A 101,838-nucleotide genomic window follows, 5' to 3' on the forward strand; every position below is an offset into this window, starting at 1 on the left:
ATATAAAGCTTTTATTTATACATTTCCTTTGAGATTGCATCTGAGTGTTTCCATCTTTAGTCATCAATTAGATATTATTGTGCATCATGAATCCTGTAGGAATGTTGAGTTTAAGTACATCTGTCATCAGTGAATTAGGAAACCAAAAGTTAAGAGGTTTAGATACTTGTCCAAAACACATGCCTGTGGAAGTGCTGTGCAAAGATTTTTGGCAGTCGTCGTGTTATGATTGGTATTAATAACAGCCATTCTTTTGAGGTTGATTTATTTATTCGATTCATCCAACCGTACAAGTATTTTTTCATTTTGTTTTTATGAATGATGCCCAGAAAGGGAAATTACTCAAAGTATGGCTGAACTAGCGAGTTTTGACAGGCAGCAACACTTGTTTTTGACCTGCAAGAGTTCAAATAATCTTAAGCAGGAGAAACAAAAAGGTCCGTTGAGCAAAAAATCCATCAAAGGAGAGAATGTCTTTAAAGGAACTAATGTCACCCTGTGGTTATTATATCAATGTAAGAGTGCTCTCTTGATGAGAGAGCAATTGAGTGGAAAAAAGACAGCTTGCCATTGCCAGCGAGAGGGCGGTGAAATGGAAAGTGATGGAATGTCAAAAGAAGTGAAAAGGAAGGAAAAATGATGCCAAAATGAAGAACAAAGACCTTAGCTGGGTTATATCGATTACGTTTTTCTGTTGATCACACATACATTCCCTCACATTATTTGAATTATTGGCAAATATATATATATATCTTTGTTCACAGCAGGAGGGAGAGAGGGGCACGGGTGGGCCGTTATGATCGTTTTGCTAGTAATATGCAACGGAGTACTGAAGTACCTCTGGAGTAAAATGAGAAAAACAGCTTCAGCATCTCAGCTCCAGCAACGCAGAGAAAAACAGCTTGCGAATCAAATAGGAAAGGGCCAAAAGTAATTTTGCTGTCTGTAACTGTGCTTTCAAAAACAAGACATATTCCAACTGAAGAGGGCTCTCCAAAACAGCCCGTCTCTCAGGTTTGGAGTGCTGAGGATGGCAGTTTCATCTCTTTTCCCAGAGGAAACAGAGGATTGTTCTGTTTTCCTCCTTTCTTCTATCTGTACCCTGGACATACAATTCAAACAGTCCCGGGGGGAGAGGGGGGTGGGGGGCTATCTGGAATGTTTTGCGAAAATGACCAACTAGGTTACTCACCGTATTTAATTATTTATTTATTTTTTTTCTAAATTTAGCTAAAGAACCATGGAAAATACACTTTTAAAACATTATTTATGGTAGACAAAAAACTCATTGTGAAAATTAGATGTGAAGTAAAACCGTAGTACAGTATGATCTATTAAACTGTTGATTATCCCTTAAAACACCACTTTCATCCATATTTAACCTAGCTAATTAAAAATACATAAGTAGCCTACTTATAGGCTAAGTAAACATAAATAGTATTTGGGTAGGCTACCTTAAATTTGAGCAATAACCACGTTCCCCTGAGCCCAATAAAGACCATCTAAATAATAAATGTTTAAAAAAAGTTAGAATAATAATCTAAATCTAAAAAGCATATTATTCTCATTTACATACAGACTGCATTTCATTCCCCACCTTCTCCAATCAAGTCTCCTTATAAAATTAAAATGCAGATTTTAAATTTTTTTTGCCTTTCAGCAATTTCAGTTTTAATAAAAACACTACTATTTACTTCAAAATCTTTGTTCCTCTCCTGTCTTTTTAACTATGAGTTGTTGTAGACATAAGGATATATGATTATAATGAAGGCTGGTCTTGTTCCCACTTACGGTCCAAAAGCGAACCAGCATTTGTGATTTCATACCTTTCCTTACCCCCTCACATTTACATCGACGCAGCTACTTAATGTTTTCAAAAACTGAAGACGTCTTGACCTAAATGTTGCCAAAATGCAGGGCAGTTGAAAGCCCAGTGGACCCAGCGATCACGCTGTCTAGCTGCTCACGTAACCGCTCTGATTATTGCTTTTTCTTAACTTTTTCTTTCAAGTATACATACACTCCATCTCTTCCTCCTTTTTCCCTCCCTCCACATGTACATCTCTGTCTGTCCATCTCGCTGCTGAGTGCAGGTTCTCGTAGGCTGTAGTAATTAGTGTAGACACGCGCTGCCCTCCTTGAGACCTGCAGTCATCCCGGATCAGCATCAGCAGCCGTGCGCAAGAGATCCAGCCCTGATGGAAACAACAGCAGGAGGTGCTCAATTCCCCAGCAGGAACTTACAAGGGCCACTGCGTGTTTCCATGGTAACATTAGGGGCGTGTGTGAGCGTTCCAGTCTCAGCGTCAGGCCTGTTTCACACCACACACGTAAGCAGCAGCATGCTTTCACATTACCTGCGGCTCTATAGAATAAAGTCATTTCTGGATTACTGCTTAACTCGAATCAGCCCCAGTGTGTGTATTCTTGTATTTGTTTTTTTGTTTTGTTTTTTAGACAATGGATGAGTAGTGCAGTCCATTTATTTTTATGTTGCTTCATAAAACCCTAGCATGTATTGTCTGTTTTTAATTTTTTTTCAGTGCTATATATGGCAAAAAAAAAATAGGTTTGGCATTGAAACACTATTTGTTACACAGTCCCTTCAAACCAAGTCATTAAAGCAGCTATTTAATTTCAACTGTTTCTTTTAATGGAAATACAGCTCCAGTATACCTGAAAGTGAAAATACTAAAACATTTAAATCAGGAATAAAAAGTATTGACTACTTTAGCTAACTAGGATTCACTAGGATTCACTAGGATTCCTAATAAGTGTGAATAAGTGTGAATATTAGCATGAACTTGTTCATTTTGCATGCGGTGTGAAACAGGCCTTACGGTGAGATCTGCTATGTAAGAACACTGTATCGGCTGTGTGCTTTCATTCTAGCATCTTATGTTGTCCTGTTCCTCAGTGCCAAACAGCTGCTGTTTTTCCAACCAACCCCCCACCCCCAACCCCTCCTTCCACGGCTTCCTCTCTTTCCCACTCTCTCTAAGAATGTCTGCCACCATCTGTCCGTTTTTCCACACCGTTCCTCTGTCCCCTTCATCAGCCTCACCAGGTGCACTGCTCTTATAATCCAACGGCTGGAAACAGATTCGGACTTCACTGAACCTGTGGAGGACTGACCTGTGACTCGATCACTCGTGCTCTCATTCACAGATGACCACATCCTCCTTCTGTTTCACATTCATTCATGGAAACGGTTCATGTTTTAATGCAGAGTTTAATCGTTTTCCAAGATCCAGCCTATTATTTCAAAGCAAGGAACTGTGAATGTGCGTGTGAGTGTTTCGTGTAATGAAAGATGTTTCAGATCATTAGTTGGGTCAGATATCAGGGGCTGTAGTTTCACACTGGCAGCTGTGCGCTGACACCTGTCGAACCACATCTCTACAGGGAGAGTGAGAAACAATGAAAGGCAGACAGAATATATAAGAAGTGGCCATTAAAACATAGGGAGAAAGTAGAGAGCTGAGCGAAAAATAGGTGCATGACACCCCTGGAATGTGTGATCATCTCTAAACATATATTTGGCAGACATATCACGGTTACGTCACTGTGAATGCTGTGCTCACCGTGTGCATGTACTGTATGTGGGCAATGCATGTGTTTAGAGTTACCAGGGTGTCTTAGGTAAACAGAGTTTTTGACCTCAGCAGGTCAATCGAACTTTTTTTTTTTTTTTTTTATAAGTGCACCATTATACAATAGTTTGTTCTGGTCCTCAGATTTAACAGGCTGAGCTGCATTCCGAGAGCACTGATATAACTGTCTAACAACAGCACTGGGATTGTTCACTGTTTGTGTAACTATGCTTGTCTGTGTTGGTGTGCTCCAGACAGACTGTCTGTCCGTGGTGGGGATTTTTTAGTGACTCTTTCTGCAGGTTACATTGTCGCACCAATAGGTTGCAGCACATGACTGTCTTAATAAGTTATTCAATAATTTACTCAGTAGATTTGTTCAAAAACACTGATTCATTCAGGAACCAAATAAGTGGCTGCCTAACAGAGCCATTCATTCAATCATTTAATAAGCTGATTCATACAAAAGCATTTGTTCAAGAATGAAATAAATGACTGCCTCTGTAATGCTCTGTCTTACAGAGCATTAATGCATTCAGGAATAAAACAAATTTATATAATAATTTACTCAACTGATTCGTTCAAAACACTGATCCAGTCAGGAGCTAAACAAGTGACTGCCTTTCTGAGCCATTCACTCAATCATTTCCTCAAACGATTTGCTCAGAAACACTGATAAGTGTGTATTTGTGATGATCGGAGACCCAGGGAAAAACAGGAGACGAAAGAATCGCAGTGTGGTTTATTAAGGACAATCCAAATCGTAAATCAAACAAGCCGGGGTCAAAACCAGAAATCAATCCTAACAAACAAACAAAGGAACAGGAACTCGGAAAACTGGGTCACGGAAGGAAAGGACTCCATCCAGACAACAGGAAAAGACTGGTTAATATAGGGAGGCTAATGATTAATAAGTGAAGGCACCTGGTGCAATTAACAGGAGTGCAATTACTGTGAAGAAGGGACAAGGCTAGTGGGAATTGTAGTGCCTATGGTGAGGTGCCTAAAGGGAAGTGAGCCCACTAGTGGACACCCAGGGAAACACAGACCAGACAGCGTGACAGTATTGCTCAGAGACGCAACAGTTAATTCTGCTGTGATTTCATTAGGAACTATTTTTGTTGAGGGAAATAGACAAAGTAACTGGCAATGTCTCTAAAATGTAAGTTCCTAAATATTAACTTCTCGTCTATTGTTGTATTAAAGAACACACACACACTTGCACTCAAGTCTTACATTGTTTGCTTCCTCGTTCATTTCCCCACTGATAAACAGGAAAGTACTAATTTGCACCCTCGGAGTATTACAATATCCGCTCCGTTCATCTCCCCCCTCACCGTATGACATTTCCTCACATTGATTCCTGCTCTATCCATATTTGTCTACTCTCATCTGTAGTCTGTTCTCTCTTTTATTCTTCCATTCTGCGCATTCCCTGGGTGTCACGCAAAGGCATCATCTTCCTCTTTCAGACCAGCTCTCGACCTCAAAGGACCTGCTTTACCTCGTGCAGCCTCTCCATTCATGTGCATGCAGACAGGATATCGACAGCTCCAGTCGCCTGTCTGATTCTGTATTTGGCACCGCAGCTTAAACAAAACCAGACGGAGAGTAATAAACAAGGTTTTCATTATTTGCTGAAAACTAATAGCTGATTTAATGTCTCCATGGTAAAAGAAGCAGCAATGATCAATATAGTTCACTCGGTTTTTTGAAGCTTCAGGGAATGGTTTGGTTCAAAGGAATTAAATGTTATTGAATTACACATGGAACAAACAAATCCATCCGTTCACACCTCTCATCTCCACCTCCTGCTCTTTTTTTCTGTCTTTCATCCCTTTTTGTTTTACCACATCAAGCTATGTGGAATGGAGATTGCATATAAATATAATTGGATGTGGCTTCTTTGGCTTGTATTGTGCTTAAGCATTCTTTGTTGGAAAATATTGAAATAACTGTGAGACATTAAAGTTCTGGCAAAAGTAATATCCATTTCTAAATTGTATTCATACAGCAAGGATGTTCCATGCTTGAATTTGATTGGTTGACGAACATTCTAAGCTGTGCAATTGCTCCTCTGGAAACACGCTGCTAAAATAGTTCCTGGCAGGGCTTGACTGCATTACAGTTCAATATCACTTTGCCAAACGAACTTACAGCAAAAGAACGTACACTACCAAAAACTTGGGATGGTAAGATTCACCAATTTGCATCGGTGAATCGGCATAAATGATGGAATGCATCAATTGAAAAAGTGTGCATCGGGATAAACGTTGGCATTTGTATCATGGTGCATCGTTTCTTACATACACTGAACAAAATTATAAATACAGCACTTTTGTTTTTGCCCCATTTTTTTATAAGCTTAACTCAAAGATCTAAAACTTCTTCTATATTCACAAATGGCCTATTTGGACCCCCGAACCCCCCAATACAGTTAAACTGCACATTTTAGAGTTGTCTTTTGTTATTCCTCTCTTACACACTGCCAAGTTCCTCTGTCACCTTAAACAGCGTCACCAGGTGCACTGCTTTTATAATCCTACGGCTGGTAAAAGATTTGGACCTAAGTAAAACAGATAGCCATGATATATGTCTCTTAATAAAAATATTTTTTAATTTCCTCTGAGTCTCTTTTGCATAGACACTTCACCCCAGGTGCTCTCTACTGACCTCCCTCCACATATATCCTTCGATGTCCCACTTCACAACAGCAGTTGCCCTGACAACATAATTACAGACTATCAAGATGAATGCAGAGTGGAGTCCTTCATAAAGCTTTTACTATCTGCTAGAGAAATACATCATGGCCTTGCTCCTCTACTCACAAAATGATGTCAGCCCCGGATAGAGGCTATCAAGAGCAAATACAAAAAGCTGCAGTTCAGACGGACAGCAAATATGATGCAACAGACCGAGACAAAGCAAAGGAAATTGGAGACAGAAACACCGAACTGCCTTAATGAGGCACTTTTAATGCTCGTGATGACCCAGTAGCAAATAACTCGATAAAAACAAAACTCCTCATGGAGAGAGTCATTTGGTTAAGTCCAGCGAGATATGCAAGGAACTGAATGATTAGCATGGGCCCTCACCCACACGTATGCTAATGATGCTAACTGAATGCCAATTAATTAGCCCTATCAGCTGAAATTAAGTCCACACTGCCAATCCAGAAAGCGAAAGGGTCTTTATCACACCCTCTCCAAAAACGTCTTATCTAAACCTGAAGGTGTGCACTATGCTTATAAATGTTGGTTCTGCTCCTCCTCAGCGTTTTTTAATTCAGTGGCGTTCGTGAGAAAAGCGGTGTGGAAACCTGAGATGCATCAGAATGGATTCTCCTGGGTTCTCCTCCTTTACTGCCTTCTCCATTCATCATGATCACCTCTGTCTCTCTCCTCTCCTTCTCTTTTTGCCATGCTACCCTTTATGTTTTCCACAGTTCATGCACCTGCAGTGTGAGCCATCTGCTACTTTTAGCCTTCCACTCATTTTCATTAAGTCCTTGTGGACTACTGTATTCCCCTCATCATTACATCTTCACTACACTGAATTGAACAGCTTAAACCGGTTACAGTATTTTCTAGGCTTTTAACCACACATTTAGCTGTAATGTGCAAATTGAAAATTGTGTCATTAATCACTCACCCTCATGTTGTTCTAAACCAGTAAGACCTTTGTTCATCTTCAGAACACAAATTAAGATATTTTTATAATATTTTTATAATATATTTTTATGAGAGCTTTCTTACCCTGCAACTGAACTGACGTTTTCAAGGCCGAGAAAGGTAATGAGGACATTGTTACAATTTTCTGTAATTTTATGATGCAACTAGAATACTTTTTTTTGTGCACAAAGAAACAAGCAGGTAGAAACTGTTGTTAAGTAGTTATTTTTGTTTTCTTTGGAGACAAAATGTATTCTCATGGCTTCACAAAATTACAGTTGAACCGCTGATCTCACATGGACTATTTTAATGTCCTTACTACCTTTCTGGGCCTTGAACGATGTAGTCGTGTTGCTGTCTATGGGAGAGTCAGAAAGCTCTCAGATTTCATCCCAAAAAAAATCTTAATTTGTGTTCTGAAGATGATTCGAAGGCCTTTGGTTTGGAACGACACGAGAATGAGTAATTAATGACAGAATTAAAAAATTTTTGGTGAACTGTCCCTTGCTAATGCAACATGACAACATATGCCAGAACCCATACTGTACTCTTCTGCTGTAATGAAACACCTGTCATATACATCCACTGTCATGCACACACTCTGTTTGATTAATTTCCTTGTTGGTTCAGGTTGGTTAGTGCTGGTCTAGCTGTTGTCAAGTTCAGAACTTAAAACCTGCATGCATTTTTTTCTGCATGAGACACTAAGATGACATATTTTTATTTTCCATATAATGAATGATGTAAAGTGTTGTTCAGAGCCCAGTGTTCTTCAAAATATCTCTTTTTGTGTTCCACAGAAGAAGAAAGTCATACAGGTTTGGAACGACATGAGGGTGAAAATGATGACAGAAAACTCTCTCCTTAAAAAGCCTGATGGGAACAGCATCACAGCAGCATCCAAAAGACAACATGTGCTAATGACCATCAGTGGGTCAAGGTTTGGCTATTTATCAGAGGTCAAGGTTTGGCTATTTATCATAGCCCTGTTAGCCCTTTCAGGAAGACAGCCATCTAATCATGGCTATTTAAAAAGAAATATTTAGAAATAGCCATGTACTCTGACAAAATAGTATTTTTATATTTCTATTTTTATACATTACTGTTCAAAGGTTCGAGGTGGGTTAGATTTTTTGTATTTGAAAGAAGTCTCTTATGCTCACCAAGGCTGTATTTTTAAAATAAAATACAATAAAAACAATAATATTGCGAAATATTATTACAATTTGTAATAATTGTTTTGCATTTTAATATATTTGAAAAATGTAATTTATACCAGTAATGCAAATCTGAATTCAGTGTTTTCAGTGTTCCAAGATCCTACAGAAATATTTCTAATATGCTGATTGATAATCAGGAGGAAACTTATCATTATTAATGCTGATAATTATTTTATGAACAAAGTTCAAAACAACGGCATTTATGTGAAATAAAAACATTTTGTAACATTCTGAAAGAAAAACGTTTGAATGATAGTGTAAATACAGTATATACACATAGCAAATATTTCAGTAAATATATTTTACTGATGTAGTTTAGTTTTTCTCCATTTTATGTTTATATTACTTCTTGTTTGGACAAAATACAATGCTATAAAGCAGGCCAGTTGCCAAGAATTAGGAGCCCCTTTCTCATTGCATGTGTGGCTGGGTGAATGTCCTGGTCCTTCTTCATCTTTGACCCTACAGTGTGCTGTCAGATACTCACAGACTGGCCTGAGTAAAATCTGCTTCTGCAATTCCCACAGCACTGACTGAAGAAAACTGAATAAGTTGTCTGGGGAGAGAAGAAAAATGGCCAAATGTGGAAGCATTGTAATGAGCCTATTGTAAGGTGGTGAGAGAATAGTACAGATGACAGTCTGAGGAGGAACGGTCTGATGTAATTGCTCACTTACACTCTGCTCCTTTTAATTAAGCCGTATAATAGCGATTAATCAAAGCATGACTAATGCACCTCACTGAGAACTGCTTTGGGATACCTACATCCATCTTTCATCAAAGAACAGGAGAGCGAGCGGTGTGTATGAAATATATGTGTAGAGTGGTATAGAGCAGCTTTGAGAGGATAGGAGGAAAGCTGCAGAGCACATAAGGGACATCAGTTCATGTGCTCAAGACTGGGCCGTTTCCTGGGGATTTTGTTACCACAGGACAAATCACAGATCTAACTGAGCAAAAGACCAAAGGGTTAATGACAAATAAGAGAGTACACCATGAAGGAAAGAAACATCTTTTAAAAATCTAGATTAAAGCACATTTTTACATTCTAAATTTCTCAGAAATGTACCATTTATATTCATTTTGGTTTAAAAGCTAGGGTAACACTGTTAAAACAACAATAAATTATGCATAATTACATGCAAGTTATCCTAATCCAAACCCTAACCATACAGTAATTACATGTAGTTAATTAATATTCTCATTACTTAAATGTATAACAAGTACACCTTAAAATAAAATGAAACCAAAGCTATTTTTTATTACAGTATTTTCAAGAAATTTATTAATTTATAAAGATTAGTTTATGAAGATTTTTGGGGAAAACATATTGAGAAATATTATAAACATGTTTATGTACAATAAGACACATGAATAAATTAACAAATAAATTAATAATATTATTATTTATAATAAGTGCAGCCTTCATTCAAATATATATATATATATATATATTAGGGGTGTAACGATACGCGTATTCGTATTGAACCGTTCGGTACGACGCTTTCGGTTCGGTACGCGGTATGCATTATGTATACCGAACGGTTCGTTGGAGTAATTAATTATATTTGAAAAAAAAAAAAAAGAGAGAGAAAGAAATATAATGATATGCGTTCAACAAGGTAGCCCAATAACCCAAACAACGTAACAGGCAACGCCCCTGACACTCCCGAAGAAGAAAAAAACACCATCTTATATGTTTATGTTAGGCTACTCAGCAGGCGCTCGCTCTCACTCAGTACGCGCTGAAGGCTCGTTGCAAAATAGCCAATGCGTTTAACAGACTAGAAATGAGAAGATCCTCCAATAACCAACAGGTCTGGTGTTTGGGTGCACTTTGGATTCCCTTTAAGCTATAATGGTGATGGCAAGAGAGTGGTGGATAAAAAAACAACGGTATGTCGCATCTGCAACATGACAGGGTACACCAGCGGGATTACAAAAAAAAAAAAAAAAAAAAAAACCAGCGGGAATATCTGGGATATATGCGTCAGTACTATCTGGGAAAAGACGAAAAAAAGGAGAAACATGCACGCAGCAAACTATCCCTGCAGCATTTAGACACTATAGCTTACAGGGAATCCAACCCAAACACCAGACCTGTTGGTTATTTTAGGATCTTATATTTCTGGTCTGTTAAATGCATTAGACATTTTGCAACGAGCCTTCAGCGCGTGCTGAGTGAGCGAGCGCCTTAGGGGCCGTTCACATATCGTGCCTAAAAACGCATGGAAAACGCTAAGCGCGTCTTTCTCCTCCTTTCCAAAGCGCTCGGGCAGAAGCGCTCATGAGGCGTCTGTCTTTGCTAAGCAACAATGACGTGCTCTCTCCATGAGACGCGGAAATTTCAGCGAAGGATAAATGGATTTGCAGCTCTAAAAATCGCTTGCAGTAGCTCTGCTACTGAATTTATTTCAAAATTGCAATCCATATACAACTATGATCAGCTGTTCCTTCATCTTGGCTGAGCTCTCAACGTTGTTACGGGAAAGGATGAAGCTGATTGGTTAGTTCTTGTCACATGACCCGCGGTGCGCTTGCGGCATTCTGAAAAGTTGAGATGTTTTTACATTTTGCTGTATCTAAAACGTATCGAACCGAACCGAACCGAACCGTGACATCAGTGTATCGTATCGAACCGAACCGTGAATTTTGTGAACCGTTACACCCCTAATATATATATATATATATATTCTTTTTTTTTTTTTTTTTTTTTTTACTCCAACTCAAGTTTTTAATGTGATATTAGCATATGAAGAGTTCGGTTCCAATACGCGATAAATGCCATTTAAAAAAATAAAATGAGTTTCCGCCAAAATCAGTATTGTTTTTGGTGGGTATTGAATTTCCATTTTTCATTTGTGGCGAGTGGGGCGGGGCCGAGAGGCGTGGGAACGAGGAGTGAGGCCAGGTGTAGTGATTGAAGATGAGCTGCACCTGCGCCCCACCGCCAGTATCGAGTCCCACGTAGGAGATGGAAGGATATAAAACTGGAGCGACGACCGTGAAGGACGAGAGAGGACCAGGCCTGGGACATTATTTTATGTTTTGGCTTTTATTTGTGCGCGTCAGTCGCCGTGAGGGGCTGACGCGCTGTTTTGTTTATTTTTGAATATTAAAGTGATTTTTGATTGTGCACCGGTTCCCGCTTCCTTCTTCCCGATGAGTATGGAGTTTTTATCGTTACATCATTATACACAAAATGTAAAGTTTTCTCTTTTTTTTTCCAAACTGCGACAAACGCCAGTGTCCATTTTCTGGAAAATTTTCCATGCACTGTAAATGGTAACAACCAATCACAGCATACCATTCCACGCACTGTAAACAGTAACAACCAATCACAGCATACCATTCCATGCACTGTTAACAGTAACAACCAATCACAGCGTACCATTCCACGCACTGTAAACAATAACAACCAATCACAGTGTACCATTCCACGCACTCTAGACAGTAATGGCAGCTCTTTGAATAGGCTACACTCTGCATCTTAGTTTTACTCCTCTACTTTGTACTTTGTGTTCAAAATCACATGTGATTGTCATCTGCATCTCGTCAGTAAAGCCGATTCTGTGATTAATAGTACCGGTAGATCTCCATCTTGTGCTTTTAGATGGAGCATTTTAGATTGAGCAATATTTAAAACACAGTCATAGATCACTGACTAGCTGCGCTATATTGCGTTTATTAGATGAATCCCATTTGATTATGAACGTGATACTTTGTCAGGGGAAGTGTTTATATAAATGCCATCTGTTTTTGTTAATTCAGCACATGGCACTAGTCAACTAAATAAATGTAACATGGCAAAGATGAATGTTGTTAATGTTCATGTTCATGATGAAATTTTCTTTTATTGCTGTAATGATGAATGTATTTTTAGTCCAGTGCCTGTTAATAAGTAGGGGTGCACGATATATATCGGCCGATGATTAATGCGCATCTCGTCAGTAAAGCCGGTTCTCTAATCAGCGGTAAATTCCATCAGGTACGTGATTTCACATAGAGCAGCTGTTACTACACGGAGCCGTTGTTAACTGACAAGCTGTGCAAATCTAAGTTCATTATCAGCTTGGATTTGCGCAGCTTGTCAGTTAACAACGGCTGATATAATATAATTAGTACTGACCAAGTTCAGAGGCTGTCATATGTGGATCAACTTTACTATGTTATGTATTTTCATCAGTTTCAATGTGAAGAATAACTTTCATATTGATTTAATGGATTTATTTCATTTTGACAGAAAAAAAGGATCATGGAGTTGCATTTTGGGAAAACATTTAAAAATGTTATAATAAATCTTTGAAAATCAAACCTGGATTTAAATTTTTAATGTTATTATAACCTAAAGATGCTACATGAAAGTTTGAAACAGAAAAATAGTGTTTTTTATCTAGCCACTCAACTTGGAACCAAACTTATTCTAATATGCTGATTTGCTTCTCAACAAACATTTATTATTATTATCAATGTTGAAAACAGTTGTACAGCTTGATATTTTTGTGCAAATCATGATACATGTTTTTCAGAACTCAAATAGAAGGTGAATAGCATTTATTTGAAAAATAAATCTTTTGTAACATTATAAATGTCTTTACTGTCACTTTTGATTATTTAAATGCATCCTAGCTGAATAAAATTATTCATATTTTCATGTTTATGCTGTTCTCTACACAAAACTGAATTAATGCAATGCCCTGATCTTTCTTCACAGATAGGAGTCAATAATTTATATTGTATAATTTGATACCTTCTAACCTGAACTTCGAGTTCTATTTTAGAAAAGCAGTTGAGAGCTTTTGCGGATGTGCATGAATGTGTGTAATACACAAAGTTTGTTTTAAACTGAAGGTCCAGTAAAAGGCTGGATAACTGTAGCCCGCAGCTGGATTTGTGAGTTGTCTAACTTGGCACCCAACTCTAGGAGCCCGATCCAAGTGTTTTTCTCCCCCTCATGCCTTCCTCAAAGGATTCAGAGCTTAATCAGATGCACTTGCTGTAATCCAGATCCAGATGCAGTCATCCCTGCTCTCTGTCAATCAGACCTTGTTTATGTAGTTACATGTGTGACCTTGACTTATACAATAACCTTAAACCCTGAATTTGCATTAAACGATGTATGCAACCCCATGAACTGAACCTTTCACCCTAACCTATGTACTCTGTATATATTACAGGACCACTGCTGACAACCGCCATTGTTCTCATGATTAGACAGATGTTCATGTGTGTTTAAGGGCCCCTCATGATTAAGATCTGATTCTTGATGATGGGATCCATGGTCATAAACTATTAGACATAATGATAGCATATTGTGGCCAGGATTTCTTTGGTCAGTTTCAGTAATTGATAATTATGAAATGGCACTCTGTCATCATATGTATTATATGATGAAACACACACACACACTTAAACACACACAATCAGTACAGCGCAGTAATTGGTTATACATATAAGTGAGGCTTTAGGATCTGTACTTACCCCAGAGGAATCTGTTATTGCTCAAGTTTCTCTTCTATAGCTCAGAGGACTTGATGGACTTCTATTCCGGGCTTTGTATGAGCATGTCAAATATGTTTCTAATAAGAGAAAAAATAGACACAAATGAAGCGACTTTTGAGTTTTTATGTAGATAGTGCAGATAAATGAGCTTTGCTGCACCAATATTAAATCATCTCAGATAAACAGATTGTTTTCATGTCATGGCTAATAGACAATAAGTGACAGATACCATCTAAAATACTGCAAAATATTGTCAAAATGCAAAATTAAATACTATAAATAACATTTGTACATGCTTTAAGTGAATTCAGCAATCACAACAATGTACAGTATGAAAATGGAAATGGTTTAGGGTTTAGTTAATGATAATAACCCTGATTGCTGACTGCAAATTTAATGTAACAATTAAATACCTATAATATACTGATACATTTTAATACATACATAATGATATTGTTAGGATGTGCTTCTATTTTTTTCAGGAGAATCTGCGGAGACCCTATGTGCTTTCAATTTGATCTTGTTGCGGTCTGGAAGGAATAAGTGAGATTACTATAAATGTGATTTGTCATTTTCTTGGGACAATTTCAATTAGTAGAAAAGGCTAAAAGAACTGTTAATCCTGCTTTTATTGGCGAGCCTAACATTCCTTATATTTTGGTGTTTCTCTTTTTTTTTTTGCCAGTGGTGAAAAATGTAAGACCGGGGTGATGAAAAATGGATGTCAAAATATAACCGCTGAAAGGCATTGTTTTATGGAAAATATAAGGGGGCAAGGAGAGAATGTCAGGGAAATAGAAAGCAGAAGTATGAGATAAGAAATCCAAAAAGAGATTTCTGGTTTTCCACATCTTTCTCTCACCTCAGCTCATGTGTGTTCGGTTGGCTGCCTGAGTCTTTCTCCTAGCTCCATGGTTCTCAAGATCATAAAAACACAAATCTAGTCCTCGATGAACCCCTTAGGTTTTCACACAACAACTAAGTCCCTTAACCACAATGCTCAGAAGATTAATTTATTGTAAAACACATTTTATAGCAGTCCCCCAAGACAACTGTCTCTTCTATAAATTATTAGCACATCTTGGACACCAGAATGGGAATCTGAAACTTCAGGAGAGAGCCAAAATTGGTCTCCAGTATAACGTTTACAAGGACATAAGGGAGTTTGGGCTAAATCCTAGAACGAGAGGAAGTTTTGATTCAAGTCCATTATAAAGACAGACAAGGTCCCCTCCTAAAGGATATGTCGCCTTCAGAGAATCGACTCTAATACTTTGTCCATATGTGCACCAAATGCTCCCTAATAGTGAACACACCACTCAAAGTGTCATAATATGTGCTGTCTTATTCTTTGCAGAGAACAGCATTTTATGAGCCAAGTCGTGAAGGGAGCCGTTATACCTCAGTCTCACCTCTGACCACTCGTTTATGATTCTGCTCACATGGTGAGACTGCAGCGAGAAGCTGGACATCAGTCCGCAAGACAATATGAAACCAAATTGACAGAGAGCGTAAATAAATACTTTCTCAGCAGCAAATATTGGACTACGGGATAATCTGTATAAAGGTCTGTTCAGTGATAAATATAAAAATAACAATATATCTGACAGTTTTGTGCATATGAACCCTCGACTCACATGTGCGCATTCTGAACAAAATGTAATAAAAAAAAGTTTTGTGCAATATGAACCCTTGACCTTCTCTGAATCTCATATTTGTTTACTAGTGCATAGGTGTATTCTGAGCAAAATTGCCACGTTTGTAAATGCAGAAAGCCACTGTAAAAAATGTCACCAGAGCTACTGCAAAAGCTGTTTTTTCTGTATACTGTATTTGTAGCAAATATTCAATCTCCTAAAAACATATGCAACAAATCACTGCATGAGCGGAAGTTATTGTTGTACCAAATTAAGAAAGTATTCAAATTTAAGCATTTGCATGGCTAAACATTTTTCTGTCAAACACAACTCCTCTGATTCATTAAGGCTTTTTTCTAGTATAATTTAGCCATCAGTTCAAATTACAAACTGATTATTTAGTTGCATGTCAATGTAGTTAAGAAGAAGTTTCCAAAGACAAAGTTACTTATCATAGTAAACAGAATTTATTTCTTTTTCCAGCAACTTATAAATAATAAGTGTTCATTACATAAGAGATATTGGTAAAACAAAATTTTTTTATGTTCTGCTGTCTTCTATGTCACAGCAATCCAAATTTAAGTCAACCAGCATTTATATGAAGCAATTTATACACAGCTCCAAAATCACATGCTATTTAAGTGCTCAAGTGATTGGCCAGAGCTGAACCCACATGAGCAAACAGGGTGGAAATCAAATCACATGCTGTTGGGGGTTCCTGTGCCAGCCAAGCCACTACCATTGCTATGAATTGGGAACATTAAGACAACATTGCTTTCTCCAGGTATTATAGACCTGCTTGGTTGAGACAAGCTGCACTAGGTTTGATAACTGTTTTGGTCTGTGGACAGAAAGTGTCACAGAAATCGAATTCTCTCGCTCAGATACACTCTTTAAGTAATGGGCATGTGGCATTCTCCCTCTTTCAGTGCCATTAGTGTGTGCTCAGACACTCGTGCTGCCTCTGCAGTAAGAATGAACAGACTCTTTCACAACGCCTCTGTTTCTCTGTTGGAGCAAATCAATCGCACATAGGGTCATTTCTAACCATGAATCAGTCCTGTAGATCTATTTCATTAACCCAATTAATTACTTTTAAACATTCAAATCAGTCCCGCTCTTTCTTCTTCTCTATCCATCCATCTATTTAATCTATCTATCCATTGTTCTGTCATCAGGAAAAAATGATTAGGCAGGACTGAGGGAGAGCTTGAAAAAAAAGGGGGGAAGGGATTGATGTCATTTTTTATGTTTTGGCTGACTCAAGCACTGGGGCTGACTGCTGAGGATGGAGTTCTGCGCTCATTTGAATTGCAGAGAAAAGAGAGACCGTCATTTTCTCAAATTTCCATTTAATCCCTTTCAGAGGAGCAGGTGTTTGAAACGCTCGGAGGCTGAACACTGTCATGTTTATGTATTCAGTGTAAGTGTGTAATCACTTCCATGTTTTAATCTGTCCTTTAATGTGATTAATTTCAGAGTATAATGAGCCTGTCAGGTCTAATTTCGTCCTCCTTCAGGGAAAATAAAAACATGGGATTTCTTATTATGTGCTGATAGCACACACACACACATATTATGAAGATGGATGAAGAGTGTTGAGTTTCAAAGCCATCAGTCACTCCTGTGAATCTGGAATAGACTTCACAATTCCAAGAAACCGAATACACAAGACTACAATAAGGTCAATGTGCATACGTATGCATAAGTGTGATTACTTCAGTGACATAACTCCAAACTGGTTAAAGACAGAATCTACCAGAATCTACACAAACAAGCCTTTCAATTATGTGCCACAGATCTGTCCTGAGGAATAAATGTCTGCTCTTAGACTTAAGCCAGCTGTAATTTTACAAGTTTTGCATTTCATAAATATATATTTGTATATAATACTGTATAAACACTAAGGAAACACCTTCTTTAATTCTTCTATGATACAGATCAGCGTGTGACAATTCATAGCATTCTGGACTCCATAAGAAGGTGAAACACTGTTAAATAATTGTGTTTCTGTAGACTTCATGAAAGTGAACACTATATTTAACATAATGATGTTTAGATGCATTTGCAGTTTGGGTTAATGACATTTAAAAATGTCTGGGGGAAAAAAATCTATTAATTTTTTTTTAGTTTTTGTTAAGGACATTATTATTCTGTGTGACCAATATGGTTGCATGTTTGACCAATTGTATGTTTTTGTACACTTTTGTTGTTGAATTTTGTCACACCTAGTAAATTATTGTCTTGAGATGTCAGGGTGAGGTAAAATTATCAGTTTATTCATGATGCTGATAAACAAATATTAATGTACTTAGCCTAATTAATGTAGGAATGTTCTACAATTACATGCTGGTTAAATATGTTAATACAATTTGAAAGGGTATATTTTTGTTTCTCTCTCTGTATATATATATGTATCCGTTATTCATTTTTGAAAGAGTCTGTTTAGAGAAACTGGATGCTGGAAGGTTTTGGAGTGTGGATGTAAGATCATGAGGGCTAGGGAGGAGTTCTTTGAGAGGGAGGGAGACAGTAGGAGGAACAGGAGTAGCCCAACCAAATTATGTTTAGTGCGCACCAGATCAGAGAATATACTGAGACATAACAGACAGAGAGAGAAAGACATAGAGACGCACTTTGCTGTGCTATCTGAAAGCTGAAAGGATAGGAGCGCATTTAACTCTGTAGGTAAAATGAGCTTTGAATGACAGAACAGAATATTTTGGCAACAGAGCTTTATATTTTACATAATTCCCAAACAAAGTTACAATGGTAGACGGCGGATATCTAAAACTGATTGATTGTCAACATAGAGGGCTTGGACGTGGCATGGACATAGCATTATATGGCTTAGTTCGTGTAGAAAACTGTGGATTATATCGCAAAGTGCAATACTTACAGTGAAGAAGCGGAGCTGCCTGACGGTAAGTGCTGCTAATCAATCAGCGCGCTCTGTTCGCGCGCGCCACTCACGTGCTCCCTTCAGGGCTACAATGTCAAACGACTTTATTGTTGTTGAATACATTCATATATTGAGTTACTATTATGTACAGATAAATGTATATTTTGCGGTATTTTTTTTTACTTCAGAGACATGAGGTAAGACAAGGATAAAAGAACATTAACTAACGTGTCTGTCCAGCAAAAAAAAAAAAAAAAAAAAAAAAAAAACATGCTTGGAGATCGAGCACTTCTGATTTTAGGACTTTTAAAATGTTCGTAATTTGAAGAGAAAGATAATAATAATAATAATTGCTCAGCTGTTACCTTAAACTGCTGAAAAAAAATTGGATAAAATATTAGTACCAGTTGTTTCAGAGCAATGCTAATTGCCCTTGATGCTTTTCACTTTCCTCTTAATTATTAGACTTTAAAATGCTTTACAGTCTTTCATGAAAAGCTTTCCCCATGGCTGCTGAGTCACTGGACACTTGGTCAATGTGATTATGTGGGGTGGTCACATTTATGATTGATTGCCTTTTGTCAACAGGAATTTAGGCTTAAATTAATGCATGTAGGCTTACAAATAGATGATATGCATTAATCCAGAGAAGGAAAACTTAATGCAGTGACTCATTTAAATCTTCAGAGCATCGCATGCTAAATTGTTCAGGATTTAGACAACAAAAGTAGCTATGCAATTAAACCTGTTAACGCTGCAAATCTAGAATCGCAGTCATCTTGAATAAACATGGGTGACCTGCTTTTGTTGAAAATGTACAAAGCTTAATTAATCTGTTGACTAAAAAGAATGACTAGGTAAAGTTAGTTGCCAAATTTCAGTGTGTTTACCAGGGTTAGGTTCATGCTAGTCTCAGCCTCAGATGCCCACGGACCGTTGGCTAAACGTCTGATGCATATAGGACACAAAAGTGGAATCACTTCAGCAGTGTCGAAGTCATCATCAGATTGATTGAATTCTACAGGATTTCCAGGAGACGTTCTTTAACGCTCTGTCCAGAAACAAAGATACCGTGGCACCAAACCCCCTCATGAAAAAAGAAAGCTGTCGTGTTTATAAGTGTGACAACAAGGGATTATCAGGATCAACTAAACGCTGGATTCTCAAAAGTATGTGAAATATTTAAAGGGGGGGTACAATGAAGAGATGGATTCTCATGCTTAACATGGCTAAAGTTTGAAAAAAAATATTTGGACCAATGACAGATAATTTCTATGCTGAAAATCTTACTTCCAGGTTAGTACAAGTTTCGGCTGGTTTTTTTTTTTTTTTTTTTTTTTGATTGTGGATTTAATGACGTAGACGAGAGTGGAACTCCTTATATGAGCATTTCTCTCGGGAAATTTTTTTTGGGAGATATGAAGGATGCAGTACTACTCTTAACATGAGATTAGGTGAAACTATGTACCCTATAAAGTTTGCGGCATAGAATCTTTCAAATACGTCCGAGAGTTTTCAGACATCGGTTTGTTATTGTGGTGACATTTACACACCCTAAAACGTGATACTGAATGAAACAAACTGATTTGTTTTTTTTGTCATGTCGGTCAAACGACCTCATGGACGGGTCTTAGCCAATGAAAGCTGCCATGAATTTCAGACCTTCAGTCGTCAGTCTGGAGGTCTGGCTACGCGAGTCTGGGTTTATGCCTCAGAAGTTAATGTGCCTCCCAAAGAACTTTGAAATCATGTACAGAATCCTGTTATAGTAAACAAACACAGCATCTCTCTGTAAACCTGAGAGGTTTTAAAGTCAACTGATGCCTGATGATGAATTTGCTTATGCTTCCTTTGTTGCGTATGGCCCACACTATGAAGACTAAAGCAAGGTTTAACCTTTTCAAGGTTTCAGTGTGCATTTAAAGACTGTGATCTGTTTAAACAGGCTGTGATGAGTTAATGAGTAAATGTAGAGTCATTTACTTAAGTCATCAGTGCATGAACCAATTTCCAAGATCTCCATGTCTTCATTCTCACACACACCTATTCATGCATCTTGTATACAATTTGTGCCTACCTGATTAAGTATTTTCAAAAAAAAAAAGTTTGTCGCTCTATACCTCATTAAGCTATACTGTACTAAAATGTCTGTCAGGGTTTGAGGAATGCAGGTGTGTTTTCGGGAGGGACTCTGGGGTTCTGACCCGAATGCAGAACAGAGCTGGAACATGAAAGGACAAACAGACAGTAAGAATGGGTTAGATAAACAACAGTGTTAACAGATGAAAATAGGTGGATCACTCCGTCATCCTTCCTGCGGTGTGGCTGTTTTCCTGTGATTGACAAAGATGTAAAATAAAGGAGCAAGATGTGCTTGCAAGGGATTTTTTTTTTTTTTAGATAAAGCAGAAATGTTTAATTAAAGCCAAAAGAATGATTTTTTTTAGATATGTGTATAGTTCAAACCAAACAACTAGTGGAAATGCTCCTATTTTGTCTATCTAATTATTGGCCCAAAAAATTATTTCTTAGCTACATCATAACTTTTATTTTTTATTTTTTTAAACCTCACACTTTCAAATTACCTTCAGGTTTCAATGGGAAAAATACAGATTTTAAAATGGACCCCACAGTATGTGACTGGCAGACAGCTACTTATATTAGATCACAAAAGTGATCTGCTGCCGTCAACTGACACTTTCTTTTCAATCCCTCCATTCTCCTCTATCATCCCTTTAAAGATAGGGATGCTTCACTACCCGGTAGCTTCTCCTGCTGTGAGGCATTCCTGGGAGATGTTCATAAATTAGGGATTACTTTCCATACATATCTTTTTCACCTAGTCCACCAGACACGCACGCACACAGATTCCAGTGTAGCCACATAATGCTCTCGTCTGATGTGCTGACGTACATTGATAAATTCCTCATCAGCACTTCATCACCGCTCAGTGTGAGATCTGACCACTCAGTCTCAGCGGCAGAAGGATTACAGAAACCATCCTGCTCAAACATCTAAGCCTATTTCCTATTTTCAATATGAATATTATGCAATGTAATCTTTGCTGCACAATTAACTTGTATATTTATATAACACATTTAAATTGTAAATTGAATTAATTAGTAAGACTTTGGTTTCCAGTATCCAGAAGGTCATAAATAAATCATTGCTTTTTCACCGTTTAACTATTATTGTGAAACTAGTGTTCTGTCTAAAAGCTCACAGACCGATTGACCCTTCGCTAAGCCCAACATTAAATACATAAGTGTAAGTGTATTTCTACCGTAGCGACTGTTGTCATCTGCTACGTTCTCAGTCAAGCTTTTGCTCTGTTCTCATGTAAGTCTTGGAGTATTTGTGTTTTATCAGTTTTAAATGCAATTTACAGAAATTCTACTAAAATACAGAAAGCATACAAATGTTTTCATTGAAATAATGCACTTTATGTTAACATTAGAAACAGAGACACTACCCGCTATAATGCTGACCACAAAACCTGAGCAAAAAACAAGCTTTGACAAACTTCAGATGGCCATTACAATATCATAGTTTCCTGATTTGAAATATAATACATTTGTGAAACATGTACAACACACACACACAAACACACAGTCAAACACAGATTGTTTGTGTTTGTGTACAGATTTGTGTAAGTGTATTTCACATGTATGCTGTAAATTGTCATTATTCCCCTAATTTAACCAGTGATTATAAAGTAAACGCCTGACGCTTTATATCATCTTCCTCTCTGATTTTTAAATTCACTCGATTTCCATTGTGCATTTCTGTATGCCATCTCTTTTTCTTTTTCACCTCTCCTAGTATTTCCTTTGTCATTTTTCACCATATTTATTTATTTGATGGCAAAAGGCACCTTTAGAAAGTGCTGCTTAAGGGTCAAAGGCTCAAGTCCCAGTGCACCCCATTGCTGTGCCTTGACCGTCTTTCCTCCCATCATATGACCCCGGTCCGGCACCGAGCAAGGCACAGGTCTGGGAAGCATCATTTTTAGGACCCATGAGAGTCATTCAGCAGATGAGATCTGAAAGATCTGACCCTCAACATTAAGAGCTCAGCTGTGAAGTGGAGAACCAGGTTGAGTTTTGCTGAAACTGATATTGTTCTGTTGCTGGAATAGATGAGGAGATATCAAGGACAGGCTGATCTGGTAAAAGGATGATATTTGAGATTTGATGAACAGAGAGAGGATACAAACTGAGAAAGGAGCAAAGGAGCGAGAGAGACAGATGAGTGCACTGCTGCTCTCTGCAGTTGGCTTTCACATCCACCAATCTCATCTGCTCTTTTCCACTGCCCCCTTGACCTCGAAGCAGAGCACCACGGGAAACGTGAAATATTTTTAGTGTCCATCTGATAACCAGCAGACGGAGGTTCGAGAGAAAGAGAACACATCTCTGTTAGCTTTGGTGTGGTTTTGATCGGATACTTTGAATGTGCAGTGGTTGCTCTTTCATAGGAGACACTCTTAAAAAAATAAATAAAGGTTCCAAAACATAGGTTTACACACCAATGACTTTTTGGTCATTATTTTCTTAGTGTGAAGAACATTTAAAAAAAATCTGAAGAACCTTTTTATAATAGTATTGAGAATCTTTTGTACGATGTAAAGGTTCCATGGATGTTTATATAGAACCATATATAACAAAAAAACTATACCTTCATTTTCAATAGTTTTAAGATGTTTCTTCTCAAATCTATAGGATAAATAAAAACAATGCGATTTTTGACATACAGTAAGAGTTTAGAGCAATAAAATTGAATTTAAAGGCCACATGAATTTAGACAAAGATTTTTTTTAATGTTCAGTGCTAAGATGGAAAAATGACAACGCACAGTTGTGAAAACAAAGTAAAAAATGAGAATATAGTACAAATACATTCAATATTAATATTGCACTAAGGAAAAAGGTACAAAAATATTTCAGGTAAAAAATATGGGATCGAAAAATGTGTAATTCACATATGACCTTTTTATTTTATTTCTAAATCATGTTTGATTTAAGGTTATTTGCTGTTTTTTTTGTAAGTGTTTGTAAAATGCTAGAACTGTCTTTCTAGAAAAGTCTACACTATTTTTTAGTGTCAGTGTTTTATGAGTAAAAAAAAATCTCTGATCATTTGATTGCAGACTCTTCCTTGACAGATCTGACCACATTGTGTGAAATTATTGCAATTTCTTTTAAAACCACAGAGAAGACCAACACGACACGTGATATTTCTGGAGAGGAGATTCCATTTGCTTTCCATGTAATTTCAACATGAGAAATGAAAGAGATCTTGTTTGTACGCTTTATCTTGCGATATAGACCCGGCTGAATGCTTCATGCACACATGCCCAGCAGGGACACATCACAGAGCCACTTTGGGCCTGATGGATAGCCAGTGCCAGCACATGTGCATCAAACAAGACCCAGAGCGTGTGAGGGGGCTCTTCTGTATTTTCCCAGGAGGTATCAAAGTAGGTAATGGAAAGTAGTCGGGACATGCAAAGAGTGCGAACAGACGACAAACTGGACAGCAAGAGCAACTGACGGGCTTTCCACGAGCAACGTCAAAGGAAGACTTTGCCAGGCTTTGTGTTACAATTGGAAGGATTTCATTAGGACTCTGTAACCAGCACAGCTCTGAAGTGGCTATTTCTGTTGTGAATTGATTATGCAAATGCAAGATGAAAACCGCCACTCCAGATGGACGGAGAGAGTGAGAGCAAGAGTGAGTGAGGATGAATGAAGTGAATGAAATATTGCAGGTCTCAGAGACTTGGACTTAAATCAAGAGCTAATTTTAAAACAAACTGCATTCGAAAGCTTTCTGCTTCCATTCTTGCTAATCCTCTCATAAATCATAACCACGTTGACAGGAATACACTCAAGGAAGGCTAAGCAGCATGTATGAGCTAACAAACACCAGAAGAATCAAAGAAACTATCAGAGAAAACCACACAAGATCAGTGCCTTGTTTTCCAGTGACATATTTCTAGATATTCAAATGATTTACACTAGCATTCAGAAGTTTCAGTTTGGTGAGATCTTTATTATTTTAATGCTCACCAACGCATGCTGATTTGAAACATTTCTTATTATCATCAATGTTGAAAACAGCTGTGCTGCTTATTTTTGGAAGAAACCTTTATTTATTTATTTTTCAGGATTTGATAGAACGTTAATAATAAGAACAGCATTTATTTGAAATAGAAAACATTTATAACATTATAAATGTCTGTACTCTGTTTTATTTAATTGAATGTATTAAAATAATTAATACATTGAATTAAAAACATTTAAATATTTGAATGCTGAATGTAACAAGGTTCAACACAGTCTCAATAGGAAGGAAGAAGGCAGGGGTCGGCTTGTTGCTGGGACACTCGTTTATTCAGTAATACAAAATAAGAAAAACACGATGCCCTCTGGGCGTAGACAGCAAACGATTGCTTAAACACGGTCAATAACTTCAATAACTTTAAAGCACTGTTGTAGCTTCCCTAGTGCAGAACGAGGTCCCAGCGTGTCTCTCTCTCCTTCTCTCTGCGGTGACTCGGCTTATATCCGGTCTCTCCACGCCAATTACTGCAATCAAACACACGTGTTCGTTAATTGCATTTGACCTACTTACGCCTCGCTCTGCTCCCTCCGTCTCTCTCCCGTTGCGGATTCCGCTAAACCACGCCCCCCTCGCCACATACCCCCACCGCCCGACTCAGGCCGGGGAGCCGTCCGGCCTGCAGCCTCCCCCCCCCCCCTCCTGGAGAGGAAGTCAGCCACAGCCATCTGTACACCCGGCCTGTGGATCACCTGAAATTTAAATGGTTGTAAAGCCAGATACCACCGGGTGATCCGCGCGTTGGTATCTTTCATGCGGTGGAGCCACTGCAGAGGAGCGTGGTCCGAACAGAGGGTGAACTCCCGCCCCAGGAGGTAATAACGGAGGGTAAGAACAGCCCACCTGATCGCTAGACATTCTTTTTCTATGGTGCTGTACATCGTCTCTCTCTTAGAGAGCTTCCGACTGATGTACAGCACCGGCCGTTCTTCCCCCTCCACCTCCTGGGACAGGACTGCGCCCAACCCTCTGTTCGACGCGTCTGTCTGCAAGATAAAGGGGAGAGAAAAGTTAGGTGCATTCAGGAGCGGTCCGCCACACAGGGCAGCTTTTAACTGGGTGAAAGCCTGCTGGCACTGCTCCGTCCACTGGACCGTATCTGGTGCCTCCTTTTTAGTTAAATCAGTCAGCGGGCTAGCAGTATCCGAAAAATTAGGTACAAACCTTCTATAATACCCTGCCAGCCCCAGGAACTGTCTAACCTCCTTTTTGGTCTTAGGCCTTGGACAAGTTGCAACTGCTGCCGTCTTATCAATTTGGGGACGCACCTGTCCATGACCCAAGTGGAAACCCAGATATCTTGCTTCCACCCGCCCAATTGCACACTTCCTCGGATTAGCCGTGAGCCCAGCCCTCCTCAGCGTCTTCAGGACCGCTCGCAAATGCTGCATATGTCGCTGCCAATCCCCACTGTAGATGATGATGTCATCCAGGTAGGCGGCGGCATATGCAGCATGCGGACGGAGAATTTTGTCCATGAGACGCTGAAACGTGGCTGGAGCCCCGAATAGCCCGAACGGAAGAGTGACAAATTGGTGTAACCCGAACGGCGTGGTGAAAGCTGTTTTTTCTTTGGTCATGGGAGACAAGGGGATCTGCCAATAACCTTTAGTTAAATCCAGCGTCGAGTAAAAGCGAGCCGAGCCTAGCCGATCAAGCAATTCGTCCACCCGGGGCATTGGATATGCGTCAAATTTTGACACAGCATTCACCTTTCTATAATCCACACAGAACCGCACGGAGCCGTCTGTTTTAGGTACTAAGACGATCGGGCTCGCCCAGTCACTGTTGGATTCTTCTATTACTCCCATCTCTAGCATTGCCTCTAACTCCCCCTGAACCACCTTTTTTTTATGTTCAGGTAATCTATACGGCCGGCTGCGAACTACCACGCCCGGCTCGGTCTCAACATGGTGCTGAATGAGATTCGTTCGACCAGGCAGGGGCGAGAACACATCAGCAAAGGCTGCTTGAATGGACTTGATATCAGTGAGCTGCGATGGTGAGAGGTGGTCTCCTCCAGGGGCCAGAGCGAGAGATTGGGATTTTGAACTCGCTTCTGGACCGAGATCCTCCTCCCCACTCACTACCGTCGCCAGCAACACTGATTCCGCCTCAGACCATTTTTTTAATAGGTTGAGGTGGTATATTTGATGTGCCCCGCCCCTATCCGTTCGAGCTACCTCATAGTTAAGATCCCCAACCCGCCGTGTGACCTCAAAGGGTCCTTGCCACTTCGCGAGTAACTTTGAACTAGAGGTAGGGAGTAATACAAGCACTTTATCCCCCGGTGCAAATTGACGTAGCCTAGCCCCCCTGTTGTACAACCGACTCTGTTTGTCTTGAGCCTGCAACAAATTCTCCATGGATAGCCGCCCCAACGTGTGGAGTTTTGTTCTCAGGTCCATGACATATTGAATTTCGTTTTTACTAGCAGAAGGTCCGTCCTCCCAAGTTTCTTTAAGGACGTCAAGGACCCCGCGGGGCTGGCGCCCATAAAGAAGCTCGAAGGGGGAAAACCCCGTGGAGGCTTGCGGGACCTCCCGTACAGCGAACAAGAGGGGTTCTAGCCACCTATCCCAATTTTTGGCGTCTTCCTGAACGAACTTACGAATCATGGATTTTAATGTGCGATTAAATCGCTCGACCAGCCCGTCTGTTTGTGGGTGATAGACGCTTGTTCGAATCGATCTAATGCCCAATAATTCATAAAGCTCGCGAATAGTACGTGACATAAACGCCGTGCCCTGATCGGTGAGGATCTCCTTTGGGATCCCCACCCGGGAGATTAATTGAAACAGTGCACTCGCCACACTCTTCGCGGAAATAGAGCGGAGAGGCACTGCCTCAGGATATCGCGTTGCATAGTCCACCAGAACTAATGCAAAGCGGTGTCCTCGTGCTGACCGCTCTAATGGCCCGATGAGGTCCATGCCAATTCGTTCGAAGGGGACCTGCATTAATGGAAGGGGGCACAATGGTGCTTTTGGGGTGGCCGGTGGATTCACCAGCTGACATTCACGACAAGCCGCGCACCATCTGCGCACATTCTCGTGAATGCCCGGCCAGAAGAAGCGGGCCATGAGACGGTTTAGTGTAGCCGCTTGCCCTAAATGCCCGGCCATTGGATTACAATGAGCCGCCTGGAAAAGCATTTCCCGGCGGCTTTTAGGTATCAACAACTGGGTTGTATCTTGCTTTGTCTGGGCGTCTTGGGTCACCCGATACAACCTATCTTTTAAAATTGAAAAGTAAGGATAAGAGAGCGGTTGGTCAGGGAGGAGAAGCTGTCCGTCGATCGAGCGAACCTGGTCAAAAGCATTTTTTAGCGTCTCATCGCGGGACTGTTCCAGGGGGAAATCATCGCGCTCCGGGAGGATGTTCCGCTCGGGAGCACTCGGTTCCCCTGCAACAGGTTCCGGTGGTTCCGGTTCAGCCTCTCCCACCTGCGCAACCGCTACTCCATCCCTCCCTTGTTTCCCCCAAGAGCCATCCGAACATAAATACCCCAATAATTCATTAAACGCGGGCCAATTCGTACCCAAAATTATCGGATGCCTGAGGTGCGGGTTAACGGCCACCTCTACTCTATGTTTTTCTCCCCTAAATTTAATATCCACAGGCAAAATAGGGTAATTCACCACTTCCCCGTGTACACACCGAACCCTAACCATGCGGCTATTATCCAATGCCTTCGGATGAATCAGGCTTTGATGGATGGAGGATTGGTTACATCCCGAATCCACCAAAGCCTGATATGTACCCCCCCTGATACTCACTGGTATTTGGTATAAGCCAGCCTGATCGAGGGCAGCCTTTGGCGCGTCGGGGACCCGGATCAACGTCCCCACTTCCATCACCGGACACCTATCGATAAAATGCCCTGGGTCCCCGCAACGCCAACAGGCCGGCCCAGACTTTACCGCCACCCTGGCGGCAGGAAGTAGGTCAAGCGATTGGCGAGGAGAGAGCGGAGAGGCCGGGGCCTGGGGAACGGATCCCATGGGCGAGGTCCCACCCCTGGGAGGAGCCCTGGGACCTGCTGGTGACTCAGCCCCGTACTTCGTCCTCCACCTCGGGGCTAGCTTCGACGGAAGCCCCCCACGGGACCTGGGGAGAGGGACAGATTTAGGGAGAGAGAGGGGAGGGGAGGAGAGAGAAGAAGAGAGAGAAGCAGATGGTAAGGGGTCGCCGACCCCTGGACACGCCACCATTTGGTCTTCCGCCAGCTGGATGGCCTGGTTCAGCGACGTCGGGCGGTGGCACTGGACCCACTGCGCTGTCTTCCTTGGCAGCTTGGCCACGAACTGCTCCAGTACCACACGATCGATCACGTCCTCGACGTCGCTACTGTCGGCCATCAACCACTTGCGGCAGGAATCCCGGAGCTGCTGTGCCATCACGAAGGGCCGGCCAGACTCTTCCAGGGTTAGAGTCCTGAACCTCTGGCGATGTTGCTCCGGAGTCCGACCGACCCGCTGGAGGATGGCACGCTTGAGGTCCTGGTAGGCCAGGAGGTTTTGGACTGGCAGTTGGTGAGCGGCCACCTGCGCTTCCCCGGACAGCAGGGGAATGAGCCGCAGGGGCCAGTCCGCAGGGGGCCACCCTCGAGCCTCTGCCGATTTTTCAAACAGGTCCAGGAAGGCCTCCGGGTCATCCTGAGGCCCCATCTTGTTGAGCGGCAGAGGAGATGTCTGGTCTTTAAACGAAGGGGTGGCCCGGGCCTCCCGGTCTACCCAGCTCCGGAATAGCTCGCGGTCTTCATGCTGGGCCCGGAGGAGCGCCTCGAAGCGTTTGTCCTGCTCCTCCTTGATCGCCAGCATGTGTTGATGTTGTTCCTGATGAAGACCGGCGAGCGACTGGATGATGTCCGCAAATGGCGTACCTGACGGAGATTGCATGGCGGCGATGCTCTTCTTCCTTCCCGGATTTCGGCACCACTGTAACAAGGTTCAACACAGTCTCAATAGGAAGGAAGAAGGCAGGGGTCGGCTTGTTGCTGGGACACTCGTTTATTCAGTAATACAAAATAAGAAAAACACGATGCCCTCTGGGCGTAGACAGCAAACGATTGCTTAAACACGGTCAATAACTTCAATAACTTTAAAGCACTGTTGTAGCTTCCCTAGTGCAGAACGAGGTCCCAGCGTGTCTCTCTCTCCTTCTCTCTGCGGTGACTCGGCTTATATCCGGTCTCTCCACGCCAATTACTGCAATCAAACACACGTGTTCGTTAATTGCATTTGACCTACTTACGCCTCGCTCTGCTCCCTCCGTCTCTCTCCCGTTGCGGATTCCGCTAAACCACGCCCCCCTCGCCACACTGAATAAAAGCATTTATTCCTTAAAAAAAAGACTTTAATCAAATTAAAATAAGACTAGTCTTTCGAATCTGTCTGTGTGAGATTTATTAATACAGCCACACATTTTTCTCCTCTTAGTGGCAGCGCTCTTTGCAATAAACCGCACTGTTCTACCTTTATTATCCGATGTTGTTTTCTTAAATGCTTTCGCACTTTCACTCATATTTGATTTCATATTTCCTTAATACCATGTATGCATGTGTGGTAAATTGCATGCACTTTAAAAGTGTGGAATTTATAAGCATATTCAATAAATTTGGCAAAATAATTAAGTTTAATGCAAGTAGAAGGAAGCATTTGCACAAAACTTACTCTTGGGCTTCCTGTTTCAATATGTCTGCACATAATAATTACAGACACCTTTAAAATCTGCTTCCTTCCTCCTGCCCACCTCCACATCCATGCCTCCGTCATACACTGTGTATCCACACCTTGTTCCCATACCGCTCTCATATTTTGTATTTCTTTTCTTAGTCTCACCGCAAATATGTTTCCTGTGTCTGGAGTCAAAGGATGAGCAAATCCCAAGAGAATCTCAGATTTGCTTTTCAGATATTCGCTAAATAAATGTAGCTTTAGCAGCTGGTCATAATAAACCACACAGCATCTCAATGAGGTTGAAATTGGAGGTGTTTCTAAATGGTTTATGTGGAGGTTCCAGAAAGACTGTGATTCAAAGCTATCTTTAATGAATTCATAAACGATTTTATTATTTATGTTTTTCACTTGCTTTCCTTTTGTTCCAAACCTCAAAACACATGAATACACGTGTAGTTAATTTCTTACTGTTTTGGCTAAAAACACAATGTTTTAACGTGATGTTTCAAGCACTTTCTCTAAAAAAAGAAGCTGAGATGGAGAATTTAATTTGAGATAATATGGCAGACACCGTAATGACTTAATTTGATTTAGACACCACCATTCCTTTACTCCATACAGAAATAGACAACAAAATGAAAATCATTGGCCTAATTTTATTAAAATGATTTACAACTGTTTGTTTAACAATTTAGGCCAGCGAGGGAGCAGTGTTATGATGTTTTGGATTCGCCTCACATGTCTGTCCTTCTCATTGTAGGTCATGAGGATGGCCTCTTGGGAAGAGAATTTGGGTCAGCCCAATCGCTCTGTTCTGGAGATGGGGGGGCCACCGGACCTGTCCAGCTCCCTCTTCAATCTCAGCAGCAGTTATGGGGGCACAGGGGCTTTCCTCTGGCTGTTTCCGTCAGAGAACATCACATGGACCACCACGAAACCCACAATCCAGCCAGTTGCCCCTCCGCGGGTACGGGACCAAGCCTTGGCCCAGGCAGAGATCGGGGTGCTGGGGTTGGTGCTTGCCCTCACTGCTCTGGGTAATGGATTTGTGCTGTGGGTGTTGCTGCGGAGGAAGAAACATCATGCTCCCATGCACCTCTTCATGGTCAATCTGTGTGTGGCTGACCTAGTAGTGGCCTTCTTTCAGGTAACAGCCTCTTGAGACTATTAAAAATGATGAGTGCAGTGAAATGAGCTTAACGGTTAAGTAATCATTGACCTGAATGGAAACACATAGTGAGACTACATTTATTAAAATGCAGTTGAAGTATCAGGCGTTGGAATAATGTTGTGTCAGCAGAGAAGTTCTAGATATTCTAAGGGCTGCATGAATAATTTACTTTTCTTTTTTTCTTTTTTTTGCCTCATTTAAAACATAACCTACCATAAATATTAGTATTGTAATTTTATGGTGAAATAAAAGTATAAGTAGTAGTAGTAGTTGTAGAAGTAATATCTTTTATATTGTTTAATATTTTTATTTAATGATAATAATAACATCTTTTTATATATATGATCACAAACATTTTGGCCAAATTGTGCAGCACTACAAATAAGCACAGCAAACCTGGAACTTAAAAAAAAGATTTAATCACAATTGCAGTTTTGCTAGACAAGTGGTACTGAGGGAGGTGGAGGGTTGCGATCTCATTGGCTGAATAATGAGAAAAGGCCATGATGTCACTGCATGTAAAACGACCTGTCAGGCTGCACCATCTAGAGTTTCATGACTGAAACAGATATATGTAGATCTGTCACCGATGGATGTTTGGTTCCTTACCACTGTCACCTTTGGCTTGCTTAGTTAGGGACACTTAATTTCGCTAATATTGTCAACTTGATTGCACAGATACTATTTGAACTGAACTGAGCTGGACGATGACTTAAACTGGAAAATTGTGTTTACTCTTATAATCTTGCATTATCTACAATCTATTATCCTGTTTGATACTGTAAAGCTTCTTTGACACAATCAGTATTGTATAAAGTGATGTTTAAATAAAGGTGACTTGACTTGATACGTCTTTATTTTGTCCCCAGGTGCTGCCACAGCTGGTGTGGGACATCACAGAGCACTTCCAGGGCCCTGACGCTCTGTGTCGCTTTGTCAAGTACTTGCAGATCGTCGGGATGTTTGCATCCTCTTATATGATTGTTGCCATGACTGTGGATCGGCACTATGCTATCTGCTGCCCCCTGCAAGCATATCGTGGAGGTGCACCCTCCCGCTGGAACACCCCCATTATTGTTGCATGGGGCCTGGCACTTGTGCTCAGTTTGCCACAGGTGAGGGGTAAACTTACCTTTCCTGACTGTTTTTTGATTGGCTCACAACTATTTTGTTGTACTCATGACTGTCTCGTCGTTTGCACGCAGGTGTTCATCTTCTCACGGTCAGAGGTGTCCCCCGGGGTGTTCGAATGCTGGGGCCACTTTGCTGAGCCGTGGGGTCTTAAAGCATATGTCACCTGGATGACTGTGGCTGTATTTGTATTGCCAGCCTTTATCATCACTGTCTGTCAGGTATCTCCAGCTTCTTTTCTTCTCAATCTCTCACCGTCTACATATTTTTTTAATTGAATGTATTGCTTTGACATCTCTCGTCTAACAATGCATCAGAGCACAAGAACATGATGTATACTATGCAAATGTCAAAGACTTGGCTTGTTTAATGGGAATTAGATGCACTGCAGAGTACAACTTGATGGTTGTGCTAGTGCTGGGTGAAAAGTAGAATTTAATAATTGGCTCCTTTTCAATTCATGAGTTGGATGTTGAATTTGAATGACAGGAAGAGGAATTTACTTTATTGCCATTCAAAAACATTCACTGTAACACCACAGAGGAATTTCCATAGTCCAAAACAAGTTTGCAAATAATTTTGATGTGGCTTGGCTTCCATTTATTTTCCAATGCCAAGGTCATCGGTTTGAATCCCAGAACTCATGGACTGATAAAGTATACCTTGAATGCAACGCAAGACAATTTGCATACATTGCCCACCAAATGCATAAATGTAAATGACGCACACAAAAAGCTTCACCTTAAAAATATTATAACCAGCAACTGTTGCCATGTATCCTTTTTCTCAGAATAGCTTTTGATCTTTTCTAGTGTAAGGGTATTGAGGATCTATGCATTTGGAAAGTTCTAAAAATGGTTTTGTCCAAAAGTATAGTAAATGCATTGTAATGTAAAAAAAAAAATTTAAAAAAATTGTAAAACGCTACAGAAAAAAAGTTTATTGGTTAACTATAAGTTAACGTATATGGTTAAAAAATGTAAATAGATTAACATCACACTCTATGTGTATTTACACTCTATGTGTAGAATATTGTATTAAATAAACTATGAATTAAAATATCCATTCCCAGAAGTCCTGTAACACATCCACATATGATTGTAATTCATGTACATTTGTTTTCTTATTATTTATTTATTTATTTATTTATTTTTGTTTTTTTGTTATAATTCACATTAGGGTGTTTCAAGCTTGCTAGGGTTATAGGGTGTTATTTTTATGCATGCATCTTCTGTTATTTAATGTTTACTACATAATTTTAATGCCATATGTGACCCTGTACACAATCTAACAACATGATTTCCTCAACAGATAAAGCATATATATAAGAATTAAGTTAAATACTGCCAAAACAGACAAAAAATGTATTTATAAAATATAAATAAAATGTCCACCACACATTACTACACTTTGAAAAACATATAACTGCTAAGTGTAATATGATTCCATTTAATTCTGTTTCCTAACATTTAAATTTACAGTTCTGTGAGTTTTTTAAAATGTATTCTAAATTCAGTTCTAAATAACACACAACTCTAGACCCATAGTAGGAGTATGTTAACATTGATGTATCTCTTTTTCACCTCAGGTTCGCATCTTCAGAGAAATCCATGACAATATCTACCTGAAGTCTGAGCGGGTGGTAACGGCAGAGTTTAAGAGGAACTCTGTCTTCTTCCACTTTGGTCAGCGGGAGGGGGGCAGGGGAAGGAGCAGAGAGAGGAACAGACAGAGCAGACACAGCAGTGTCAGTCAAGCTCATTACAGTCCCTCACATCATGCAGGAGAGGAAGCGTGCTCCTCAAGCCTTTATCATAGCTACTCTCATACTCTACCCTGTAGGAGCTCTATCTGCGAGCCTTGCTTTGGGCACCACCCCTCTTCAGACAGCCCCTCCCCTTCCGTCCAAACTCACCTGCAAAACACCCCCAACCATCTCTCAGACCCCTCCCATTCCCAGTCTTTATCAGCCAATAGTGTGGGTGCATTGGCTGGACACCCAAATAGCTCTGGAGCTTCTGAACTGTGGCCAGGTGTGCTTCCAGATGCTTTTCCCCTTCCGACCAACTATTCGCACCCGCCGCCGCCTCTCCCAGGTGTGACTAAGGCCATGTCTAAGACAGTGAGGATGACTCTTGTCATTGTGCTGGTCTACACCATCTGCTGGTCTCCTTTCTTTATTGTTCAGTTATGGGCAGCCTGGGACCCCAACCCACCAAACCAAGGTCAGACCCAAGCGAACACATGAATATGCATGTCCTGTACAGTCACACAATAAGGCTGTACTCCACAATAAGGAATGGTAAAACAATACAATGTAGTTTTAAAGAGGTTCACATCATAATAGAAAATAGACTATCCATTTTTTGATACAGACAACAGACTTTTTTGTGCATGTGCATTAGCTTAACCAGATATTTATTTATTTATTTTAGGGTGATTTTAGATAAAGAATTCAAATTTAGTGCTGATTTAAAAAACAAACTATCATTTATAGGATGCATGTATTTAATCAAAAGTGACAGTGAAGACATTTATAAAGATTTGTATTTCAAATAAATGTTATAATCACCACAAATCCTTCAAAAATTAAGAAAAATATTAAGCAGCAACTGTTTTCAACACTGATAATAATAATAATAATAATAATAATAATAATAAATGTTTTTTGAGCAGAAAGTCAGCATGTTAGAATGATTTCTAAAGAATCACGTGTCACTGATGACTGAAATCCTGAAAAAGGATGCTGAAAATTCAGTTTTGCCATCAGCAGGGTGGAGTTCGTAACCAAACAAACAGCACATTCTCCAGGAATATCTCAAAAACAGAGATGCCCGTTTTTGGAAATCTACCTTCCAGCAGAGTTTTGTTCCAAGTACAATAAAAAACATCATTCATCAGAGTTTTCAAGGTTGCTTGGAAATTGCAGGCAGGTGTGTTCGAGCTTGGCTGGAACTGAAGTCTGTGGGAAGGGAGTTCTCCAGGAGCAGAAATAATCAATCATGTTTTCAGCGTGTCCCCTTTTTTATTGTCCTCTTCTTTATTTAACTGTCCCCTGCTTTCTTTCCCTTGAAACATAGACAAACATACACCTGCTCACTCACCTGAGTGTTGGGTAATCTCATTGGTATTTACACCTCTGTATTAGACTGGACTTTCTGCACAGTTTGACCACTGACAGGTTGCCACCTGGCAAACAAATCACTATGAAAACAACACAAGCTTACTCCTATACAGTAGATCTGTCTTTTAGTTAAAAACTAGGCTTTTTTATTTTTACGTTAGCCTTAAATTGGGTTCCATATGGCTTATATTTTTAGATTTTGCATTTAACTGTCTTGTTTATTATTATACATTAAAATAAATAAATAAAAACGTATCAAATCCAAACATTTAAACAGTAGTATATTATGTATAGGTTTTATATACAAATTCAGTGTTAATTTGATCTACTTAGTTAACTATATTATCTGTAGTTACAGCAGTTCTTGTAATTTAAATCCTAATATATGAATATAGAAACTTCTTTAAACTGTGCAAGAATTTTCTTTTTGCTCTGATTTTTTCTGTCACTCTTAATACTTTTCTAAGCAATCTTAAGGCCTTAAACTGATAAAGCTCATCTCATAAAGCTGTCAATGCAGTAATAAATGCAAAGTGTTATTTCCTTGCCTTTCTCTCTCACGCAGGGGCTGCTTTCACTATCATGATGCTTCTAGCCAGTCTAAACTCCTGCACTAACCCATGGATCTACACAGCCTTCTCCAACAGTGTGTCCCGTGAGCTGTTTGCACTGCTGCGCTGCCACACCGGATCCCCACGCAGAGGTTCGCTGCCTGACGACTCAACCACAACTCACACATCAACCAACACCAAGGACTCCACATACTGACCTCTGGCCTGACTCTACTGCACACACACACACACACACACCAGCACATGGCAAACACACCACAGACGTGACAGGCTAGACCCTGTCCCAAATGCCACTCTTTGCCCATGTGTTGATGACATAACCAGACAGGTAGTGCTCCGAAGGGCACAGTAAACACCTTTTTAGTATTTAAAATGACTAATGAGATGCCCTACGGTCTTCACGGACAAGTGCCAATAGCAAAAGTGTGCAAAAAGTGTGCCGTTTGGTGCCGGACTGGGGTAATGTCCTGGCTACTTTAGATTCAGGTACATGGCGGTTACACAATCTGAAAAGCAGATACTAATCTGTCATCGACAGTGTTACATCAGTTACAAAGACAAAACTGCATTGCAATGCCTAGTGCAGTTTACAGACAGCTGTCCCTTCAGTTACACAAGAGTGTGACGAATCAGGAGGAAGGTTAGGAAGCAAAGGATCCGAGGTCCTCCATTCTTCTCCGTCTTTCTTTCATGGATGGTTTTCGTAGATTAGGGTTGCAGGATTATATCTGACTTTACAGTACAAAGTAAGTGTGGAAAAGAGAAGAAAGGATGATAACAATGCATACACAAAGGACAAAAGGTTATCTGGCTGTACTCCGGACAGCTTCGGAAGACCAGCGGCAAGATGCTGCAAACGAGAGCCTCAGAAGTTTAGGGGAACATATCCACCACCAGCAAGAACGTGACGAAAATATCAGCCTGATTGTGGGAATCAAACAGTTGCAGCATAGTGACACAGGAACTTTCCGAATCATATTTACTCTATAAATCACATGTAAAGCGTTCAGAAGACACTGTGAATTGAATTGGTCTGCAGTATTAGCCCTTAAATGATTAGAAGTGCTGGCAGTGGATGTTGTTACAGTGGACAGAAATCTACATTTGACTACCGCAGAAGGAAATCTCATTTTCTGTGTTGGTCATTTTTGTGGGTTAATGTACCAAAGCAAAGACATAGCACATTGTTTGGAAGCTGGTGATTGCATAATGCAATTCACTACAACCAGTACTATGTACATATCCTCACAGTCCTGGGAAATCCTTGTAAAAATCAGTGGGAAAAAATATGGTATTTTCTTTTTTCTTTTTATATGCTTTGGGTGAGAAATTTTTTTTTTTACGGAAGCAACAGGGTTATGGTAAATGAACAGCAATACACAGGTCAATTTTCAATCTAAACACTGTAGCAGGTAGCAAAATTTCGCAGTTGAAATCTCTATTATGTATATATGTACACACTAATCACTCATTAATTTGTCAGCCTTTTAGCTCTACCTCTGGAATCAGGGGACCATTCACATGCTTCAGAGTAACTTATTTGTACAGAAAATATTATAAATGAAATAAAGAAGTGTTACAGGTTTAAGAAAAATATTATATATTGCAACTTAAGCGCCTTATTATAAAAAAAGTATTTATATATATATATATATATATATATATATATATATATATATATATATATATATATATATATATATATATATACACACACACACACACACACACGCACACACACATATATATATATATATACACACACACACACACACACAGTATGTACATGTATGTTTCTCAAACAGAGATTCTTGAGGAACTAGTCAGTGCAATTCATAATAAATAATAATAATAATAGTCAGTGTCTGTGGTAGTTTTAGTAGGCTACAATTCTGCTTGCTTTAATCCCACCACTGCAAGCTATTATTAGAAACATGTATTTCAATCATAAATTTAATCTGGAAGTCCAAACACCGCTTTTTAGGAACCTTTTTTGTAGTCTTAAAATATACATTGACTTATCACATTTCCTGCTTTATGACAAAATTATTGAAGTTCTTGCTGATTGGAAATGCATTATAATTTCCCCCATTTAACAGAAAAGCAACAAATCCCATAATTGCCATGAACATCAGTCTTTCTTGATTGAGACAAATATACTGTTTTTTAATATATTATTGTCCAAAAGTATATCAATGACTGTGATTAACTGTAAACTTCTAACCATTAGATTAAAAAACATTAACAAACATTAAGAAAACATTGATAGTGAACTTTTTGTTATACTAAATGCATAATGATGGATAATCATACTATTATTTAGCACATTTAATTGACAAGATGTGCAGTACCTAAAATACGATCAATGTTGTAATAAATTATTTTTTATATCAATTTACTCTTTGTAGCTCTTTATTTTGGTCCTTCTTATTTTCTTGATAAAGTAAACATAGGAAATACATAAAAATGTTTTTCACCTCAAGATCACCATTTTTCAATGAACAGCTACATTTGTAAGGAAGAATGTGCACAACTCACTTGAATAAGTCGAGTCTCAGCAAATGGGTTCATATCGCTCACATAAACTGAGTTCATATTATTGATCTCCCCAGATAACGAAGAGGAAATAAAGTTTTGAGTCTTCACCGATCCTTAAGGTACTTTTATGCTTAAAACCTTATATCTAGCCAGAAAATGTGGATGATTACATACAGTATATGCATTTTTTTTTTTTTTTTTTATGAGAATCGACTATAGAGAATAAGACTTCCCCTGTCTCTTATATCAGCTTCTACTGTTCCTCATCCCGGATATTTTGTGGCATGCCGATGGCTCTATGTTGTTGGAAGAGCTCAAAAACTGAATGCATTAGATATGGATTTCCAGTGCAGGTAGGACAGAAGAAACTGACTGCTTGTGGATTTGCTTTTGGTTTACTCTGCTTCTGCTGGCTGGTGTGCTCTACCTCACGGGAGATGACAGGAAGACGGGTGCCATGTCTAGGGTCAAGAGAGGTGGTCACATGTACCTGTCTCTTTCCTTTATGCAAAGAAACCTCCCATCATCTTTAATTCGATCCAAAAACATGTCAGGCATCTCTGCATCTCAAAAGAGAACCACACTGCAGCTTGACTGTAGAAGGAGATGCTTCTGTGTTTTAAGGAAAAATTTACCAATTTAAATCCATCTGACTACTGATCATCACCATCAGAGGACATTTAGAAAGAAAAGGCAACATTTTTACGTGTGTATTAAACCCTGTTCACCAGTTATTCAAACCTGTGGTGTCTGGAATGGAATACTAGCTTACTGTTTTCTGAATACAGTGTAGTGCTACATACAGTGTGATAGATATACATATTATATAAAAAAAAAATATATATATATATATATATATATATAAAAGAGTTTGGGGTCAGTTAGATTTATTTTATTTTTTTTAAGAAGTCCCTTATGCGCATCATAAAAGCTGCATTTATTTTATCAAAAATACAGTAAAACATGAATATTGCGGAATATCATTACAATTTAAAATAACTGTTTCTATAATACATTTCAAAATTACTAATGTAATGTAATACATTCCTGTGATGCAAAGATGAATTTTCAGCATCATTACTCTACTCTTCAGTATCACATGATCCTTCAGAAATAATTCTAATATGCTGATTTGCTGCTCAAGAAGTATTTCTTATTATTATCAAGTAGTTAGTAGTTATCAAGTTAGGCTGCTTAAAATTTTTGTGGATATTTTTTTTTTTTTTTTTGATTCATGGTAAGTTAAAAGGAACAGCATTAATGTGAAATATAATAATCTTCTGTAACATAAATGTCTTTAACTGTCATTTTTCAACAATTTAATGCATCCTTGCTGAATAGTTAATATTTTCAGTTTATATATATCAGCCTGCCATCTCGCTTTTCCTTCACGACAAGACAAAAAAAGGTTAATCTTTTAGACTGTTCCACCACCCTTCGTGTCTAGAATCGGAGATCTGAGAACAGCTGCAAAAGGTATTTTTGGAGATTAGTTGCAAAAGCACACTTACACCAGAGGCCGTCTTTGGGGCTTGTGCTCTCCATACCGAACTAACAAACCACTGTTATCCCACTTTACTCAAGCTCATATGACATACTGTTACTGCTTGTGCAACAGATTGCCAGCTCACACACTTAAATCAAATTTTCACTGCAAACAAGAACACTGATCTCTATATCCATGACTGGGTACACATTTTGATTCGAGTTAATTAATTTGCATAGTAGATGTAAAGTACAATTTGCTGACATAAGACCCAATCTTTCTGCTAATGATTTATATATACATATATTCAAAATATTAAAACATTTAAATTTATGCAGCTCAGCACTGAACTGGTAACCTGAAAATATGAACTATTCATAAGACCAGCTCATTAGAATGCTATAATAAATAGGAGATAAAGTCAGAAATAAGAGATTAAAAAGTCAAAATTAAGAGATATAAATTTAAAGTCATAATAAATTTATGTCCTGAAGATGGCTTTGAAGCCAGAACGCGTAAATCTACCTTTGTAACTAGTTAATGATTTAGCCCGTCAGCTAAAGGCTTTTATTGTTACTACGAGTGTCTTGGAGTAATTCATCATTCTAGTTGACAGTGACCTCGAACTATCCAAAGAGCACCGCTGATTATGTGAGAAAACCAGTGCAGCATTCTTAGCCCCTGCTGTATTCTCAACAATTGTTGCATTGTTTGTTTTTCACGTCCAACTGTAAGATGTTTCTTGCCATTATTTTGTAGTAGGCTACACACTACGTTTTTATAAAACTGCTAATTCAACTCTGGCAAAATTATAATGGTTTTGATGTGTGGCTTTTAAGATTTAGCAGCAATGGCATGGATTCAACTAAATCAATATACCAGCCCTAATCAACCATAAAAACATAATCAGTGACGACGTTTATGTGGTATTTAACACAAACACACACTGATCTGTACGATGAGCATTAATGCACAGTGCACAACCTGTCCACCAAGGGTTCTGCTGAACAGGTTTAGACTGGGCATGGTGTCAGGCAATGTCAGGCAAAGTTGTTAAACTATTTCCTCGCTGAGATCAGACTCCGCACCTGCCCAGAAAGAACACTATGAAAGAGAAAGAGGGGGTTGCGGAGAGTGAGAAGGAAAAAATAATATGCACAATTATCAATCTCTTCCTCTACTAATCAAAAACAAACCAGATGATGGAGGGAGAAGAGCTGGTAAACAAAATGTTTTAGGTCAATAAAAAGTCAGATGATGATCTATATTGGTCTAAATGCAGATTCAGGCAAGGAGAGTGGAAAAGGAGAACAAGAAGAAAGGACAAAACCTAAAGGTAAAAAAACAAGGACAGTGTTGAGATGGAAGAATTCCGCCTGCACAAATTCCTATATATTCTCATATTGCGCTGATACACATACTTGAGCAAACGGTCTCTTATTATTCTGAGGGAGAGATGCCAAAATGAAAATAATGTCCCCTCATCAAGCTACTACTAAATATATTGTAGAAACTACCAAAAGAATTTAATAGAAACTTGAATTGCTAGATACAGTATTGTTCAAAATAATAGCAGTACAATGTGACTAACCAGAATAATCAAGGTTTTTAGTATATTTTTTATTGCTACGTGGCAAACAAGTTACCAGTAGGTTCAGTAGATTCTCAGAAAACAAATGAGACCCAGCATTCATGATATGCACGCTCTTAAGGCTGTGCAATTGGGCAATTAGTTGAAAGGAGTGGGTTCAAAAAAAATAGCAGTGTCTACCTTTGACTGTACAAACTCAAAACTATTTTGTACAAACATTTTTTTTTTCTGGGATTTAGCAATCCTGTGAATCACTAAACTAATATTTAGTTGTATGACCACAGTTTTTTAAAACTGCTTGACATCTGTGTGGCATGGAGTCAACCAACTTGTGGCACCTCTCAGCTGTTATTCCACTCCATGATTCTTTAACAACATCCCACAATTCATTCACATTTCTTGGTTTTGCTTCAGAAACAGCATTTTTGATATCACCCCACAAGTTCTCAATTGGATTAAGGTCTGGAGATTGGGCTGGCCACTCCATAACATTAATTTTGTTGGTTTGGAACCAAGACTTTGCCCGTTTACTAGTGTGTTTTGGGTCATTGTCTTGTTGAAACAACCATTTCAAGGGCATGTCCTCTTCAGCATAGGGCAACATGACCTCTTCAAGTATTTTAACATATGCAAACTGATCCATGATCCCTGGTATGCGATAAATAGGCCCAACACCATAGTAGGAGAAACATGCCCATATCATGATGCTTGCACCTCCATGCTTCACTGTCTTCACTGTGTACTGTGGCTTGAATTCAGAGTTTGGGGGTCGTCTCACAAACTGCCTGTGGCCCTTGGACCCAAAAAGAACAATTTTACTCTCATCAGTCCACAAAATGTTCCTCCATTTCTCTTTAGGCCAGTTGATGTGTTCTTTGGCAAATTGTAACCTCTTCTGCACATGCCTTTTTTTTAACAGAGGGACTTTGCGGGGGATTCTTGAAAATAGATTAGCTTCACACAGACGTCTTCTAACTGTCACAGTACTTACAGGTAACTCCAGACTGTCTTTGATCATCCTGGAGGTGATCATTGGCTGAGCCTTTGCCATTCTGGTTATTCTTCTATCCATTTTGATGGTTGTCTTCCGTTTTCTTCCACGTCTCTCTGGTTTTGCTCTCCATTTTAAGGCATTGGAGATCATTTTAGCTGAACAGCCTATCATTTTTTGCACCTCTTTATAGGTTTTCCCCTCTCTAATCAACTTTTTAATCAAAGTATGCTGTTCTTCTGAACAATGTCTTGAACGACCCATTTTCCTCAGCTTTCAAATGCATGTTCAACAAGTGTTGGCTTCATCCTTAAATAGGGGCCACCTGATTCACACCTGTTTCTTCACAAAATTGATGACCTCAGTGATTGAATGCCACACTGCTATTTTTTTGAACACACCCCTTTCAACTAATTCAACTAATTGCCCAATTGCACAGCCTTAAGAGCGTGCATATCATGAATGCTGAGTCTCATTTGTTTTCTGAGAATCTACTGAACCTACTGGTAACTTGTTTGCCACGTAGCAATAAAAAAATATACGAAAAACCTTGATTATTCTGGTTAGTCACATTGTACTGCTATTATTTTGAACAATACTGTATTTGGAGATATGTAGATTTCGAATGTTTTCTGAGTGCATGAAGTGGCTAAAACAAATGTATTCTCCAGTACTAAATATTTAACTTGTAAGTTCAATAACTTTGTGATATGACAAATCTTCCTTATTTTGATAAAAATGAATTAATGCTTCAGCCTACATCTGTCCTTTGGCAAAAGATGAAGTAAAAAAAAAAATCAGTTTCATATCGTTCACATTTATGACCACTGTGTTCAGTTTTCCCTTTGCTCAGACACCAATTGCCATATCCTCGAAAAATGCATTGTTTATCATACACTCAAATTAAATGTAAATTACGGTTCAAAAGAGGTAAACTAAAGCAGCATGATGTTAATGCAGCCAGAACAACCATCTTCCATCTCACAATGTTGCACTCTTCTGACACACTGTGGTCGACCATCTGCAACACATGTAGACTCTCAACGACAGAGACTGCAATGAATGACAGAGCCAGTTTAGAGAAGTGACAGGTTTATTACAGATGAAAACTGCAATGACAAAACCAGTGGCAAGTGAATGAACATGGCAGATCAGCTTATCCCTTCCTATTTAACATCAACCTCACCCGTCCCATGAGCTGGGTTTAGAGAGAGAGGCGTCATAAAGAGGACTGTGGACACTGCTGTTCTGTCCCAGCCATTCAATTGGCACAACAGGCATTCTGGGCTCACCCGCTGGACCAGAGAAAGCTGCTCAACCCTTTCTCAAATACAAAAGAGAGAACCAGACTACCTTATCTTCTGCTCAACAGATTGAATGAGAGAGAAGAAAGAGAGTTTCCGATGCACATCATCCATATGTCTCAACACAATCATTCAGAATTAACTGCTGCCCCTAAAACCATGACACACGTTACCCATATTCTAATGAATGAAGAACCAGTCTAACCAGCGTAAGGTCACTCTATTTAGGAAAACGAACCACAAGAGAGAACATTAACCTAATTTTACCAGGCATATGTCAGTGTTACAAGGATGTCCTATTAAAACAGGTGGAACATTCAGACCTATGTGGACTGTACAAGATTAGCATCACATAAAATAAAAACACTTGAAATTTGGATAACTGGATTTAAATCTTTGACACAAATTCAATATTGATTGTACCAATAAATATCACAATTAAACAGATGATTATGATTATTCAGGCCCCATGATACATTGGTGTGATAGTGTGTCCAGCTTTGACACCTCTGTCAGATGACTTTTGATTGTCACTATAGGATCATTGCTATTCAAAGCGTTTGATTGATCAGGAACTCACTGGAATGTTTTCTTGGTAAGCCTGGCTTCATTTTAGTGAGGTCCCAAAGCCACCACCTCGTAAAGCAGAAAGAATTACAAAAAAAAAAAAAAAACATTTTCTAGAGAAAGGAATAGTTCACCCCAAAATTTACATTTTTTCTATTATTTACTCAAATTCATGTTATTCTAAACCCATGTGTTGTTATTTTTTCAGAGGGACATGAAACAATCATTTCGAGCACTTTTCCTCATAACCATAATTACTCACTCATTCAGTGATCTGCTACTAAAGTTGATGGATCACAAATTTGAACAAATTCTGTCTGCTGATAGTAAAATGTGACTTTCTTACACAGTACTTTTTTTTTCATTCCAGTACAAATATCATTTAACTTTTAATTGAAGCATAAAAGATAAGATGTTCTGCTTCCTTAAACTTTTTCTTGTTTTATGCAGAAACTGTATTATTTTGATCCATTTTTTAAGAAGCGAGATGTCGGCTTGCCCCTCAGGTTGATGTAAAAATGTTTAGCTATGTGTGCTAGAAAATAAAACAAATACGGAATAGAAAATCTATTCCGCAACATGAGGCTAAATAACTTGCTGTTTGGGTGAACCATTCCTTTAAAGAACAGCTGAAAAACAGCTCAATTTGCAAAAAAGGGAAACAAAGTGGAGGTGTGTGTGTGTGTTTAAAAGAATGAGAGATGAAAATAAGTTTTCTTGTTGTCCATTCCATCTCCCACCAGGTAAATCTAAGTATTTTTGGTCTGTCGCTCTCAACGCTTTGGTTGAACAGGGGGAGGAAATGGACAGCAGGAGTAACCACACATACTCTGTGTCTGTTATGTGGAGTTAGGTCAGCTGCACCTCAGGAGGACTGGCATTATTGTTGCTCCCCTCCTGTGTGCTGACCACAGAGCCACGGTACGGGACCTCAATGATCCGAGGTTTGTCAATGATGCGGGCGCAGCGATTGCCCTTCTCCACGATGCCAATGATCCAAGCCTGCTGCCCATCGCCCGCCCCTCCGTCCTGCCCCACAGCTCCCGACAAACCCACACGACTAGATTTCATCTCGGCACAAAAGCGGGCTGCCTGCTCCCGTGGCAAGCAGATCAACAGACCACCTGAGAGAAGCAGGAAAAAGATTTTTATCTACCTAAGAGTTTGGAGAAATCTCTACAGACCAGGACAGTCTGAAATACTTAGGAATTAAGAGGGACCTCGAGTATAATATGTATCAAATATGAGAATGAATATTGTTTGTCCAATGACTGGAGTTGTATATATTTATGCTGTTCAGTGTACATTATATAACCTTTCATTTATTACTATTAATAATAAAACTAAAAACAAAAAGATACAAATCTTTCTCTATTAACGTTTTCTGAATGTCATTGACGTTGTCTGGCAATGCTTTTTGTTAAAATATTTGAAATGACAAACTTTACTTCTACAGAAAGGATCCAAAACGGATTATGTTAAGGTACTTCAGGTTTCAGTTTAAATTCAAAGTTATGACAATCATTGGTTCACAATTGTGTTTGTGCACTGAGCCGGGACTCTCACCTGATGTTTCAGAGGAAGTGCCCTGCAGAAGCCCAAACAGGTTGCCACCAGCCTTACTGATTGCGGCCATTTTGGAGATAATGGGAAGGTTGTGAATGACAAAGGCAACGTCATTTTTCTGCTGCTGGGCGAGATTCCGTGCGTGACCTATGATCCCGAAGCCTGTGATGTCTGTGGCAGCGTGTGCATTAAATTTGTGCATTAAGGCAGCAGCTGAAGATAGAAAGAAAACAAAAGTAACATTTAAAAACCATATAAAACTGGTTCTTAAAGTACCTTGTACTTAACCTTTCAAAACTTTGAACTCTGCATTTCTTTATGTTTTTGAAAACACTAATGCTCACCAAAGCTGCATTTATAGATCAAAAATACAGTAAAAACAGCAATATTATGAAATGAAATCAACTATTACTACAATTACTACAACGATTACTTCAACAATTACTACAACGAACCCAGACCTGGTAACAATTTAGAATAGGGAACACATTCACTATTAAGAGTTTTTCCTGAACAAACTTCTAATTTGCTGCTTATTAATAATTAAAAAGGTAGGCCAGTTGCTAAATTTATGGGGTGTATTAAGGGAATCTAAAATATGGTCATGCAGGAAAAGGCATTAATATGTGGTTAATAAGTATTGATAAACAGCCAATAATATATACATTTTTATTTTTTTCCTTTTTTCCCCTCACCATTTAAAAAAAGTAAACGTATAGGTCATTTGACCCACTACAAAGTTGCCAAACTAGGTTGTGTGTTTACTGAATATTGGCCCTACTGGTAAAATTAATCCACATTTAAGAATGCCTATGCAGTGACATACCAGTGCGATTGAGGGTGGCCATATTGAGCATAGCCTCCTGATAAGCTTGCTCCACCTCCTCCCTGGATATCACCAACTTTATCTTGTTCCACTTCTCAGGCTTCATGAATTAAGCATAAAGGTAAACAGATACAGAAAGAAATGAGATGAGATGAGATTACAATGATACATCTGGAGTTGTTATGTCTTCATAACGTCTACAAAAAAGGGGAGAAAAAACAGACAAGAAAATTCATCATATTTGATGCTAATACACAGCGGTACTCACTATATCCAGCCACTGATGGGCATTCACTGCTACTTGAGTTCCCAGAGGTTTAGTCAGAACTAACACATCTCCAGGTACAGCACTGTCAGGCCTGCAGACATTCATATACATGTGAGCATTTACACATCTAAAACCGAGAAGTGTCACACAATGGATATTCACTTGGATAATTGTGGAAATATCCATTAAGAAAAAATCAGAATCCTTTAGAACCGAGTGTACAACCAGTGTTGGGCAAGTTAATCCGAAAATGTAATCAAATGACTGATTACTCGTTTAAAAGTAATCACGTTATTGTTCTGATTACTTTATTTCAAAGTAATTAGTTATCATACATTACTTTTTTTCCTCTATGAAATATATTAAATCCCAGCATACACGCTCCCGATAAATATTTGTTATTAAAGCATCAACATTCACAGAACACTGTTATTTTTAACTAAAGCAAGCGGCTCCTGCGTGCATAGTTTGGGAGAATGCAAGTAAAGAGCACTGCATTTATAATCTCTAAAAGAATCTCACAAATCTCTGTTATAACACAATAAATAAATGCATATTTAATATTTCATAATGTCTACAATTCTTGTTATAATGAGAGGAAACGTGAGCATGCACATTTCAGCACAGCATTCCTCAACGCTGCAAACACGCGTTATAGCCTCAATAGAAACTCTGCATACTCTTGCACCTGCTAATCGTTCATATTTTATATTAGTTCATGTTGCTTTTGTGCAATAGATTAATAACAATTTATTTGTTTCAGATATTTTATTTTAAGATATTTCTATTATACTGGAGTCCCGTGAATCATTTTATTTTCCTGAATCCTGCACACACACGAGTCTCTGCACTTGCCTATCAAGTCTTGTCCCACGCGCTGCACTAAGTAATGCGTTACTGCCCAACACTGGTACAGGCACAGTCCTTTGATTCACGAGAAAGCAGACAGACACTCACATGATGAAATCATTGGGCTGGCACACCACAGAAGCCACGCCCCCGATGATGATCCAGGGATTGATGACTGTTTGTCCCCCGGTTACTGAAGTCCCAGCCTCCTCTGCTGCATCACGGAAGCCCTTCATCATCAGAGGCAACACCTGATCTCTCTCCTGAGAGAACAAAAGCACAGTACAAAGAGAATTAACCATTTCACACTCAGCTAAAACCTATACATAGAAAACCTATTAACAAATTGTAAAAAATAAAAAAATTTGAGCTCACCTTCTCATTCATCTTCTGACTGACGCTGAGAAGCATGAGCATGTTGTCACACTCAGTGATGCCCATGGCGTACAGATCACTCAGAACATTTGCACAAGCAATTCGTCCCTATAAAAGAATGGATGAGAGTCCCACTTATTCGCATGCTCCATGCTAACATTTCCGAAATATTAATAGAGATTACTCACCATCATGTAAGGATCCTCCACTAAAGGATAAAAGAAGTCTGTGGTTTGGACCAGGGAAAGACCTCCATGCCTCAGAGGGATCACACACGAGTCCATTCCAATCCCTGCAGATAAGAACCAACAGAGATATTATTTTTCACCCTCTGTAATTTCATGCACAGTGTGCATGCATATTTAAAGAAGCTTTGACTAATAATATAATATAGGTACTTAAATCCTTATGAAACCATTCAGTTGGCAACAGTATGAAGCATTGTTGTAGGATTACTTATGATCCATTTTGCAGTGGAAAGCATTAATTTATAGCCTGGGTCCATAGTTCACATCTCTTTCAAATGATTGCGTTATACTTCCTAGTAGTTTTTAATTAACAGGATAAGCCAAAGGTTAAACAAAAAGCTTTGCAAACACAGATGGTCTGTTTTTTTTCGAGATATATAAGAATAACATGAAAAATTTTTAGTACTTTGTAGTTCTGTTTTATACATAATAAATTATAACATATTGCATGCTGAATAACGTCTGTAATAAAAATAGAATCATATATTATTATAGTCAGGTTAATCAGCGTATATTAAAAGGACTGATGCAGGAAACAAAAACGGTTAGTTTGGGCTCTTTAGTTAATTCACTTTGACATTTGGCAATGATGGGGAATCTGCCTCATTTCCGCGAGTCGGTTCTTTTGAACAGATCGCTTCCATGAATAGGTTCACAAAACCGAGTCAGTGATTTTTTTTAAGATCACATAAAAAACACAAGTAATCAACATATTACTGCTTAATAATGTTTTTTCTTTTCTTTTTTTTTTCTTATTAACCAAAGAGTTTGATGTCACTATTTTATTAAATTCACCACTTATTGGGAAATTCTATCATTTAAGCCGGTTGTATTTATACAAATGTTGCTTTTGGCTATTCAATTAATCTAGCTTTCGTCCTATCAGTCAAATTCATGGTTCACTCCAAATGCACTTTCGATCAGCAAAAGCAAACTCAAAGTTTACTGCTTTTTTAAACTGTTCAATAGATTCATGAAAAAGATCCGACTCAGCAGAACCAGAGGTTGACGGATCAGCGCGCGGTGTTTGACAGCGCTAGTGTGACTGTGACAGGTCAGTCATACTTTACCTAGTCGAGGACCCTGAGCAACTGAAACAAGTCCGAATTCAGCGGTCTCGTCTCCAACACCCGCCCCCGAGCCGCCGTCCTCTCCGGGCAGGCGGTCCGGCTCTAGTCCCTGCAGGAGTTTGAGCAGAGTCTCCTGCGGGACTTTACACCCTCATCCCTTCAGATCGGAGAAGGCCGTGAGTCGGAAGCCGCGGTCTAGGCCGTGCTCCTCCGGGTTCAGCGCCTGGTATCCAGCCGGGTAAAAGGCTCCATACCCTCCCGCTCCGCCAGAGTCCACTGACGCTGGCTCAGAAACTGACATGGCTAGAGTAAATTTATTTACTCCTCATTTAGATAGTGCAACACGGGCGAGTCGTTTGACGGGATAAATGGCTGACAGAATCAAGAGAGCCCGTTTTATCTGCACGCTTGGTCATAAAAACGAGTGTGGACGCGGCGCGCTTGCGGACTGAACCATCTCACCCTGCGGAGGGGAGCGGAGACTCACCTTAAGCCACTAGTAAGAGAATTAATCGCTGACATAAAGACAATATTACTTCCAGAATACACTCAGACCGCATCATCTGTCAGAACACCGGCAGAGAAAGTGTAGGAAAATTAATCTCGCTCCAAATTTAACTACGTCTAGGATGATTTTCATTTGACTGGTCACACTAAACCCCCTCTAAAATAAGCATCGCATAGTCTGCTATCGTGAGCGCCGCCTATTGTGGGACTGCCATAGGTGCATCAGACGGTTGTATATTCATGCAAATTGTATATACAGTATGAGTATGTGTGTGTGTGTGTGTGTGTAAATACGTGATATCACAATGTTAATAGGGTAAGGCGCTTAATTATACAACCACTTTGTAAAAAAAAAAAAAATTATGAGTCAAGAAAACTGTGAAAATTGTTTATTCCCATAGTCAATGAATTTCATCGATATTTGGGATACTTCACAAAAGAGAACTTGACTATGATGGTTTAATATTAACAGCACAAATGAAAATTTTTATTTCTTTAATTTGAGTTTGTAAAAAAAAAAAAAAACATAAAAAAAAAAAAAAAAGTGTACATAACACCAACTTTGGGTGTTATAATTAATGTCCATATTGATATTTTGCCCCAAGCTCTACAACAAACCGGTCTTGTATTTTAGCCAGTAGTCCATGGCACTAAAATCTGCATATTAAATGTCAGAATAAGGAATGCCTCAAGACCAGTTTGAACAGTGTGGTGAAGAATTGACTTTTCTCCTCTCAAGCCTGGATTGCACTTTTGGTGCTGTAAGCCAAGTAATAGACCAAAATGCCAATCAGAGCAGCCAAGACCTCCGTGGACACCCAGGGACCACTCCATGCACCCTGCAATTCATAAATACACAGATTAATAAACATACAGAAACAAGTCATACAAAAGCACAGAATATACACAACTAGTAGCAACACAATCCAATGTGGAGGTATATTTTTGTAAATGTATGTTAACAGGTTTTTCTTAGCCCTAATCATTACACCGATAAGGCGCTTGTTGACAATGAAGATTGATATGCATATTTACCCTGTGATCCACATTGACAGAGAACAAAGGCTTGATGGCATCGACATCTTCATTGTTTCTCTGAGCCTGAAAGCATTAACATTTTTATCAGCACTGTTGAATATATAGTCCCATCAATTAGAAAAAAAAATTCATTATTTACTCACCCAAACATGTACTCATTTAGCCAAACTGTATTGGCGCTTAAGTTAAAGCATTTTTCATAAAATCATATTTTTATGCTTCACAGAAGCAAGTCAGTCATGTAGGTTTGGAATGACGTGTGGGTGAGCAAATGATGATAAAACTTTATATATATGGGAAATTACCCCAGAAAAAAAATCCTCAAATTTACCAACCTTCCTAAGAGTACTGTAAGACTCCTCGTCAAAGAATTTGACCTGATATGTGCCTGAGCTGGCCTGCTTATGAGGAACGCTCCATGAGACCTGGACAAAAACAAATCAGTACAACGGTGTCGTCACATATGCTGAAAAATCTTAGATGTATGGCTTTGTTAGAACATCACTAGAAAGTGAAATAAATACTGTCATCATTTAACTCACAGCCGTTCCAAACCTGAATGAATTTAAAAAGTAATTTTGCACAATGTTGGTACCCATACAGTTATTGGTTACTGTTATGGAAAAATATACTACGCAAGTCAACAGCTACCATCAACTGTTATCAACATTTGAACAAGTGGATGTGGAACAAATTATGACGAAATGTTTTTTTGGGTAACTTTCCCTTGAAATCCTCTGTAACCTTACCTGGTATTTGCCAACATCTTGGCCTCTGGTCACAGGAAACTGCTTACCATTAACGTCTGCATAAAGAGCAACACTCTAAAAACAAAACACAGGTGTGGTGAGTTCACACTTCTGTAATAATAAAGCGTGTATACATGTAACCGTTAGTCCACTGACCTGAGCTCCGTTAGCACACGCCAGACTCAGCTCGACGATGAACACGGTCTCGGAGGAGATGAGCGCGTCTGTCGTCGTGTATGAAGACGGAGAGATGATTGGGTCTGTGCAAGTCTCAGCTGAGGAGAGAAAACACCTCTCACATTACAGTGTATAACAGTTAACTATAAAGCTTTGTAATAGATGACTATGATAAAGCGGAACCAATTGAATGCAGCTTGAGACATCTCGATGTTAGCCTGCCTGACGATAATAAGCGAAAAGATTGAAAGCCGTATGAATGTTGTATATTGGACGGTAATTTAAAATTACCTGCACAAAGGCTCAGACAAAGAGCCAAAATCGCTGTTATAAATCGCATCATGTTGATCCCAGGACAGCTGAATCCACCTCTACTCACTCAAACCTGAAGAAAAAGAGCAGCGCTAGTCTTCACCCAATGAAACGCAGACAGACACGTCACCTCAACGGAAGAGTGACGCGTGTGATAGCGAGTGCGCCTCTGGTGAAAGCCGCCGGTACTGCACAGATCTGAAGTGATTAGTTAATATAATTGATGTTCTTATTATTATTATGAATACATCTAAATAATCGCAGAAAAATAAAATGCAAAAAAATTACATACAAATAGTTCTTACTATTAAGTTTTTTCCATATTAAACCAAATAAAAAGTGATGGGGATGCCTTGATATAAAAAACATGAGAACCACTGATGTAGATCTGGTGCACATCTGCATGATTTTCCACATCCCATTATTAATACTTTTAACCAACTGGTCAAGGGGACTATTAAATGTACTATGTGTTGTTGAATTATTGACATGTATCTATCTATATATTTTCAATATATTAAATTAAATTAATGCATTTAGCAGACGCTTTTATCCAAAGGGACTTACAGTGCATTCAGGCTATTTTTACATATCATGTGTTCCCGGGGAATCGAACCCCTCAACACTATATATATATATATATATATATATATACATACAGTGCTTGACGTTAACTTTTTTGCTAGTGGTTTTCCAAAGTTACTAGCCAAACAGCATTTTTATGTGTGATTAAATAGGATTTAATTTATAATTCAACTGAAAATTTTAATTGACAGTGCTAATATTAATATTATAATATAAAAATTATTACTCTTTGGTCAAAAAAAAAAAAAAATATGGATAAAATGACTATTTTGAGATTTGCTAAAGATTACAGTTTAGTTTTTAAGTTATTTTTTAAGATTACCTTGTGGACAGATGACTTGCTTCTTGCGTCAGATCAAGGCTGCATCTCACTACTAGTTTTACTTGGTCTTAGTGCTGCGTTCGACACCATAGATCATGACATAATCATAGATCGATTACAAAACTAAACAGGTATTCAAGGACAGGCTCTAAGATGGTTTAGATCATACCTGTCCGATCACAACCATTTTGTTTATTTAAATGGGGAGTCATTTCTTTTATCAGTGCCACAAGGATCCGTCCTAGGTCCCCTTCTATTTTCATTATACATGTTGCCCCTTGGTAATATTATTAGAAAATACGGGATTAGTTTCTACTGTTATGCTGATGATACTCAACTATATATCTCAACGAGACAAGATTAAACTTCTAAATTATCTAAGATAACAGTGTGTTAAAAATTTAAAAGACTGGATGACAAATAATCTCCTATTAAATTCCATTCTGGATCCAGAACACCCGAGAAGAGATGCCAACCCCTTAGAGGACCTCAGATGATGCTAACCCTGAAACAACATACAGAACTTACAAATATTGCTATAAGTTTGATTGCATTATGATAATTGCTGTTAATAGTGTTTGTTGTCCGACTACGTCTTTGATTGATTTTTCCACACATTTATGCCATACGTACATAAACTGAGTCATCACTGATAAGCTACTTCTTAATATTATAGAAACATACATTTTCTGTAAAGTTGCTTTGAAATAATTTGTACAGTAAAAAGCGTTAGACAAATAAAATTGACCGTTAAATATCCAAAATTTAAGAAAAAAAAAACTCTATTGGCTATAATAAAATAATTACTTTTGTAAAATCTTGACTAATGTCTTATTCAGCAACTCCTGCTTTAAAGTTTTTCCTAAATGTTAGTGATTTGTAAGTACACAAAGTCTTCTGTTGCTCACACACAGTATGTGCTTGACGAAGGAAAAAGTATATAGATTCATACTTTTATTTCTTTAAATCTCTCCATAACAATAGTCTGTACAAAGTTCTTGTTTTTTTTCATTTTCACTTTGGCTGATCATACACAATATTAACATAGGCGGCCATAAATCCTCCTAAAGAGTGGCGTACATCCAGAGAAACAAATACCACAGGTATACAGGAATCGTTGTCATTGTCAGATGTGTGCAGACATAAAGCAGACGCAAACATTCACTCGTGCAGTACATTACACTACGCCGTCACAGAACGGCTGTACAGATAAGCTTTTTTTGTAAATAGATACACACACACTAAGTGTACAGAAACATGGCTGATATAGCCACATGATCAAAACATTTGCTATCTGTCTACTTCAAGTGAATCTGCAGCAGGATTAAATGTTCAAAGTCCTTAGATGGGTCTTGTGTTCTTGTTTCTAGCATGGTTTTGATTTTCACTTCTTGATTTTATTTATTTTGCTGTTATTATAGTTCACTCAGGTGTCAATAGATCACCCGAACATCTCTTCCTCTCACTGGATACAGTCCATGACGTGAATCTGCAGGGTGTCCATGTCTGGAGCCTTGTACATACATTTGGGACAGCAATAATCAGGCAGTCCATCGTGATCTTCGTCTCTTCTGCGTGCAGATGGAGGTTGGGCAGGGTTAAACATGGCCGCTCCTGGGAAAGGTGCTTCAAAAGCAGACATTTCGGTAAAGATTAATATAATATGCGATAAGACATAACAGTTGCATTTGCCATGTAGTCAATGAAACTAACAACAATTATCTTAAAAACCAAGGAAAGTAAGTGCAAGCTTTTGCTGATGCAGACTCTGAAGGGTTTTACCGGCTGGAGGAACTGGGTGTGGACGAGGCCTGTAGTCCTCCAAATGTCTCTGTTGCATCTCTTCAATGCGAGCTCTGCGAAGAAACAACTTTCACTTGTTACTCTTAGACATTTGGAGGCTTTTATAAGCAAATATTCATATATCTTCATTCAGTGCAATTCATTTCAATTTAATTTCAATTAAATAAATTCTCTGGCATACCTTCTGATTCATTTAAAATGTTCAAATGACATTACTAATATGAATATTATAATAATTAAAAGCTACTTTTTGGTTTAAAAAAAATTAATAAATTAAAAAACATTACTTTAAAATTTTAAAATTTAGGCATCAAATATAGTGTAAAAAATATTACAGTTTTTAATTGATGTATCGAATAAGTTTTTTCAAGATGTGAAAGAGAATTTGGTGTTTTAATACTCTCTTTTGCATCTTTTTGCACTTGAATGGTTTGACTTTGGAAAGACTTAAAAATACTTGCAAATTCTAAGCTTTCATTATATGGTGGTTCAAGTCTGCGGTTAATCTGCAATCACATGCCAAACAATGGGACCTGGTCCATACAGATTACGGATCAACTCTAATTGAATAAATAACATTATATGATAGAATATGACATCTAAATTTAAAAATAAAGGAAATTAGCAATTGGACATCCAATTTGACCGATATCACTCAAATGAAAAAAAAAAAAACTCTCTAATAAAGTTCAGTAACACATCATATAGTGGTCACTTTGTCCATCTCTTTTCCTACCTCGAGGTTCCTTCTTGCTTAAGTCTGTCTATCTCAGCTATTGCCTTGCTCAGCTCCTCCTGCAACTCTTCCTTCTTTTGATTGAGTTTCTCTCTGGCTTCCCTCTCAGCCAGGAAGTCCATTTTATAGATCTCTGCCTGCAAAAATAAAATGTGCAATTGTGTTTGTGTTATTACATGCAGCATGTATGCTGAACATGTATTATTAGCAGGCAAAGTAAATGAGCAGAGCACTGTAACATAAGTGTGCAGGTGTTATATTCACCTGAGCGTTCAGCACTGGTATAGTCTCTAATGCAGCTCTCAGCTGCTCCGTTTCCTCCTTGAGTTTATCGATGAGATCCTGTTTCAGGGCCAGAGCTTTCTCAGCCTCAGCTAACCTGTTAGCAAGAGTATCTGCCTCTCCACTCTGAAATGAAAATTACCACATGTATGCTTTCCGTTAACACATTTATAGTGAGCCATGCACTGACCTATTTTCAAAAGTGCCAACCACAGACATCAAACAGTCACAGTTTTCTAGTTTTGTAGCATTTAAATTAAGACTTGGGTCAATGACTAATAGCATGTCCACTATAAAGAAGAGAAAAAATATTTTAAAATGTAGTTTATAAATCCAGTTAAAAATATTGAAAAAAATTATTTATTAAGTATTTATTACAAATATCATGAAATATTTATAAATGTTTATATAGGCTTATTGACTTTAATACACAATCAGGAGGCGGTTCACATGGGTTTTATTGATATAAATTTACTATTATGTTTTTTTGTATGTTGGTTGCACAATATCAGTGGTTAGTGTTACATAAAACTAGGACTATTACAAATCACTTTTGATATCAGAACAATCTTTAATAACTAAATCATAGATGAAAAATTATAAATGTTGCCCTGTCATCTAACTGAAATGAAATAAGCTAAAGTACTGTAATCAATAAAACTAAAACTGAAATAGAAACAAAGCAAAATCAAATAAAAATCAAATAAAACTATGATGAAAATGTTTAAAATTTTGTTTTAATAAACAAAACAAAAAAATGGATAAAACAAATAATAATCACAAACAGCAGCTACCTACCCTGTGATTGGCTTGCTTTTCACTTTTCAGTTTTTTGTCATAATCCTGAAACAAACATGTGTAGGCATGTTGGAGCTGGGCCAGCTTCCTCCTAGATGAGGAAGAGCAACAGGAATCGTGGATTACTGTTACAACCATAACAATGAAAAAGGAAGCTGGGTTTGTCACAGGGTTCTCCATCCAGCTAAACCCACCTCTCCTCCACTATGACGAGCCTCTCGTTCTTCAGTGCAGTCTCTAGGTTCTGCGTCTGCAGTAAAAGATTGTCCACTGTCACACTGTGCTGCTTCTTCTGCTGCTCCATGTCTTTCTCTAAAGTCTGCAGGCGTTCGGTCTTCTTGCCCAACCTGAGGGATCAAACAGGTTTGTACACACAGCTGCCAAATCTCATACACAAACACAAGGACCAAGAGATGCACTCACTTATCCTCCAAAATTCTTTTCTCTGCTTCACTTTTCTCCAGCCAATTTTGTCGTTCATTCAATTCACCGAGAAGGGATGTGACCTGAGCCCTCAGAGCTTCACTATCCTTTGTCAGCTACAAACACAAAGATGATCACTCATCCCTAACTCCTGCAAATGCTGCCACAGCTCGGCATAGAAAGAAATGGCTTTTTCATACAAAATCAGATGTTGTGTCTGGGTTTATCTACCTGAACAAAGTCTTTCTCCTTCTGTTTGAGTAGAGCCTCATTTCTGTCTCTCTGAACAGAGCTCTTCTGAAGACAGTCCAGCTTCTCCTGGAGCTCCCTGTACCTACATCACAGACAGGATTAACCGTCCATCTTACTGCAGTTCACCACCGAACACACCAATTCATTCCTTATTATCAGTGCATCTTCTACATCTGATCAAATCATCAAATAAAAAGAAATAAAGAGCCACAAAAATATTAAATCTTGTATTTTAGCTTCTTCAATATACTTGCCTATAATTTGCCTAGATGCAAATTCTGGCCAACAATGAGATTTGTGTGTATGCTAGGAACTTGTTCGCTGCATTCATTATTATTCAGTCTAACTCCAATAAAAATAAATCTTGTACATTACATTTTTATTTCTAAAATCTATTAATAAAATAATAAAAATACAAACTATTGTTCAAAAGTTTTGGTTCAGTAAAAAGTTTTAATGTGTTTAAAGGTGTCTCTTATGCTCAACACGGCTGCATTTATTTGATCAAAAACATAAACCACAATATTGTGACATATTACCAAATTTTCTATTTGAAGATATATTTCTGTGATGGAAAACCTGAATTTTCAGAAGCCATCATTTCCAATCTTAAGTCTTACATGATTCTTAATCTGATGCACAAGAAACAGCTTTGTGCATTTTGTGGGGAAAGAAGTTGAAACCTTTCTCTTACATTTTTATTCATTCATTTACAGTTAATTCATTTATAGAAAGTCCATACAATTTTCTGTAATATTATAAATGTCTTTACCGCCACTTTTAAACAATTGAATGGGTCCTTGCTGAATAAAAGCATTGACTTCTTTATTTAAACTTCTGAACAGTAGTCTAAATGAGACATGCTAGTGCATCGGTCTCATTGCAGCCACAGACACAATGTTCTTTCAACAACAATGAGGGGAGGGACACGCACACAGTGAGATGTAGTTCCCCTCACCTGCCTTGTGTAGCCTGGAACTGCTCAGTTAGTTTAGCAAAGTGAGAGCTAAGCAAACACATGGATCAAAGCAGAAGACAGAAAAGAGAGATTCCAAACCATTCACATTAAAAGAAAGGAAGTGAAGCACTTTGAGATTTATTACAATACAATCCAAGCATGCAGAGTTGAGGGAGGATCAGCCTGCAGGGAGAGAGAGCAGTGTAAACTGAACATCTGAGAGTACCTTTCTGCAGGAACGGTGAGAGCACAAGCCTGCTGGACTGACTCTTCAGTAACACCACCATTCTGAGAAACAGAGGACTGATCAGTTATCAGAAGTTAGATCGATATATTAATTCCATTTTGACATTTCTATTTAAAGAATCTCAAAACAAATCTCAAAATATAAAACAGCACAACTATGGATAACATCAAGTTATATTTCTTGAACACCAAATCAGCATGATAAAAACATTTCTGAATAGTCATGTGACACCAAATACTCAAGCAATGATTATTTTAAATTGCAATCGTATTATTGTTTTTACTGTATATTTGATTAAATAAACACAGCCTTGGTGAACATAAAACATTAAATAAATCTTACTGATCCCAAACAGTAGTGTACATAATTTAGAAAATTGATATTAATAATAATTAGTATAATTTTAGAAATGCAGTTATTATTGTCTTGTATTAATTAAGCAACTACGTGGAAGTCTATTACACTGTAGAGTCATTTAAATAAAACCTAAAAAAAAAACTTGAAAAAATGATCAAAGTGAAAAGGTGTTGGACATTTTATTTGTGAACTACCCATATGATATGTCTAATTATATCAATAAACGAATGGATCATAAACGCTCTACCTGATTGAGTTTGGAGCGTAACTGCTCTACAGTGGCGAGGAGATTTTCTCTCTCTTTCTCATTCTCCGTCTTCTCCTTCTCCAGCTCCTCATTCCTCCTCCTCAGAGCCCTCATCCCTTCCTCCAGCTTCTCTTTGTGGCTTTTCAGCAGTTTCAGAAAATCATTAGAGCCCTCAGCAGGCTGAAGTGAAAAAGATTTGTAAAGATGACGACACAAATACTTAAACTTGATCTTTAGCCATGCTTGGATTGTACTTGAACACAGTGTACCAGGAGGATAAAACACAAGACCCAAAAGAAGTCAAAAGAGGTTAACACTCAATGCTGATAAAGCTCTATTGTACAGACATTTCACATATTAATATTTAAGGTTAATTACCAAACTCTGAGGCATTGTGTGTCTGCCAGCTTTTCCTTCAGCTCGGTCTGTCAGTACAGCTTCATTTAATACCTGCGTAATGAAACAATAAAGGGAAGTTTTTATTCAATGAACTGACAACTTTATGCAAGTTCCAGAAGCTTTACAAAAGAACCTACTTCTGGTGAGTCCACAAGGACATTCTTCTCTACATTAGTGCACTTCAGCTCTTGGTCCTGGCCTTGATTTCCAGTCTCTTTAGAGATGCCATCACTTGGACTCCCTGGTTGACTGATGCTGTGGTTGAGCTGTCCTAGCAGGCTCTGGTTTTCCTGTGCCAGTCGCTGCACTAAAGCTCTGGCCTCACGAAATCTACTGCTCAAGAACTCGCGCTCCTCTCTTGACCTCCTCTGCCACCCCTCCATCTCTTCACATCTTTCTTTGAGGGCATCATTGCTTCGCTTCAGCGCCTCTGTGAAATGTTTAGAGTTGTTTATGCAGTTCAGTGTTTTCAATGGACAATGAATCTGGCATAGGCAATCTCTCAAGTCTCACCTCGTAGCTGATGATTATCTGTTATGAGTCTATGGACCACTTCATTTCCAGCTAAATCAGGAGGGACCCCCATAGACCCCATCAGTGACCCTTGACCCCTGGCACCCACAGTCTCCTCTCCTGTCAGCTCCCACTGGAGAGTACAACCACCTGAAGGCTGCGGCTGGACCATGATCTTGAGAGAGAAGATCAGCCAATAATCAGCATCTGGAGCTCGAAAACTCAAGGAATTTTACAGTTGTTATAAACATTGAATATGTTTATAACGCTTGCTGCAGCATACTATGAGCCTTTATTAAGTGCGCTTAATTATGTAATCAATAAAGTCTATTTTAAATAATATTAACATACAGAGCTTTCGAGCTTTTTTTACTAAATGCTGAATTTAACATTAAGTAAGATTAATCAATTCTAAAGTAATACATTTTCTTTAGTGAGTTAACTGATGTAGCCTAATTAACTAATGTTAACAAACAGTACAGCCTTACCAATAACGATTATGAACTGATTTCTTGTTTTAACAACATTATTATTATTATTATTTTCAGTGCTGGATTATATTTTATTGTAAATTGTGTCATTTTAAAATCTCACATGACTAATGGATGAGTTGAGGGCTTTACTACAGTTTCACTTTACAACAAGCGCTAAATGGGGCGATTCATCGACATTTCTGCCCTTAAAATCGCTAACGTTACAGCTGAAATGAAATAATCTCTCCGATCACAAAACAGTTTTTCATTCCGTTTTACGATTCTTTTCCCTTCAGAAAATAGTTAACTGTTTCTCGGTGCGGTGTTGAATCCAAAGACAAACACACACTCCAGTCACGGTGTAAAATATAATATTGTGCTGATATGTATTTCTTATAGACACGTTTATTTTAAACAGCTTCTCACGTCTGAAAAACAAGATTCAGTGTTGTGTTTACCGGTTTCCGACAGAGCTAACGACACGACTAGCATGATAGCATCAGCGCATTTATAACCCTAAAACATTCAAAACCACACTCTAACACGAGTCAAAGTCCTTAGACATACATCGATAACGTGATAAATAGATAGGAGGATGTAATAAGAAGGTAATTAATACCTTTTTAAGCCGTTCACGGTGTTTAACTATCTGCGCTAACACAGATCACTGTCTGTCGGTCTTCAGCCCAGGAAACACGGCCCGGTTTACAGTCAACCACAGACGCTAAGGTCGGCAAACATCTTCAGCCTCGCCCAGCTGGAAAGTCAGAATCGAGTTTTATAAAGTGAATTAAGTAAAAATGTCCAGAAGAGCTCGAACAGGTACTGACTGTGGAGGAATTCCCCCTCGACACTTCCGCGCTTCATCACACTCTGCGCTGTTTCCGGGTGGGGGAATTATGGGAAGACACATATTGGTTAAATGTCACGAGGAACCTCGATGTTTTGTCATTACTTTAATGCCTTCAAGTCATTTGTGAATTTTTTTTTAAGAATACATGACAGACCCCCAACCGATATTGTTTTTTGGTTTTTCCTTTTTACAACCAATTCTACTGCAGATTGTTTCTGTTTTGACTCAATTTAAACTAACGTTATCCTAGGGACACTGGTGGTCTAAAAGAATTACGAATATTATCAATATTATAATTTTTAATACTATTATTATTATTATTATTAGACTTTTAGATATTAGGTTTACTTTGCTAAGCCTATAAACACTGCTTTAGATATCCATTAAATGGGACTATTGATTTGTAGTCCTGATATTTTAACAAGGACATCTGATTAAGTAGAAAGGTGTGTGTATATATATATTAACAATACACACACACGCACACACACACACACAAACACACACACACATATGTAAGCTATATCATTTTATTCAGCAAGGATGAATTTAGTTAACAAAAAAAAATGACAGTAAACTCTTTCAACAACTTTCTGTTAAAGAATCCTGAAAAGAAAATGTCAGAATCCACAAAAATTGAAAGCAGCATAATTAATAATATTTAAGAAATGTTTCTTGAGCACCAGTGATTTCTGAAGTAGGCTATCATGTGACACTGAAGACTGGAGTAAATGAGAAAGCTTGAGGCTTGTATGTTCAAGATACAGGCTAAGTGGTTGTTTTAATAAAATGTATAGATGTATGATGTGGCAACCATCAAAATATATATACATGACAGTTGTTCTTTATACCAAACTTCAGAGAGAGAGAGAGAGAGAGAGAGAGATAATAAGTAATAAGTATTAACAGGTTGTGTGCTATTGTAGTTTTGTACACATGAATAACCCGTGCAGAATTTGTTACAAATGAATAAATATCTATTTAATAACAGGTAAAAATCAATTTAATAACATGTAGGCTAATCCTCTTCTTTGAATGTCTCATTGTTATTTCAACACAGCTTTAAATAGCAAAAGAATCCATTCAGGTATTCCACTGATTCATGTTTTGTTCTTGAGAGAAAACTATTGGGACTATTGGGACTAAGCAGTTTGACGAGCTTCTTCAGATTCCTCCTTGAGTCTCGTCACTCTTTGGAGAACACCACATATACGCCACTGCAACAGCGAGCCACAGATGTGCAGAATGGAGTGATGAAGATATTCACCACACTCATCCACAGTGACCTCACACAGGGCAGGCAGCTATGAAACACCTGGATACAGGGCATCACACACCTATGGCAAGAGACAGTACTTTTGATTAAAAAGTTTTATTCCATTTATGTAACAGATTTCATAAATTATCGCCAAAATGAGCATACCAGATGTGCATACAGGCCAGTAGGGCAAAGAGACAGCCGCAGAGACAGGAGAGGGGAACCGCACAGAGCGCTGTGACACAGCGGTAACCCCAGAGCCGCGCAGACTCGAACCCAATGCCGCTGTACACCCACACGCGGTCAGAGCTGTGCGTGGACGCGGGCTCCGCCAAAACATCACTGAACTCTATCTGGTTTCACAGTGAAGAGAAAGTTAGTGGCACTTTATGGATGGTGATGGGTTTTTTTTTTTTTCACTTATAAGAAGAGAGAGCTGTGCTCACCTTCAGGTGTTTGTTGAGGCCCCAGGGATCCCTGCTCTCACATGGAGTGAGGGACGAGGTGGAGGAGAACTGTGGAGGAGGAGGTGGAGACGGCTGGATCTTCTTCACATCATCTTCATCATCATCAATATTACACTCCACCAAATACTTGTCTGACATCATACTGACTGCAAAGCAGATCGCAATCATTGTGTCTTTGTGCAGTCTTTGTCTTATATGCATCAGTGTAGAACCAAACATTACAGTAGGCTACTGAGTATTTTTTATTTTGATTATTGAATAGGTTAGGTTTTTACTAGCATAACTGTGGGTGCTGGCTATTTGCAAGTTACCCAAAAGATATTTCTGATACTTCCGTTATAATGACAGATGCTCATTTTCAAATGTTTTATTTACAGAAAGTAAGAGAGTGGCAATATAAATGAAATTAAATTTAAAAATTATTAATAATTCAATCTTATTTTCCCAATAACTGAACATTGTTCATGGTTCTCATTTTATTAACAATTTACATGACTTTTCTATTTTGTAAAGACATTGTTATTAAATTAAATTAAATTAAAAATTTAATTAAATTTATGCATTTAGCAGACGCTTTTATCCAAAGCGACTTACAGGCTATCAGTTTTTACCTATCATGTTATTAAATAGCGATATCTAACCATGCAATAAAATTTTATATGATTGGGTTTGATATAGATTCATTATAAAAAATGAATTACTTAAGAATGTATTAATTCTTTTACTTTCCAAGTCTATAAATCATAACTCAACTCTCTGAGAACTTGGTTTTTAAGTAAAAATGGCAGTTAAGGGAACAAATTAAAATAAGATAAACGATTTCACTACATGTCTTGCTATTTTAGCTGTTCTGGCTGATTTTTTTATCTTTTGTCTTGTTTTTTATTATAGTGAGGCACATTGCATCCCCTTTGGAAGTGTGAGCCCCCCCCCCCCCCATTTGTCCCCAGCCCCACTGAACTACAAGAAGGTGACAAATATTAACTCAAATCAGACAAGACAGACACTGGCAGCTCCTGCTTACTAGTATTCACTCATTATAGTACATCATATTGTAATAGTGAACTCATCAGTACAGTATGGTTGTAAATGTAAACATCATTTCATATCAGTTTGTTAAAATAAATTACCTAAAAGCATTTTGTGATAATAAAAAAGACCACATTTAATTTTTAATAGTAATTAAATATGATTATTATTATAATATAAGTTTATATAATTTAATCAAGAATTTCCCATGAATGCTATGCAAAATCACTTAAGCAATTATGAATATTTATCACTTACCCTATTCAATATTCCTGGCCAAAAATAAACTGTAATCCTGCAGGTCAATAAAACAAATTCAGCAAAAGCAACAGTTTTGATCAGCCGGACAGACACTGATACTCTCCATAAATGTTCTTGTTGTCCACATCTAACAGATGATTATGTGGCCTGTATCAAACAATTACAGGAGGGGACCGTCTCTCAGTGTGGAGGAGTGACCTCACTCTTTCTGCCTTGTGTTCTTTGCCATAGTCTAGTGTGTAGAAGTGTCTGTACCCAGTAAAGAATTAGCAGATTGAGTGTTGAGTTATTTTGGGGAGAGGAATGGAGAGGACACCACTGATCAGGTTACGGGACAGGCTAACCCTCCTCACACGCGGCCAGTTTCCTCACATATCATCTCATATTTAAAACAATTAATAACAACCCAACTGTATTTATTATGCATCAAGAAACACACCGCAAGCCGACAGTATTTTAGAATCTATATAATTTATTTTGATATTATTGTAATCCACACATCAATGATGACATCATCTACCAGAGACACACACTGCTAAAGGGAATGCATGGGTGACGGGCTGGACGTCGACGGAGACCAGTGACCAGGAGCACTAATGTGCAGCAAAAAGAAAGTGAGTGTCATTGTTTTTCCTGCGACTATATGTGCTGTTTCACAGTTTGAGCTTTTCTCCAGTCAGTTCTCTGTTGGACAGTTCCTGAGCTGCTCTGAGTGGCACTTGTCTTCACAGTTGTCTTTCCAGTCTTTGTATGTGACTGAGAGAAAATGGAGCCGTAGGGGTAAAAGCGGCTACAGGGCTGTGCTTAGTTTGGCCACTCCACCTGTTGCCACACGAGACTATCCGCGTCAGTGTGTTTGCACGCATGTGTGCTGGTTCCTTTATGATAGAATGCTTTTTAAAGAATAATACAATGCAAATGCAAATACAGTAATGCAAGCAATTGTAAAAATAGCAATGCAATTAAATGTAAATAATAACAATAATAATAATTAAATAGCAAATGATACAAAAAAAAAGGCAAATGAGTCTTCTAAAACAGAAAAACTGGAGCATCATGTCGTACCTTGAACTATTTGAGCTATGCATATCAAAAAGCAACAAAAAAAAAAACTAAACACAATGAAGTAGAATCTTGGTTGGTAAACATCTGAGGGTAACGTCGGCCTTCAAAAATCTCTTGCTACATTCAGGGTGACACATCTACATCTAAAATAACAATGTGGACTCTGTCTGTCATGGACTTCATTCCCACAATTCACTTGTCCTTCTGAATCTATGTGCTTTGAGGGACTCAACACTTGGTTTCTGGTACTCCATAAATACATCATCAATGAACACAGTCTACACTACAGTCAAAAACGTCAGACACATTGGACATCACTGCGATGAATGACTAGTTAGGAAGAGGGAGATTCTTCAATGAGGACCAGATTAACTGTTGTCAAAGCTAAAACACAAATACAACGAATAATAGGATCAATGACGTGGTCTCACGTAAAACAAAACCATATTAAGTCACTTTCAACTTAAACCTTTTGAATACACTTTAGTTAATAAGGCGTAAAGAGTACCGTACAATGAATGTCTGGAAAAATATATTCATATCTGTGATGAGTTTGCTGTTCCTGCTACAACACTCATACTCAGATTCACGCATCTATCATCTCTTCCTCTCCCTCAGTCCTGTGGGTCTTGGGTTTTGAAGAGACCTCTGCTGCGCAGGCCGAAGCCTCCCTTCTTCACCGGAGGTCGAGCAGCAGCGGAGGGTACCGAAGGGACAGAAGCGGGAGGAGAGGAGGGAGGAGGGTTCGAACCCGAGGCTTCCAGAGGCGGCTGACGGGACAACAGCTCCCTAAACACTGAGTTCATCTGCCGACTGACCTCCTATGAGAAAGAGAGAAACGTTCATACATGAGGATATCCGTTTGGGTTTACAAGTGCTAGCACTTCAAATTCATGAATTGAAACTTACATTTATTGCCTAAGATAATATTCCTCCCATGTAAGGTAAGGTATATTTGGTATTTCTACTGATATGACAAAGCTGTTTGATTTTGGTTAAGAAAGTGGAAATGTACTAAATATATTACTAATAACTATTCAATTCAGTAATTTCCGGTGTTTTAAAAACAGAGTTTTACAGTCATAAAATACAAAATAAAATATTCTAGAGACAAAACTAGAACTATGTATATTCATCATAGAAATTCCCATGACTTCTTAATATTTTATTCATTCCACTACTTTCCAAGATCTAGAAAACACATTTATACCCATTTTTATTTTCAAATAAAATAAAAGAATATGACATTAGTTTGCATTTTCAGCTTTTAATGCATATTTAGTCTTAATTTAAATCTTTTAAAGCCATTTAGCGAATTGTGTTGAGGTCCCCAGTGGGTCCCAGTCTCTCATTTAATGAGTCGTTGACTCATTTAAATGATTGTACTTATGAGTGTTGAAATATGGCCAATGAGAAAAAAAAGAGATAGAATATGGTTCAGTAGATAATTCTGATTTTTAAGCCTACATGCAGAACAATTCAGATTCATTAGATAAATTGCCATAACTGTTAAGATTTTAATTACACTTCCATGACTCTCCAAAGAGTGGAAAAAAATCATTTAGCAATTTCCTAATGTATCCAGATAGTCTGAAAACCCTCGTATGAATTCAGATATGGCATGGCCAGTTCAGGTTTGATGACTGATGTGCTAAATTTTACATATACAAATGAAATTTGAAACCTACAATTAAGAGAGCGGGATTGTCTATGAATAATGATTTAAATTCTGTTTACCTCCTAAAGCTATCATATGGCAACTTGACACATCAATATAGACCATGAGTCATAGGGCCTATTTTTGTGGGGCTTTAGTATTCCTTCAGTGGAAATATCAGTAGAAGAATCAGACCTTGTCAATATGCACTGTCTGTCTGTCTGCTGGTCCTCCAACTGGCCTCAGACTGTCTAAAGTGTGTCTGCGCTCCTGATGACTGAAGACAAAGAAAGAGATACAAATTTTCAATTGTTTATAACAATATACACTACAGTTTAAAGGTTAGTGGTCGGTAAGATGTTCTTTAAAGTTTATGCCCACCAAGTTTATAATTACCAAGGCTGCACTTATTTGTTTCATCTATCTGCCTTCTTCAGTTTCACAAGTTTCTCAGAAACAGAAATGAAGAGACGGTGAACTACTCTGAAGAAAGCAGATAGCTGCAAAATTTGTTATACAGTATTTATCCCATGCTTTAAAGGGATAGTTCCCCCAAAAATGTAAATTCTGTCATTAATTACTCACCTTCATGTTGTTTCAAACCCGTAAGACCGTCGTTCATCATCAGAACACAAATTAAGATATTTTTGATGAAATCCAACAGCTCTCTGAAGCTAGACAGACAGCCAGGGTACTTCCATGATCAAGGTCCAGAAGCATAGCAAGGACATTGTTAAAATAATCCACGTGACATCAGTGGTTCAACTGTAATTTTTACAAAGCTACAAGAATACTTTTTGTGTGCAAAAACAGTAATAACTTTATTCAACAATTTGTCTCCTCTGCTTCACCCTGGTCACATTTTGGAGAGTACTGCTTTGATCTGAATGAAAACAACGTATCGGCACAGTGCTGCAGAAGTTGTTTATGTTCAGAGGATACTCACCAAAATGTTTCTATAGGGGGTAACGCGGAGGAGACCAACTGTTGAATAAAGTCGTTATTATTGTTTTCTTTACTCACAAAAAGTATTCTCATAGCTTCATAAAATTACAGTTGAACCAATGATGTCACATTGACTATTTTAACAATGTCCTTGCTATGTTTCTGGACCTTGATCGTGTTGTATCCTTGCTGTATATGAAAGGGTCAGAGCGCTTTTAGAAATGATCAAAAATATCTTAAACTGTGTTCTGAAGATGAACGAATGTCATTAATGACAGAATTAAAAATTCCGGGGGAACTATCCCTTTAAGGGAATTTTATAGAATGCAGACCTTTTTTGACCTTTCTGATTAAAAAAAACAGTAAAAACAGAAATAGTGTCAAATTCTGTCATTTAAAATAACCGTGTCTATTTTAAGATACTTAATAATGTATTTATTTGATGGCAAATCTGAATTTTCAGAATAATTACTCCAGTCTTCAGTGTCACATGATCCTTTAGAAATTCTAGTATTTAGATGTGATGCTCAGTAACCATTTCTGATTATCATCAATGTTGAACAGGTACTTTTATTTTTACAGGTACCTTTTTTCTGGATTAAAAAACAAGGATTATTCAGAATTTGAACGAATTCAAACTTATTTTAAAACGGACATCTTTTATTTTCACTGACACTTTGATTAATATAATTCATCCTCCTTGCTAAATAAAAGTATTTATTTACTTAAAAGAAAAAATCTTGTTGAAATTTTGATTTAGCATAAACACTTTTTTTTTGTCATCTCCAGAATAATTCTGTAAACTTACTGAAGTTTAATGGTGGTCATGCACTCAGGTAACTTCTCATACACAAGACTTTCAGCAGCTGGTACCATCAAAACAACACCTTCTGTTCTCCTACCCTGAGAATTGGCGTGCAACCGCAGTTGTCTGAGGAGGAAAGATGAGTCGTCCCTCAGGCACCTGCATGATCTTCCGGATGGGGCTTCCGCTCCCACTGTTGCCTCCACCCATACTGCTGCCTCCGCTGCCTGTCCTCTGCCGGCCGGGCAAAGACGCGCTGTCACTGTTCACTCTCATACTGGGGAATGACAGCGAACACAGTACAGTTAAGATCTCACTGGGCCTGTGACGAACATTCAAGGTCCATCATTATCAGCGGTCTGAGTGATTATACCGAGTGCTGAGTTCAGGCAGCTGCTGTTCATCTGATAGGTTTCCTGTGCTGCCCCCCCTGCTGTCCTCCTTCTTCCCTCGCTCTTTACGCTCTGCCCTGAGGATGAGAAGACAACAAGATGAGGTCGCCAAACCTAGTGGCCAGGTTACTGCTAACAAGATATTGTTTAAAAAGTAAAGCGATATGTATATCTATTGTAATTTTCCTTAGTCACATGTCTCTGCAATGGTTTGCTAGACTTAAGTTAGTGTAGACACCATATATAAACTGATGCAAACCAAAAAGAATTACATTCCGTTCAATGGGTCTCATAAATAAAGCACAAGCAGGACTGACAATTTACGCAACAATGGATTTAAAAGCTGTGGTTCCTCTTGTGTTTTATAAAGGAGGCCCATGGACTGTACTGGTTGTGTCTGTGTCGGATTAAATATGACATCTATTCTGAATAAAACTATATTCATGACAGAGCTAAATGATTCATTGTGCTTCTTATCAGTTTTGTTTTCACATGGTAATATAAAAGCAGAATCAGTGCACAAATAATTAATCAGCACAGCTGTTTTGGTTAGCAAATTATACTCATTAGCTCTGTTGCAAAACCTAATGAGCTGCCAATAGAGGCAAGATTCATTACTGAGATGAAAATAATTCAGAGTAGTAGATTATTTCACCCAGCGTTTATGTGTGCAATGCATTTCTATACATACACTACTGTTGGTAATTAAATAATATATATATTTTGGCACTCTTGTGGACCAGCAGAGAAGACTGACACAGAAGAGAAAGAATTGTTGAATAAAGTTGTTGTTTTGGTTTTCTTTGCACACAAAAAGTATTCTTGTAGCTTCATAACATTAATGATAAACCACTGATGCCACATGGACTATTTTAACAATGTCCTTACTACCTTTCTGGCCCTTGGATGTTATGGTTGCATTTGTGTTTATGCAGGTTCAGAAAGCTCTCGGATTTTATCACAAATATCTTTATTTGTGTTCTGAAGATGAACAAAGGTCTCAAGGGTTTGGATTGAGTAATTAATGACGGAATTTTCATTTTGGGGTGAAATATAAGACGAGATGTTTTTTGAAACCTTGACTAGGTTTTGAAACAGAGCCACTGAAGTAACATTAATGAAACATTTGAAGGAACCTCATCCGGTTTATAATGAAGTGTATGTCTCACCCCTCTACCACACTGATGTACTTATGGGGGATCAGGCCTTTTACCCCTCCTACTTCCCCTCTCCACCAATCAGCAGAGGCCTTGCTGTGCAGTAGGAGGTGGTCACCCTGCTTGAATGACAGCTCGGCTGCAGAGCGAGCAACATAATCAAACATGGCCACAGCCTCCCACTCTGCCCATACAATGCACACACACACAAACACACAACACAAAGCCACACATGCCAAAATCCAACATGGAATGGCCACAATGCAACAACAGGACACGAAAACCCAGCATGGAACAAACACACACACATTTAGATAAGCAATTAATTACAACTTGAAAGGTTGAAAATATATATTGGCATAATGTATGTGTTGTGTTTTTTACCATCTTCACTGGGAAGATGTTCAGCGTCCCCCTCGCCCTCCTCTGTGATGGGTTCACTGGAAAAAGAGGTTGGAGTTACATGAAAGGAAAAAACTCAGATAAGAACTGCTCAAGGGAATATTTTGCTGAAAATAAGAAATGCTTTTGGAGTTTGTTTCTTAATTGGAACAGATCTGGATAAATTTAGCATTACATCACTCGTTCGCTACTGGATCCTCTGCAGTGAATGGGTGCCGTCAGAATGAGAGTAAAAACTTCACAATAATCCACATTCCTGCAGTTCATCAAATAACATCTTGTGAAGTGAAAAGAAATGTTGCTTCCGGCTAAAATACCAGTCCTCTATCCATAACATTGCATAACAGCTCTAATCTAAACAAATATATAATGTGAGAGGACAAAAGGAGATGGACTTCTTCACTGGAGGAAGCGTTATTATTATGGATTATGAACTTGTGGGTTTGGCCGGAAACTGTGGTTTAAAGTTAAATGCACTAATGATGGATTTATCACACAGCTTTTCACTTCAAAAGACATTAATTCAGTTGTGTGGATTATTTGTAATGTTTTTCTCAGCTATCTGGACTCCCATTCACTCCAGAGGATTGATCAGTGAGCAAGTAATGTAAATGCTACATTTCTGATGAAGTTCTGTTTTTTTGAGTTAAGTTTTTCATTTTTGGGTGAACTACTTCTTTATCCATTCTTTTCGAAAATTACGATTTCTTTTTAGGACAAAATTAACAGCAAAGGAGTTTGAAACAACACGAGGCAGAGAAAACGATGACAGATTTGATATTTTTGGCTGAACTCTCCCTTTAAGACTCACCAGTACTCCTGCTCTAGAGTCATGCATTTCTCATAGACGGGTCCCGGGAGTTCAGAAGGCCCCGGGAAAATGCTTTCATGATGGATGATCATGGTCTTAACAAGGTCATTGATCTGAGGTGCCAGTGTCACTTCATCACCACCCATCTCCACCCCTCTGAGCAGACTGGGCCCGAAGCACACGGCCAGGTTATACGGCAGCATCATGTTCTCATCACTGTACTGAGAGACACTGAACAGACACAAACAAACAGGTTACCAACTGTATCACTGACCACCTTAATCAGGTTTAGAACGATTACAAAGAGAGCAGGACTCACTGATGAAGGAAGGCGAAGAGATACCGCATCACTATGAGGACAGGTCTGGGGAAGGACGAGACTATGGTCTTTAGCTGCACTACTTTTTCTGTCATGTTTTCCATCTCTGAGAAGGATATAAAGTTGACAGAATTTAGTCGACATACTGGAATCAAAACGTAAAAAAAAACAAAAAAAAAAAAACATTAACCCTATTCAACTGTTATATCATGTCAGTAAAGATTTTTTCACGTTTTTGAAAGAGGTATCACATGCTCACTATAGCTGTATTTATTTAACCGAAAATAAATGAAAAACAAAAATATTTCTTATTAGTTAAATTAAATGTTCTTATTAGTATCAATGTTGAAAACAGCAGTGCTGCTTAATAAATATTTTTTAGAAACCATACAATTATTTTCATGATATTAAAAAAATTCTTAATGTCTTTATTGTCAATATATGCAATAAAAAAATGTCTATTAAATTTATTATAAAAATTCTTGACAAACTTTTAAAAAGTTTCACCTTGTCACTATTTGGTTAAACTTCACAGCAAATGCCACAGAAGAGGAACATTCTGGAAATGCTCTAGTTGCTCGCAGATGCCTATATGGTTTGATATGTTGTTACCTAATGTAAACTAAATGTCCAAAGACTCTTTTGGGTGACTGAAAGCGCACATAATTACACAAAAGCAGAGAGAACAGATGAATGGCATCTTACGGACACACTCCATGAGCTGGCTAAAGCTCTGCTCCGGGAACAGAGGTTTTTCTAGACCTCTGAAATAGAGCTTCAGAACCCCTGCCACTGAATCAATGTCACTCTCGCTGTCAGTGAGAGGGTCCTCTCCTGCAAAAAAAACAACAAAGAGCAGTCAGAGAGACAGAAAAATTCTATTAATATTTCTATAGTTTTAAATACTGTATGATAATATATTCTAATATTCAAAATGTTGAGGTTGGTGAGATATTTTAAGCTTTTTTTAAAAGAAGTCTCTTACGCTCACAAAGGCTGCATTTATAAAACCAGTGATATTTATTTGCAGAAAACTAGTTATCTTCTGAAATAGTATTACTATTTAAAACATGTTTATTTGCAAATGTATATTTCTTGCTACAAATTTATATGAATACACCTGTATTTATTCATTTGAACATAGGTGTACCTCTTTCAAAGGCATCCCTGATATGATTGACTTCAGTCTGTGATCCAGGAACTCTAAAAACTCCTTCATGATGCAAACCTGTTTAAAAAAGCATCACACATAAATACTCAGTCCTTTATACTAATTCTACTTATGTTAAAGGTGTCACTCAGTAAATGTTGTTTTTGTTGCTTTACTGCTTTTATTAGTACTGTAGTCTTCTTCACATATATGAATGTATTTCATTTCATGTACATGTTTTTTTTTTTTTTAAGTATCGTTTCATTATGTGTAAAACCTTTTCAATGAGGTAAAATGACAATGAAGAGTTTTACCGTGCAGGTTGATGAAGCGAATGCAGCTCTCCACCACCAGGGGGATCTGTTGCCCAGAGCTCTGATAGAAAGAATGAAGGGAAAATGGGAAACAATTATGCACATCTGATCTGAATAGGACTAGAGTTGTATAGAGATCATGAAAGAAATAATACAAGTGTACATAAAAAAAATACAGTGAACAAAGATAGAGACAAAGAGTGCAGAAGGCCCACACAAACAGATGCATGCATGACAGGGGAAACAGCTGTACCTGAGTCCTCGACATCCGTCTCCTCCTTCTACAGTCACAGGCAGCCAAGCAAGGAAAGAGAGAGACAGGAGGGACGTATAAAGGAGGAGCAGATTGTGTGGCATGACCAGAAGGAGAGCAACATGAAAAATGGGGAGAGAAGAGCAAACAAGAGCAAAAGCAAGTTAGAAAAGGGGGAGAAAATCAGGGTGAGGGAGAAAGACAAAAGCAGAGAACAAGGAGTTTAGATGAAAAGCAATATGTCAGGGATGCTCTGTTTTAATTTAGATCTGTCTAGATGGGAAGAATGTACTTAAAGATTGCATTACATTAGATTAGTCGAAGGATTCTGATTTATATGCTAGTGTACTCTTGGACACTGACAAAATACACCTTTAGCAGATAAATAAACTACTGTTCAAAGTTTGGGATCAGAAAGTTTTATTAAAGCAAATACAACAAAGTTTTATTAAGCATAGATGCATTAAATTCATCAAAAGTGAATGCTTTGTAAATTATTGTATTATTTCAAATGCTGTTCATCTCATTTACAAAACAAACAGCAGTTTTCAACAATGATGATGGTAAATATTGTGTGAACAGGGTCATGTAACACTGAAGACTCGAGTAATAGTATAGTAATAATATTTTACACTATTAATGTTTTTACTGTATTATGGTCAAATAAAGGCATCCTTCCTTGGTGAGCATAAGAGACTTCCTTCAAAAAAAATAAAAAATAAAATAACCTTAAAAAAAAATTCTTACCAGCCCCAAACTTTTGAAGGTTGTAATGTGTACACTTAAACTTTTTATCTTTTTTCTTACAGGAAACAGACTGCACTACACAGATTTTTTTTGTCCAATCAAATTCTCTTTAGAACAAGAAAGTCCACTTTTTATTTGTTTGTTTTTTAAAGGAACAATTTCTTGAACATATCTTGCCCAAAACTGTGCTCGTTACAAAATGTAGGATCTTTCAGTGTCAGAAACAACACGTTAGTGTTATCTCTCTGTTATCTCAATGCCAACCATGTTTCTAAATCAGATTTCAATTCACTTAGCCAGAAAATTGCACCCATTGATCAACCAATCGAGACAAAAAAAAAAGAAAAAAAGTGTTGTTGGCAAAGCAGTTCTGTGGCCCTGACTGCATTATCCAATTATTAGGGGTGTAACGAGAGTGCACATCTCATAGATTTACTGTCCACTTAAGATGAAGAGATAGACCAGCCACTGCTAATGCAGGATGTAGAAGACACTGTCAGACAATACACCACAACAGAAGAAAAGTGTGTGAGAATGGAAGTGAGCGGATGAGAGAGGGAAGTCGTTTCTTAAGGCTCAGAGAGCCAGATGGCAGAGCAGTGCTCAACAGGCCTGAGCTCCCAGGAACAGAGAGAGACACGGTGGGAATCTCAGAGAATAGAGAGGACCCTGATGAAACCACTAGCATGCATATGCTGTCTGGTGGATGCTGGCGTCCTCAGTAGGATTCTTAAATAACCTGATCAGTGAGATTACCAACGCTGACCAGCTTCACCAGGAAGACCAAGCTGCTTGACCTATTTGACCTTCAGTGTTTGCTAAACTTAAACATTAATCACCGCTGACTAGCATTGAAATGGAAAGTTGACATGAAAGTTCAAATATGAGTGTGACATGCTATATTGATTGGGAATGTTTTTAAATGCTTTTTTAATTCACTTGTCACACTGCAGGACTACCTAAGTGAACTACAAAAATATAAAAAAAAGAAATAAAATGGAATGTTGATTTAAAATGGTTAAAAACGTACATAAAAATGTTTAAAATGTTTATTGGTAAAAAGGTATCTTATGCTCACCAGGGCTGCATTTATTTGATCAAAAACAGTAGAATTGAGAAATAATACAAATTACAATAACCATTTCTCTTTGAATATATTTTAGAACGCAATTTATTCCTGTGATTGAGTTAATATTATTATAAAATTGATAAACAGTGACAGTAGCAGACATTTATGTTACAGTCTATTTCAAATGAATGATGTTCTTTGGAACTTTTTATTAGCAGCAAAAACTGTTTTCAACATTCAAAATAATAATAATTAATAATAACTGAGCAGCAAATTACATTTTACAACAAATGAGAACAGCAAAACAGTTATTTGAACAGTTTTTTTTTAACAGTATTTTTGACCAAATAAATGCAGCCTTGGTGAGCATACAGTAAGACACACACACACACACACAAAAACACACAATTCCTAATTACAGTATTACAAACTTAACTGGTAATGTAATTTTTTCCTTACATATTTATATTTAACTTATTTTTATTTAAAAGTTTCTTGTTAAAAATGGTTTGTGCACATTACTGGTCTTTAAAAGACAGTGCTAATGAGCCAAAGACATCAAGTGCAGATAAGCAAGACAGCAAGAGTGACGCCTCTTAGATGGTGCAGAATTTAGTAGGTATTATGCACAAGCTGTCATGACCTCTATGCTTTAACGGCTAGGATATACACTCAAAAAAAGAAAAGTGTGAAGTCTGGAGTTCACCAGTACTATCAGAGAGCCACATCTTATTTTTAGTTTGTAAAACACTTAATCAGCAGAAGGCGTCACACGTTGCTAATAAAACCCCATATTCTTCTCTAGAAGCCACAGGTGTATGGAGCCAAAAGAGTATCAATAAAGATAAATGCACACACTACATTCACATATGCACACACAGGATTCATACATGCACACACATGATTCATAAATACACACACAGGATACACAAATGTGCACAAAATTTACAAATGCACACACAAAATTTAAAAAGCACAGAAGATTCACAAATGCATACAAAATTCAGAAATGCACACAAAATTCAGAAATGCACACACAATTCAGAAATACACACACAATTCAGAAATGCAAACAACATTTACAAATGCACTCAAGATTCACAAATGCACAGAACAAGATTCAGAAATGTATTTCTGATGCACACACACATATATCTTGATTTACAAACTGCTTGCGGTCTGTGAACTTCACTGCATTTGTGTGTGAATTTTGAGACTGCTCTGACTTGGCTCGACACACAAATGCATGGAATGATCAGCGACCAATCAGATGTCTCCCTTCTTTTAGCCAATCACAAGAACGCACTCCACGTGGATGTTTACTTATAAGCCAATCACATGAACGCCTTCACACAGCCTATTTATGAAATTGTATGGAAATACAGATGTTTAGATTACAATTCAGGTTTATTTTTTATTATTTTTTACAAAATATAAATAAAAAAATGTCTCAATACATATAGCCCAGACTGTGCCTGCAGAAAAAAAGTTAACCATGGATTCATAAATTTGCAATAGGCAATTATTTCATTTTATTGAAATATTTTAATAAAAGTAAAAAAAATGTTTTACACCTTTTTGAATATTTTAAATATATCTAAATATTCTTTTGGATGCAATATAGAAGTCACTTTTATTATAATATTCGGTCCCTACATGAAGAGAGAGTCAGTGGTCCGCTGAGAGAGGAAAGTGACTCTCCAGCTGCGCAAAGTGAGTCGCCGCTTCGTGAGGAAAGGGAATTGTTCGTTCAACTTTGCTGGGTGAGGAAAGTGAATCGTTCGCTGAGGAAAGGGAGTCGTTCGCTGCGTGACTCGTGAGGAAAGTGAGTCGTTCTCTGCGAGAGGAAAGTGAGTCTCCTGCTGCGCAAAGTGAGTTGCCGCTGCGTGAGGAAAGGGAATCGTTCGCTCAACTTCGCTGGGTGAGGAAAGTGAATTGTTCGCTGAGGAAAGTGAGTCGCTCGCTGCGTGACTCGTGAGGAAAGTGAGTCGTTCGCTGCGTGACTAGTGAGGAAAGTGAGTCGTTCGCTGCGTGACTCGTGAGGAAAGTGAGTCGTTCGCTGCGAGAGGAAAGTGACTCTCCGGCTGCAGAAAGTGAGTCTCCTGCTGCGCAAAGTGGGTCGCCGGCTGCACAAAGTGAGTCGCCGGCTGCACAAAGTGAGTCGCCGGCTGCGTGAGGTAAGTGAGTCATTCGCTAAGGAAAGTGAGTCTTTGCTGCATGAGGAAAGTGAATCGTTCGCTGAGGAAATTGAGTCGTTCTCTGATTGAGGAAAGTGAGTCGTTCGCTGATTGGCTTATAAGTAAACAATCCCCCACGTGGGGTGCATTCTTGTGAATGGCTCAAACAAGGGAGATATCTGATTGGTTGCAGATCATTCCCTGTTTAAAAAAAGGCATTTGTGTGTCGAGCCAAGTTAGAGGAGTCTCAAAATTCACACACAAATGCAGTGAAGTTCACAGACCGCAAGCAGTTTGTAAATCAAGATATATGTGTGTGTGTGCATCAGAAATACATTTCTGAATCTTGTTCTGTGCATTTGTGAATCTTGAGTGCATTTGTAAATGTTGTTTGCATTTCTGAATTGTGTGTGTATTTCTGAATTGTGTGTGCATTTCTGAATTTTGTGTGCATTTCTGAATTTTGTAAGCATTTGTGAATCTTCTGTGCTTTTTACATTTTGTGTGTGCATTTGTGAATTTTGTGCGCATTTGTGTATCCTGTGTGTGTATTTATGAATCTTGTGTGTGCATGTATGAATCCTATGTGTGCATATGTGAATGTAGTGTGTGCATTTATCTTTATTGATACTCTTTTGGCTCCATACAGGTGTCCTTTTAAAACCAAACACAGGGAGCTCCACCAATCACACACAAATAGAAAAAGTGACAAAAGAGCACAAGAGCAACAACCCACTCTCATCCTGATTATGTAAGATGTAATTAAGAAGGAAACTGATTAAGATGCAGTTTCACTCTTAAACTACTCATGGTATAATATTCATATTAAAATATTTAATAGTCTAACTTAATTATGTAAAATTATTATTATTATTCTATACAACTGACATATACATGTATATAAGCATATACACATATATAATATATATAATTATATTTAGTCGCCAATTTATATTAACATTTACACATGCATATGTGAGTGTATGTATTTATGTGTATATATATATATATATATATATATATATATATATATATATATATATATATATATATATATATATATATATATATATATATATATATAGTTTCATATTTTATTGTAATACCTTTGATTATTCTTATTTGATTAGGCCATTCAGCCATTCACTATAATTAATGGAATTGTGGTTCCTTTTTTTTTCATTCCAGTGGAGAAAACAAGGTTCAGTGAAAATTCCAGATCTACTGAAAACTGGAGGGTCACTGTCAGGCTCTTTTGACTGTAGTTTTAATGAGAAGCAAGATAAATGCGAGCATCACAAAGCATTTCAATTAGGAAGAGTCTTGGATAAGCATTCAAACAATGACTGCAATGGATCTCATGAGCACAACCATGCACACAAATATGCATGCCTCCACTCACACACACAGGTGAACACACATTTTTGTTGGCTAGCACACGGATTATTAGGCTGCACAGATGCCTGGAGAGGAAACTGTGAGCGCGTCTGTCTCAACCGATTTAATAAGCAGCCACGTCACTTTATGGAAATAACGTAGCATGTCATTTCAAATAAGATTCGCTAACACAATCATGCAAACCATGCCAAATGCTTTTAATCTTACTAGGGGGGCATGAAGTGATCACATTATCTCCAAATATGTTATTAATATCCAACATTCACCTTGAAGATTTGCAATCGACCGGTCAAACCAAAAGGTTCTGATTCACAAATAATCATTAAGAGACCGCATTAACAAACCAGATATATTATTGTGTCACAAGCCATAATCAAGACGAAGGGGCAGCCATGCTTAAATCCATACCGGAAGTGTATAAATGCAACACGAACGACCAGAAGCACAATGTGTTAAGAAAGCCATGGAGGGAATGACAGAGGAACACAGCAAGAAAATTAGAGAAATCTGTCTGTAACAGATCGGAGGGCTGTCAGCCACAGGGCTATACCTGAATGAAGGAGAGCATATCTCCAGTGAAGAGTTTGTGGTGGTACTGGGAGCAGGGCCTGGCTTTCCGCACACGCACTGCCCTACCAGGTTGCATTCTGGGAAATATATACACCGGCACTCCACTGTGACACTATGGCATCAGTGCACTCATGCAAACATGCTAACATAACAGTAATTCACACAGAACAGACAGCACAACAGAAACGTACTCTAGTGCATGCAGATTTGCAGTTTTGAGTCAATACACACTCTATTCATCCCACAACGAGATGTTTTAGCCTCATTATGAATTTGATTCATACATTTCTCAATGGAGCCTTCTTAATTTCTGCTGAACACACAAAGACCGTCGGCCAGCAAACAAGAGCAGATGTTTGCCGGATTCGGGCCAATGGCTGTGTGAACAGCACATAGTCGCAGAGAGACAGATGGGATGGCAGACGTACCTGGAGGGATCGCTATCAATGGCCTCAGCTGCAAATGAGACGGAGGGAAAACAAGGAGAACAGTTAACTTGACAGTTACTCCATCACATAGTTTCCACCAAAGTACTATAGCTACTAAATTCACTGTTGCACCACTAAAACTGTTGCAACTGTTATTGTGATAGGGCATCTTACGCCATCATACCCTGTATTTTATTAGGGCACGGTGACAAACTCCTTTCACACAAGCTTTTTTTCATTCTTAGTTGAAGCGTTGGTTAGTTGCGGTTAGTTACCTTTCTGTATGGCCTCTTTAACTAGGTCATGCTTGGCTTGGAGCTTCGAGATCAGAGAGCTGCCACTTACATGCTCCTTCACTTTCTGAAAAAAATAAATAAAGCGTAACATGAATGACTATGTTATTGTTAGCCATCAAGGTAATTCCTTTTCTGCTGTAAGATTTGCATGTACATTATATGGCAAAAAGTATAAGTATTGTTCAAAAGTTTGTGGTTGATAAGATCTTTTAAATGTTTTTGAAAGAAGTCTTCAATGCTTGCCAAGGCTGTATGTATTTGCTTAAATACAGTAAAAATAGTGAAATACTATTACAATTTAAAATACCTGCTACTTATTTGAATATAATTTAAATGATCATTAATTAAAGGCAATTTTTCAGCATCATTACTCCAGTCTTCAGTGTTACATGGTCCTTCAGAAATCTTTATGATAAGCTGATTTGATGCTTAAGAAACATTTCTTTTTTATTAATGTTGAAAACAGTTATGCTGCTTAATCATGATAAATCTGATGAATAGAAAGCTCAAAAGAACATAATGTATGTGTAATAGAAATCTTTAATGTTCTTACTGTCACATCTTTAATGGATAGTAGGGGGTGTCCACATATTTTTGGTCATAAAGCACATCAATCCAGAAGAAGAGGAGGAGATCTTACTGTGAAGTAGAAAGTCTCGGTGTCCTGTTGATTGGCTCTGCGTTTGGCGAGGCTGGGTTTGGTTCCTGTGCCTTCAGCTGTGTTCTCCACTGATGGGGTGACGGAGGCATCAGGGGTGGGGTTGCAGTCATCATCACAGACGCTCTCCAGAAGGTTTGAGAGAGTTGTCTTAAGTGTCTTACTGATCTGAAGGAATTTCACAGGTGGGATATATACGAGCATCAAAAAGGGGTTGTTCACAAATCCACTTGAGAAAGCGAGTGTCAGAGAGATGCACAGTACTGCTATGAGCATCTCTGATTTTACCTCCTCAGTTTCCAAGGTAACTGATGCCAGTCTGGACTGAAGCTGCTGGAATCTGGTCTCGAGCTCATACCTCACCTGACCTTCAGCGCTCACCTCACACACCTGTCACATGCACCAGATGTTTTTATTATACACCATGATGGCCACCGTGTTAAGATCACATGATCGGCTGAATACTACTCTTGTTAACTTGGCAACACCTTAATATCAAATCTTTTGAATTGGCAAACCATTATCATAGCTGACAACATTGGTGGTCAGGATGTAGTCCTAGACCAGTTAAAAAAATAATAAAAATAAAAATAATTTAAAAAAAGCTTAGTTGTGCCATAAAGTTGTGCTTATATACATTAATAGCATTGATATTGTATATAAACAATAGACAGAATAGTCAGAATATATTTATTTAGAATACACCACCATTCAAAAGTTTAGAATTTTCAGAGTTTTTAAATGTTTTTGAAACAGACATCTTATTCTCACCAAGGCTGCATTTGTTTGACCACAAATATGGTAAAAACTGGAACATTGTGAAATATCATTACAATTAAATAAAACAATTGTTCACTGTTTTAATATATTTCAAAGTGTAGTTTATTCCCGCGATGGCAAATCTGATCTACCGCAGTCTTCAGTGTAACCTGATCCTTCAGAAATCATTCTATGATTTGCTACTCAAGAAATAGTTCTTATTATTATCAACAGTGAAAACAGCTGCTTAATATTTTTGAGGAAACTGTGCTGCATTTTTCCAGGATTTTTGATGAATAGAAATTTAGAAAGAACAGCATTTATTCTGAATACAATTTGTTTGTACTGTATAAAAAGTATTTTCAACTGTCATTAATTATTTCCCTGCCATATTAAAAAGTATTAATTTATAAAAAAGATAATAATAATAATACTGACCCAAAACTTTTGAATGGTAGTTCATATAAAATATAACTTGCATTGTATTAAAACGTTACAAAAGTTTTAGATTTAATATATTATATTATATTATGTTTATTACAGCAAAATATTCCAAGGATTTCATTCATTCAAGAGCCACTGAAAGCCCACCTAAATGCAGATGGTCATTCTCATGTGTTACCTGGTCTCCTTCGTGGGGCTGGTACTGAAAGCGGAAGGGCAGACAGAACGCTGTGTTGTGGGCTTGGAGCAGAGCATCTCTGTCCTGGCCCTGGTTGAGTCCAGTCACCGCTGTGTCTAGCTGCTGAAGGCCATTTTTCGTATTCTGGACAGTTCGGTTTCTGTTGGAGAGGTAACCGCGTATAACCCGAGACACAGACAGGTGGTACCCCAGATCTGTGCACTGCATTCAACATCAGCCAGATGGCAAGACAAAGACGAGAAGAGAAAAATACAGTCACTGTTTGAGCAAACATGACTGTTCTGATTCACGCTCACTGACTAAACCTGCTGTGATGTTCTAGACTTGACATGTTCTACAATGTGCCTCAGGCAGAGGGAGTAACAAACCATCAGACACTTCTGAGAGCTGAAGATATCAATGCCACAAAAGATGTACACTACCAGTCAAGAACTAGAACAATAGTGAAGTCATTGAAACCATGAGTTGACACAAGTATGGAAATGATCTAGTGACTTCATGTGGTGCATCCTGGGATTCTTTTAAACAACACTACGGGGGTTTACTGTATATGTATGCTAGACATGTGTCAGCTCTTTTCCTGCATCAAAAGCTGTTTAACACCAGGAGAAACATAAATCAGTCAAGTGTGTTCACTGGTACTGTAGACAGTGGTACTCTAGAGCTCTCTCAATGGACACATTCTATATACAGTAAATACATTAGATAAAATGCTCTGTGCTGTTTCAGTCAGGGGTCAATTCAAAATGAAAAGGGAACTAAAACCTAACGACATCCTAAAGAGTGTCTAGACAGATGGTAATGGGACAGCAGTGTTTTAGACTCACATCAATCAGAGTGCAAATGTCCTGCAGATAGTACTTATTCATGGAGGCATTAGCTGCTGCCATGTTGAGCAAGTAGTCGTTGCGAGCTTTAGTGCACTTCATCTGAGTTTCCTGTACTTTGCCTTGTCTCTGTAAAGAAAGCAAACGCACAGTGGAAACTGGGGGGTTGGAGATAGAGTGAGATATTGCTCTTCCTGTGCCTTCTTCACAGAGCAAAGCTCCGGATGTCACCGTCTTTCATTCTGACAAACCACTGATTTTACCTTCTCCATCAGTCTCTCCATTTTCTTCACAGAACTGCGCCTCTGCCCTCCTGATTGGCTGAGCCCCAGATCAGCTGACTTGCCCGTCTGTTTCTCCTCCAGTCGTGTGGCCTCTTTGAGCTTGCCCTCAGCAGCCAGACAGTCAATGTGGTACTGATGGTAAGTTTTCAAAGCCTGTAAGAAAGTAAACACTTTTACAACATGCACAGCAAAAAATAATAATAATAATAAAAAAATCTTAATTCATATTCATTAATAATTTTACAATAGAATATTTTACAATAGAATCTAAACGTCCTTCAAACATGGTAAACTTTACTCCATTGGCAAATTGTTTTTTACATTTTTTATTTTAACATAATGAGAGATCATGTTTGGCTTATTGTTGGATTTGTCAATAAAACAGGATTAAAAAAAATAAATACATAATAATAATTATTGTTATTATTGCATTATTCTTTATATTTTAGTAATATAATTATCTGATATAATTATTATAATGATTTTTTAAATATAGTTATTTGATTTAGTTATTATGTATTTATTTACTCCATGGTCATATTTTTATCATTTTAACATAATACACCAGATATTTTAAGCATATTGTTAGATTTACAAATAAAACAAAATAAAAAACTATACTACTACTATAAACAACAATAATAATTGTATATATTTTTAAAATAATAATAATAATTATATGTATATGTATGTGTGTGTATATATAATTTTAAGCATGTTTACAAATAAAACAATATTTAAAATATAATAACAACAACTATAGTTATTATTATTATTTATTTTGAATTATTATTGTTATAGTTGTTGCAATAAAAATAAAAATTTTTATTTCATGGGCAAATCCTTTTTTTTTTTTTTTCTTTTTTTTTTTACAATTACTGTTTAAATAATAAGCCATATATTGTCGCCTTACTGTTTGAGTTATGAATATAACAAGATTTATGTTATGTAACATACTCAAATAAAGTTCTTATTTTTACGATCAAGCTTAGCATTTTTTTTTTTTTTTTTTGTGACATTACATTTCTTGTAAGACTGCAAAAAGGACATACACAAAAACATAAAATCACTGAGCCTTGAGCCAAGACACTTGTGGTAGGCAAGCTGTTTGTCTACTGGAGGGTAGAGAGCACACAGCTGCTGTCAGCCGGGGTCAGTGGGCTTGATCTTGCAGCTCTGACCCGAGCACAGCTAGAAATGAGCTCAGGAAAGCAGGGGGGCATGTGGGCTTTTTGTGCTACAGGATGGACCAAAATGCACTGTAACTTAAGGGTTTATAGAAAGACAAGCAGACACATTTAATCATGCATGCATGAGCAAATATGTGCATCATGTGTTATTCAGTCAAGTTAAATCACGCAGACTCTGGCCACAGAGAGATAATGTAATTCAAAGCTGATGCCATTTGGACTCTATTTCAGTTCACTAGAGCGTGTTCCTTCGTGTAAATGTAGCATGTTCACGGCAAAACAGCTTCCAACGTACCGTCTGCAGCTCTGTGGTGACTTTCAAGAGCTCATCCTGCATCTGGAGTCCCACCTCCTTGCTCTGAATCAGAGAATAAGAATCAGTGTGAAATACGGAAGATGGTTTGGCTGTGTTTTGTGTGGGAGTGTTATTGCAGTAAATAAGAGGAGAAGGGAAGGAGAGGATTTAGATGTCAGATCTGGTAATTGAGTGGAAGAGAGAGATTTCTGTACCCGTTTTGCCAGGCGGTGTGTGTCCTCTATGCAGTGTGAAAGCCGCTGTGTGAGTGTGTTGCAGCAAAGCTCACTCAGTGAACTGTGATCTCGGCTCTCCTGCCTGGTCTGGGTCAGCAGAACAGACCAGCACTGAGCCACCGACAGGTCCAACTGCTCCTTCCTAAAGAGAGACAAGAGCGGAGAGAATCAAAGAGAAGGTTTACGTTTCAATGTAACAGATATGGTGACAGATTTTCTCTTCCGTATTATTGAATTATCAAAGAAGATATGTAGACTTGGTTGAGTTGTTGACTGAATGGAGGTATATCTGAAAGTGAGCTTGCAATAAACTGAAAAAAAATAGTGTGGTTTAAGTGAACTAAGTGGTTAAAATCTAGTATACCTCACCAGAATATATATAAATAAAAGAACATGTCCCTGGGGAATAGTAAAAATGCACAGCACATGGGTCTCCAGAAACAGCAAAACCCAGAAATAACATTAATGGTTTACAAATGATACACCGCTCCTTAAGACATTGCAATCAGAAGCAATCAAAACCAACAAAAGAGCAACAATATGCAAGTGCTATATTGGTATATTATTATAGTTATATTTCAGTTTCACAAAGAAATGTTCAGCATTTTGTCCAAGCAATAATTAAAGGACACATTTAATTTATAATTTGTCTTAAAAAAAACATTTTGTAAGAAAGAATAATAAAATTGTGTATCGAATCGAATTGTGAGTTGAGTGAATTGTTACATCCCTATTCAATGACTCTCACTAGAGCTGCATGAGTCTGAATAAATAGAGAATCACAACATTATTATTATTATTATTAAAATAGATATCACAATTCTTCCACTATTCTGAACTTAACAAATTAATGCGTCATTGACTAGAGGCTGTGACAAAATATTAAGTGCTAAAATCTAATTTTCATGAAATATTACAAATGTAAATATATAATACATATTCAAAATATATTTAATAAACCAATTTTTTTAATTATTATATGAATGATTCAATGACACACTCATAAATACTTCACTTGTTTCAGAAAAGGATGAATCAGCGCTTTGAACATGCCTCTTGAATGAATGATTCAATGATAAATACATTTTTCACAAGTCACTTGCCGCCATCTAGTCGTAAAACAATATAATTCTCCACAAAATATAAAAAAATGAACATTGAACCAATTACATTTGAGCCCATGAAAATGGGGTGGCTGTGTATAAAAATGGTTGTAATTCCTTATCCATCTATCTATCGACATGTAGCTATACGACACTAGGCCACATCTCAGTTTGACTTCATCAGTGCTAAAAGCAGAAGGAGTACCTCTTGGTCTTCACAGTGAACCTCTCGCTGAGTTTCTCCAGGGAGCGGGCATACTCTGCCTCGATCTCCCCCCGTCTGCGCAGGTACTCGCTCAGATCCTGCAGCTGCTGTGTCTTGACCTCCAGCTGCGTGTCTAGGATTTTGAGCTGCTCAGAGAGCTGACCCCGCACCTCTGAGCAAAGAGACAGAAGGGAAACAGATCACATATGGATGGGTTTCAGCACAAAAAGTGGCGTGAACTAATGACTTCTTATATCCCCCTGCACTAGTGTCCCTGGCCTGGGGCAGAGAGCTGACTGGATGAGGGAAGACAGCATCCCTAATACTGCCTAGAAATACATCACAGCGCAGGCCTACATCTCACACATAGAACAAACATTACATGTAGAGTCTGTACTACCTAGTCAAGTGAAACAGAAGACTGCATTTTTACCTTTGATTTGTGTCTCGTACTCTGCCAGACTCCCCTTTTCCTTTCGAAGTTTTCCATGTGAAGTCATGTTCTCCTTCGCTGGTGCAGCGCTGCTGTTGACTTGTTCACAGTGACTCACAGTCTGAGATGATCACGCAAAGGTTTTTCTCCTCTTCAGAAAGCAGCTATTCCAAATCCAGTATCAATGTATTGGTGTATTTTTGGTTTTTTTTTTTTTTGCAAAATGAGTTAGATTTGCATTATAGCGCAGAAAGGCATGCCACATTCAGTCTGGAGATCATACCGGGCTACAAAAAAAAAAAATCTGTGCCCTCAGCAGAAACGGAACAGGGAAGTCTCTGTGTGCATGTGTATGTTTGTGTGTGTGTGTGTGTGTGTATGTGAGTGTTTGTGAACACTGAGGGAGTTCCAATCCAAGCACAGAGTCTGTGCATTTAAAGGTTCGTTTTCAGAGCTGAGGACGTTGCAGGGGCCTGATAAATTTCAAATGGTGTATCCTGAGACTGGTTAAATGTGACTGTCATTGCCTGGAAAAGACAGAGAGTAAGACAGGAAGAGAATTATGGTAAGAGGTGTGACGAAGACACATAACCATAAGTACATAACCATAAATGGAATATGGAAGTAAACACAAGTCAAGAGAGACAGGAGAGGAAGAGAGATGTTATTTCAGTATGACGCGTTTCTGGCACTTCCAGATGACAAAAACGGTTAAGCGAACAGAGCACACCTGCCCACATCCTGTTTGTCTTCTATGGTGTGTGTTTTTTCAGAAAGATTCTCAGATCAAGAAATCCTGTCAATCCTAAATTAAGTATCCACACATTTAACTGTTTCTTAAAAACAAACCTCTTTCAGTTCTCAAAAGGGTTTACTTTAAATGATTGTCAAGTGGCAACCCAGCAAAGTACCAAAATTGTATTTAATTTTGCACAGTGAAACCTGTCCATGTTGGCATAAGCCTAGTTTGGCTCCTTCCGCCAAGTGACAGATGAATTTGCATCAAAAATGGAGTCCAGTTGAACACACAGTCTTCGATATCAGCAACAAACGATATAGGAACTGTTTGCTTCTTCCTTCTTATGAAGTCTGTTTATTTTGCTAACCTCACATTGTACTATTTGCATTTAGCATCTTCAATGCTGCCTACAATCCAGTCAGAAAAATCTGTGACCCAATTTTTGGTCGCAACCCACTGCTGAGTGAGAACAACTGCTCTGAAGCATGATCTAATAACTCAAATTAAAGGGCTTAAACACGTCAGAGAGGGGAAGGAGGAATTTTTAGAAGCTCTGACTCGGTCTACGTGACTGATTGTTGGTTGTAGGACGGCAGGCTGCTGAACTGTGCTAGAGTTCCTGTGAGTTGCGCCAGTGATGGCCGTTGGTCTTATGAGAGGGTGGAGGGACCTGAGTCATCATGGCTCTCGGCACAAACACACACACTAATAGTCAGACCAGAGAGTGCTGCTCAAGCACTGTGCATTAAGAATTTAAGGTATATGGTGAATAACCTCAAACAGAAATGTACCGCACTTTGTGAATTAATGGAGATACATTTACATAAATAGGTGAAAAAGATTATAGTATGTTTTAGGTCAGGGATTCCCAAACTTTTGTAAGCCAAACCGCTTAAGAGATTTGAGATTTTAAGGTTTGAGATGTGATATTTTAAGTTAATATTTCAACAATTTCATAGCACATGCACATGTTCACGTTTCTCGGATGTTGGTTAATGCACACAACATAAACATTGCAAACAAATAAAAAACTAATAGATAGATAGATAGATAGATAGATAGATAGATAGATAGATAGATAGATAGATAGATAGATAGATAGATAGATAGATAGATAGATAGATAGATAGATAGATAGATAGATAGATAGATAGATAGATAGATAGATAGATAGATAGAGTTATTGTGTTTGTGGTTTTTCTGTCTTTAGTTTTGTCTTCAGCAAGTGAAATGCATGCTCAATCACACTTAGCAAACTTATAATCGACTCCAGAACTTTTCCAGTAAATCTTTAACCACATTTAATTTTCAACTGACACTTAAGCTCTAAGCTTTTCATTCAACAAAGGAATCAAATAGATACATAATAATTGCACATTATCCATAACACTAATAGTATGGACTATTTTTAAGCAACACATTTCCTTGTCAACAGACTCCATGAAAAAGGCAGATCATAGACTCTCAGTCATTGAGTGGTCTTTGCTCTTCACTTCCTCCATCTCACTGTTTAGAGGTCAAAAGCCTCAGCCAGCCAATCAGAACTCAGCAGAGACTTCATTATGATAATACTATTATTGATTCACAAGAGTTGAATCGGATTTGTGCACAATGGCGTTGAATTCTATTGCATTAGTGTATGCCGGCACTGCTACATGTCAGTGTGTTTTTGATATACTGTATACTCTTGGCAGTAGTTTCTCTATTTTATAGAAAGGATTGAAGCATTTGAACTTTAATCTACTTCAGATGAAAAAAAATGCAAGCCTGCATTTCTATGAATAAAACCCCCACATGGTGTCCACTAATTTAATTGCATAATCTATTTAGCAATTCACAAATCAGCATAATAGTGGTGGTTAATTCTATTTTTAAATGCATATACTGTCGGCTACACATAAGAAAGCAGAGGACATATATTGATCCAGCAGTGGAATGCCTGCATGAAACCACTCCGGTGTCCTGGCTGAGTGATTGTGCCTGTTTAAACTTGATCTGTCTGCTGTATTGGGTTAAAGAAACTGAGGGGAATTGGAGATCCATGGGATCAATCCTGTTTCACGCTCCCAGTGGATGCTGGGAAGAAGCTGAGCTCTGGTCTTATCTCTCAGAGCAGAAGACCACAGGGACCCTCACACACACACGCACACACACACACACACACACACACACACTTATAGCCACAACCGCTGAGACCTCTGCTGTGTTCTCTCATTGCCATGGACTGTTACTCCTGCCACACAGACAAAGGCACAAATATTGAAGACTGCATCACAAAATGTTTATTTAAGAGTATAGCTAACGCCGATATTAAAGATCAAGTTAATTTACTCACCCTCATGCCATTTCAAACTAGTATGACCTTTCTTCAGTGCAACACAACAGACTGAATGTCTAAGCTGTGCTGTTTCATAAATGTAACAATAGTTGTCAAATATGATTTCCGAGACACGATTTTCCATTAATAATCACTTTAATTTCAGTCTGATCCTCACACATAGCTACTGTATGGTATGGAATCATAAAATATGAGTTGGTCCTTTTTTGCCTTTTTTGGAGCTTGACATCTACTTTTGAATGCATGGAAAACTGCAGCTTGAACATTATGTCTAATACCCCTTTTTATATTCCAAGGAAAAAAGAAAGTCATGATTTTGAAACAACATGTTGGTGATGGTGAGACAGAATGACAACAAAATTACAGCTGCACAATAAATGGTATAAATGTCTAAAGTAGCAATCAAAATACAGCAAATCACCTTTTGAAAGTAACTAGAGTTTCAAATAATGTTTATGTTGATTATATTGTTTTATCGCAAGGTGGTGACAAGTGACAGGTAGTCTCGCACAGCCAGACCTTCAGACTAACGACTGAAGGTCTGGAATTCATGGAAGCTTTCATTGGCCAAGGCCCGCCCATGAGGCCGTTTGACCGACATGACAAACAACCAATCACAGTTTGTTTCGTTCAGCGGCACGTTTGGGGGGTGGAAATGTTTCCACAACAGACCGGTGAGAAAAACTCTTGAATGTATTTTAAAGAAACTATGTTGCGAACTTTAAATATTTCACATACTTTTGAAACTCCAGCGTTTAGTTGATCCTGAAAAGCGCTCGTCCTCACAGTTGTAAACATGACGGCTTTGTTCTTTCGTGAGGGGGTTTGGCACCATGGCATCTTTGTTTCCAGGCAAAACGTTAAAGAACGCAACACACACGTCTCATGAAAATCCTGTAGAATTCAACCAATCCGGTAATGACTTTGACAATCCTGAAGTGTTTGCACTTTTATGTCTCATATGCAACAGACATTTATTCAACGGTCCGTGTGCATGACGACTGAGGCAGAGACTAAGTGACAGGTAAAAAAATGATGTCACTGAATCATTCATTCAAGAGATTAGTTCAAAAACATGGATTCATCCAAAAATGAAACACGTAAAGTATTTAAGAGTCATTCATTCAAACCACTTTTTCTAAATTTTCATATAAAAAATTGAGCTTATTAAATCTATTAGGGCTGCACGATTAATCATATTTTTAACGATATCCACCTTTCTCGATTAATAAAAAATAATCGTCACGATTAGTGCAATCTGGTAACCCTGTGCGCGCTCACTGATGGTGGAACAAGCGCAGATAATGATAAGAAAACATACGAGTTTAGCGATTTCTCCTCAGCCATATTCTGCTTACATGAAAGTGTAATGTGTGTTTTTTCTCAAGCCATTTGCACTGTTTGTGTAACCAAATGTGCCATGATTCACTGATTTTCAATAAATGCACTTTTTCTACCTGTGACAATACAATGGGGAAAAGTTTACATAAATTGCAATTGTTGGAATCTATATTAATAGTTTCTAAAGTTTTTACCTGTTTTCGTGTTGAAAATGACATGGCAATGTTAGTTTTCAGTGTTTATTAACGATCTTTGAGCAAATTTACTGTGCGATCTGAGTGGCTTTTTCCCCATTTGCGAACAAATTGTCACTTAGAAAATGTAATCTGAATACAGATGACAAAACATTAACCAAAACCATGACCATTACCATACCATAACCAAAACCAACACAACTAAAACCAGCCTAAGCTTATTGGCTGATTTTAGTTGGTCATCCAGCGCGGCCTTTGCTGGTCAAAGCTGGTCAGAAGGCTGGTTTGAGAGGGGTTTTGACCACTTCCTTAGTTGGTCAGCCTGGGAGACCAGCTTAAAGCAGCTAATTTTAGGCTGGTTTTGCAGGTGTTGTTTTTTTCAGCAGGATAGAATAATCGTTATTAATAATAGTGATCATAATTTAATTGAAAATAATAATGAATATCAGTTTAACCATTATCGTGCAGCCCTAAAATCAATTCTATTTTAAATCTATGTACACTATTATATATTAAAATGTCATAATTCATTTAAAATAACTAAATACTTTTAAATAGACTGCAGCAACTAATATTTTGTAACATGCATTATTATGTTTAGTTCAGAATCATTGTAGAATTGTAAACTCTATTTGAAAATCATGATTGTGCAGCTTTTTGGGGTGAACATTCTCTTTAAATAACAACTGTAAGTGTCTTTACTGTCATTTTTGATCAATTTAATGCATCCTTGCTGAATAAATGTATTAACATCTTTCAAAAATAAATGGTACTGGAGATGCAAATCACAGCTACAACACACAATGTGTGTTTCCAACCAGCTCCCACACACTCTATCCTGACAATATGCCAGTACAACACTAAAATCACACTATGAAGTGCAACAAAGTACCCGTGCAACATAACGTATAATGCCATTCAAAACAGAAACACACCAAGTTAACTAATTACACAACAGTAAACCACAACATCACCATTTACACAACAGTACAGACACTCATGTGATGTGACCATTGATAATGCACTGCACACCACATCCGTGACACAGTTAAACCCGGGCTCATTTATTTAAAGAAAGCTTCAGATGTGTGTCTGTCTACAAATCTCGTTGCTAAAGTTCATTATCAACTATAAATAATGAAATGGCATCACAATTGCACCAAGAGCCATTAAAGTGAGCATAATTCTGAACATGCATGTTATGGACTACGGAGAGAGAAAAAATGCATTTCTGCAAAGGCAATTAGCAAATATTGCCTGAGACTAATAACTTAATTAAGATCTGCCTTATTCTGATGGCTGCCAGTAGGAATTGTGAAATATCACAAATGAGATCTTTGAAGCATCTCAATGGTTTTTCCAAGTCAGCAATGTGATGAAGTTTCCTGCATCTCAGATAATTCTCCTGAGGAGTGGGTAAATCACACTCAAAAGAGATCTCAATAATACCTCTGCTCATATCCTACCATTCAAAAATGGTTGGTTGGGGTCTGTAAGTCTCTTATGTTCACGAAGGCTGCATTTATTTGATTACAGATGGAATAAAAACAGTAATGTTGTGAAATATTATTACAATTTAAAATAGCGGATTTCTATTTGAATATACTTTTTTTCTATGATGGCAAAGCTAGATTTTCAGCAGCCATTACTCCAGTCTTCAGTGTCACATGATGCTTCAGAAATCAGTTTAATATATCTGAAACATTTATGACCAGATGCACATATTGCCAAGAATACATTCTTACAAACAATTCTCAGTCCAGTTGAAGCCTAATAAACTCAACACAACAATCCCAATGAAATAAGAACAAAGCAATGGATCAGTCATCTCTTGTTTAATATGCGTTTGCCAGGGCAGATTATACAATATACATTCAAACCATCACGTTAATAATACAAATGAGAGCAAGTAAAAAATACAATATTACTTTAATAATAATAATAATAATAATAATAATAATAATAGTGAAATAAATCACGTGGATAGTAATGCATAATGCACATCCAGCACCAAACAGACAGAATGGCAAACCTAACTGAATTATAACTGCTGCCACCATTTAGAATTAAACAAACTTGTATTTGTAATGACCCGAGCTGACCAGAATTGTTAAATGTTTGAGCTTTGTAGAGTATAGTACAGACAGTATTTTCATAATAATTAATTTGTAAAAAAAAAATTACTTTGATTCTCGAACTCATTCTTGTTAAGTACAACCGCTGTTAAGTACAACCGCTGTTGTCACTGGAAAAACTTTTACCCTGCACACCCTCAGATTCCAGATTTTCAAATAGATGTATCAGCCAAATATTGTCATATCCTAAGAAACCATACATCAATTAATAAGAAATAAAAAAACATATGACTAGTTTTGTGGTCCAGGGTCCATTCGAATATTTAAATCCAAATACATACATTTTTGAGTCTGAAGGGAAGATTTTTTTTTTTTTTGAAAGATCAAAAAACAAACATTAAATAAAAATTATTAAATAAACAAAATTAAAGTTACAGTATGACTTCAGAAGTCTAGGAATATTGTGATAATTTATGATAATTTTTCTTTTCATACTTAAAGCCTGACAAACACTCATGTTGCTTGCATGGAAAAAAGCAGCATGAACATTCTACCAAACATCACACTTTATGTTAGACAGAACTCATACCGGTTTGACACTACTCTAGGAAGCGTAAATAATGACAAAAATACAATTTCAACGTGTATTATTCCTTAAAGGGTGATTAGAAGTTAGAAAATGAAAGACAGGAGATTGTGCAAGAGGAAGAGAGAAAGAGCGACACAGAGGGAAACCCTCCGCCAAATGACAACACTCCTGAGGTAGAGGAGGTGAGAGGGGAGGTGATGAGGTGGAAGAATGAAGCAAAGAGGTAGCATGGACAGCCTGATAACAATCATTGCTGAGACACACTGAAAGAGGAAGCAGCCCGTCAGTTAGCAGCTTTCTCTCGCTCTGTGGTATCCATGCGCACAATCAGTCATGTATGCAAAAACACGCAGCCTGTGCGTGGACGTGATGGACGCATCTGCCCAAAACACACACACACTCATCCTACTGAAAGGATAACAACGCATGCATCTAAGAAATGCCCGCTGTCATACACACACAGACATGTCAGTGAGCCTCCCCTGCGTGTGTGAGGAGGTGGAATGACTGAGAGCACTGCACATTGAATTTACAGTGATAATAAAGAAAACCTAACCTTACCTCATTCTCCTAGGATCTGTCTCTGCTTCCCTCTCGCTGGACACAGAGAACACTGTGTTTGATTTCACGCAGCCAGTTTGATTTCACCCCCTTTGACACATTCTACACACATGACTCTCTCTCGCTCTCTCTCTCTCTCTCTCTCAGGGAGTGCATTCAAAATAAGGTGGAAGCACACACATGCATGCATGCTAGAAAACAGCTCCCCTCCTCTGGTTCACACACATGCACACACGCCACACGCGCATGCTGAAACACAGCCCCTCTCTCTGTCTCCTCCGCTCTCAGGCAATCAGAGAGAATGTCATGACCGAGGCCACGCCCCCTCTACCCCTCCCCGCAGGCTTACTATAAATACAAGGATGGATATGAATATGCTGTCTTGTTCTCTTAGACCACCCCTCCTCCCGGTTTACTCCATCTCTCATTCCTAATATTCCCCCTCTCTCCCTCTCTGTGGCCATAAAACTATTCTCTTATGACCTTGCATTGTGCTCGCGCCTCGCGGACGCCCCGCTTTCTCTGCACACACACACACGTTCAGAATTAATATAGCCTACACTCGTGAATTTAACGTCCTTCCAGATGAGCTATAAAACTGATTCTAATGCCAATACAAAATTAATTAAATTGGTAATAGCAATAGCTGGGTGATAAACAAACAATGGCCGACGCTTCTGTACACACACACACCTGCTGCCACTGTAATGGCCGGTTCACACAGAACGCCTTTTTTTTGGTTCCACTGCGTTGATTTTCTGTGGACCGTGGAACGTTGCACCACGTCGAAGTTCAACTTTTTATAAACGTTCTTTCAATTGCACTCAATTCAACGTTCTTGTTCAAACGCAACACGTTCTGTGCTGAACGGACTGTTGTTATACCACGCGAGCGCGCGCTGCGCTGTCATGTGCTAATGACTTATCTGTCGCATCTCGTATGCAATGCATTTGCATATTTTTGTGCAGCTCATTAGATCCATTTTTGTTATGCATACAATAAAATCAGGGCAGTAAAAGCTTTCAGACGAGTTTGCATCTCACAGGATATGGTGCCCACAAAACCGCCGATTTACTCGGTCACATCGTGACAGCAGCAGATTCAGATGCTCAAAGGATACCGAGAAGTGTTTGAGTGTTGGTCGTGACTTCTGAATGTGCCAGAATTGTTAAATTAATTTTTTGTTGAAACATAAATGTGCTTGGCTAATGAATTTAGAAGAGGTGGTTCTATTTTTTCACCGTTCTGTAAAAATACCGGTGTAATTTGCATATGCATGAGAACAAATGTAATTTAGTAAATGAGAAGACCTTAATGGCATAGTTTGTCCAAAAATGAAAATTCTATCATGAATTACTCACCCTGGTGTTGCTGTAAACCAGTATGGCTTGCTTTCTTCTGAAAATACAAAATAAGGTTATTAATTACATTAATTACTGCCTCAATTCAGTGTGGCAATGAGGTGGTAAGGAAGCCCAGGTTTCTTTGACAGTGGCCTTCAGCTCATCTGATAGTTTCTCTCTGGGCTTCAGGTCTCAGGTGAGAAATTTATTGGTAAACTGGTGCAGTGACTTTGGTTTTCAAAAAACACAATGGACCAACACCAGCAGATGACATTGCACCCCAAATCATCACAAACTGTGGAAACTTAACATTGGACTTCAAGCAACTTGGTGCTATGAGCTTCTCCACCATTCCTCCAAACTCTAGGACCTTGGTTTCCAAATGAAATACAAAACTTGCTCTCATCTGAAAAAATGACATTGGACCACGGGGCAACAGTCCAGTTCTTCTTCTTCTTAGCTCAGGTACGACGCCTCTGACGTTGTCTGTGGTTCAGCAAATTGCTTGACACTTCTGTGTGTGATGGCTCTTGATGTCTTGACCCCAGCCTCAGTTCATTCTTTGTGAAGTTCACTCAAACTCTTGAATCAATTTTGCTTGACAATCCTCATACGGCTACAGTTCTCTCGGTTGGTTGTGCATCTTTTTCTTCCACACTTTTTCCTTCCACTCAACTTTCTGTTAACATGCTTGGATACAGCACTCTGTGAACATCCAGCTTCTTTGGCAATGAATGTGTGTGGCTTACCCTCCTTGTGAAGGGTGTCAATGATTTTCTTCTGCACAACTGTCAGATCAGCAGTCTTCCTCATGATTGTGTAGCCTAGTGAACCAAACTGAGAGACCATTTTGAAGGCTCAGGAAACCTTTGCAGGTGTTTGGGTTGATTGGCATGTCACCATATTCTAATTTGTTGAGATTGTGAATAGTTGGGTCTTTGTTAAATGTAAGCAAAAATCATCACAATTAAAAGAACCAAAGACTTAAACTACTTCAGTCTGTGTGCATTGAATTTAATTACCGGTACACAAGTTTCACAATTTGAGTTGAATTACTGAAATAAATTAACTTTTCCACCACACTCTGATTTATTGAGATGTACCTGTAAATGTAGCAATGCAATGGTTTACATTTTGTGGTTAAATATGAATAATTCAATATTTCTGGCCAACTGTACAGTAAGATGCCTATCTTGAGTTTTGTAAGGTGCACAGAGAATTTCAAACCCTTCACCTCCCCCATCTTTCCTGTGCTTGTTTCCTTCCTCTCTCGTGTTAAGCCTGTGTTCTCTCTTTCTCTTACTATAAAATCTTCAGGATGTGACAAATAAAGAGAAATTAAGCCTCTTAAATCCTATAATATAAAACACACACACAATATATATTTACACATGAAACCAGACAGAAGCACACACAGCTGAACAAAACATCTACAGCTGCAGTGCCGCCCAATCTCACCACATATAAAAAGAGTGATGATTATTGATCCCTAAAGAGAAATCCAGTGCAGCGGCAGCACTATTAAACAGAGTGCACATATAATAAAACCGTATATGCATCCAGTGAACATAAACTATATGTGTGTAGTTGGTCAGTAAAGACTTACAAAATCATGGATATAAAAGCTGTGATAAGGATTTATGCACATGCTCCAGTTCCCTTGTGGCAAATGAATGGTCTACGGGAAGCATCACCCCACCCATGAGTGCTTGGAAAGGCGACTCCACTGTGAGGGTGGCTGGGGGGAAGCCATGATGTGACTTGGAAACATTATAGCAGGTTGTCAGATTTGTGCAATACGAGAAGCGATTTATATGGCCCAGCATGTAGCAAACATGTAAGCAGTTTGTTATTGCTGCCTCTGATACCATTGGTTCTACACTTGCTCCTCTTCCTGCATCAAGCCTTACTACCCCGGCCCGTCCTCCCTAAGGACAGTTCAGTTTCCACTTGGTCAGTCAGTCCTCACAGCTTTGACCTACTTCATGTCTATGGCTTCATATGCGTACTCATAGGCTCACACACTCAAAACTGCACATGCAGCGATGCAAACGAATGCTGAGTGGTGATTACAAAGCTGATTTCACCTGCTGTGGTCTGATGAACACATCATCAAAGCTGCTGTTCAGAGATGCTGATGGACTGCAGAATGTAGCAACGACATAAACAGACCACATAGACACGTGTGCATTGATCACAAAGTGGGGTTCAAATCTCTGAAACCACAGTCGATGCTGAGATTCAGAATCAATCATAAAAAGGACGTTTATTTAAAAAATATTAAACCAGAAAAGTTAATAAATGGGAAATATTTTAATTAATGTTTAAGGAAATTGTTGACATTGAATCAAGTGACTTTTTGAACAGATATTTTGCTTCAACTGAATCTCAAAATGTTCTTTAGATTATTTTCAAATCATGCTAGAGAACACGATGTTCAGGTTTCACACATACCTGTAGAGTTCATGAAATTTGAGTGCTGCTGTCATTAAAGCAAAAGAGGAACAAAGCAAATACTAGGATTATTTTTAGTTCACTACAATACTTAATATAGTTTGTAATAAAAAGTACAGATTGAATGGGAAGAAAGCAAACTAGAAACATTTTCAATAAGAGACTGATCTTAAACATTTAGACCATTTACTTTTATATAGATATATATAACATAGTAAATACTTAGAATAAAAAAAATTGTTAAAGGGTAAGTTTGACAATTTGTAATGTTACAGTGTCTGTAGTATATGAGCAATTGTTTTCTGTGTAACGTGCACCAAGAAATTCCCATTTTTTGTCGCCTTCAGGGCTTTTGTGAAACGTATTTTTCTTTAATTGCATTTCTACTGTACAGACAGACAATTTTAATTAAAACCCATCATGCTAGCGGTGAATTCCTACATCTGCAACACTGGTGCAACCAATGTCATGAGTTTATGACGGGACTGTCTGTTTGCTAACCAATGGCAGATTAGAAAAACAGTCATTCATTTTACAATTCCGTTAAATATTATTACAATTGAAACAAGTGGCTCTGGAATTACACACTGTAACTTTAAAATTATAACGCTGATAATAAGGGGAAGTCTGGCAGCGCAACTCTGTGGTCATTTTTAAGTACTGCAAGTGTGCTGTGATTAAAACCTTAGCTTTGATACAAGTTTGCGAAAAACCTCCGAAAACCAAGTCTTATATGCGGTCTGCTGTTTATTAGTCAAACCAGCACACCCAATTTCTCTTGCAAATATCTAACTCTCATAAACAGATCTGATAAATTCGACAAAAAGTATGGCATATTGGATTCTTACTCTTCATAAATAATATAATAAATTATGCATTTGCATATGCAAATTATATGGGTTCATATTAACAACAAATTAAATTGTTATGAGGTATAATTATTGCAACATCCCAGGGTATGTCCAAATATGGACATAAAGATAATACCAAATAATAACAATTCCCTTTAAGTGAATGTAGTCTCACTTTGTTAGTACAATTTTGATTAACAGTTAAGGCATTTTAAACAGCTTTGAACCTCTGTGACACAGGATATCTACAGATAGTACATGCTGTATATGGATGAATCAGGAACGGAGGGTAGGGTGAGGACAAGAGGGAGTTTCTACAGGCAATGGGGGGTTGGGCTACTGATGTAGCTGTGGCCCAGGGGTGAAAAGACACCGCTGTGTAAACTGATGTCAGTGTGGATCACCACTGTGTGTGCGTCTCATCTGCTCAGCCTGTCTCACAGCCTTCTCCAGCTCCCCCTGGGACAACAGCCCGCAGCGCTGCAGGGCAGAGAGCAGCTGGGCCCGAGAGTTACTGATGAACGAGTGGGACAGGAAATAAGGGAGACCACCTCCATTCTTGAGAAAGTAGAGCGGCACTCTGACCATACCTAACACCTGGAGACAGATTGCATAATAAGATTTTGAAAGCACTTTTGCACACACGTGAAATAATAGACAGAGTTTTAACCTCTAAACCATGGTCTGTGGCTGTAGCTACAGCTGCTCTCTCTAGCTCTTTCAGCTCTGACTCTGTCATCTTCTTGATGTAGAAGTGCGTGATGAGCCGAGGACAGGATGGAGAAAGGCAAGAGGACACGTGATTGTCCACGCCCACAGGCACAGCTACGCCCACTTCCTCGTGGAGCTCTCTGATAAGCCCCGCCTCCAGCGTCTCCTCAGACGGGTTCACCAATCTGATAAAATAAAACACAGCCTTCATGAATAATGCGGGTTCATTTGTAAACAACTTAAAAATTCATTCAAAATTTACGATTTTTTTTTTCCTTCTGTTGCATAAAGTGGAACTCACCCCCCTGGGAAACCGAGCAAGCCATCAAAACGCATCTGCATCTAAATGACAGTAATCTGAATTCAGGTTCAGGGCGTTCATTTACATATTATTTTGAACTTCCTGCACCTGTCATAGTCACACTCTTCACATAAAGGTAAACAAATATTCATGTCGCAGTGAATGCACTCTTCCTTACCAGTACTATATGTTTGATTGGGATTTTCCCGAAGAGTTTGGCACTAGAGTCTCCGTACAACATAATGTGACACGCGTGTCTGTGGCCCTCCCGTGTCAACGCATCTTCTCTCGTGATCTGTTCCGCCATTCCTGCACGAGCGATAAGCAAACGAATGAACCACAGTTGTATATTTAATAACGCGTAATAAGGAATGACACAAGGCACTATTGTGTGTGTTTCTGTGTTGCTACTACAAGCAATAACATGCCACTATAATAACCTGACGTTCACTATTTCAAAATAATAGTCCATTGCGAATGCACTACCACAATACACCATATAAACTCGATAGTTAACAAAACAAAACTTTAATTAATTCATAAGTATTTTGGAGAATTGGTAACAATAATTGTTTAACCATAGTGTTTTACCAATGGCATGGCAATTATATTTTGAGGTTGGAAGCAATAATGTTACTTTATGTAGCCATATATAACTAATGAGAACGATAGGCTTAAACACACGTTTATTGTTAATACTTA

The 101,838-nt window shown here is 38.3% G+C and overlaps 7 protein-coding genes across 10 annotated transcripts; 1 reads left to right on the forward strand and 6 right to left on the reverse strand.

Annotated features, from left to right (window-relative positions):
• The first annotated feature begins 18,254 nt into the window (after positions 1–18,254).
• avpr2ab (arginine vasopressin receptor 2a, duplicate b) lies at positions 18,255–36,766 on the forward strand. Its single transcript, XM_052594960.1, has 6 exons — positions 18,255–18,547; positions 31,089–31,475; positions 32,369–32,614; positions 32,705–32,851; positions 34,219–34,855; positions 36,320–36,766. Exons 2-6 carry the CDS (start codon positions 31,092–31,094, stop codon positions 36,520–36,522), a joined length of 1,617 nt encoding a protein of 538 aa, XP_052450920.1. The 5' UTR covers positions 18,255–18,547; positions 31,089–31,091; the 3' UTR covers positions 36,523–36,766.
• Positions 36,767–44,007: 7,241 nt separating this feature from the next.
• Positions 44,008–50,462, reverse strand: LOC128011593 (selenide, water dikinase 3-like). Its single transcript, XM_052594190.1, has 8 exons — positions 50,006–50,462; positions 48,876–48,979; positions 48,688–48,795; positions 48,421–48,575; positions 47,464–47,554; positions 47,196–47,295; positions 46,370–46,582; positions 44,008–45,927 (listed from the first exon to the last, which is right to left on the reverse strand). Exons 1-8 carry the CDS (start codon positions 50,304–50,306, stop codon positions 45,653–45,655), a joined length of 1,347 nt encoding a protein of 448 aa, XP_052450150.1. The 5' UTR covers positions 50,307–50,462; the 3' UTR covers positions 44,008–45,652.
• A 567-nt stretch (positions 50,463–51,029) lies between these two features.
• On the reverse strand, positions 51,030–52,935 carry LOC128011594 (translocon-associated protein subunit delta-like). Its single transcript, XM_052594191.1, has 6 exons — positions 52,768–52,935; positions 52,456–52,574; positions 52,300–52,374; positions 51,886–51,975; positions 51,548–51,613; positions 51,030–51,351 (listed from the first exon to the last, which is right to left on the reverse strand). The coding sequence occupies exons 1-6, from the start codon at positions 52,817–52,819 to the stop codon at positions 51,247–51,249; spliced, it is 507 nt and encodes a 168-aa protein (XP_052450151.1). The 5' UTR covers positions 52,820–52,935; the 3' UTR covers positions 51,030–51,246.
• A 1,701-nt stretch (positions 52,936–54,636) lies between these two features.
• On the reverse strand, positions 54,637–62,072 carry LOC128012000 (NF-kappa-B essential modulator). Of its 2 annotated transcripts, XM_052594852.1 has the most exons (15): positions 61,803–62,072; positions 60,711–60,885; positions 60,335–60,627; positions 60,177–60,248; positions 59,799–59,978; positions 59,174–59,235; positions 58,948–58,995; positions 57,969–58,071; positions 57,738–57,853; positions 57,509–57,661; positions 57,315–57,405; positions 56,499–56,642; positions 56,235–56,371; positions 55,478–55,551; positions 54,637–55,321 (listed from the first exon to the last, which is right to left on the reverse strand). In XM_052594852.1, the coding sequence occupies exons 2-15, from the start codon at positions 60,880–60,882 to the stop codon at positions 55,158–55,160; spliced, it is 1,809 nt and encodes a 602-aa protein (XP_052450812.1). In that variant the 5' UTR covers positions 60,883–60,885; positions 61,803–62,072; the 3' UTR covers positions 54,637–55,157. The 2 variants fall into 2 exon arrangements, with proteins under 2 accessions (XP_052450812.1, XP_052450813.1); XM_052594853.1 differs by lacking the exon at positions 58,948–58,995 and having other exon boundaries at positions 61,803–62,071.
• Positions 62,073–62,552: 480 nt separating this feature from the next.
• On the reverse strand, positions 62,553–65,301 carry LOC128011488 (caveolin-2-like). Its single transcript, XM_052593955.1, has 4 exons — positions 65,049–65,301; positions 63,741–63,907; positions 63,460–63,647; positions 62,553–63,373 (listed from the first exon to the last, which is right to left on the reverse strand). Exons 2-4 carry the CDS (start codon positions 63,900–63,902, stop codon positions 63,223–63,225), a joined length of 501 nt encoding a protein of 166 aa, XP_052449915.1. The 5' UTR covers positions 63,903–63,907; positions 65,049–65,301; the 3' UTR covers positions 62,553–63,222.
• Positions 65,302–65,503: 202 nt separating this feature from the next.
• Positions 65,504–95,751, reverse strand: LOC128011487 (SLIT-ROBO Rho GTPase-activating protein 3). Of its 3 annotated transcripts, none has more exons than XM_052593954.1 (24): positions 95,477–95,751; positions 87,640–88,166; positions 87,207–87,378; positions 85,878–86,040; positions 85,663–85,725; positions 84,157–84,330; positions 83,894–84,022; positions 83,046–83,267; positions 81,953–82,054; positions 81,647–81,832; positions 80,986–81,070; positions 80,711–80,738; positions 74,322–74,349; positions 74,069–74,129; positions 73,755–73,832; positions 73,310–73,438; positions 72,605–72,710; positions 72,286–72,516; positions 71,457–71,512; positions 71,085–71,256; positions 69,897–69,992; positions 69,621–69,800; positions 67,969–68,050; positions 65,504–66,937 (listed from the first exon to the last, which is right to left on the reverse strand). In XM_052593954.1, the coding sequence occupies exons 2-24, from the start codon at positions 87,704–87,706 to the stop codon at positions 66,731–66,733; spliced, it is 2,817 nt and encodes a 938-aa protein (XP_052449914.1). In that variant the 5' UTR covers positions 87,707–88,166; positions 95,477–95,751; the 3' UTR covers positions 65,504–66,730. The 3 variants fall into 3 exon arrangements, with proteins under 3 accessions (XP_052449914.1, XP_052449913.1, XP_052449912.1); XM_052593953.1 differs by lacking the exon at positions 74,322–74,349 and adding an exon at positions 80,263–80,359 and having other exon boundaries at positions 71,085–71,211; XM_052593952.1 differs by lacking the exon at positions 74,322–74,349 and adding an exon at positions 80,263–80,359 and having other exon boundaries at positions 95,477–95,750.
• A 3,366-nt stretch (positions 95,752–99,117) lies between these two features.
• Positions 99,118–101,572, reverse strand: LOC128011039 (U8 snoRNA-decapping enzyme). The gene is made up of 4 exons (XM_052593071.1): positions 101,315–101,572; positions 101,137–101,177; positions 100,795–101,020; positions 99,118–100,721 (listed from the first exon to the last, which is right to left on the reverse strand). The coding sequence occupies exons 1-4, from the start codon at positions 101,441–101,443 to the stop codon at positions 100,515–100,517; spliced, it is 603 nt and encodes a 200-aa protein (XP_052449031.1). The 5' UTR covers positions 101,444–101,572; the 3' UTR covers positions 99,118–100,514.
• Positions 101,573–101,838: the final 266 nt, after the last annotated feature.

This window comes from Carassius gibelio, chromosome B23 (assembly GCF_023724105.1).
Source record: "Carassius gibelio isolate Cgi1373 ecotype wild population from Czech Republic chromosome B23, carGib1.2-hapl.c, whole genome shotgun sequence".
Taxonomy (NCBI): Eukaryota; Metazoa; Chordata; class Actinopteri; order Cypriniformes; family Cyprinidae; genus Carassius; species Carassius gibelio.

Excerpts from the sequence above, each read along its gene's own strand:
- LOC128011594 (XM_052594191.1), bottom strand. The coding sequence starts at position 52,819 with ATGATGCGATTTATAACAGCGATTTTGGCTCTTTGTCTGAGCCTTTGT. Across the intron at positions 51,976-52,299 it reads AAGATGTTGGCAAATACCAG|GTCTCATGGAGCGTTCCTCA; the intron begins GTAAGGTTACAG and ends GTTTTTGTCCAG. Across the intron at positions 51,614-51,885 it reads CTTACAGTACTCTTAGGAAG|GCTCAGAGAAACAATGAAGA; the intron begins GTTGGTAAATTT and ends TAATGCTTTCAG.
- avpr2ab (XM_052594960.1), top strand. The coding sequence starts at position 31,092 with ATGAGGATGGCCTCTTGGGAAGAGAATTTGGGTCAGCCCAATCGCTCT. Across the intron at positions 32,615-32,704 it reads TTGTGCTCAGTTTGCCACAG|GTGTTCATCTTCTCACGGTC; the intron begins GTGAGGGGTAAA and ends GTTTGCACGCAG. Across the intron at positions 34,856-36,319 it reads CCCCAACCCACCAAACCAAG|GGGCTGCTTTCACTATCATG; the intron begins GTCAGACCCAAG and ends TCTCTCACGCAG.
- LOC128011488 (XM_052593955.1), bottom strand. The coding sequence starts at position 63,902 with ATGATGTCAGACAAGTATTTGGTGGAGTGTAATATTGATGATGATGAA. Across the intron at positions 63,648-63,740 it reads GCCTCAACAAACACCTGAAG|ATAGAGTTCAGTGATGTTTT; the intron begins GTGAGCACAGCT and ends CTGTGAAACCAG. Across the intron at positions 63,374-63,459 it reads CTGGCCTGTATGCACATCTG|GTGTGTGATGCCCTGTATCC; the intron begins GTATGCTCATTT and ends CTCTTGCCATAG.
- LOC128011487 (XM_052593952.1), bottom strand. The coding sequence starts at position 87,706 with ATGACTTCACATGGAAAACTTCGAAAGGAAAAGGGGAGTCTGGCAGAG. Across the intron at positions 81,071-81,646 it reads CCGAGACTTTCTACTTCACA|AAAGTGAAGGAGCATGTAAG; the intron begins GTAAGATCTCCT and ends TATTTTTTTCAG. Across the intron at positions 73,439-73,754 it reads CAGGGATGCCTTTGAAAGAG|GAGAGGACCCTCTCACTGAC; the intron begins GTACACCTATGT and ends TTTTTTTTGCAG.
- LOC128012000 (XM_052594852.1), bottom strand. The coding sequence starts at position 60,882 with ATGGTCCAGCCGCAGCCTTCAGGTGGTTGTACTCTCCAGTGGGAGCTG. Across the intron at positions 60,628-60,710 it reads AGATAATCATCAGCTACGAG|AGGCGCTGAAGCGAAGCAAT; the intron begins GTGAGACTTGAG and ends AACATTTCACAG. Across the intron at positions 56,643-57,314 it reads AAAAGCAAGCCAATCACAGG|AGTGGAGAGGCAGATACTCT; the intron begins GTAGGTAGCTGC and ends TTTTCATTTCAG.
- LOC128011039 (XM_052593071.1), bottom strand. The coding sequence starts at position 101,443 with ATGGCGGAACAGATCACGAGAGAAGATGCGTTGACACGGGAGGGCCAC. Across the intron at positions 101,178-101,314 it reads CAATCAAACATATAGTACTG|ATGCAGATGCGTTTTGATGG; the intron begins GTAAGGAAGAGT and ends ACTGTCATTTAG. Across the intron at positions 101,021-101,136 it reads TTGCTCGGTTTCCCAGGGGG|ATTGGTGAACCCGTCTGAGG; the intron begins GTGAGTTCCACT and ends TTATTTTATCAG.